Source organism: Bufo bufo, chromosome 1, assembly GCF_905171765.1.
Source record: "Bufo bufo chromosome 1, aBufBuf1.1, whole genome shotgun sequence".
Taxonomy (NCBI): Eukaryota; Metazoa; Chordata; class Amphibia; order Anura; family Bufonidae; genus Bufo; species Bufo bufo.
In genome coordinates, this window is record NC_053389.1 from 808,062,129 (window position 1) to 808,206,307 (window position 144,179).

Sequence of the window (144,179 nt, forward strand, 5' to 3'; positions counted from 1 at the left end):
CAGTGTTGGCCCTTCTTTTTTAGGACCTCTGCAATTCGACTAGGCATGCTCTCAATAAACTTCTGGGCAAATTCCTGACTGATAGCAACCCATTCTTTCATAATCACTTCTTGGAGTTTATCAGAATTAGTGGGTTTTTGTTTGTCCACCCGCCTCATGAGGATTGACCACAAGTTCTCAATGGGATTAAGATCTGGGGAGTTTCCAGGCCATGGACCCAAAATGTCAACGTTTTGGTCCCCGAGCCACTTAGTTATCACTTTTGCCTTATGGCACGGTGCTCCATCGTGCTGGAAAATGCATTGTTCTTCACTAAACTGTTGTTGAATTGTTGGAAGAAGTTGCTGTTGGAGGGTGTTTTGGTACCATTCTTTATTCATGGCTGTGTTTTGGGGCAAAATTGTGAGTGAGCCCACTCCCTTGGATGAGAAGCAACCCCACACATGAATGGTCTCAGGATGCTTTACTGTTGGCATGACACAGGACTGATGGTAGCGCTCACCTTTTCTTCTCCGGACAAGCCTTTTTCCAGATGCCCCTACCAATCGGAAAGAGGCTTAATCGGAGAATAAGACTTTGCCCCAGTCCTCAGCAGTCCATTCACCATACTTTCTGCAGAAGATCAATCTGTCTCGGATGTTTTTTTTGGAGAGAAGTGGCTTCTTTGCTGGCCTTCTTGACACCAGGCCATCTTCCAAAAGTCTTCGCCTCACTGTGCATGCAGATGCGCTCACACCTGCCTGTTGCCATTCCTGAGCAAGCTCTGCACTGGTGGCACTCCGATCCTCTTTAGGAGACGATCCTGGCGCTTGCTGGACTTTCTTGGATGCCCTGAAGCCTTCTTAACAAGAATTGAACCTCTTTCCTTGAAGTTCTTGATGATACTATAAATTGTTGATTGAGGTGCAATCTTAGTAGCCACAATATCCTTGCCTGTGAAGCCATTTTTATGCAACGCAATGATGGCTGCACCCGTTTCTTTGCAGGTCACCATGGTTAACAATGGAAGAACAATGATTTCAAGCATCACCCTCCTTTTAACATGTCAAGTCTGCCATTTTAACCCAATCAGCCTGACATAATGATCTCCAGCCTTGTGCTCGTCAACATTCTCACCTGAGTTAACAAGATGATTACTGAAATGATCTCAGCAGGTCCATAAATGACAGCAATGAAATGCAGTGGAAAGGTTTTTTTGGGATTAAGTTAATTTTCATGGCAAAAAAGGACTATGCAATTCATCTGATCACTCTTCATAACTTTCTGGAGTATATGCAAATTGCTATTATAAAAACTTAAGCAGCAACTTTTCCAATTTCCAATATTTATGTAATTTTCAAAACTTTTGTCCACGTCTGTACATGGCAAACAAAACCCACACCAGCTAAACTTGTTCCCTTTTGTTATCTTCTCTTGATGGTTACAGCTATGCACTAGTTTGGTACGTAGGCAGGGAGCCATTTTAAAAATAACAACCGGTTTCTGTGGAATATCCTTCCCCAGCACAGGATCATTTTTTAGAGTAGACCAGTTCTTTCTAATAGCATCTTTCATCAGGCCCGCTTGCGTATTTTATTGAGTTAAAAAGGAAAAGCAAAAGTCTTTCTCAGTCTCCGCTTTTTTCCCTTTTCCTCTATCTTCTTCCTCTACCACCCTGCTACATTGGGCTAGTTCCACCGCCTGATATCCTTTCTCCCTAAACCATTCTTTAATGACCTCACTCTGTGTCCTAAAATCCTACACTTTAGTGCAATTTCTAAAAACCCTTTTTATTTGTCCCTTGGGAAGATTTTTCAACCACGGTGCATAGTGGCAACTGGAAGTGTCTATGTAGCCGTTGACATCCGTCTCTTTAAAGAACGTTTTTGTTTTAAGCTGGTTGCCTTCAATAAAAAGTGTTAGATCCAAAAAATCAATGGAGGTGTCACTGACTGTGCTGGTAAAGGATAGATTCCACTGGTTATCATTTAACCCTTTGATAAATTCTAACAGACCCTGCTTCTCCCCCTTCCATAGGACCAGACACTCATCGATAAACCTCCTCCATATTATCAATTCTCCAGCTTCCATGGTGCTATTCAATGCAGGTTTAACAGTGGCACTTTCCCAGAACCCCATAAATATATTAGCGAAACTGGGGGCGAATTTCGCCCCCATCGCTGTACCAGTCCGCTGTAGATAGTACTGCTCCTTGTACCAAAAATAATTATGACTCAAGCAAAAATCCATACACTCAAGGATAAAGCCCTCCTGTTGTCTTGTCATTAGGGGATCATTGTTCAGGGTGTGTTCGATCGCCTTGAGTACAAAGAGGCCACATCAATAGTAGCCAGCCATTGATTGGCAGGGCAATTGCCCAACTCGCTAACAAACTCCAGGACACTGCCGGTGTCCTTCAAGAAAGACAGCATTAAAGGGACATATTTTTGGAGAAAAAAATCCACATATTCCCCCAGACGGCTAGTAAGTGAATTTATGCCAGAAACAATCGGCCTCCCCGGCGGGTTGGTCTGGCTTTTGTGGATCTTGGGCAAAAATTATATAACAGGGGTGACTGAATGTTTATTATTCAAGTAGTCAAATTCCTTCTTATTAATAATCCCATCTTTGAAGCCCCTGGCCAGCAACAGTTCTAACTTAGCCTGAAACTCTAAAGAGGGATTTTTCTTGAGTATCTGGTAAGTTCCCACATCGGCCAATAGTCTGGACATTTCCATCTCATACATATCAATGTCCATAATAACAACCCCCCCCCCCCACCTTATCTGCTGGTTTTATCACTATTCTCTTGTTGTTTTCAAGTTGTTTTAAAGCAAGTCTTTGTTCTGGTGTTAAATTCTGTCTCCTGGGTTTAGTGCCAATTCCCTCAATCTCCTTCAGGACTCCCCTTTTAAAAGCCTCTATACACTCATTTTCTTTATTTTTTGGAAAAAATTTTGATTTCTCCCTAAGTTGGGTATGTACAATGTTGCCTTCCTCCTCAGAAATTCTACATGGGGCCTGATTCGTTAAACAGTATTTGGCAATGTTCAACTTGCGCACAAATTTATTTACGTCCAAAAAAGCCTCAAAATGTTAATCCCAACAGCGGGGGCAAACTTCAGGCCTTTTCCCAAAACTTCTTTCTCAGATTGCGTTAGAGAATGTGAGCTAAGGTTAAAGATTCCCACTATATCCCCCTGCTTTTTTTGGGGGTTGGGCTTGTGTTTTTTTTTCCCCCTCGCTTTCCTCTGCATGACTTCTTTTCTGCGGAGTGCACTGTTTCCCTGTCACAGTTCTTTGGACGCCCTTCAATGCCTGATGAGGAAAATTCTGTTTAACTGAAGTATAGCTATGCTCTGCAATCGGCGGCTCCCTATCTTCTAATCTATTTACTTGTTCAATATGTTGGGGAACCTTCCCCGAATTCTCATAGAAACATAGAAACATAGAATGTGTCGGCAGATAAGAACCATTTGGCCCATCTAGTCTGCCCAATATATCTGAATCCTATTAATAGTCCCTGGCCCTATCTTATATGAAGGATAGCCTTATGCCTATCACATGCATGCTTAAACTCCTTCACTGTATTTGCAGCTACCACTTCTGCAGGAAGGCTATTCCATGCATCCACTACTCTCTCAGTAAAGTAATACTTCCATTTATTACTTTTAAACCTTTGCCCCTCTAATTTAAAACTGTGTCCTCTTGTGGTAGTTTTTCTTCCTTTAAATATGCTCTCCTCCTTTACCGAGATGATTCCCTTTATGTATTTAAAAGTTTCTATCATATCCCCTCTGTCTCTTCTTTTTTCCAAGCTATACATATTAAGGTCCTTTAACCTTTCCTGGTAAGTTTTATCCTGCAATCCATGTACTAGTTTAGTAGCTCTTCTCTGAACTCTCTCTAGAGTATCTATATCCTTCTGGAGATATGGTCTCCAGTACTGCGCACAATACTCCAAGTGAGGTCTCACCAGTGTTCTGTACAGCGGCATAAGCATTTCACTCTTTCTACTGCTTATACCTCTCCCTATACATCCAAGCATTCTGCTGGCATTTCGTGCTGCCCTATTACATTGTCTTCCCACCTTTAAGTCTTCTGAAATAATTACTCCTAAATCCCTTTCCTCAGATACTGAGGTCAGGACTGTGTCAAATATTGTATATATTCTGCCCTTGGGTTTTTACGCCCCAGGTGCATTATCTTGCACTTATCCACATTAAATTTCAGTTGCCAGAGTTCTGACCATTCTTCTAGTTTTCCTAAATCCTTTTCCATTTGGCGTTTCCCTCCAGGAACATCAACCCTGTTACATATTGCTGTCTAAGGTGAAGACAAATAAGTCACAGGGGCCTGATGAGATACACCCAAAATTATTAAAAGAGCTTAGTGGTGAGCTGGCAAAACCGCTAACAGATTTATTTAACCAATCATTAGTAACAGGAGTCGTCCCGGAAGATTGGAAATTGGCAAATGTCGTGCCCATTCACAAGAAAGGTAGTAGGGAGGAATCGAGCAACTATAGACCAGTAAGTCTGACATCAATAGTAGGCAAATTAATGGAAACCCTATTAAAGGATAGGATTGTGGAACATCTAAAATCCCATGGATTTCAAGATGAAAAACAACATGGGTTTACTTCAGGGAGATCATGTCAAACAAATCTTATAGATTTTTTTGACTGGGTGACTAAAATAATAGACGGTGGAGGTGCAGTAGACATCGCATATCTAGATTTTAGTAAGGCTTTTGACACTGTCCCACATAGAAGACTTATCAATAAACTGCAGTCATTGAGCATGGACTCCCATATTGTTGAGTGGATTAGGCAGTGGCTGAGTGACAGACAACAGAGGGTTGTAGTCAATGGAGAACATTCAAAACAAGGTCATGTTACCAGTGGGGTTCCACAGGGATCTGTACTGGGACCAATTTTGCTTAATATCTTCATAAGTGATATTGCAAAAGACCTCGATGGGAAGGTGTGTCTTTTTGCTGATGACACAAAGATATGTAACAGGGTTGATGTTCCTGGAGGGAAACGCCAAATGGAAAAGGATTTAGGAAAACTAGAAGAATGGTCAATACTCTGGCAACTGAAATTTAATGTGGATAAGTGCAAGATAATGCACCTAGGGCGTAAAAACCCAAGGGCAGAATATAGAATATTTGACACAGTCCTGACCTCAGTATCTGAGGAAAGGGATTTAGGAGTAATTATTTCAGAAGACTTAAAGGTGGGAAGACAATGTAATAGGGAAGCACGAAATGCCAGCAGAATGCTTGGATGTATAGGGAGAGGTATAAGCAGTAGAAAGAGTGAAGTGCTTATGCCGCTGTGCAGAACACTGGTGAGACCTCACTTGGAGTATTGTGCGCAGTACTGGAGGCCATATCTCCAGAAGGATATAGATACTCTAGAGAGAGTTCAGAGAAGAGCTACTAAACTAGTACATGGATTGCAGGATAAAACTTACCAGGAAAGGTTAAAGGACCTTAACATGTATAGCTTGGAAGAAAGAAGAGACAGAGGGGATATGATAGAAACTTTTAAATACATAAAGGGAATCAACTCGGTAAAGGAGGAGAGCATATTTAAAAGAAGAAAAACTACCACAAGAGGACACAGTTTTAGATTACAGGGGCAAAGGTTTAAAAGTAATATAAGGAAGTATTACTTTACTGAGAGAGTAGTGGATGCATGGAATAGCCTTCCTGCAGAAGTGGTAGCTGCAAATACAGTGAAGGGGTTTAAGCATGCATGGGATAGGCATAAGGCTATCCCTCATATAAGATAGGGCCAGGGGCTATCCATAGTATTCAGATATATTGGGCAGACTAGATGGGCCAAATGGTTCTTATCTGCCGACACATTCTATGTTTCTATGTTTCTATATCTTTGTGTCATCAGCAAAAAGACAAACCTTACCATCGAGGCCTTTTGCAATATCACTTATGAAGATATTAAACAAAATTGGTCCCAGTACAGATCCCTGTGGAACCCCACTGGTAACATGACCTTGTTTTGAATGTTCTCCATTGACTACAACCCTCTGCTGTCTGTCACTCAGCCACTGCCTAATCCACTCAACAATATGGGAGTCCATGCTCAATGACTGCAGTTTATTGATAAGTCTTCTATGTGGGACAGTGTCAAAAGCCTTACTAAAATCTAGATATGCGATGTCTACTGCACCTCCACCGTCTATTATTTTAGTCACCCAGTCAAAAAAATCTATAAGATTTGTTTGACATGATCTCCCTGAAGTAAACCCATGTTGTTTTTCATCTTGCAATCCATGGGATTTTAGATGTTCCACAATCCTATCCTTTAATAGGGTTTCCATTAATTTGCCTACTATTGATGTCAGACTCACTGGTCTATAGTTGCTCGATTCCTCCATAGTACCTTTCTTGTGAATGGGCACGACATTTGCCAATTTCCAATCTTCCGGGACGACTCCTGTTACTAATGATTGGTTAAATAAATCTGTTAACGGTTTTGCCAGCTCACCACTAAGCTCTTTTAATAATTTTGGGTGTATCTCATCAGGCCCCTGTGACTTATTTGTCTTCACTTTAGACAGCAAACTTAGAACATCTTCCTCTGTAAAGACACATGCATCAAACGATTTATTAGTCATCCTTTCTAGTGGAGGTCCTTCTCCTTCTTTTTCTTTTGTAAAAACTGAACAGAAGTATTCATTAAGGCAGTCGGCTAGCCCTTTATTCTCTTCTACATACCTTCCGTCCTTTGTTTTTAATTTAGTTATTCCTTGTTTTAATTTCCTTTTTTCATTTATATATCTGAAGAATGTCTTATCCCCTTTTTTCATAGACTGAGCTAGTTTTTCTTCTGCCTGCGCTTTAGAAGTTCTTATAACTTGCTTGGCCTCTCTCTGCCTAATCTTGTAGATTTCCTTATCTTCATTGCTCTGTTTTTTTTTATAATTACAAAATGCTAGCTTTTTATTTTTAATGATTTGGGCCACTTCTTTTGAGTACCACAGTGGTCTCTTCCTTTTTTTGCTTTTACTGACAAGTCTAATGCAATTTTCTGTTGCCTTCAATAATGCACCTTTTAAGTAGTCCCATTTCTCCTGGACTCCATGTAATCCGTTCCAGTCTGATAAGGACTCATTTATGACTAATTTCATTTTTGAAAAGTCTGTTTTTCTAAAATCTAAAACTTTTGTTTTTGTGTGGTGGGACTCTTTCACAGTTCTTATATTAAACCACACTGACTGGTGATCACTAGATCCCAAGGTTTCGCCAACAATGACATCATATACCGAATCCCCATTTGTGAATACCAAATCCAAAATGGCCTCCCTCCGGGTTGGCTCCTCAACCACTTGTTGTAGAGATAACCCCAGTAGGGAATTTAGAATATCTGTACTCCTGGTAGAACTTGCTATTTTGGTTTTCCAGTTTATATCTGGAAGATTGAAATCTCCCATAATGATAACTTCTCCTTTCATTGTCATTTTAGCTATTTCTTCAACTAGTAGATCATCTAGTTCTTTAACTTGACCAGGTGGTCTATATATCACACCTACACGAGTTACTGCATGGTTAGCAAACTGCAACGTAACCCAAACTGACTCTATGTTGGCCTCACCAACTTGTATTAGGTTAGATTTAATGCTATCTTTCACATACAGGGCCACTCCTCCTCCTTTCTTGCCTTCTCTGTCTCTTCTGTATAAAGAGTACCCTGGTATGGTTATGTCCCAGTCATTTCTTTCATTAAACCATGTCTCCGTAACAGCCACTAAATCTACATTCTCAGATGCCATTATTGACCCAAGTTCATAGATTTTTTTACCTAACGCTTTAACTGCGAGCATTTGTAGACAGGACTCTGAGCTTATCATTTCTTAACCTCTGTGCTTCTGACCTGTTCTGGCATTGTTTCGGGGGGCAATTGGATTTTTTTATTTTCACTCTTTTGCCCCCCCCCCCTTCCTAGTTTAAATACTCTTCCGCAAATTCTTGGAGTTGTTCACTAAGTACATTTGTTCCTTTGAGAGAAAGATGCAAACCATCTTTTTTGTACAGTTCCTTTCTATTCCAAGTAGAGCTATCATGAGAAACAAAGCCAAATCCTTGCTCTTGACACCATTTACCAAGCCATATGTTGAACTCCTTTATGCGCCTCTGCCTATCATTCTGAACATTATGCACAGGCAGAACTTCAGAAAATGAAATGGTGGATGCAAAATCCTGTACGTCATTACCAAGTGTGATAAAAGATTTTTTCACCTCTGACACTTCATTGCAAGCCAGGTCATTTGTCCCTAGATGGACAAGAACATCCACGTCCCCTTCCTGCTTTGCTTGCTTAACAATATTAATAATACGTCTTCTATCTCTTCTAGCAGTAGCCCCAGGGAGACATCTCACAAAACCATTTTCTTTAAGCTCCACACTTCTTATGATTGAATCACTCAGCAACAGCTGCTTCCTTTGAGACTTCACTTTATCTTTCTTGTCCTTTTTTTTTTGTCTTTTTTTTTTGTCTAAAATGTGAGGGGTTAGAGTAGTTTCTTCCACCATGATAGTTATTTCGTCGGGGAGGATAATAACCTCCTTGTTGCCGGGGGTAGTGATTCCTATTATGATTAAAGTTTCTATAATGCTGTGGTCTATATTGCCCATACGGGGCTCCCCGATATTCAGGATCCTGATAAGTATTCACCCATGGTTGCGGTCTATAGGCATTATAACCTTCTCTCTGATTATATCTATAGTCATCATCTCTTTCTTTGTGTCCCTTGTAATAATTATTATTATTTCCTGTCACTTTTGTCTGCAAATTCCTTTGGTTACCCGTGCTATATTCCTGTGTCGGTAAACCCACATCCTTATCCTCTGGCTTCTCTATTGCGGTTTTCTGTTCCTCCATTTTTACTTTCCACTTATAGATTCTATTGTTTTTATAATCATTACATGTTTTAAAAAACTTTTCAGCTTTTTTGCAATCACATCTTTTTCAACTTTCATTATAACATTCTTACTTTTCTCACATAACAAAGCATACTCTTCCTGATCCCCCCAAAAAAGCAGGGGGATATAGTGGGAATCTTTAACCTTAGCTCACATTCTCTAACACAATCTGAGAAAGAAGTCTTGGGAAAAGGCCTGAAGTTTGCCCCCACTGTTGGGATTAACAAATTTGAGGCTTTTTTGGACGTACATAAATTTGTGCGCAAGTTGAACATTGCCAAATACTGTTTAACGAATCAGTCCCCATGTAGAAAATCTGAGGAGGAAGGCAACATTGTACATACCCAACTTAGGGAGAAATCTATTTTTTTTCCAAAAAATTAAGAAAATTAGTGTATAGAGGCTTTTAAAAGGGGAGTCCTGAAGGAGATTGAGGGAATTGGCACTAAACCCAGGAGACAGAATTTAACACCAGAACAAAGACTTGCTTTAAAACAACTTGAAAACAACAAGAGAATAGTGATAAAACCAGCAGATAAGGGGGGGGGGGGGGTTGTTATTATGGACATTGATATGTATGAGATGGAAATGTCCAGACTATTGACAGATGTGGGAACTTACCAGATACTCAAGAAAAATCCCTGTTTGGAGTTTCAGGCTAAGTTAGAACTGTTGCTGGTCAGGGGCTTCAAAGATGGGATTATTAATAAGAAGGAATTTGACTACTTGAATAATAAACATCCAGTCACCCCTGTTATATATTTTTTCCCCAAGATCCATAAAAGCCAGACCAACCCGCCAGGGAGGCTGATTGTTTCCGGCATAAATTCACTTACTAGCCGTCTGGGGGAATATGTGGATTTTTTTCTCCAAAAATATGTCCCTTTAATGCTGTCTTTCTTGAAGGACACCGGCAGTGTCCTGGAGTTTGTTAGCGAGTTTGGCAATTGCCCTGCCAAACTATGGCTAGCTACTATTGATGTGGCCTCTTTGTACACAGTGATCCCTAAAGAATTGGGGCTCAATGCGATCGAACACACCCTGAACAATGATCCCCTAATGACAAGACAACAGGAGGGCTTTATCCTTGAGTGTGTGGATTTTTGCTTGAGTCATAATTATTTTTGGTACAAGGAGCAGTACTATCTACAGCGGACTGGTACAGTGATGGGGGCGAAATTCGGGAAGGTTGAATGGATATATAGAATGGGAACGCTACAGCCAAAAGGTTTGAATGTCGAGTTTGACTTAAAACCTTGCATTACCTAAAGTGATGCAGTCATTCCCTGTTGATCTAGGACCTCTGAGAGTGTAGCTTCGAATTGAACTAGGACCTTCTGAGAGTGTAGAATCGAATTGGCTGAATAACATCATGTGATGTGGGGGAGTTGCAGTTTTTATGAATGGAGAAGGGCGGTCCAAGGACTATGTCGTCCATGATTGGTTAGGAGATATATCAGAGAAAGTAGGTGGTTAGGAGTATTGCGGTCATGTGTTAAAGTGGCGGAGAGGGAGGAGAATGAATGAAATTGAGAGTAAAGTGACATGTGTGGTCTAAGATCGCTACAGGAGTTTACGTACCGATGTATGGTGGACCAATGTGAAATGTCCCTGGTTTATGTTTTATATGTTTTTTTTGTATTTACAACTTTTTATGGATTTGATATTGTATTAATGGATATGTATTTGTATTATTGGATGTTTTGATTATTTAATTTTATAATGAATTGGATCATGTGTAAGTGGGTAGGCGGGTGCAAACCAACCTGACCCGTTATAAGAATGTGGATTTCCTGTGACTTCTGAGGCAGCGCGGTCCGACAAAAATAAATACAGTAAAGTGGGGTCTGGTAAAGGACGTCTCCACTCCAGTACTGCCTGACACTGTTTTTTTTGGCTATGCCCATGTGCAGCACGAGGCCCCAAAACATCTTCATCTCGGCTGCACTGACCGGAGTCCAGTCAACGGACCTAGCCAAAAAGGAGCCCGGGTGTTGAGCAATAAACTGTTGGGCGAACAAGTTCGTTTGCTCCATCATCAGATTCACTAAGTGGTCACTGAAAAAAACCCTAAAAAAGTCATATTCTGTGAAGCCCACTGTGAGAATCTGGTTTCTTGGTTGACCAACAAAGTCAGGAATCACGGGCTCAAAATCCTCTGGGGTACTCCAGGCAAGTGCACAGATAGGGGGCTCAGGTGGACTTGCCTGGTGGGCCGGAAAACTAGTACGAGCCCCTGGGTTGCTCATACTAGTGTGGGGCCACAGGGTCCCTGGCAGGGGGGGCTCCTTGCTCTGCCTGGCGGAGTCTCCGCCGCCTTGGGGACTCATCATCATCACTAGAAGATGAGGAGAACGAGGATGACAACCGGAAAGTGGGGTCATCCTCGTCCTAACTGGGGCTCTCGGAGTCGGAGAGCAGTTGGGCATATGCCTCCTCGGCCGAGAACATATGGCAGGCCATCTTCTAATGCTAAGGGGAGTGTGTGTGTGTAAAACTTTAGTTAGTGTGTGTGTGGGGGGACGGTGTGTTTTAACGTATACCCTGTGGTGGGGTGGACGATGTGCTAAACAGTGTCTGGATGCTCTTTTACGGCTAAGAGTGCTGGCTACAGTCAGCGAACCCACAAAAAAAAGCGTTTGCGCCCAAAAAAATGTGTGTGGGAGGGCAAGCTGCAGCACACCTGGGGTGCTGTGGTCCCCAGACACCCTCAGATCCGGGTGCTGCAGACTCTCCCTGCCTAATCTAAAGCTCTCCCTAAATGTTTATGGTGGCTCAGGGGCCACGGATGGTGGCGGATAACGTGGGAGGCAGAGGGACTGACACGGGGCTCCCCTCTCGGAAGTCTGTGGGCGGGGAGAGCGGCGCTCCATCCATCCGTCCGTCCAGCCAATCACAGGTGATCCTGAGAGGTGGCGTCACCACCACCTCACAGGATCTACAGAGGGTGATTGGTGGTGTATATTACACCACCGATCACCCTCCTATTCAGGAGGAATAGAAGTGGGATAGTAACGCTGAGAACGGTGTTATCGGCACTGGCCATGTTGGTGGAGTACTCGAAACAGCGCAACAAGGAACACAGGTCTCGCATTGAGAGCTTTTCATTGGTGGTGAAGTGGTGCTGTTCCGCAGAGCGACTCACCCGTGCGTGCTGCAGCTGAAATTCCACTATCGCCTGCTGCTGCTCGCACATTCTGGCCAGCATGTGCAAGGTGGAGTTCCACCTTGTGGGCACGTCGCATTTGAGGCGGTGAGCGGGAAGGCCGAAGTTACACTGCAGCCAGGGCCGGTGCAAGGATTTTTGCCGCCCTAGGCAAGATAAAAATTGCCGCCCCCCCCCCCCCTTATCAGATGATCTGCCCATATCATGACATCACATATGTTCCACCCCTTTCTCAGCTTTTAAATTAAAAGAACTGCTATGTTTCCCTTACGGTTAATCTAGCTTCTTGTAGCTGTCCCTTTTTGCGGAACGGAATTGCGGACCCGGATCCGCAATTCCGATCCTGAAAAAAATAGAACATGTCCTATTCTTGTCCGCAATAGCGGACAAGAACAGGCATATTCTCTTAGTGCCGGCAATGTGCGGTCCGCAAAATGTGGAACGCACATTGCCGCTGTCCGTGTTTTGTGGATCCGCAAAACACACACGGATGTGTGAATGGACCCTAAATGTGAGGTAAATTAGTTTCCAATGTAGTATTAATAACTAAACAATTACATAATAAACATATTGCATTATCTACTTACCACCAGGACAATAAGATGATCTGGTCTCTGGCTGCAGTCTGGCTCTGGGGACTCCCTTGTCACTCTCTTCTCCCCCCCTCCCTCCCTTGTCACTCTCTTCTCCCCCCCTTGTCACTCTCTTCTCCCCCCCTCCCTCCCTTGTCACTCTCTTCTCCCCCCCTCCCTTGTCACTCTCTTCTCCCCCCTCCTCCCTTGTCACTCTGCCCCCCCCTCCCTTGTCACTCTCCCCCCCTCCCTCCGTTGTCACTCTCTTCTCCCCCCCTTGTCACTCTCTTCTCCCCCCTCCCTCCCTTGTCACTCTCTTCTCCCCCCTCCCTCCCTTGTCACTCTCCCCCTGTCTCCCTTGTCACTCTCATTCTACCCCCCTGTCACTCTCATTCTACCCCCCTCCCTTGTCACTCTCATTCTTCCCCCCTCCCTTGTCACTCTCATTCTACCCCCCCTGTCACTCTCATTCTACCCCCCTCCCTTGTCACTCTCATTCTACCCCCCTCCCTTGTCACTCTCATTCTACCCCCCTCCCTTGTCACTCTCATTCTACCCCCCCTTGTCACTCTCATTTTACACCCCCCCTCCTCCCTTGTCATTCTCAATTCCCCCCCCTTGTCACTTTCATTTTACCCCCCCCCTTGTCACTCTCATTTTGCACCCCCCCTTGTCACTCTCATTTTGCACCCCCCCTTGTCACTCTCATTTTACACCCCCCCTTGTCACTCTCATTTTACACCCCCCCTCCCTTGTCACTCTCATTTTACCCCCCCTTGTCACTCTCATTTTACCCCCCCCCCTTGTCACTCTCATTTTGCACCCCCCCCTTGTCACTCTCATTTTACACCCCCCCCTTGTCACTCTCATTTTACACTCCCCCCCCTTGTCACTCTCATTTTGCACCCCCCCCTTGTCACTCTCATTTTACACCCCCCCCTTGTCACTCTCATTTTACACTCCCCCCCCTTGTCACTCTCATTTTGCACCCCCCCCTTGTTACTGTCATTTTACATTCCCCCCCTTGTCACTCTCATTTTACACTCCCCCCCTTGTCACTCTCATTTTACACCCCCCCCCTTTGTCACACTCATTTTGCACCCCCCCCCTTGTCACTGTCATTTTACCCCCCCCCCCTTGTCACTCTCATTTTGCACCCCCCCTTGTCACTGTCATTTTACACCCCCCCCTTGTCACTCTCATTTTACACCCCCCCTCCCTTGTCACCTCTAGTGTAGCGTGGCCGAGCTCTGTTCGGTCCGCGGTACAGGAGCATTTGTTTCTTGTACCCGGCCGGACTGACAGGAAGTGCACACTAAGTGAGCACTTCCTGTCAGTCCGGCCGGGTACAGGAAACAAAAGCTCCTGTACCGCGGACCTAACAGAGCTCGGCCACGCTACATTAACAACAGCAGTAGCACAGGGCAGACACAGCAGGCTGCGCAGCACTGAGCCGGAGATTCTTTAGAGCGGCAAGCGCTCAGGAGGGGCAGCATGACGGGCGCCGCTGGCCGGCCGCCCGAACTTATATTACCAACTTTTTTTACACCGCAAAAGGGCTCCCCCTGCTAGATGGCGCCCTAGGCGACTGCCTAAGTCGCCTTACTGGTGGCGCCGGCCCTGACTGCAGCTCTGACAGGCGAGCAGCAGCAGGATGAGAACACCAAAACGGTGCACAAACGGCCCGCACTTTATGCAGAAGCTCTAACATATCAGGGTAATTTCTAAGGAATCTCTGCACCACTAAATTCAGCACATGCGCCAGGCAAGGGATGTACGTCACACCGGCAAGTCCCAGAGATGCTACGAGATTTCGCCGATTATCGCATACCACAAGGCCAGGCTTGAGGCTCACTGGCACCAACCACTTATCGGTCTGTTGTTCAAGGCTCGTCCACAGCTCATGCGCGGTGTGTGGTTTGTCCCCCAAACAGATAAGTTTTAAAACTGCCTGCTGTCGTTTCCCCCTGGCTGTGCTGAAGTTGGTGGTGAAGGTATTACGCTGACCGGATGAGGAGGTGCTAGAGGATGAGGAAGCGGAGTAAGAGGAGGTAGCAACAGGAGGCAAACTGAAGCGCCCTGCAATCCTCGGTGGTGGAAGGACATGCGCCAAACTGCTATCCGCCTCAGGCCCAGCCGCCACTGCATTTACCCAGTGTGCTGTTATGGAGATATAACGCCCCTGACCGTGCTTACTGGTCCACGTATCCGTAGTGAGGTGCACCTTGCCACAGATGGCGTTGCGCAGTGCACACCTGATTTTGTCCCCCATTTGGTTGTGCAGGAAAGGGATTGCTCACCTGGAAAAGTAGTGGCGGCTGGGCACGACATACTGTGGGACAGCCACCGCCATAAGGCCTTTAAAACTCTCCGTCTTCACCAGACGGAATAACAGCATTTCAGTAGCCAGTAATTTTGAAATGCTGGCACTCAGGGCCAGGGATTGCGGGTGGGTAGGGGGTACTTCCTCTTCCGCTCCAGTGTTTGGGAGATGGAGAGCTGAACGCTTCCGTGGGACATTGTGGAGATGCTTTTCGACCCAGATGGTGGTGTTGCTGGCAGATCCTCTGTTTGCGGGGTGGCAGGTGACACTGTCACTCCAGAGGTGGATGAAGAGGCTGAGACTGCAGCAGAAGAGGAAGCAGTAGGAGCCAGAGACCCTTCTTGGTTTTTGAGGTGTCTACTCCACTGCAGCTAGTGCTTTGCACTTAGATGCCTGGTCATGCAGGTTGTGCTCACGTTGAGAACGTTTATGCCTCGCTTCAGGCTCTGATTGCACAGCGTGCAAACAGATCGTGTCTTGTCGTCAGCACTTTGTCTGAAGAACTACCACGCCAGGAAACTCCTTGGAGCTGGCTTTGGTGTGCTCGGTCCCTTGCTGCGGTGGGCAGTAGCTGGCGTACTGTCTAGGGGACGGCCGCTCCGCTTTTGCACCCTGCTCCCTCTTCTGCTGTGCTAGTGGCTCTGTGCGAACATCGCCTCTTCCTCCGAACTACACAGGTTACTCGCATGACCTTGATTCCATGTGGGGTTGAGGAACTCATCGTCCTCCACATCATCTTCCACCCAGTCTTCACCCCTGCCCTCCTTGTCGGTCTGCACACTTTCGAAAGCCCCAGCAGTTGGCACCTGTGTATCGTCATCATCCGAGATGTGCTGCGATGGTCCTCCCATGTACTCATCTTGAAACATAAGTGGTTGGACATCAGTGGACTCAATTTCTTCCACTTCTGGGGCAGGGCTAGGTGGATGGCCCTGAGAAACACTGCTAACAGAGCCATCAAAAAGCAGAAGGGACTGCTGCATGACTTGGGGCTCAGACTGCTTGGCTGATTTGCAAGGGGCTGATGGACATCGGCTGCAGGTGCCAACTCTGATCTTTCAGCAGGAGATTAGTTGGGAGACAATGTGAAGGAACTGGAGGCACTGTAAGCAACCCAATCTACTATCGCCTGTACTTGTTCTGGCCTCACCATTCGTAGAGCCGCATTAGGCCCGACCAAATACCGCTGCAGGTTCTGTCGCCTACTCGCACCTGAGGAAGCGGTTTCACTTGTTCGTGTAGCTGGCACAGATCGACCACGTCCGCTCCCTGCAACAGGAGCTCCACCAGCAGCACCATGACCTGGACCACGTGCCTTATTTGATGCTCTCCTAATTTTTCTCAAATTTAGGATCTTGCCCTAAATGCGAGTTTTAATAATAGCAGAATAGAACCACAGTATGTAAAGGGTGTATCTCACACATACAGTTCCAGACTAGGCCGCAATTAAAGATTTTTGCCCAAAATTGGTGTTTTATTAATAGCAGAATAGAACCATAGTATGTAAAGGGTGTATCTCACATGTAAAGATGCAGACTAGAACACAATTAAAGATTTTTGCCTAAATTGGTTGTTTTATTAATAGCAGAATAGAACCACAGTATGTAAAGGGTGTATCTCACACGTACAGATCCAGACTAGGCCGCAATTAAAGATTTTTGCACAATATTAGTGTTTTTCTAATAGCAGAATAGAACCACAGTATCTAAATTGTGTATCTCACATGTACAGATGTAGACTAGGCCGCAATTAAAGATTTTTGCCCAAAAGGGGTGTTTTATTAATAGCCGAATAGAACCACAGTATCTAAATGGTGTATCTCACAATGACATATGCAGCAAATGCTGTAAAAATATTTTTTTTTGTCCAAAATGGCTGTTTTTAAAATAACAGAATAGAACCACAGTATTTAAAATGTATATCTCACACGTGGAGATCCAGACTAGGCCCCAATTAAAGATTTTTGCCCAAAATTAGTGTTTTTCTAATAGCAGAATAGAACCACAATATGTAAAGGGTGTATCTCTCACGTACAGATGCAAACTAGGCCGTAATTAAAGATTTTTGGCCAAAATGGCTGTTTTATTAATAGCAGAATAGAACCACAGTATGTAAAGGGTGTATCTCACACATACAGATGCAGACTCGGCTGCATTTAACCCCTTAAGGACTCAGCCCTATTTCACCTTAAGGACTTGGCCATTTTTTGCAAATCTGACCAGTGTCACTTTAAGTGCTGATAACTTTAAAACGCTTTGACTTATCCAGGCCATTCTGAGATTGTTTTTTTGTCACATAGTGTACTTCATGACACTGGTAAAATGAAGTAAAAAAAAAAATATTTTTATTTATAAAAAAATACCAAATTTACCCAAAATTTGTAAAAAATAGAAAATTTTCAAGTTTCAATTTCTCTACTTCTATAATACATAGTAATACCTCCAAAAATAGTTATTACTCTACATTCCCCATATGTCTACTTCATGTTTGGATCATTTTGGGAATGATATTTTATTTTTTGGGGATGTTACAAGGCTTAGAAGTTTAGAATCGAATCTTGAAATTTTTCAGAAATTTTCAAAAACCCAATTTTTAGGGACCAGTTCAGGTCTGAAAGTCACTTTGCGAGGCTTACATAATAGAAACCACCCAAAAATTACCCCATTCTATAAACTACACCCCTCAAGGTATTCAAAACTGATTTTACAAACTTTGTTAACCCTTTAGGTGTTGCACAAGATTTTATGGAAAATAGAGATACAATTTCAAAATTTCACTTTTTGGTAGATTTTCCATTTAAATATTTTTTTCCCAGTTACAAAGCAAGGGTTAACAGCTAAACAAAACTCATTATTTATGGCCCTGATTCTGTAGTTTACAGAAACACCCCACACGGCAGGGCGCAGAAGGAAAGAAATGCCATACGTTTTTTGGAAGGCAGATTTTGCTGGACTGATTTTTTTGACGCCATGTCCCATTTGTAGTCCCCCTGATGCACCCCTAGAGTAGAAACTCCAAAAAAGTGACCCTATTTTAGAAACTACGGGATAGGGTGGCAGTTTTGTTGGTACTAGTTTAGGGTACATATGATTTTTGGTTGCTCTATATTACACTTTTTGTGAGGCAAGATAACAAGAAATAGCTTTTTTGGCACCGTTTTTTTTTGTTATTTACAACATTAATCTAACAGGTTAGATCATGTGGTATTTTTATAGAGCAGGTTGTCACGGACGCGGCGATACCTAATATGTATAACATTTTTTTATTTATGTAGGTTTTACACAATGATTTCATTTTTGAAACAAAAAAAATCATGTTTTAGTGTCTCCGTTTTTGGGCGATTATCATAGGTAGGGTCTCCATTTTTTGTGGGATGAGATGACGGTTTGATTGGCACTATTTTGAGGTGCATATGACTTTTTGATCGCTTACTATTACACTTTTTGTGACGTAAGATGACAAAAAATGCCTTTTTTTACACCTTTTTATTTTTTTACGGTGGTCATCTGAGGGGTTAGGTCATGTGATATTTTTATAGAACCGGTCGATACGGACGCGGCGATACCTAATATGTATACCTTTTTTTTATTTATGTAAGTTTTACACAATGATTTTATTTTTGAAACAAAAAAAATTATGTTTTAGTGTTTCCATAGTCTAAGAGCCATAGTATTTTCAGTTTTTGGGCGATTATCTTGGGTAGGGTATGATTTTTGCGGGATGAGATGACAGTTTGATTGGTACTATTTTGGCGTACATGCGACTATTTCGATCACTTTTATTACCTTTTTTGGGAAGTAAGGTGGGCAAAATTTCAATTTCCTTATAGTTTTTATTTTTATGGCGTTCACCGTGCAGGGAAAGTAACATAACCGTTTTATAGATCAGGTCGTTACGGACGCGGCGATACCTAATATGTGTAGTGTATTTTTATTTTTATTTTTTTTATTCAGTGATAAATGTGTTTTTTTTTTAACTTTACTTTTTTTACTTTTTTTTGACCCAGACCCACTTGGTTCTTGAAGATCCAGTGGGTCTGATGTCTGTATAATACAGTACAGTACACTATATAGTGTATTGTACTGTATTTTACTTACACTTTGTCTGAACAGATCTATGCCTTTAGCACAGATCTGTTCAGCACCATGGACAGCAGGATGCCTGCGAAGGCGTCCTGTTGCCATGGGAACCTTCCCCGTCTGCTCGGATGTGGCCACAACTGAGCAGACAGGGAAGGGTAAGGAGGGGAGCTCCCTCCCACTGTGACCCCATCCTGTCTGGGGGCAGCAAAGGCACAGCAGCCCCCCAATGGGAGAGGGAGGGAGCTCCCTGACCCTGACTGTTAACCTTTTCCATACAGCGGTCCATACGGACCGCGGTATGGAAAGGGTTAAACGGCTGACATCTGCACAGATGTCAGCCGTTTATACCAGAGTGTCAGCAATGTGCTGACACTTTGGTATACCCACTGGCCACCAATGATTTTTCAAGAGGAGGCGGGTGGGGGATCGCGATCCCGCCTGCCGCACCGCCCGCCTCCCGCACCGCCCGCAACCCCCCCCCGCACCATCCGCCACCATAAAATCTCTCAGGGGTGCAGGGGGGGTGAAAATCTATATTTTGGGCATGTTAAAGTTTCTGATCTCTGCTGTCAGGGACCGCGGGGATCAGAAACTGCAGAAAGCGCAGCAAACCGCAGGTTTAAATTGACCTGCGGTTTGCGGCGATCGCCGATACGGGGGGTCACATGACCCCCCCTGGCGTTGTGACAGGATGCCGGCTGAATGATTTCAGCCGGCATCCTGTTCGGATTAACCCCCCCCGGCGCTGCAATCCCGATTTAAACTTAGGACGTACCGGTACGCCCTGAGTCCTTAAGGATTCGGGAAATAGGGCGTACCGGCACGCCCTAAGTCCTTAAGGGGTTAAAGATTTTTGCACAAAATTAGTGTTTTCTTTTAGCAGAATAGAACCACAGTATGTAAAGTGTGTATCTCACACGCACAGATGCAGACTACACGGCAATTTAAGTTTTTTGCCCAAAATGGCTGTTTTTCAAATAACAGAATAGAACCACAGTATTTAAAGTGTGTATCTCACACGTACAGATCCAGACTAGGCCCTAATTAAAGATTTTTGCCCTAAATTAGTGTTTTTCTACTAGCAGAATAGAACTGCAGTATCTAATGTGTGTATCTCACACGTACAGATGCAGACTAGGCCGAAATTAAAGATTTTTGCCCAAATTGGTTCTTTTATTAATAGCAGAATAGAACCACAGTGTGTAAAGGGTGTATCTCACACGTACAGATCCAGACTAGGCCGCAATTAAATATTTTTGCCCAAAATGGGTGTTTTATTAATAGCAGAATAGAACCACAGTATGTAAAGGGTGTATCTCACACGTACAGATGCAAACTAGGCCGCAATTAAATATTTTTGCCCAAAATAGGTGTTTTATTAATAGCAAAATAGAACCACAGTATCTAAAGTGTGTATCTCACACATACAGATGTAGACTAGGCCGCAAATTAAATTTTTTGTACAAAATGGGTGTTTTATTAATAGCAGAATAGAACCACAGTATCTAAAGGGTGTATCTCACAATGACATATGCAGCAAAGGCTGCAAAATTAAGTTTTTTTAATAACAGAATATGACAGCAGTATATAACGCTTGAATTTCACACGTGCAGATGCAGCAACGGCTGTAAAACCCAGAAAATTATAGCTGTATTTCTAGCTTAAATTGCATGAAGGTTATTGCCAAAAATTGGTGTTTTTTTCAAAGCCAGAAAATTATTGAAGTATTTCAGACTTGTTTTTAACAATCACAGACGCAGCAATGGCTGCAATATTAAGTATTTTGCCAAAAAAGGGTGTTTTTTTTACTAACAGAATATGACAGCTGTATATAACGCTTGAATTTCACACGTGCAGATGCAGCAAGGGCTGTAAAATTGTGTATTTTGCCAAAAAAGGGGGTTTTTAAAAACCCAGAAAATTATAGCTGTATTTCTAGCTTAAATTGCACACTGACTAATGCTGCAAAGGCCCCAGATGTTGTATATTGCAAAAAAAAGGGTGTTTTTTTAAAACCAGATTATTATTGCAGTATTTCAAGCTTGGATTTGTATGTCACAAAAGCACATATGCAGTGCTGGTGCACTGAACTTGCATAAAATGGCCGCCGCCGCCCACCTAACTAACAGACGGATAAAATTAATTTTTCTCTGTCACTGGGCTCAGGGCAGGGTAAAAAGATTGTGCACTGCACCCAGACAACTATATCTATGTAGATCGCTGAGTTTAATTTGAGTTCTGATAACTCTTTCCTATTCTCTCCCTCACAGCAGCAGCATCCTCTCCCTACACTAAGCACAGCAGAGTGACGTGCAGCGCTGCATGACTCCAGCTTATATAGAGGCTGGGTCACATGCTGCTCTGGCCAATCACAGCCATGCCAGTAGTAGGCATGGCTGAGATGGCTTCTAAGGGCACACGAGTTAAACGCTTGTTGATTGGCTGCTCTGCAGCCTTTCAAAAAGCGCCAAGAAATTGCCGAACACCGAACCCGAACTTTTACTGAAATGTTCGGGTTCGTGGTCCAAAACTTTATAGTTCGGGTTCACTCAACCCTAGTCAAGACTCCTGCTCAGTAACAACAGTTTAACTCTATGCTTTCTTACTTAAACTCAAAGACATATTATCTTTTCTGCTTCTGTGAACTCCATATATAACTGTTATATGACATTATTGGCAGGTCTACCTATATAAACATGTAAGTCATATTAGCAACCTAGAACAGGTCTTAGCTGGCCAGCTACAAGGCCACACCAAACGGAGGGGAAATGCTGACTGAGATTTATCAGATATTCGTCATCTCTTGAACATTCAGCCAGAGGCTGTAGATGCTGCACACGGCTCGTTACATTGTCTTAATTGCTTATAATTTTGTATGTACAATTAGTGGCCAAGGACAGGAAGAGTTAATAATACCCCCAGAGTATAACTAATGGGGTCTAGGGGGAGTTTCTTCTTATATCTATCAGTCTTATATATATAGAGAGCGTTTACTCCATACATGACATTGCTGAAGGACAGGATGAGGTAGGTACAAGTGATATGATGACTGGGGGGCTGTCAGTCATAGTATGGTTTCAGTCAGTATCACATGGAGCGCTGATGCAGCAGAACTGATTTTGTTAATGCTCAGCTGAGTTTTCTATTAACTACATGGGACCTCCAGTACTAGAGATTATACAAGAGTCGTACGAGGACGGAGCGAGGTTTACACATCTGTATTCTAAGTATATACTTCATTGTATTATTTACTAAGGTTATACTGGAGCAGGTCATACTATGCTAGTGTCATACTACAGCTGTACTAGAGGTATACTAGTGTCATACTACAGCTGTACTAGGGGTATACTAGTTTCATACTACAGCTGTACTAGGGGTATACTAGTGTCATACTACAGCTGTACTAGAGGTATACTAGTGTCATACTACAGCTGTACTAGGGGTAAACTATTGCCATACTACAGCTTTACTAGGGGTATACTACAATCATACTACAGCTGTACTAGGGGTATACTAGTGTCATACTACAGCTGTACTAGGGGTATACTACAGTCATACTACAGCTGTACTAGGGGTATACTAGAGTCATACTACAGCTGTACTAGGGGTATACTAGAGTCATACTACAGCTGTACTAGGGGTATACCACAGTCATACTACAACTATTCTAGGGGTATACTACAGTCATACCACAGCTGTACCAAAGGTATAATTGAGTCATATCTCAGCTGTACTAGGGGTATACTACAGTCAAACTACAGCTGTACTAGAGGTATACTAGAGTCATACCACAGCTGTACTAGGGGTATTCTAGAGTCATACTACAGCTGTACTAGGGATATACTACAGTCATACTACAGCTGTAGTAGAGGTATTCTAGAGTCATACCACAGCTGTACTAGGGGTATACTAGAGTCATACTACAGCTATACTAGGGGTATACCACAGTCATACTACAACTATACTAGGGGTATACTACAGTCATACTACAGCTATTTCTAGGAGTATACTAATGTAGTACTACAGCTGTGCTAGGGGTATACTAGAGTCATACTACAGCTATACTAGGGGTATACCACAGTCATACTACAACTGTACTATGGGTATACTACAGTCATACTACAGCTGTACTAGGGGTATACTAATGTCATACCACAGCTGTACTAAAGGTATAATTGAGTCATATCACAGCTGTACTAGGGGTATACTACAGTCATACTACAGCTGTACTAGAGGTATACTAGAGTCATACCACAGCTGTACTAGGGGTATACTAGATTTATACCACAGCTGTACTAGGGTTATTCTAGAGTCATACTACAGTTGTACTAGGGGTATACTACAGTCATACTACAGCTGTAGTAGAGGTATTCTAGAGTCATACCACAGCTGTACTAGGGGTATACTGGTGTCATACTACAGCTGTATACTATAATCAAACTACAGCTGTACTAGGGGTATACTAGGGTCATACCACAGCTGTACTAGCGGTATACTGCAGTCATACTACAGCTGTACTAGGGGTATACTAGAGTCATACTACAGCTATACTAGGGGTATACCACAGTCATACTACAACTGTACTAGGTGTATACTACTGTCATACTATAGCTGTACTAGGGGTATACTAGTGTCATACCACAGCTGTACTAATTGTATACTACAGACATACTACAGCTGTACTAAAGGTATAATTGAGTCATACCACAGCTGTACTAGGGGTATACTAGTGTCATACTACAGCTGTATTAGGGGTATACTAGAGTCATACCACAGCTGTACTAGGGGTATACTAGTGTCATACTACAGCTGTATTAGGGGTATACTAGAGTCATACCACAGCTGTACTAGGGGTATACTAGAGTCATACTACAGCTGTACTAGGGATATACTAGTGTCATACCACAGCTGTACTAGGGGTATACTGGTGTGATACCACAGCTGTATTAGGGGTATACTAGAGACATATCACAGCTTTATTAGGGGTATACTGGTGTGATACCACAGCTGTATTAGGGGTATACTAAAGTCATACAACAACTGCACTAGGAGTATAATAGAGATGCAGCAGGGTCAAACTAAAGCTGTACAAGGGTATACATTGTAGAGAAGTAACATGGTCCTACTACAGCTTTACTAGAGGTATACTAAAGACATTAGAGGGTCGTAGGGTTGGTCTGCCAATAGAGAACCCTATATCCACATCCTGATGAGGTGAGCCTCTGCATATATACTTTGCTGTTTGACTCTGATGCATGGCCCAGTGGGTTCTAGACCTTCTAATCTTCTTCTCTCTGGAGTATTCTGGTAGCAAAGTTGCTTCCTTTTCTGTTCAAGTCTCAGAGATGGAAGGAGTTATAGTTCCCCAACATATGGAAAGCCCCACGTTTGGAGACTATTGTTATGTACTGTAATAATTGTGGAAAAATTCTGTTTTCCAGGTTCGTGTCTCATTTATACAGAACACTATGGCATCTTCTAGTAATGTTCCCCTCCACATACTCAAGGGGCAACCTAGCTTCCATGGACCTCAGAGGGATTTTAGTAGATGGAGATGTCCTTATAGGAGCAATAATTCCTCTTCACATTGACAAACTGTACTCCACAATGACATTCCAGGAGAAGCCACCAGCAGATATCTGCACAAAGTAAGGTCAAGAATCATTAAATGTACTTACCTTCATGTCACATACATATTCCTATAAGGTATTTCTACTGATAACATACTGGTGCTGTTCAATCCACAACTGTATTGTAATGTAAAATGGTCAAACTGCTTTCTTTTCACAGTGGTGGTGTTGCACAGTTGTCTTACAGCGAGGACCTGTTCAATAGTGTTGATCACGAATATTCGAATTTCGAATTTTTATCGTGAATATAGGTACTTCGAAAATTCGCGAATATTTCGAATATAGTTATATATATTCGTAATTTCGAATATTCAAATTTTTTATTCAAATTTTATTTTGGATTTTATTTTATTTATTTTTTATCAGTACACATGATCCCTCACTGCTTCTAGCTTGTGGGCCAATAAGAAGGCTGCAATATACTTGACTTTAGGAGTAGTAGTGTTTGCGAATTTTGCTCTATATATGTTTTTTTTTGAATATTCGCTATATTGCTATATATTCTTGTTTTAGAATATTACGAATAAAACTAAGTTATAGCAATATAAAGAATATTCGAAAAAAATCGAATATAGAGCAATTTAGCTAATATACTGTAGTGCTATAATCTTCTTTGTCTAATAGTTGTAAGTTGAAAAATTCTCAATAAAAAATTTGAATCCGAAAATTCGAATTCCGAAAATTTGCATATTACACAATCATTACCTTTCCGATTTTTCGAGTAAAAAAAAATTGTGAATTTTCGAATTTGCGAATATTCGCGAAATATTGCGAATTCGAATATGACCCCTGCCGCTCATCACTACTGTTCAATTGGCTGATGGATAATCAGCTTTTCCAATAAGGAAACCCTGTAGCCTTACAAAGAATGCAGAGGCAAAGGGATGCTACACTCTCCTATTTTAGAAGACAGAATCACAGGGTATAAAAGGTATGAAGTTGGTGTCCAAAGTTCTTGGTTAGATGCCTGTGGTGTGAGTGAGGAGACAATCCACTTATGTGAGAAGGTCAGATGACACAACAAATAGGAGATTAGTCAAACAGTCGGAAGAATAATATCCAATGGATTAGCCACCAAAAGAGGGCAGATAGAGACAGTACATTTATTGAGGTTCATCTAAATTACACTGATCTGAAGACAAAGCTAGAGAGAATCTGACTATGCTGTGCCAGATGCCACATCAATAGAATGGACCTCAGTATCAGAGGGCATGCCAGAAGCACTAATGGCACACAAGTAAGGTATGATTAAGAGAGTGACTTGAGAGTGTGCAGCAGAACAGTATATCCACAGAATATTGGAGAAGCCCATAGTGAACTGGCCAAATATGCATAATGCATGTCAAGCAAAGGTTAGACTTCAGAATGGGCCCTGGTGACTATAACTGCAGGACACAGACATCTTTAGCTGACCCTGGTCATCAAATGTTTAGGGTTCCCAAAATTTGGGCTCATATCCACATTGTTGAAGACAAACCATCAAGCTTGTCATGATTTAACCCAACACTGGCACACTACTGTAGAAAAACCACCAATAGACTTACACCAGAACCCAGAAAGATGAGGAGCACATGTCCAACCACAAACGATAATTTGACAGCCTATAGTCAGGTGATAGAACATGGGGTCCACCTAATGTTTAATTTCCCTTCAAATTCTCAGGCATGGGTCTCGGTGTTGAGTCCCTCGTGACCCAATAAATTTACACCCTGTGTTTGATCACCAAGGGGCTCAATTCTGTGATACAGATAAGTGAAATTTTGTATAAATGATGTCAAGTCCATTATTTACTGATTTCAGGTTCCGCTTTGAACAGTACCAGCAGTTCCATGCCATGAGGTTTGCCGTTGATGAAATTAATAGAACCCCCAAACTTCTCCCAAATGTCAGCCTGGGCTTCTATGCCTATGACTCCTGTGCTGTGCTACATGGAGAGTTAGAAGGAACCTTGTGGATGCTGACAGGACTTGATCATGCAATACCCAATTACTGTTGTCGCAAACGTCCACCTCTGGCTGCCATCATTGGACACTCTGCATCCACGTACTCTATTCTCATGGCTCACATATTGGGACTTTACAGATACCCACAGGTAACATTTTAAAAGTTTCTTGTTTTTCTTGAAATGTTCTGTTGTAGAGATGACAGAATTTCTTGGAATTTGGTTCAGTTCCGATTCCGAGAATTGGTCCAAAACTTTTATTTTGGTCCGAATCAATTCTACCCGAGTCAAAAAGGCTCCTATTTCCCTGGAAATTTATATATGACTCTCTGAGTTCTTATATTTTTTTCTCTCGTCTCTTCCTCTTTTTTTTCAAATTTTTGCGATTGGTCTCTCTGTCTACCCCCATTTTTAATCACTTTAAGCAATACCAAATAATGTCAGAGTGAGACTAACATATATAGCTAAGAGTAATCACAACGTTTACAGTAGTAACAAACAGCATGTTCAACATCTTAAGGACCTTGCCATTTTTCACCTTAAGGACCATGTTTTTTGGGAAATTTGACATGTGTCACTTTATGTGGTAATAACTTCAAAATGCTTTTACTTATCCAAACCATTCTGAGACTGTTTTCTCACGATACATTGTACTTCATGATAATTTACAGAAAATTTGGAAAATTCACAATTTTACAAAATTTGAATTTCTCTGCTATTAAGACAGGTAGTGATACATCATAAAATAGTTATTACTTAACATTTACAAAATGATGCCAACATAAAGTAGACATTTGGGAAATGTAATTTTATTTTTTAGGATCTTATAAGGCTTAGAATTTTAGAATACCCAAATACATATTAAATACCAAAAATAAATGTGTGGGAACATGATACAGAACCCAATCAACAACACCACACTTGTAGTACAAAAACCATCTTTATTAATTGTGTGTACGCAGACACACATGAATTATATCACAACTAATCATAAAAACATTGCAGATAGGTGCTATGAAGGTGAAAACCCCCAACCAGCTCTACATCGCCACATAATAGAAAAATGCTGTGCAATATTTCATACCTCATACAAGTTGACAAGTAACTAAATACCAGATTGCTGCCTCCTATTGAGTATAAACAGAATTTTTAAACAGACAGCTTAACCCTCTGTATAATCTATGGACAGCATTGAGGATGTCTGATTTGGGTCATTGTGTCCACTTTTGACTTTTGTTTATACTCAATAGGAGCAGCAATCTGGTATTTAGTTACTTGTCAACTTGTATGAGGTATGATATATTGCACAGCATTTTTCTATTATGTGGAGATGTAGAGCTGGTTGGGGGTTTTCACCTTCATAGCACCTTAGAATTTTAGAAGCAAATTTTTTAATATTTTAGAAAATTTCCCAAACCCACTTTTTTAAGCACCACTTCAATTCTAAAGTCACTTTGTGGGGCTTACATAGTGATAACCACCCATAAATGACCCCATTGTAGAAACTACACCCCTCAAGTTATGTTCTAAAGCATTTTTTGGCTTGTATTAGTGGGAAAAAAAAGGGCTTATTAGCTGTTGTGTGGTGAAGTGAGAAAATTACAGCCCTTTTTAGTGTGTATTAGTGGCAAAAAAATATATATTATTTGATGTTCAGCTGTGCAGTTATATGTTCTAAATCCTTTTGTTGAGTGTATAAGTGGAAAGGGATAAGGGTCTATTTGCCATTCAGCGGTGCAGTTATATGTTCTAAAGGCCTATTTGGCATGTATTAGTGGAAAAACAATATATATTATTTGCCGTTCAGTGGTGCAGTTATATGTTCTAAAGCCTTTTGTGGAGTGTATAAGTGGAAAAAAGTAAGGGCCTATTTGCCGTTTAGTGGTGCAGTTATATGTTCTAAAGCCTTTTGTGGCGTGTAGAGATGAGTGAAAAAGATCTGCTTCTATCCGAATTTATTCTCGGCAAATTACATAAAAAAACTGCTATTTCAGGGCTGCAGAGAGCCTTTATAGGGGTGTAGAACACTGTGCCTTACAGTAACACTCATAGGGAGTGTGCTGTGGTAGTGAAATAATACTGTGAGTCAGCATGATATGCAGATGACAGGCGTCGCTCTTAGAATCACTGCACACTTCACTTATTTGGACAGTCACGGGGCCAAAATAACTCAAGTATTAACTTAGCATTACAGGTCGATGTTAGCGTCAAGAAAAAGCGCACTCCTTTTACACCATCGTCAGCTGATTCCACATAGATGTCAACAGAACCAGTTCTATTAAACGCTTATACAAGTAGAGCCCCCCGACAGAGTGGAGAGGGTGTCAGCAGTAAGTTTGTGTAGACATCACTGATTAATTTGCCCTTCCTCTGATCTGTCAGAACAATTACCCCCAAAAAACAGATTCGGTCTGTAGAGCATACGCCTTCACTCGTCAGCATTTGCTCAATAATCCATCAGTATTGCTAATGCCAAAAAAAACTGGAGTTTATCTAAAACAGAGATGACACGTGAATAGAATATTTGCATTTCTTCTGTGTTTTGTACACAGGGTCAAATAAATGATGATGTCAGCCAGACCTAAAGGAAAAATAGTGGCCCAGTCATGAAGTGGGGAGGGTGGGAACAGAATGAGAAGTCCACAGAGTGGCCCAATAACATAGTGGTGAGGGTGGGAACAGCATGAGGAGACCACAGAGAGGCAGAATGACAGTGTCTGGAGGTGGCGGCAGCAGCATCAGGAGAAGGCGACCGAGTGGCACAATGACAGAGTCTGGAGCTGGCGGCAGAGGCAGCAGCATCAGGAGAAGGTGACCGGGTGGCACAATGACAGAGTCTGGAGGTGGCGGTAGCAGCATCAGGAGAAGACCACTGAGAGGCACAATGACAGAATCTGGAGGTGGCGGATGCAGCAGCATCAGGAGAAGGACAGTGAGTGGCACAATGACAGAGTCTGGAGGTGGCAGATGCAACAGCAGCATCAGAAGAAGACCACTAAGTGGCACAATGACAGAATCTGGAGGTGGAGGATGCATCAGCAGCATCAGGAGAAGGACAGCGAGTGGCACAATGACAGAGTCTGAAGGTGGCAGCAATATGAGGAGGCCATTGAGTGGCACAATGACAGAGTCTGGCGGTGGCAGCAGTATGAGGAGGCCACTGAGTGGCACAATGACAAAGTCTGGAGGTGGCGGATGCAGCAGAAGCATCAGGAGAAGGACAGCGAGTGGCACAATGACAGAGTCTGGAGGTGGCAGCAGCACCAGCATCTGGAGGAGACCACAGAGTGGCAAGGTGACATAGTGTGGAGATGGAAGCAAAGACAACACCAATGAAAGCTCTAAATGTGTGTAGGCTTAAACAGCACTCCGATATCAATCAGCAAATAAGCCCCCAAGGGGGAGAGTGTCAGTATCTAAAAGATAACTTTTAATACAGTATGCAACTAAAACACACCACTGTGATGCAATATCTAAAAAACAACATGGGGGGGCGGGGGGGTCTAAGCCTGGTACCCCAGCACTGGTAGAGTAAATATAAACCTGCTCCACCTGGTAAGAGGTGCGAGCAGTCTTACCAGAGCAATAGGGACAATGGGATCAGTGAAGGTGGCCAGGTAGATCTCGGGTATGAGCCGGATGGGAAGTCGCAGTATTTATTGGGTGGCGTCTGTATAGTCAATGCAGAGCTGTGCCCTATAAAACCCTATAAATGGGGAAGGGGACATTTTGGGTGGACAGTCGAGTTCTTCTTGGAGTAACTATGGCCCCCGCTGCATTAAACACCCGCTCTGATGCCACATGACTGGCCGGGCAGGATAACTCTTCCAGGGCAAACTCGGCCAGTTGCGGCCACAAATCCAGTTTGGCTGCCCAGTAGTCCAGCGGATCTCCAATGACAGCTGGCAGGGTGCACTCCAGGTAAGCCACCAACTGCTGGTTCAGGTTCTGCTCTACGATGGCGCAGATAGGCAGCGACCAACTGACTACATAGGCTGTCTCTGTAGTAGGTTAGTTTGTCTTCCCTCTCAGTGGGTTTAAAAAAGGCCCCCATTTTGGACTGGTAGCGAGGGTCCAACAAGGTGGAGAGCCAGAATTCATCCCTCTGTCGAATGGTAAAAATTCTGCTGTCACTACGCAAGCAAATGAGCATGCAGTCGGCCATTTGTGCAAGTGACCTGGAGGGACTCCCTGCCTCCATCTCCACTGCATACTGCCACGGTTTGTCTGGGTCCTCTGTCTCGTCTTCCTCATCACCCTGTAGCTCCTCTGGCTGTTTCTGCTCCTCCTCTCCTGTCCCCTGAGTAGAAAAAACACCCATTTCGCTACACATTGCCTGTGCTCCAATGTCCTTCTCCCCTCCAACTTCTCTTCCAGTTCAGCCCCCACAGGGCTCATGTGGCTGTGAGATCTAGCCGCCACGTCTCCAGTCCCCTGACCAGCCAGATTTACCAGCATCTGTTCCAGGACATGTAGCAGTGGAATGATATCATTCACGCCAAAAAAAAAAAACGTTTTCTATTGAAATACGCCACTAAAGACTTTACCACACAGGAATAAATTTCTTGTTTTCTACCGAAATACGTAATTAAATATTTTACAACAAATATTACTGCAACTCAGAACGCTGAATTCATTTTGTTTTTCTACCGAAACACGCCACTAGTGTTGGTCGAGCACCAAAGTGCTCGGGTGCTTGAGTAGAACACCTCGGGATGCTCGGGTGCTGTACCGAGCACACGAGCACAATGGAAGTCAATGGGAGAACCTGAGCATTAAACCAGGCACCCCCTGCTCTGAAGAGGGGAGGGTGTCTGGTTCATAGTAAAAGGTCAGAAATTGATGGAAACACCACTGAAATGGTTCGGGAACAGCATGGGGAGGATGTCTGGATGCATCTTGGACTCCCAGGTCGCTGCTGGGAGACTGACAATAATACCCACCAAACCGAAGATAAAATCGATTTTAGAGGAAAATTTTTTAGAAAACATTCTTTCCTGTATATTTACTTGTATATAAAGTGCAAGTGCTGCCAAAAATTGCAAGGAAGAGGCACTCAGATACAACCTGTATATCACATATAGAAGGGCCTCATTCACATTGTGGTACAATTGTTCAGGTAGTGGGACTCCTACACTCATAAAGCCTATGCACTAAGGGAAAGGGCTGCCAAAAATTACAAAGAAACCGGCACTCCCATCCACCCTTTATTATACGTAAAGGAGGAAATCATACACACCCTTGAAAAATTATGATTGCTGGCCTGCTGGTGACCCTCTAAATTATTAGGGGTGAGGGCCTCCTGCCGAGCTGACCCTCTAAAAAAATTTGTTGGCGAGGGCATGCTGCCGAGCTGACCATCTAAACAATTTTGTGGGTGAGGGCCTGCTGTCGAGCTGACCATCTAAAAAACTTTGTGGGCGAGTGTTTGCTGCCGAGCTGACCATCCAAACATTTAGGGGTGAGCGTCTGCTGCTGAGCTGACCCTCTAAAACATTAAGGTTGAGGGCCTGCTGGTGATTCTCTAAAACATTATAGGTGATGTCCCACTGCTGAGCTGACCCTCTAAAACATTACGAGCGAGGACAGCCTAATAAGCATGTTGATATGATGGAGGAGGAGGAGTAGGGGGGGGGGAGAGAAAAGGAAGATTAAACCATATACCCTTTTTACTGGTGTAAGGGGTGCATGTGAATACAGTGTATTTAATACAAAATAAAAGCCACATTTAGAGTGCCTTTATGTTCAGCCACTTTCCTCTGGTGGAGTAGAGAAGTCAGGGGAAATCCAGGCCTTGTTCATTTTTATAAGAGTCAACCGCTCAGCATTTTCAGTTGACAGGCGGATGCGCTTATCTGTTATTATGCCCCCAGCAGCACTAAATACCCGCTCAGACAAAGCGCTTGCGCGCGGGGCAGGCCAGCACCTCCAAGGCGTAGAGCGCCAGTTCGTGCCACGTGTCCAGCTTGGACACCCAATAGTTGTAAGGCACACAGGGTTTAAGGCTGACACGGTGTGCTACGTACTCCTTCACCATCTTCCACAATGTTTCCCTCCTTGTGACACTAGGCCGCGCATCAGGTTGAGGGTGCTGGTGGGGTGTCATAAAACTATCCCAGACCTTGGAGAGTGTTGCTCTGCTTCTATTGGAACTGCTATGTGTTCCCCTCGTCTCCCCTCCTCGGTTGGCCAAGGAACAACAAACTCTGCAGCCAGCCTTGTCAGCTGTAAATTTTTGGAGCAATTTTTTCACAAGGACCTTCTGGTATTGCACCATTTTGCAGGAATGAGAGATGATAAGTTCTCTTTGTAGCAGGGATCAAGAAGGGTGAACAGACAGTAATCAGTGTTGGCCAAAATGCGTACAACGCGAGGGTCATGGGAAAGGCAGCCTAACATAAAGTCAGCCGTGTGGGCCAGAGTCCCAACAGACAAGACTTCGCTGTCCTCATCAGGAGGATGACTCTCAATCTCCTCATCCTCTTCCTCCTCTTCTACCAAACCACGCTGAACAGATGGAATAAAACTTCCATGGGGACTACCCTCTGTAGCGGAGGCAACCGGCTCCTGCTCCTCCTCCTCATCATCCAATTCACGCTAAGAAGGTGAACTGAGGGTGGTCTGTATACTTTCTTCCTCCATTTCTACATCTTCCACATGCATAGCATCCGCCTTAATTGTAAGCAGCCAGCATTTCAGTAGACACAGAAGTGGGATGGTGATGCTGATAATAGTGTTATCGCCGCTCACCATCTGTGTTGATTCTTCAAAGTTGCGTAAAACCTCTCAGAGGTCAGACATCAATGCCCTCTCATCGCTTGTGAAGAGTGGAAGCTGACTGGAAAGGCGACGACCAAGTTGCAGCTGGTATTCCACTACTGCCCTCTGCTGCTCACAAAGCCTGGCCAACATGTGGAACGTGGAGTTCCAGAACGTGCTCACGTCGCACAATAGTCGGTGAGCTGGCAATTACTAGCGCTGCTGCAGCATTGCCAGACCGGCGAAAGCTGTCAATGACTTGCGGAAATGGGCACACATGAGGTGCACCTTCACCAGTAGCTCAGGCAAATTGGGGTAGATTTTTAGAAACCGCTGAACCACTAGGTTGAACACATGGGCTAGGCATAGTATTTGTGTGAGCTTCTGAGTTCCAAAGCCGCCACCAAGTTACGGCCATTATCAGACACAACCATGCCTGGTTCTAGGTTGAGTGGCGAGAGCCACAGCTCAGTATGGTCCCTTATCCCCTGCTACAGCTCCGCAGCGGTGTGCTGTTTGTCACCTAAGCAGATCAGTTTAAGTGCCGGCCTGTTGCCACTTCCCCACTGCAGTGCTACACTGCTTCCAGCTACTGACTGATGGCTGACTGGTGCTGCAAAATGATAATTCAGAGTGTGGAAGTTGAGTATGAGGCAGAGGAGAAGGGTGGGTTGCAGCCACTAACGTAGATGGTGGCAGAAACCCTGATGGAAGTAGGGCCCGCAATCCTTGGCGTCGGTTGGCACCTGTGACATTCCAGTGTACGACTCGCCCCCGGCCTCCACAACATTCACCCAGTGTGCTGTCAGGGAAATGTAGCGTCCCTGGCCAAAAACACTTGTCCATGTGTCACTCGTTAAGTGGACCTTTCCAATAACTGCGTTGGGCAAGGGTAATGTTACGGGACACATGCTGGTGTAAGGCTGGGACTGCACACCGTGAAAAATATTGGCGGCTGGGAACAGAGTACCGCGGGAAAGCTGCCGCCATCAGGCTGCGGAAAGCCTCAGTGTCCACAAGCCTAAATGGCAACATTTCCAGGGCCAGAAATTTGGAAAAGTGCGCATTTAGTACTATGGTCTGTAGGTGGGTGTTTGCGCTTTTGTTCAAAGGCCTGGGGTATAGACATCTGTACGCTGCGCTGGGACACAGAATTGGATGTGCTAGCTGATGGTGCTTGCGAAGGTCCAGGTGCAGGGCGGGAGGCGTCTTGGACAGGGGATTGGCCAGCACGTAACAAAGGGGAACAGGAGGCAGTGGTGTGACCCGCAGACACTAGTTGTGGACCCAGGCGTTCGGTCCACCTATTAGGGTGCTTTGATGCCATGTGGTGGATCATGCTGGTGGTGTTGATGTTGCTAGTGCTCACACCTTTGCTCATTTTGGTATGGCACAGGTTGCAAATTACAATTCTTTTATCGTCCACACTTTCCTCAAAAAAGCGCCAGACTGCGGAACACCCACCCCTTGGCAAGGGACATTGCCACAAGGGGGTGCTCCGGGGAACAGTTGCGGGCCTGTTTGGTGTGGCCCGCCTTCTCCCTTTTGCCAACCCACTGCCTCTTCCAGCCGTTTGCTGGGGTGCGGATCCCTCCCCCTCTGTACTGCTGTCCTCGCTAGGCTTACCACCTTCCCAGGTTGGGTCAGTGACTTCATCGTCCAGCACCTCCTCTTCCAATTCCTCACTCTGGTCATCCTCCTGACTTGTTGGCCTAGCAACAACCTCAGTTATTGACAACTGTGTCTCATCCTCTTCATCAACCTCTTGAGACACTAATTGCAGTTGACTTATTGGCAACTGTGTCTCATCATCATCATCCACCTTGTAAAACACTAATTGCCATTCCCCACCGTCATCTTCTTCTGACTGTGGATGCTCCAGAGTTTGGGAATCAGGGCACCAGTGATGGCCAGTTCGCAGTGTTCGCCAGCGAACACACGCAGGCTGCCATCTTGACTCACAAGTCTGGCGAAGCACAGGTAAGCCCTTACCTGTACCGCGAGCCGGTCTTAAACAAATGCGGTCACCGGGGGGAGGCAGTTCCGAGAACAGCCGCCGGGGGCACTCATCGGGCTGTTCTCGGAACTGCCTGCCTCCGGTGACCGCATTTGTTTCAGACTGGCTCGCTGCACAAGTCAAGATGGCAGCCCGCATGTGTTCGCTGGCGAACACTGCGAACTGGCCATCACTGCAGGGCACAAGATCTCCTCATGTCCTTTTTCAAGCGGGCTTGGCTAGAGGCCCAAATTAAGGAATGGCGATGATACAGCTCCTCGGAATATCCGAGTGTGGGATCACTTGTTGCCAAGACTCTCCATGGTGGGTGGAAGGAGTATCAGGGTGAGGATTCTGTTGACCAGACTCTTGGCTACTGAGACTGGACTTTGTGGAAGACAGGGTGGTGCTTAACCGTCTGGAAGCATTGTCTGCTGCAATCCAACCGACCGCCTGGTCGCACTGGTCTGACTTTGAGAGTGGTGTCCTAAGCCGTCCTGCAAACTGGGACATGAAGCTAGGTATCATGGATGAGTGTGTTTCTTGTTCTCTGGCAGCAGGCACAGTTTCACTGTGCCCGGGGCCATGGCCTCTGCGTGCACCATCAGCAGCACGGCCACTGATGGGACATACAGCTCGCCTTATGCATATTAAATGGTATATATGCTTGCAAGTATGTCACACGTACAGTAGCGCAGGTTTTGTAAGTGTATGCGCAAATAAAGTACACAGAATGTTACAGATATTTTTAGGAGGCGCACACGTTAAACAGGAGGTATAGCGCAAGTAATGTCGCTGTCACCACCGCCTAATAAAAATTTACACTGAATGAATGTCACTGATATTTAGGATGCTCACATGTTAATCAGCAGGTATAGCGCAAGTAATGTCGCTGTCACCACAGCCTAATAAAAAAATTACAGTGAATGAATATCACTGATATTTAGGATGCGCACACGTTAAACAGGAGGTATAGCGCAAGTAATGTCGCTGTCACCAGCGGCTAATAAAAAATTTGACTGAATTAATGTCACTTATATTTCGGATGGGCAAATGTTATATAGGAGATGTAGCGCAGGTAATGTAACTGTCCGCAGCGGCACTGTCAACAGAAAAAGTACATTGGATGTCACAGATATTTTTAGGATGCGCACACGTTACAAAGGAGATGTAGAGCATAATGTCCCCCAGCGGGGGAAAAAATTACACTGAATGTCACTGATATTTCGGATGCGCTAACGTTATATAGGAGATGTAGCGCAGGTAATGTAACTGTCTGCAGCAGACACTGTCTACGGAAAAAGTACACAAAAATGTCACTGATATTTTTAGGCTGCGCACACGTTAGACAGGAAATGTAGCGCAGATAATGTCGCTGTCTGCAGCGGCCAAACATTTGAAAGCAATTTAGTGCAGGGTGCACTAAAAATATATAATGCTGCCACAAACAATAGTCCTTAAAAGGACTTTTGGGTCTATAACAAGTATACTATCTCTATCTCTACACTATCTCTTCCTTCTGCTCTCCAGCTCTCCCTGAATAAGACTAAGCCGAACACGTTTTATTGTTTGCTATATAGCACCCGATAACGCGTTCCGGCCAGCCAATCACTTTAATGCCAGCAGCCAACATGGCAGTACTTACCTGCACGTTTATTGGCTGCATTGCGCTCGAGCACACACGGTATTCGGCCCAACACTATTCATCACTAAAGATTTTACCACAAATATTACTGCAGCTCTGAACGCTGATACATTTTGTTTTTCTACCGAAATACACCACTAAAGATTTTACCACATATATTACTGCAGTGCTGAATGCTTAATTAATTTTAATGCGTTAATTTGGGCCCGCGCTGCTTCGGTTGGTGCAGATAGCACTATCCTCCAATGCAGTTAACCCAATAATCCGACACAAGATACTGATACTCCCAACTTAGATCTCCATCCAGCGTCTGCAGAGTATCAAAATCACACAATAGTGCAGTTGAATAAATAAGGGTTTTATTATACTCACAAACAAGTTAAAATTGATAGCATATCATAAAACACATTATCTTCTCTTTCGTATAACAGCCCGACCCGGGTTTCGCACAAGGCTTCGTCAGGGGCGAAATCTAAGGCTATACTGAGCCATGCCTATTTAATTCCAAGCCCTCCCCTATCACCCACTAAAGGAAACACGTCATCCTCCAGACTATAATTATAAACCCTCTAAGGCCCCTTTCACACAGGCGAGAATTCTGCGCGGGTGCAATGCGTGAGGTGAACGCATTGCACCCGCACTGAATCCAGACCGATTCACTTCAATGGGGCTGTTCATATGAGCGTTGATTTTCACTCATCACTTGTGCGTTGCGTGAAAACCGCAGCATGTTCTATATTCAGTGTTTTTCATGCAAAGCAGGCCCCATAGAAATGAATAAGAATGCGTGAAAATCGCATAGCATTCGCAAGCAAGTGCGGATGCAATGCGATTTTCACGCATGGTTGCTAGAAGATGATGTTAGTAAGCTGATAAAAGTCAATTTACTGTATTATTTTCCCTTATAACATGAATATAAGGGAAAATAATAACATTCCTAATACAGAATGCTTACTAAAATGTTGCTTGAGGGGTTAAAAAAATAAAATTAAAATAAACTCACCTTATCCTGTTGTTCGCGCAGCCGGCATCGTCTTCTTTCTTCATCTTTCAGGACCTGCAAAAGGACCTTTGATGACGTCAGCGCAGGTCCTGCTGAATGAAGATAGAAAATGAAATGTGTGAATATTTTTCTTTCTGTACTGAAATAAACCACATCACACCAAATTAACAAGATGAACCTATTCATATCAAACAGGGTTTGAGGTCAAATTCTATATATAATCCATTTGGATTGATCCAAATGGATTGAATATAGAATTTGACCTCAAACCCTGTTTGATATGAATAGGTTCATCTTGTTAATTTGGTGTGATGTGAATACGTTTATTTCCATCTATTTAGTAGGAGCGGTGTCTGGGGATGAAATGTGCATGTGAAAATAATTTTTGTCTCCATACCCATGGAAGTGATATGAAAAGTTCATGGGAGCGCATTGAATGGAAACCTGGTTGATTACGTGAGCGCATTGAATGGAAACCTGGTGTAGGATTGTTTGCGATAGACTCATTTGCATAGGGAAAACCTCTGATTGGTTGAGAAAAAATATGTGATCATATTACGAATGGGCTGGTTGTAGAAGGTAAGTGGCAGTGAGATAAGTGTATTGGAAATATATGAGGGGAGAAAGATCCTAAAGATTGTATTTTATGTATAGGGATTTATTTATACAGTTGCAAGATAAAGTATGTGAACCCTTTGGAATGATATGGATTTCTGCACAAATTGGTCATAAAATGTGATCCGATCTTCATCTAAGTCACAACAATAGACAATCACAGTCTGCTTAAACTAATAACACACAAAGAATTAAATGTTGCCATGTTTTATTGAACACACCATGGAAACATTCACAGTGCAGGTGGAAAAAGTATGTGAACCCTTGAATTTAATAACTGGTTGAACCTCCTTTGGCAGCAATAACTTAAACCAAACGTTTCCTGTAGTTGCAGATCAGATGTGCACAACGGTCAGGAGTAATTCTTGACCATTCCTCTTTACTGAACTGTTTCAGTTCAGCAATATTCTTGGGATGTCTGGTGTGAATCGCTTTCTTGAGGTCATGCCACAGCATCTCAATCGGGTTGAGATCAGGACTCTGACTGGGCCACTCCAGAAGGCGTATTTTCTTCTGTTTAAGCCATTCTGTTGTTGATTTACTTCTATGCTTTGGGTCGTTGTCCTGTTGCAACACCCATCTTCTGTTGAGCTTCAGCTGGTGGACAGATGGCTTTAAGTTCTCCTACAAAATGTCTTGATAAACTTGGGAATTCATTTTTCCTTTGATGATAGCAATCCATCCAGGCCCTGATGCAGCAAAGCAGCCCCAAACCATGACGCCCCCACGACCATACTTCACAGTTGGGATGAGGTTTTGATGTTGGTGTGCTGTGCCTCTTTTTCTCCACACATAGTGTTGTGTGTTTCTTCCAAACAAATCAACTTTGGTTTCAACTGTCCACAGAATATTTTGCCAGTACTGCTGTGGAACATCCAGGTGCTCTTGTGCAAACTGTAACGTGCAGCAATGTTTTTTTTGGACAGCAGTGCCTTCCTCTGTGGTATCCTCCCATGAAATCCATTCTTGTTTAGTGTTTTACATATCGTAGATTCGATAACAGGGATGTTAGCATATGCCAGAGACTTTTGTAAGTCTTTAGCTGACACTCTAGGATTCTTCTGCACCTCATTTAGCAGTCTGCGCTGTGCTCTTGCAGACTGTGATTGTCTATTGTTGTGACTTAGATGAAGATCAGATCATATTTTATGACCAATTTGTGCAGAAATCCATATCATTCCAAAGGGTTCACATACTTTTTCTTGCAACTGTATATGTGATTATTATATACTCGTATGATTGTGTGAGGGCTGTTTTAAAATCATGTTGGTTTTAGTGAATGTATCTGATTAAGTCTTTTAGAGGGCTTATAATTATAGCCATGGAGGATGACGTGTTTCCTTTAGTGGGTGATGGGGGAGGGCTTGGGAATAAATAGGCATGGCTCAGTATAACCTCAGATTTTGCCCCTGACAAAGCCTTGTGCGAAAACCCGGATCCTGCTGTGATACGAAAGAGAAGATAATGTGTTTTATGATATGCTATCCATTTTAGCTTGTTTGTGAGTATAATAAAACCCTTATTTATTGAACTGCACTGAAGGTACATCACTATTGTGTGATTTTGATACCCTGCAGACGCTGGATGGAGATCTAAGTTGGGAGTATCAGTATCTTGTGTCGGATTATTGGGTTAACTGCATTGGAGGATAGTGCTATTTGCACCAACCGAAGCAGCGCGGCTCCAAATTAACGCATTGGAATTCTGTGTGAATATACCCCCTTCACTTCAGGGACCTGCAGAGCAAGAATATTTTTAGAGAAATCTATCGTGACTGGAACTTTTATTCTGACGTTGAATTTATTTTGTTTTTCTACCGAAATACGTCACTGAAGATTTTACCACATATAAATGCAACAGTGAACGATGAATATATTTAGTTTTTCTACCAAAATACGTCACTAAAGATTTTACCACAAATATTACTGCAGCACTGAACGCTGAATAAATTTAGTTTTTCTACCGAAATACACCACTAAATGCTTTAACCACATATAACTGCAGAAGTGAACTGAGAATATATTTTTATTTTTGTACTGATATTGGCCAATAAACACTTTCATCACATATAACTGCAGAATTGAATTGAGAATATACAGTATTTTTCTTTCTGTACTGAAATACGCCACTAAACACTTTTTATCACATATAACTGCAGAAGTGAACTGCGTAAATATTTTTCTTTTTGTACTGAAATAGGCCACTAAACTCTTTTAGTGCAAAAAAACTGCAGAAGTGAACTGTGTATATATTTCTCTTTTTGCACTGAAATAGTCCAGTAAACGCTTGTAGCGCAAATAACTGCAAAAGTGAACTGCGTATATATTTCTCTTTTTGCACTGAAATAGGCCAATAAACGCTATCACCACATATAACTGTAGAAGAGAAATGTGTATATTTTTCTTTTTGTACTAAAATTCTTTCTGTACTGAAAAAGGCCACTAAAGGCTTTTCAACATAGCACTTGCATCCCAATAACAAGAACATATTGCTGGAATGACAGAGCTGTATAATGGCTATTTGAATCCCCAAATAATCTTTCCCTGCACTTGTAAATAGCTTTACTAGCACTGTCCCTAGCGCTTTCTGACATCTCTCCCTGCACTAAGATGCTGTGAAATGATTCCTCCCTTTTCTTTTCCCTGCACTTGTAAATCGATTTTCTTGCACTGTCCCTAGGGCCTTCTGACATCTCTCCCTGCACTAAGTTGCTGTGAAGCGATTCCTCCCTATCCTTTCCCTGCATTTATAAATAGTTTTTTCAGTTTTTCTTTTCACAATGAGGTTTTTACTATTGCTGTCTCTAGCGCCATCTCACGTCTGTCCTTGCACTCAGTACACTAGAAAATGTCTGAATCTAAGAAGGCCGCCGTATTTATAGGGCTGTGACATCACAGGGCTGGCTGGCTGCTGATTCGTTGCATGCATGTCAGTCTGGGTGATCCTGCCTCCCCAGACTTCCTTTCTCCATGTCCTCACACGTGCAGCAGCCATATTAGGAAAAATGCGATTTGTTACCACGAAGCATGAGGAAATTCGCCTTCGGCACAAGTGGAAAAAAATAAGGGCCTATTTGCTGTTCAGCGGTGCAGTTATATGTTCTAAAGCCCTTTTTGGCGTGTATTAGTGGAAAAACAATATATATTATTTGCCGTTCAGCGGTGCAGTTATATGTTCTAAAGGCTTTTGTGGAGTGGAAAAGTGGAAAAAATAAAAGCCTATTTGCCATTCAGCTGTGCAGTTACCTTATTTTTCGCTTTATAAGACGCACTTTTTTTCCCCCAAAAGAGGGGGGGAAATTACAGTGAGTCTTATAAAACGATGGGTGACTTTTTTTTACAGGGCTGACACTGATATATCGCCGGCCGCTATGCTGCACAGCGTGGCCGGCGATACGGTACATCAGATACAGTGCGGGGATGGAGGGAGATTTTTTGTATGTAAAATCTTTCATTATTCCTGAATCCAACGCTCTCCTATTGATAAACTAGCCTAATCACCTGCATCAGTACTCACTATGAATGTAGCGTGCGGTCCCTCCGGCGGATGACTTTATCCTGCTCCTGCTTCATTAATGAAGTGGGAGGAGCGTGACTGACTGAGTGACGTCAGTCACACGCCGGCCGGACCGCACGCTACATTCATAGTGAATACTGATGCAGGCGATTAGGCTAGTTTATCAATAGGAGGGCGATGGATTCAGGAATAATGAAAGATTTTACATACAAAGAGACTTCTGTGCGCGGGGCCCGGTGTAATACAGTGACTGCACCGGGCCCCGCTGTGAGTTGCCTCCAGCCCCTCCTCCCTCCCCGCACTGTAACTGATGTATCGCCGGCCACGCTATGCAGCATAGCGGCTGGCGATATATCAGTGACAGCTAGTTTATCAAAAGGAGAGCGATTGATTCAGGATTAAAGATTTTACATACAAAGAATAAAGTACTGTAATGTGTGTCATCCACACATATAGCATCTTATCCTGGCTCCCCTCATGGCCCTATGTGTCACAGCACACATCCCCCATAACAGTGCATCATCCATAGATCCCCCCATAACAGTGCATCATACACAAATTCCCCCCCATAACAGTGTGTCATCCACAGAGCCCCATAACAGTGTCATCCCCAGACCATTAGCTCAAAATCCACCAAAAGCACACCTTTTGGTTCAAAATATTTTTTTTCTTATTTTCCTCCTCAAAAACCTAGGTGCGTCTTATAATCAGGTGCGTCTTATAAAGCGAAAAATACGGTATATGTTCTAAAGTCCTTTTTGCGGTGTATTAGTGGAAAAAAAATATATATTATTTTCAAATCAGCGGTGCAGTTATGTGTTCTAAAGCCTTTTGTGGGGTGTATAAGTTAAAAAAAATAAGGGCCTATTTGCCGTTCAGCGGTGCAGTTATATGTTCCAAAGCCTTTTTTGGCGTGTATTACTGAAAAAACAATATATATTATTTGCCGTTCAGTGGTGCAGTTATATGTTCTAAAGCCCTTTATGGCATGTATTAGTGGAAAAAATTTCCTTTTTTTTTTTTTTTGATCTAACAGTATGTCAGACAGAGAAGTGTCAGGCCCTCAACAGGGGAGTGGCAGAGGCCTAAATGTTTATGGCGCAAGCACAGGTCACAGCAGAGTAAGGGGGCGTGGCAGCAGGAGTCGCAGCGAGAGGCCTGAGCTCCTGGTGTCATCTAGCGGTCGTGTCTTGACCAGCAATCCAGCGGTTCTTAAATGGTTGACTCGGTCATTCACTTCATCCCAAGTGACATCAGACACCCCCAGCCAAGAGTCGGTGGGTTCGTCAGACACAACCCTTGGTTAACATGGCCCGGAAGCAGGCCTTGAGATTTCACCTGTCCTCATCCTGCCTCTGTCTGTTTCTGTTCCCTCAGCCAGAGAAGTATTATATGCTGTGGGCTCAGCTCCACTATACAGCGAGGGCGAGCTACTAGAAGACAGTCAGCAGCTACTGGCTAGTCAAGATGTGGAGGAAACATCCGCCGCTTCCTCTGGTAGGAAGGCAAGTAGTGATGAGGAGAGTGGAGTGGGAGCTGGTGTTGCGAGCGGTCAGGCTCCTGACCCAGAGACCATTGAGGAGGACATCAGTGACGTGCAGACAGTACTCAATGATGATGATGTAGCTGATTGCACTTGGGAGCCGGATGAATTAGGGGCTTCATCATCATAGGGAGAATAGGGTGGCGGCTTGCCCGTTAGGCAGCGGTTGAGCCAGCAAGTTGCTAGCATGGCCAGGAGTCAGCAGGGTGGCAGCAGTGGGAGATCAAGAGCCAAACTTGCCCGGGATAGACCACCCGCTTCACAGGAGCCTACCTGCTTGGAAAGTAGTGGTGCAGGGGTTCATGGAAGCATCAGCGGTAGCAGTCAATAAGCGCGGAGTGTTGGGGGTAAAATCACCTACTCGGCGGTCTGGCAGTTTTTTGTTAAGCTGCCAGAGATGGTGAACATGGCCAATTGTAGAATCTGTGGGCAGAATGTGAAGTGTGGCCAGGGTGCCAATGTTGGCACCACGGACCTGAATCAACATATGCAGTGTCACCATAAAGTGGCCTGGGAGAACCGTGGCTCTGAAGTGGTGGTCCAGCCTGCCGCAGCAACCGCTACATCCCCCAGTGGCACGCACCTGATTTCAGGCAGTCGAATTCTGTCTTTCTCCAGGACAACTCAAAATCGAAACCATAGTGATCGACAGCAGGAAAAATATGGTGTCGGCGCTGCATCAAGGAGGGCTGAGCCATGCGCCCTGCATGGCACAAATGTTCAATCTGGTCGTCAAGCAGTTCCTGAACTCTTCCACCCATCTGCAAGACATACTAAAAATGGCCAGGAAACTTTGCATGCACTTCAGCCACTCGTACACCGCAAAGCACACCCTACTTCAGCTGCAGCGGCAGAATGGCATTCCCCAACATAGGCTGATATGCGACGCTTCCAGCCTTTGGAATGCCACCCTCCATATGTTGGACTGACTATACGAACAGAGAAAGGCCATAAACGATTTCTTGATGATCCAAGCAGACAGGAGTACTGCCCTGTGTAATTTCGATGTCAGCCAGTTGCAGCTCATGTGTGTCACCTGCCATTTGCCCAGGCCCTTTAAGGAGGCCACGTCATTTGTCAGTCACCAGGACTACGGGATGAACAACGTCATTCCACTGCTTCATATCCTGGTAAATCTGGCTGGTCAGGGGACTGGAGACGTGGCGCCTACATATCATGGCCACATGAGCCCTGTGGGGGCTGAACTGGAGGAGGAGGAGAAGGACATTGGAGCACAAGCAATGTGTATCGAAATGGGTGGTTTTTCTATACAGATGACAAGAGACGAGGAGCAGGATTAGCCAGAGGAGCTACAGGGCAATGAGAAAGATGAGGCAGAGGACCCAGACACACTGTGGCAGTATGCAGTGGAGATGGAGGCAGGGAGTCCCTCTAAATCACTTGCACAAATGGCCCATTGCATCCGATGCATGCTTACTTGCTTACGTAGTGACAGAAGAATTGTCACTATTTGGCAGAAGGATGACTTCTGGCTCTCTACCTTGTTGGACCCTTGCTACTGGTCCAAATTGGGGGCCTTTTTTTACACCCGCTGAGAGTGAGGACAAACTGAACTACTATAGAGACATCCTATGTAGTCAGTTATCGTCCATTCTTGCAGGTCTGACCGGGGGGGACCTCTGCGCTCACGTTCCTCTGCCATGGCTGCTGTGGCAGGGGAAGGGGGGTAGGAGCAGCTCCAGCTCCATCAGCAGCAACTTGTCAAGAGTCGCTGATGAGCAGCTTTCTTCACCCGGCTACTGAAGAAACCACTCACCAGCAGCAGCAGTAACAGCTAGACCTGGAGCAGGACGTGAACCAGCAGGTGGTGACATACTTGGACAGCACCCTGCCACCCCACATTGAAGATTCACTGGACTACTGGGCAGCCAGACTGGATTTGTGGCCCCAACTGGCAGAGTTTGCCCTGTAAAAGCTGTCCTTCTCGGCCAGTAGTGTGGCATCATAGCGGGCGTTTAGTGCGGTGAAGGCCATAGTTACCCCAAGAAAAACTCGCCTGTCCACCCAAAATGTGGAGAGACTGACCTTTGTCAAGATGAATCAGGCGTGGTTAAGCCAGGATTTCCACCCACCAATGCCTGATGCATCAGACTAGATCATCCATGGTGCCACACCAACACTTTGACAAAAGAGGCTGGTTTCTTCTCGCTACCTGTCTTAGCTACTATTCTGATGCTGTCACCCGCCTGATGCCACACATCTGATGCCAAGTGCTCCTTTTTCACCCACCATCGTCAGCTGGTACTGGTATTGCAACCCACCTCTCCACTCACCGGGCATCTCTGTGGTCACCTGATGCTGCTGCCACTTCCACACTATGTCACCTTGCCACTCTGTGGTCTCCTGATGCTGCTGCCACCTCCACACTCTGTCATTGTGTCACCCTGCTGCTTCCTGATGCTGCTGCGACCTCCACACTCTGTCATTGTGCCACTCTGTGGCCTTTTTATGCTGCTGCTGCCATCTCCACACTGTCATTGCACCACCCTGTGGCCTCCTCCTGATGCTGCTGCCGACACCTCCACACTCTTTCATTGTGCCACTCTGTGGCCTCCTGATGCTGCTGCCGCCACCTCCACTTTGTCATTATGCCACTCTGTGGCTTTCTGATGTTGCTGCCACCTCTGCACTGTCATTGTGCCACTCTGTGGCCTCCTGATGCTGCTAATGACACCACCTCCACACTGTCATTGTGCCACTCTGTGGCCTCCTTTTGATGCTGCTGCCGACACCTCCACACTCTGTCATTGTGCCACTCTGTGGCCTCCTGATGCTGCTGCCGCCACCTCCACTTTGTCATTATGCCACTCTGTGGCTTTTTGATGTTGCTGCCACCTCTGCACTGTCATTGTGCCACTCTGTGGCCTCCTGATGCTGCTAATGACACCACCTCCACACTGTCATTGTGCCACTCTGTGGCCTCCTCCTGATGCTGCAACCTCAACACTATGTCATTGTGCCGCTCTGTGGTCTCCTCATGCTGCTGCTGCTGCCACCTCCAGATCCTGTCATTGGGCCACTCTGTGGCCTCCTCATGCTGCTTCCACCTCACCACTATGTCATAGGGCCACTCTGTGGACTTCTCATGCTGTTCCCACCCTCCCCACTTCATGACTGGGCCACTATTTTGCCTTTCGGTAATCACAAAGTGAAGCACCGCACACCGCTGTTGCTGGTGCCCGCAAAAGACTTGTTAGTCGTAGTCTGTAATAGAAAAAGATTTGCTGCACACAGCTGATTCAATCCGATCTCGGGCGTGTTGTATAGTTTCACCAACGTACGCTAATCCGCATGGGAATTTGAGTAAATATACCACAAAACTTGAGTCACATGTAAAAAATCCTTTCACAGGAAATAATCATCCGGTATGCAGGTGAGCGATGTATTCGCCTTTAATTACATTGGAGCACTGTGCACAGTGAAGGCACGGGAAAGTTCCCCGTCGTTGGCTCCTAAGAAATAGATGTTTAGGTAGTTTTGTAAAGCTGCCAATGTCCGCCCTGACTAGTCTATCCTTGATGTTTGGAGGTCTTTTATAGCATGTTAAGGGTGGTAGTCGGATACGCCTTTCTCAGTAGTGGCCAATGTTTCCTCAGGGTTTGGTGAATTTTGGGTACAAGGGGATGGTATGTTGTATGTGCGTTTTCTGTTATTAGTGCTCGGTGGGGTGGCTTGTTCTATGTCGGTTCTGGCCGTGTCCAGAATACACTGGGGATAGCCCCTTTCTTGAACTTTACCTGTCATCTCGTCTATTCTTTCCTTTTTGGTCCCTTCATTGGATACTATTCGATTTACCCGTATAAATTGGGATTTGGGTAGTGCATTCTTAGTGGCTCTGGGATGACAGCTGTCATAATGGAGAAGGCTGTTACGATCAGTGGGTTTCTGGAACAAGTCTATTGTGATGTTACCTTTTAGGTCAAGTCTAATTGTTGTATCAAGGAAGCTGATTTCTTCCTGGCTGATGTGTTGCGTGAAGTTAAGTTCTGGGTAGACCTGGTTAAGGTCCTGGACGAAATCATGAATGGTGGACATGGGGCCCCTTCATATGCAAAAAATATCATCAATAAATCTGAGCCAAATTATGGAGAATTGATGGAATAAGGGATGTGTATAAACTAATTCTTCCTCGAATGTCATCATGTATGCGTTTGCATATGGAGGGGCCACATTAGACCTTTCGGCCTGGCTGACATCATCATTTATTTGACCCTTCTTCTGATCTGTCAGAAGGAAGGAAAAATGAGACGTACAATGGATCCTGTCTATGTAACAGCTGTAAGGCCTCCATGACATGGTCCCTATTTTGCATCAGAATTGTCTAATGATTTGGTACAAAACACAGAAAACCTGAAAATATTTGTCACCACCAGTACTGTGAGAAGGTCTGGCAGACGTTCTTCTCTACTTCTTGCATGACGTTCTTTGTTTTGGTTTCACTTTGTCATCTCCCTTCCTTCTCCCAGGTGTCACCTATTTAGACTAATTGTCTCCCTTTATATTCCCTCCTATACTGCCTCACTTTGCGGTTTATACTACTTCCTGGATGAGGTGTTCACTGCTGGAGGCTGCTGCTGTTGTTTCCTCAGATACGTCTTTTTCCTTTATTTGTGTTTCCTTGCTGGCTTGATTCTAGGTGACCCTGACTCCGTCCGTATTAAGTGCAGGGAGCCGGTGGTCGTGTCCCCTCACTATTATAGGGTTTTCAGGTGTCACACAGTAGGTACGTGGGCATGCAATCATCTACCATAGAGACCCTTGCATGGGCATAGCAGTCAGGGAGAGCTCTAGGGGTTTTATAGAGCTCACCCATATGCTCCTTAGTTTGGGATCAAGCCAGTTGGATGTTTATTTATAAGTTCCAGCTTTCTGCAACATCATCCGTGACAATATTCCATTCACGTGTCATCTCTGTTTTGGATCCACTCCTGTTTTTTTTGGCTTTAGCAATACTGATGGATCACTGACCAAATGCTGACTGAGTGAAGGTGGATGATCCACAGACAAGATCCGTTCTGTTTTGTTTTTTGTTCTGATGGATCAGAGGAAGGGCAAAATAATCAGTGATGTCAACACAAACTTACTGCTGACATTCTCTTCACTCTGTCGGGGGGGGCTCTACTTGTATAAGCGTTTAATTGAACAGGTTGTAGACATCTATGTGGAATCATCTGAGTTCACACTTGAGTTATTTGGTCAGTTTTGGCCCCGTAACTGCCCAAATAAGTGAAGTATAGTGATGGACGAACATCTGCCGGGACGGTTCGCGAACCGCAAGTTCGCGGCGGGTCCCATTCATTTTAATGGCAGGCGAACCTGAAAAACCTTCAGCTCATATTTGCAGCCAAGAAATAATTACTAGAAGTGCACAAATAGTCCCACAACATGGACAGTGACATACCAGGTGTATTATTCGAATTTACGATCTCCATTCATTATTTTTTTCAATGCGAAATATCGGCAATGTTATTTTCACGTACGCGCATGCGCAAATGCACTATACAGTACCCAATTGCACTATAAAGAAAGTATATTGCTATATAACACCCCGCTTCAATCAGTTTTTTTGGGGGACGACTGGCATATCACACCAGTAGAAATTATTTGTTCCAATAACGCTTGTCCCTCTATATACCTGCAGCATCGCAGCAGAACTGCACACAACTGCCGCACAATACAAATGCACTATAATATACTTTCTAACATAGAAAGTATATTATAACATTGTACAAGAAGGCAATTCATAAGAATATACATAAAGATAAAACGTAACCTTTAATAATGTTACTATGAGGGTCCATTCACACGTCCGTAAGTGTTTTGCGGATCCGCAAAACACAGACACCGGCAATGTGCATTCTGCAATTCGCGGACCGCACATCGCCGGCACTATAATAGAAAATGCCTAATTTTTTCTGCAATTGCGGACAAGAATAGGACATGTTCTGTTTTTTTTGCAGAAACGGAAGCGCGGAAGTGCGGATTCGCAAATGCGGATGTGGGTCCGCAAATGTAGATGCGGACAGCACATTCCAGCCCCATTGAAAATGAATGGGTCTGCACCCATTCTGCAAAATTGCGGAACGGATGCGGACCCATTTTGCGGACGTGTGAATGGAAAAGATATCCCTCAAAATGAAAATAAATTAAATTATTAAAGTTAAGCAAAAAGCATAGTTGTGGTCGGCAATAACAAGTGCTCGGTGGCACCAAATCAGAAACCATATGTCCTACCACAATCCGGGGGGGTTCCAGTGCACATCCATGAATCCCGGAGGGAAAGCAAAAAACATCTATCCCTGGGCTACATGATGATGTGGTATTGAAGGACAGGGTGGGCAAGGAACTGTCCCTGATATTGCCCTACAGTGGGGTGCTATTCTGGCCCTGATAGGCTAACCACAGACCACCCGCCCTGATAAGAGCGACTCCGTCCGGAACCTTACCCTATATAAAAATGGCCCTAGTAAGCCCCTAGCCCCTAGGCCCCTGACTTCCAGGTGATCACTATATAGATCTATGTGTTTTTGACTCATTATAAAAGTATATTATAAGTATATTACACCACTTAGTATATCACACATATCGATAGCACACCTATACCAGTCCTTAAAATGACTTTAGTGGCCCTATTAGCAAGTGTTTGGTGTCCCTAACAGCCTGTCCCTGCTCCACACAGCAACCTCTCCTTACACTCGCAAAACACTTAATGTAAAATGGGGGCCAGATCAAAGTTCTTTACAATGTAAAAGAATATGGCGGGCGCGAATATCTCCTGTGGCGAAACCAACCTCGCCACTGGGTGCTGGAGAAGCCTGGTTGCCAGCCTCTTGCCCCAGGATTATGGGCCCTCTCATCAGCCCATGCTAAACTTAAACCCCATGGCGATTTGACTGTGTTTGTGGCATCTGAGCGCTGTTTGGATATTGAGCGCTCAGATCCAAGCCATCTGGGGATATGTTAAATGTCTATGTTTACTGTAATGGTTGGGACATTGTATATTAGAATTTAGATTTCTGTCCTATTGTCTCTACGTGTGTATTGGCGATTTCCCTTTGTCCTGAGAGATAATTGAATTACTCCTCGGTTGTCTCCAGGACAGAAGACATTGTGTATTCTCCTGCCTGTGATAATTACATCAACCCATTGTGTAAGGTAATTGTATCACAGGCAGAGGGGAGGATTTTGTGTGGGAGTGTTTTACTGTATTGTACGTGTTTATTGGTTGTTTTTACAAAACCCTGTGGGTGGTACTGATGTGTACCAATGTTATATAAGATCAATAAACACACAGCTCTGGCTGTCCACTGCTTTACCCTCAACACGGAGCCTCGTCTCGTTCTTGGGGGGATTCACTGTATGCTGTTAGAGACTGATTGCTAGGAGTGTAAGCCGCTTGAGTGCGTTTCCTATTCGTCTGCTAGCAGCTATTCGTGAGGTTCCGTTCGGGAGTTTGGAGTATTCCCTTGTATGCCGTTACATCTCCATATGTTCGCATGTTCGGCGAACACGCAAAGTTCGCCCATAAACGTCCATCGGGCGAACCGCAAGGCCATCTTTAGTGAAGTATGCAGTGATTCTAAGAGTGACGCCTGTCATCTACATGTCATACGGACTCACAGTATTATTTCACTACTACAGCAGACTCCCTATATGTGTTACTGCAAGGCACAGTGTTCTACACCACTATAAAGGCTCTCTGCAGCCAGGAAATAGCAGTTTTTTAACGCGATTCGGCACGAACCGGCCAAATAAAAATTTTTAGAAATTCGCTCATCTTTAGTGTTCACTTGTTATATTTTAGTAGAGCAGGTTGCTATGGAAGCAACAATATCAAATACGGTATGTCTATTTAATTTTTTCTTTTGTTTCAGTTTTACATAATAAAGCATTTTTTTTTTTAAATCATGTTTTAGTTTCTTCTTTTTCTGAAAGCCATATTTTTTGGGGGTGCGACAAAAAAAAATGTCATTTCTTGGCACGGTTTTGATTTAATTTTTTTTCACCTGGCAGGGTAAATCATGTGATATTTTTATAGAGCAGGTTGCTACGGACACGGCGATACCTAATTTTTCTTTTTTATATTTATTTTGGTTTTGCACAATAAAAGCATATTTGGAAGAAAAATATTCATGTTTTTTATGTCTCCATTTTCTGAAAGCCATATCTTTTTTCATTTTTGGGCGATTGTCTTATGTAGGGTCTCACTTTTTTGCGGGATGAGATGAAAGTTTGATAGGTATTATGTTGGGGTACATACTGTACTACTTTTTGATCTCTTGATATTACACTTTTTGTGATGTATGATGACAAAAAATGGCTTTTCTTGGCACAGCTTTTATTTTATTTTTTATGGTGTTGACCAGACAGGATGAATCATGTGATATTTTTATAGAGCTGTTTTTTTTTGTTTTTATTTCTTTCAATTTCATATGTGTCTTTTTATGGGAAAATGGTATATTTTTTATTTGAAACAACTTTTTTATTGTTAAAAACACTTTTTCTATTTTTTATTTTTGTCCCACTATGGGACTTCAACCTTACTGGGTCTGATCCCTGTTTGAATGTAGTACAGTACATCTGTATTGTACTGCATTGACTATCAGTGTATTACACAATGTAATACACTAATAATTTGCCTATGAGACCCTGCCTGTGACGCATATGAGGGGTAATCCACCGGTATCGGCATTATCACCAATGCTGGTGGATGCAACAGAGGCCCGCCTGTCAGTAACAGTCAGGCTCCTACCGCTGATCGTGGCACCGCACATGGGGCAGGGGAAGAACCGCAGGACAAGAATATCGTCCTGGGGCGCAAAGTATTGGCCGTTTAGGATGAGCATTCTTGTCCTAGGTCCTTAACCTGTTAAAAAGACACCATACCTAATCATGTGGTAGGAAAGGGAGAATGTACAGTGTACATCACTATGCAGTGCAGCAACATGCATAGCTAGTCCTTACTGGTAGTGAAACAGTTACTGTTCCTCAGAATGACAGGCAGGTCACATATATGTGTAACATCATGCAGGCCACCAACATTCCTAGCTAAACCCCAGCTATACAAAAAAAATGCAATATCCTTCAGTAAAGCAAAAAAAAACACTGTGCGCCCCTGTGGGTGTCCCAATGATTTAATGACTCTAGTGGAACAAAATAAGGGCTTTGAGGAAGGACCAATAAAGTAGTGGAGAAAAAAACATAATTTTTTAATTAATGTTATGGCAGTGCAAACACATTCGTTTAAATCCCTTCTGTTAGATGTAGTATGGCTGGGGAAAGGAGGAGGAGCATTTGTGCGGACGCACGCGGATGACGTGCGCACCTACCTCCTGACGCAGCTATGGATGGTGGCTCGTAGCCAGACGCGCAGAGACCCACTCACCGCCTAAGCCGTCACCTGCTCGATAGCACGCTCCGTCCTGGCCTGGCATCGAGACTGCTGCCCTGTGGAAGCTGGGAGAGTAGAGCGTGAAACCATTGGAGGAGCAGAGTGTTGGTTTCCCCCTCTCCCTCGGCCGCGAATGTATTGGCGTCGGATAAAGACGAGTAGCGGCTGAGCTCCGGAGTTGAGCCCCGACTGTAGAGCGGGACAAGATGGCAGTGGAGCTGTGAATAGAAGGGGACATGAACGGCATTTAACGGAGTCAAGAGCGGGATCTCAATAAAAGGAGAAGCTGTATCAGGAGAATAGCGGCCGATTCTCTGGCTAAGTGAAGCGGTGGGGAAAAGAACTGGTACTAACAAATGTGAACCTTATACCTTATTAATTGTGGACAAGAGACTACAATAATTCTAACGCATTAATCTGAAGGCTTATCAAGTAAAAGTCACAAGCAGTACCGTTGGGACGTGCAAGGTATTGATCCGAGGGCTGACTACACTTTTTGGGCAGGCTTACCGTGATAATCCCCTATAAGTATATGTACTAATAGTACTAATGTACTGACTCTGTGGGTCGCAGCGCCGAACTTGTGGGAGTGGGACTTGGATTCCAGTCTGACATTTGAACCTTATACCCTACTTATTGTGGACAAGAGACTATAATCATTCTAATGTACTAACCTGAAGGCTTATTAAGTAAAGTCACAAGCAGTACTGCTGGGACGCGCAATGTACTGATCTGAGGGTGGACCGCGCTTTCTGGGCAGGCTCACCGTAATAACCTCCTATAAGTATATGTACTATATGTACTAATGGTACTAACCTACTGACTTGGTGGGTTGCAGCACCGAATTTGTGGGAGTGGGACCTGGACTCTTTGCCAGATATCTGATGTCTTCCTATTCCGTTGTTTGTTCCTTGGTTTGGGAGTATTGAATATTCAGTTATTGGCTTCGTGAGACGCAGCATGGAACTCTTGGGAACAAAATCTGGGCTTCTTACCAAATACCTGGTGTCTCCCTGACTCATTGCTTTACCTCGGAATCTGTTAACTGAACTGGGGTGGAGACCGGGTCGTTATATGGACTAAGGGAACATAAGATACATTAATTTATGTACAATCTCCTGATTCTTTTGGATTGTAGCGTTGTTCTTCCTTTGCTGTTCTCCTTCCCTGTCTTCCCCTCCTAACTATATTCTTATTATCTCGCTCTCTATTGGATTTGAAATGTCTAGGCAAGGGGTAGGGAAGAAGGGGAGGGGGCAACCTGAGTTAAACACCTCAATCTCTCCTATGTTCAAAAGAGTAGACAAATCGAAGCAACAACTCCTCTCTAATATGAGCAGACAGACTAGCCCCCCCCCCCAAGAAAAAAAAAGATGACACTTTACAAGATTTAGAGGGCGCGTATTTCTGCTCAGGGGATAATGTAAGCCCGATAATACAAGAGAAAGCCCCCCAGGCTTGAAAGAGCGGTTCCAAAATTCCAAAACAGGTAGATGAAAATACTCTTAATAAAGAGGAGCAGGCACCAAGCCTGCAAGATATTTTTAAAGAAATAAAAAATTGTAGTTTTGCAATACAAGACCTCTCTCTCCAGATGGGAAATGTAAGAGAGTCACTTGGGCTCCTTAGAGCGGACTTACAAAAACATAAAGAAAGAGAGATAGAAGCTGAGAAGAGGATATCAGATGTTGAGGATGTGCTACAAAAAATGGTTAGAGAAAAAGATACCCTAAAGGAAGAAAATAGGGAACTAAAAAAGAAACTGTTGGAACTAGAAAACAGGTCTAGAAGGAGGGAGCAGAGGGCCAGGATACTTGTTCCTTTATACAATCCTGGCTGATGGAACAATTAGGGCATAATATTTCAAATTTCAAAAATTTTGTGGATAGGGCCCACAGAATGGGAAGGCTACCTCCCCCGGGAACAAGACCTAGGCCAATAATCTTTAACTTATTATCGGTCAGGGATAAAGAGGAAATATTGTGCAGGTCAAGGAAGAGGGGTAATTTGGAGTACAAAGGTGAAGTAGTAATGTTATTCCCTGACTATGCAAGAGAAACAGTAAAAGCAAGAAGTCAATTCATTGACTTAAAAAAGATTATGCGCAAGCAAGTATTCCATGACATTTCCGGTTAAGCTAAGGATAGAGTGGGAGAATAAAACATGGTTCTTTGACACTACAGAGGCGGCTGGGGAATGGCTCAAAGGTAAAATAAAGAGTTGACGTTTAAGGGGGCCGCGATCGGGTCGGGAGGGGGTAATGCTAAGTTAGAGAGCCAGGGATTTAAGCCATTCTGGGTCACTCAGTTAGGGGTGGGAAGGGTGGGTTCCTTGCTTGGTGTTCCGACTTTGTACCAGGTCCTCTGGAAATAAAAACTGCACAAGAACCAGTTAAATATTTGGGGATCCAGATAACCTCCAATCCTAAAGATTATGTCCAATTGAATATTATACCTCTAATTAAAAAAAAATAGGAAGAAAATAGACATCTGGAAAAAACTCCATATCTCAATGGCAGCCCGTATTTTACTTGTGAAAATGTGCTTATTACCTTCGTTCAATTATATTTTGTGAAATGCGGCTACAATAATAATAATAAAAAAAATGTTTAAATTAATAGGCAGCTTATTAGCGGATTTGATTTGGAGAGGGAAAAAAACTAGAATCAGAGCAGAAATATTGAAAATACATGAGAGGGAAGGAGGACTATCGATCTTGGATCTGGAACTTTACTCCATCTCGGGTTACATTAAAAACATTATAACCTGGAGTAATTCACAAAGATATAGGACATTTTTTTTTTAGAATATATTTTATTTTACAAATAGTGAAAATCTACAGTATTCCATTTTGGTGTCACAAAACAATAATACAGTAGTACATAATCTCATCATATACAAAATTTCCCTCTTATTTTTTAACCCCCCCTTCCCTCCCTCCAACCCCCTTTTTTCCGCGGAGCTACTGTCTTTACGCCTAGTATTATCATTTCAGGTTGCCCCATATTCGCATCCAAGCTGCCTTTTTTCCTGCTGTTTGGGTGAGGATGTATTCATATTGCTTAACCCTGTTCATCCGCTCCATCCACTCCTGAAAATTAGGGTATTCCGAAGTGCCTCAATATTTAACAATTAATATTTTGGCCAGTGCAATACCCCGAAGCCAGAGTATCTGTTCAGTTTTATTTTTATCTATCTCTGGGAAAGTGCCCAGGATAACATAATTAATGCAAGCTTCGTATTTTATGGGGGAACTGTCCCGCAATTTCCAGAATATTTTAGTCCAATACTCTTTTATCCCTGGGCATTCCCACAGTAGATGTATATAGTCTCCTCTATCTTTACTGCATTTATAACAGTTCTGTTTCCTATCGTTGTAAATAGTATGCAAAAAGGCTGGTGTATAATAGAGACGGAGCATAATTTTCAAAAGAATCCATGCATGGGCAGGGGAGACCGTCGGTCTTTTAATATTTCTGTACACAGCGTTCCACGGGATAGGTTCCCCATTCTGCAGGTCCTTTTCCCATTTTGCCTCACTTCTAAATGTGATTGTTTTAGTGTATTCATATTTTAACTTTGCATAGATGTGTGATATGGAAGTATTAAGAGTCATATCTTGACAAAAATCTAAAAAGGTGTTCCTTACAATATTTAAATAATTCTTATTCTCTGTGTAGTAAATAGCGTGTCGTAATTGTTCATATCTAAATTTATCAATAAATCCTAATGTAATATCTGGTAGGATTTCATTTAAAGGCTTAAGCTGTCCTTTATGAAAAACTTGTGCAATAAGGCATATCCCATATTTTTCCCAATATTCAGCATCACCCAATAACATAACTTGTGGTAAATGTGCATTCCCCCACAGTGGGGTGTACTGAACTGCCTGGGTTACTCCGACCATATATCTAATTTGTTGCCAAATATACCCGAGCATCCTACCGAACGGGTTCATTATTATTTTCTTCTCCATGGTGCCAGTTTCGAGAATGTGAAAGAGATCCTCCCAGGGTCTACAGTGCTCCCCATAAATAAGCCGAATGCATTTATTCTTTCGATTCCTCACACACCATCTCAATTGGGCAGCTATATAGTATCCCTTTAGAAAAATGACGGAGAGTCCGCCCTCTTCTTTATACAGATATTGTATCTTAATTCTGACTCGTTTGCGCCCCCATATTAGTTCATTGAAGAGAGTCTCTAGCTTATTAAAAAATTTGTCTTCTATCGTTATTGGGCTAGCATTAAATACATACAGTAACATTGGAAGCAACGTCATTTTTATAAGTGCTATGCGATTAATTTGTGACAGGGGAAATTTAAGCCATGTTCTAATTTTTTCCTTAACTCTATCTATTATTGGAAGTATGTTCAATTTCGTATAATGTTCCAATTTGGTCCCTATCTGGATACCCAGATATGATAAAGAATCTGCTGGGGTCAGTATACTAACTCGGAGATTATGACCGGGCGGAACCGGACGTTTTAGCCCAACTGTAACGGTCACGTCCACACACACACACAGGGGGAAGGATAGTGACCACTGCCCTCCACCCTCACCCCTGGCCCTGCCTACTTGCCTCACGAGTCCTGATGACAGGGGACAACTGGCCGACAGTCCCTAACTTAGGATACGTGCAGGGAAGACAGACAAGACAAAATACGGAACATGAACAGACCGGGTCAGAACCAAGAGAGCTACGCAGTACAAAGGGTTAAGCAAAGAATGGTCAGGAGAAGCCGGGGTCAAATACCAGGAGAGTAGAGAAGTACAAGAGGAGTCCTAAGAGAGTGGTCAGGTGGGAGCCGAGGTCACAATACCAGGACGGATGCGCAATACAGGAGGAGCAGGCAAAGGATCGTCAGGGAACGGAATCAGGTGAGTATTCAGTAGTCCAACAAATAGCCAGGAACCTAGAAATTAACAGGCAACCTGTGGCTAGCAGGCTGTCTGTATTTATAGTGGGGAGTGAGGGTCATGTGACGTGGCCAGCGTCACATGACCGACAGACCAACCAGTTGAGCACCGAGTGATCAGCTCGGCGCTCAAGGCAGACTTAGGAGCAGGAAGCCACCCAGCAGTAAAGCCGCCCTGGGAATGAGGTCAAACACAGATCCTCATTCCCAAAGCTAAGCAACAGTTCTGCGGGCAATGGGGGACCGAGTGCACCTTCGGAACCCCGTTACACCAACAAGGTACCTATCATGGAATTCATCTTCAAAGCATGGAAGGAAGCCAGAGAGTTATGGACAAAAGATAGATTTCATATGGATACCCTAATATGGGATAACTTCCATCTGACTGAGTTAAACACCATTGAACAGAAAATCTGACGTAAATATGGGATTTTCAAACTGGGCCAGGTATGGAAAAATGGGGACATAATCCCATATCAAGAGTTAAAAAATGAATATGGTTTGGGAAATAAAGACCTGGGGTTATATTACTTACAACTGAAACATGCTTTGCGAACAGGGGTAGGAAAGGGGACACAGATTACGGCTTACCCTCACCCACTAATAAACATCACTAGATTAACAGTAGGGAAAAAAATTATATCTAAAATATTTGAGAGTCTGCTATATCAAAAAACAAAAAAAAAGCTGTTAAATGTCTAATGTACAAATGGTCTAAGGACCTACCATCACAAAATCAGGAATTATGGGAAATGGTCATTCGGGCAAAAAACAAGGTCTCAAAGAATTTCTCTTATAGAATTACTCAATTTAACATACTATATCGCTTATACTATTCTCCCAAACGGTTAATGAAATACTATAAATCTAAAGAATTTAGCTGTCCAAAAATATGGAGAGAAAGGAGTGGATGATGTTCATATACTCTGGACGTGCACTGTTATCCAAGACTACTGGGAGAAGGTGATCATGCGAATAGAGGAGTATCATTCCTTTAAAGTCCCCAGAAATTTTGAGATATGTATTCTTGGAGCTACGGATAAAATAGGTAATTTCCAACAGCGAGACATAGCAGCCAAATTACTATTCCAAGCTAGGAAAAATATCATTTGACTTTGGGGAGTTAGAGTGACATCTACGGTTGCGAACTGGGTGAACTCCACTAGCTCTAGAAGAATTCCATCTAATTTCCCATGAGAAAAAACGTTGTTTTGCCCGAATATGGCATAAATGGCTAAGATAAGAAATGGTCGGGGGTGAGGGGGGGGGGGGGGGAGATGGAGGAGGGGGAGAGTAGAGGGAAAAGAAAACTGTAGTATGGCTGCGCTTCACTATTAGGCTTAGTTCACACTTCACTTATTTGGGCAGTTATTGTCAGCCCAAAGCAGGTGCAGGTCAAACTCACAGAACAGGTTTAGATCTAATCATGTTACCTAATCTGAGAGTAGACTTGGCTCATGAATTTGCCTCATACTAAGGCCTGTTGCACACAAACTTTTTTTCCGTTTACGTTCCGTTTTTTTGCGTTCCGTATAAGGACGGTGTACAGAACCATTAATTTCAATGGATCCGCAAAAAAAAAAATGGAAGTACTCCGTATGCCTTCCATTTCCGTATTTCCGTTTTTACGTTCCGTTCATAGATAAAACATGTCCTATTATTGTTCGCATAACGGACAAGGATAGTACTGTTCTATCAGGGGCCAGCTGTTCCATTCCGCAAAAATCGGAATGCACACGGATGTCATCTGTATATTTTGCAGATCCGTTTTTTGCGAATAGCCTAAAAATAAAGTGGATACTGTATTTTAAGCATCCTCCTTCAAACCATCAGCATTTGGTCAGTAATTGATCAGTATTGGTACGGCAAAAACTGGAGTGGGTTCAAAACAGAGATGTCAAGTGATGGGAATATTTGTGTCTTCTGTGTTTTGGACAAACTTCTGCTTTTGTCTTCCAAATCATGATCAAACCCTGATGCAAAATACTGATCATGTGATAGAGGTTTCTTGCTCAATTTACATGAGTTTTGGCTATTTGCTTCTTAAATCGGCTTTAGGGCTCATGCACATGACCATATCTATTTTGCGGTCCGCAAAAAATGGATCCGCAAAAAATAGGGATGACATCCATCGAAACAGCTGGCTCCTAATAGAACAGTATTATCCTTGTCCGTAATGCGGACAATAATAGTACAGGGAGTGCAGAATTATTAGGCAAGTTGTATTTTTGAGGATTAATTTTATTATTGAACAACAACCATGTTCTCAATGAATCCCAAAAACTCATTAATATCAAAGCTGAATATTTTTGGAAGTAGTTTATAGTTTGTTTTTAGTTTTAGCTATTTTAGGGGGATATCTGTGTGTGCAGGTGACTATTACTGTGCATAATTATTAGGCAACTTAACAAAAAACAAATATATACCCATTTCAATTATTTATTTTTACCAGTGAAACCAATATAACATCTCAACATTCACAAATATACATTTCTGACATTCAAAAACAAAACAAAAACAAATCAGTGACCAATATAGCCACCTTTCTTTGCAAGGACACTCAAAAGCCTGCCATCCATGGATTCTGTCAGTGTTTTGATCTGTTCACCATCAACATTGCGTGCAGCAGCAACCACAGCCTCCCAGACACTGTTCAGAGAGGTGTACTGTTTTCCCTCCTTGTAAATCTCACATTTGATGATGGACCACAGGTTCTCAATGGGGTTCAGATCAGGTGAACAAGGAGGCCATGTCATTAGATTTTCTTCTTTTATACCCTTTCTTGCCAGCCACGCTGTGGAGTACTTGGACGCGTGTGATGGAGCATTGTCCTGCATGAAAATCATGTTTTTCTTGAAGGATGCAGACTTCTTCCTGTACCACTGCTTGAAGAAGGTGTCTTCCAGAAACTGGCAGTAGGACTGGGAGTTGAGCTTGACTCCATCCTCAACCCGAAAAGGCCCCACAAGCTCATCTTTGATGATACCAGCCCAAACCAGTACTCCACCTCCACCTTGCTGGCGTCTGAGTCGGACTGGAGCTCTCTGCCCTTTACCAATCCAGCCACGGGCCCATCCATCTGGCCCATCAAGACTCACTCTCATTTCATCAGTCCATAAAACCTTAGAAAAATCAGTCTTGAGATATTTCTTGGCCCAGTCTTGACGTTTCAGCTTGTGTGTCTTGTTCAGTGGTGGTCGTCTTTCAGCCTTTCTTACCTTGGCCATGTCTCTGAGTATTGCACACCTTGTGCTTTTGGGCACTCCAGTGATGTTGCAGCTCTGAAATATGGCCAAACTGGTGGCAAGTGGCATCTTGGCAGCCGCACGCTTGACTTTTCTCAGTTCATGGGCAGTTATTTTGCGCCTTGGTTTTTCCACACGCTTCTTGCGACCCTGTTGACTATTTTGAATGAAACGCTAGATTGTTCGATGATCACGCTTCAGAAGCTTTGCAATTTTAAGAGTGCTGCATCCCTCTGCAAGATATCTCACTATTTTTGACTTTTCTGAGCCTGTCAAGTCCTTCTTTTGACCCATTTTGCCAAAGGAAAGGAAGTTGCCTAATAATTATGCACACCTGATATAGGGTGTTGATGTCATTAGACCACACCCCTTCTCATTACAGAGATGCACATCACCTATTATGCTTAATTGGTAGTAGGCTTTCGAGCCTATACAGCTTGGAGTAAGACAACATGCATAAAGAGGATGATGTGGTCAAAATACTCATTTGCCTAATAATTCTGCACGCAGTGTACATGTTCTATTTTTTTTGCGGAACGGTCGTAAGGAAACAGAATGCACACATCAGTATTTGATCGGTATTGGTAATGCAAAAACAGGAGTGGGTACAAACAGTGATTACATGTGATATAAATATTTGCATGTCTTCCATGTTTTAGACACACTCCTGCTTTTGGATTCCAATCACTGGCTGACCATGAGGAAGGCCCAGGCGGCCCCCTGGCCATCGACCCACCGGGAAATTTCCCTGTAAGGTCTATAGCCAATATTTGGTCATTTTTTTCCATCGGTATTTGATCAGTTGTCACACCTGCGTTCAGTGCGGATCCGTCTTGTATGTGCACAGACGGATCCGCACCAATAATGCAAACGCTTGTATCCGTTCAGAACGGATCTGTTTGCATTATTCTTTAAAAAAAAAAGTCTAAGTCAAAATGGATCCATCCTGACTTACATTGAAAGTCAATGGGGGATGGATCCGTTTTCAATTGCACCATATTGTGTCAGTGAAAACGGATCCGTCCCTATTGAATTACATTGTAAGTCAGGAAGGATCCGTTAGGTCCGTATCGTCAAGCGGACACCAAAACGCTGCAGGCAGCTCACAAGCGGACCCAGAAATGCCAGTGTGATAGTAGTTTTACCTGCATTATTCCTTCCCATGTGCATAACCTTACATTTGTAAGGATAATAACATCCTACTACTACTATAGCTTTGAGACACTAAGGGCTCTTTCACACGAGCGGATCCTGTGCGTGGAATCCACTGCGTGAAAGAGAGCCAAGCCCCTTTCCGGACAGCAGAGGCACGGAGCATTAACATGATTGATAATGCTCCGTGCCTTTCTGTAACCTTTTTACTACAAAATCACGGTGACAACTTTATCTCACTGTGATTTTGTAGTAAAAAGATCACAGAGAAGCACAGAACAGTATTAATCATGTTAATGCGCCGTGTCTCTGCTGTCCGGAACGGGGCTTGGCTCTCTTTCACGCAGCAGATTACCCGCACGGCATCCGCTCGTGTGAAAGAGCCCTACCTGATCCCCCTGTCCTACACTACCAGGTCTAAATGGAAATCCAAGTGAATTGAACATTTTTAAAAGACACAAGAATTATGAATTTTGGTCAGACTAGATGGGCCAAATGGTTCTTATCTGCCGACACGTTCTATGCTTCTATGAATTAAAATCTGAAACACAATTTTTCTAATATCCCCCAACCAGTTCACATTACTTTATAGGACAGCTGTATGCTGCAAACCATATGCATAGAATGCAAGCCTTGGATTTCTGCCATGGATCTACATTTCAGATTTTCACACAAGTGAACATGACCTAACAGGGCTCCCACCATTAGTGTCTTCTTATGTGGGTGATTGGCTCTTGGGCTCCAACAGGAACCAGTGTGGCAGATGCCTCTAGTTATGCTGATGGTATACTAAAATATAACAATGCTTAGACTGATTAAATAATTTTGTCCACCAATTGATCCCTCAATGTGGTCATTAAATGTGGCAAATCATCAGAGTGTCAAATTTAGGCATCCTCAGGTTCAGCTGAGTGCTCCATATGGGTTAATCGGTAGGTTCTCTTTTGAGAAGACGTGCTCAGCCTCTGCAGTGAATTGGCTGTTCCATATGGGTTAAGGGAGTCCTATTTTCTTATGTCTGGTGGATAAGAGTGACTAATAACATGCTTATGACAATAAGTGATATTCAGTATATATTATTGTAAATAATATTGTAAATACTAATTATATCTTAAAACCTAACACCACTTTCTACATTGTAGGTCAGCTATTTCTCAACCAGCCCTCTACTGAGTGACAGAACACAATTTCCCTCCTTCTTCAGGACTGTCCCAAGTGATGCTTTCCAGTCTTTGGGATTGGCTCAAATGATCAAACATTTTGGATGGAATTGGGTTGGGCTCATTGCCTATGACAATGACTACGGCCGAGAGGGCATTAAAGTCATGAAACAGGAAATTTTAAGGTCAGGAGCCTGCTTGGCCTTCACACAATATATATCAAGTATTCGGTCCTACAGCAATATTCAAAACATTGCCAAAGTCATCAAGAGATCAACGACTAAAGTAGTGGTGGCTTTCTCTACGGACATTTATTTCATACCATTGTTGGAAGAGCTGTTGGCACAAAATGTATCAGGAAAAATCTTTGTAGCCAGTGAAGCCTGGTCCATATCGAAAGTACTCTCAGTAGATAGATACTCTTCCATACTTACTGGGACCATTGGATTCGCTTTTCCTAGCTCTAGTTTAAAAGGGTTTCAAGAATATCTCAACAATATAAACCCCTACAATGTTCCAGGGGTCAAATGGGCCAAGATGTTTTGGGAAGAGGCATTTGGATGTTCTTTTCCTATCGAAGGTAACCCCAACGGTCATAAAAATGAGTCTAATATATGTACGGAGTATGAGGACCTATCAAGCATACAAAATCTCTACAATGATGTTTCAAATTTAAGAGCTTCCTACAATGTTTATTCTGCCGTACACGTGATAGCGAAAGCACTTGAGGACCTTACACACTGCAATGTATGGGATGGGCCATTTTTAGGTGGGAAATGCGCTGATTTGAGGAAGTTTGAACCATGGCAGGTAAATATTACAAGATTTATAATGCAGTTTATAAAACCCCAATGTATGTGCCCTGGCAACCACTTTTCTTTACTGTTCCACTATTTCCCACTACCTCATTCAAGTCCATGGAGACAAACAGGGGGTCTGACAGGTGCCCTTTAGGAAGGTATTCCTATTCATAACCCCCCCCAGGCATAAAATAATATTGTCTATTTTCTTTGTCGCTCTACTTGTCTTAGCTTTTATACTACTTTAAGAAAGTACATGTGTCTTTTGAAAACAAGAGAGAACTTTTCTTCAATGAAAACGGTGATCCGACAGCAATGTATGACATCATCAACTGGCAGAGACATTCAGATGGTTCAATGACCCAAGTGAAAATTGGACATTACAACACTTTGGCTGGATATAACCATAGTTTCATTGTCAACTCAAGTTTAGTTTTGTGGGCCGACGGAAGTCATGAGGTAAATTTTAAAAACAATCTTAAAATCTTCAGTGAACATAATTTTTTGGGGTTAAGGGGACTGTCTGGTTTAATAAGTCTATATAGAAAATCCTAAATTATTAGAAGGAGCACTTAAAGAAGTTAGTCTATCCTGAGCATAAGTTAACAATATCAGATTGGTGGGGGTCCGATTCACTACATCTCTACTAATTAGCCGTTTGAAGAAGCCTTGGCACTCCATGGGCACTTAGTTGCAGCTCAGTCCCATTCTCCTGAAATGCAATACCAAGAACAGCTACTATTCAAAGTATTATGTGCTTGGTAGCTGTCAGGGGACCACAAGGCTCATTGGAGCTCCAGTGAGCAAACAACAATTCCCCTAGAGGAGCAAAAAGGGAGCTAAAATATAACTTTTACTAATCATTATTAAAACCTTGCACCACGTTCAAAGGATAGCAAATATGGCTTTAGAAATAAGGAACAGTCTTACCATTCCGACGGCAAACCCCGATAGGGACAGGCCAAGCGTGGTAAAGTACCGTGCCCACAGTCACTTTGTTGTTCAGTTACTCAAGTTTACTTTGACTAGAAATGTATTTTCATTCAATGGGAGGATCTACCACCAGCTCAGGGGCACTGCGATGGGGAGCCCATGTGCCCCATCGTACGCTAATTTGTTCATGGGCTGGTGGGAAGCAACTTTGGTCTTCACCGAAGAAAGAGCCCTACATACCGAGCCCATAGGACTATGGGCACGGTACATTGATGACATCTTTGTCATATGGCACGATACTAAGAAGACTTTTGAGTCCTTTGTTAAGGACCAAAAAACAAATGAGATAGGTCTCCATTTCACATGTGAATCAGATGAGCAGGCCTTATCCTTCTTGGATGTCCTGATCACTAAGAATCAGACGGGCGAGCTGGACACTTTGGTGTATAGAAAACCTAATTCTACAAATTCACTCCTTAAATGGGAAAGTGAACACCTGCTCCCCTTAAAACGTGGGATCCCTAAGGGACAGTATTTACGTCTGAGGCGGAATTGTTCTACTAAGAAAGAATTTCTACACCAAGCTGCTGACCTTCGCCAGAGATTTTTGGCAAGAGGTTACCCTGACTGTGTTCTTAAATCGGCATTTAGATCAGCCCTAACTGAGGAACGCTCCACTCTCCTTACCCCTAGATCTAAACCGGCACCAACATATAGATTGATTCGCCTAATAACTTCCTATGATGTGAAGCCAAATCTATTAACCCCTTAAGGACTCAGCCCTATTTCACCTTAAAGACCTGGCCATTTTTTGCAAATCTGACCAGTGTCACTTTAAGTGGTGATAACTTTAAAACGCTTTGACTTATCCAGGCCATTATGAGATCGTTTTTTCGTCACATATTGTACTTGACACTGGTAAAATAAAGTCCAAAAAATTTATTTTTATTTATAAAAAAAATACCAAATTTACCAAAAATTTGTAAAAAATTTCAAATTTCCAAGTTTCAATTTTTCTACTTCTATAATACATAGTAATACCTCCAAAAATAGTTATTACTTTACATTCCCCATATGTCTACTTCATGCTTGGATCATTTTGGGAATGATATTTTATTTTTTGGGGATTTTACAAGGCTTAGGCTACTTTCACACTTGCGTTCGGTGCGGATCCGTCTGGTATCTGCACAGACGGATCCGCACCTATAATGCAAACGCTTGCATCCGTTCAGAACGGATCCGTCTGCATAACAGCTTTTTCAGATCTGAGTTTTCACATCGTGAAAACTCTGATCCGACAGTATATTCTAACACAGAGGCGTTACCAATCTGCGTTTTGGTGTCTGCCTCCAGAGCGGAATGGAGGCGGAACGGAGCCAAACTGATGCATTCTGAATGGATCCTTATCCATTCAGAATGCATTGGGGATGAACGGATCAGTTCGGGGCCGCTTGTGAGAGCCCTCAAACGGATCTCACAAGCGGAACCCCAAACGCAAGTGTGAAAGTAGCCTTAGAAGTTTAGAAGCAAATCTTGAAATTTTTCAGAAATTTTCAAAAACCCAATTTTTAGGGATCAGTTCAGGTCTGAAGTCACTTTGCGAGGCTTACATAATAGAAAACACCCAAAAATGACCCCATTTTATAAACTAAACCTCTCAAGGTATTCAAAACTGATTTTTACAAACTTTGTTAACCCTTTAGGTGTTCCACAAGAATTTATGGAAAATAGAGATACAATTTCAAAATGTAACTTTTTTGGCAGATTTTCCATTTTAATGTACGGGCACACGGCAGGGCGCAGAAGGAAAGGAATGCCATACGGTTTTTGGAAGGCAGGTTTTGCTGGATTTTTTTTTTACACCATGTCCCATTTTAAGCCCCCCTGATGCACCCCTAGAGTAGAAACTCCATAAAAGTGACCCCATCTAAGAAACTACTCCCCTCAAGGTATTCAAAACTGATTTTACAAACGTCGTTAACCCTTTAGGTGTTCCACAAGAATTTATGGAAAATAGAGATACAATTTCAAAATTTCACTTTTTTGGCAGATTTTAAATTTTAATAATTTTTTTCCAGTTACAAAGCAAGTGTTAACAGCCAAACCAAACTCAATATTTATGGCCCAGATTCTGTAGTTTACAGAAACCCCCTATATGTGGTCGTAAACCACTGTACGGGCACAAGGAAGGGCGCAGAAGGAAAGGAATGCCATACGGTTTTTGGAAAGCAGGTTTTGCTGGACTGTTTTTTTTTTACACCATGTCCATTTGAAGCCCCCCTGATGCACCCCTAGAGTAGAAACTCCATAAAAGTGACCCCATCTAAGAAACTACACCCCTCAAGGTATTCAAAACTGATTTTACAAACGTCGTTAACGCTTTAGGTGTTCTACAAGAATTAATGGAAAATAGAGATAAAATTTCAAAATTTCACTTTTTTGGCAGATTTTCCATTTTAATATTTTTTTTCCAGTTACAAAGCAAGGGTTAACAACCAAAATCAATATTTATGGCCCAGATTCTGTAGTTTATAGAAACACCCCATATGTGGTCGTAAACTGCTGTACGGGCACACGGCAGGGCGCAGAAGGAAAGGAATGCCATACGGTTTTTGAAAGGCAGGTTTTGCTGGACTGTTTTTTATAACACTATGTCCCATTCGTAGCCCCCCTGATGCACTCCTAGAGTAGAAACTCCAAAAAAGTTGCCCCATTTTAGAAACTACGGGATAAGGTGGCAGTATTGTTGGTACTAGTTTAGGGTACATATGATTTTTGGTTGCTCTATATTACACTTTTTGTGAGGCAAGATAACAAGAAATAACTGTTTTGGCATCGTTTTTATTTTTTGTTATTTACAACATTCATCTGACAGGTTAGATCCTGTGATATTTCATAGACCAGGTTGTCACGGATGCGGCGATACTTAATATGTATACTTTTTTTTTATTTATGTAAGTTTTACACAATGATTTCATTTTAGAAGCAAAAGAAAACATGTTTTAGTGTTTCCATAGTCTGAGAGCCATAATTTTTTCAGTTTTTGTGCGATTACCTTGGGTAGGGTATGATTTTTGCAGGATGAGATGACGGTTTTATTGGCACTATTTTGGGGTGCGTGTGACTTTTTTATCGCTTGCTATTACACTTTTTGTGATGTAAGGTGACAAAAAATGGTTTATTTAGCACAGTTTTTATTTTAAATTTTTTACGGTGTTCATCTGAGGGGTTAGGTCATGTGATATTTTTATAGAGCCGGTCGATATGGACGCGGCGATACATAATATGTATACTTTTTTTATTTATGTAAGTTTTACACAATAATATCATTTTTGAAACAAAGAAAAAATCATGTTTTAGTGTCTCCATATTCTGAGAGCCATAGTTTTTTAAGTTTTTGGGCGATTATCTTAATAAGCTGCAGACCACATCCCTCAGCGGCTCTTCTGGTTTTGGGGTGGGTCGGAGAGCCCGATGGATCCTTTCAATTATTATAGATTGTGCTCTATCCGTACCCAAGAGATCGGCACATAAGCTTAGCATTACTGACTCTAGGTCATCATTAAGTATGGATTCCGGTAATCATTTTATTCTGATGTTTCTGCGTCTGCTCCTGTTCTCTTGATCTTCAAGCAAGAAGAATGCCATGTTGAGGGAGGAGATCTGATCTTCTAAGGTGCGGACAATAGCAGTGTTGTGGGCCACCACTTGATCTTGGTTTGTTTCAAGTTTCTCTAGGCGATGCCCCATGTCTCTCATGTCCTGCCGGAGCTCTTTGAGCTCTTGTACTATCATGGCCAAAGCTTGTGATAGTGTGGCTTTGAAGAAAGCTTTAGTAAGTGTGCTTCGATTCCGTTCTTGTTCTTCTTCTCCCACTGCTGATGCGCCGTCATCTTCAGCTTAATCTCGATCATAAGCTAACGGCGCCATCTATTCTAGGGTTAGGTATCCAGACCGGGTAGCCCCTTGCAGGGCAGGAACTCTGTATAGACAGGCAGGGCCGGATTAGCAATGTCCCCATCCCCATTCAGGGATAACTTGTTCCCTGTGTTGTCTACATTTTGAAACTACCAACGACCACACCAAGTTACCAGTCTAGACGTGGTGCATCTCCTTTATCACGCTTGGCCTGTCCCTATCGGGGTTACGTCAGAATGGTAAGACTGTTACTTATTTCTAAAGCCATATTTACTATCCTTTGAACATGGCGCTAGGTTTTTATAATTATTAGTAAAAGTTATATTTTAGCTCCCTTTTTGCTCCCCTAGGGGAATTGTTGTTTTCTAATTGATTTTGGGAGCGCCACTATCTATTATACATCGCTATATTCATTGCTCTCTTCAGAGCTCCAGTGAGCGCAGCGCTCTCTTTGAACAGCTGATTCCCACTGATTTGATTTTGATGACTAGGGTTGAGCGAATCAAAGTGTCCAAAGTGGACTTCAATGCGAATTTCAAGAAAAATTTCATTCACCGAGAAGCCAAATTTCCTCGTGCTTCGTGGTAACAAATCGATTTGCCCAGAAATGGTAAAATAAAATTATCATACTTATCTCATCCATTTGAGTGCAAAGAGGTCTCCGTGGCCATCTTGCTTGAAGACACCACGCAAAATCTCACGCGCGCTGAAATCAACACACACCGCGCAAGATTTCGCAGTTGATCTTCATGCAAGATGGCTGCGGCAGCCTCTTTGCACTCTAATGGATAAGGTAAGTACAGTTTAAGTTTTTTAAATGATCAACCCATGAAAGGCCTAAATAGTCATCTCAGTTGCCGTGATCAGCGATGAACATTACCCCTATTCCCCTGACGAAGTCGCAACAGCGGCGAAACATGTCGGGAGGGGCAGTAATTATGTATGTGTGATTTTAGACAGGGCTGAGCAATAGAAACAACACATCAGCTGAGGATAGGTAGAGTGACTGAGTGGATGCATATGTGAATGGGCTGGAATGCCGGCAGATAGTAATCTGAGTGTGGTGATACAAACAGCCACATTTCACAAACGCTGGCAGTGATTAATCAGCATGTGGTGATATAAAAAGCCACATTGTGTGAACGCTGGCAGTGAATCTGCACATGGTGATACAAACAGCCACAATGTACAGTACAGACCAAAAGTTTGGACACACCTTCTCATTCAAAGAGTTTTCTTTATTTTCATGACTATGAAGGCATCAAAACTATATATTAACACATGTGGAATTATATACACAACAAACAAGTGGGAAACAACTGAAAATATGTCATTTTCTAGGTTCTTCAAAGTAGCCACCTTTTGCTTTGATTACTGCTTTGCACACTCTTGGCATTCTCTTGATGAGCTTCAAGAGGTAGTCCCCTGAAATGTATATAATTCCACATGTGTTAATTCATAGTTTTGATGCCTTCATAGTCATGAAAATAAAGAAAACTCTTTGAATGAGAAGGTGTGTCCAAACTTTTGGTCTGTACTGTATGTACACTGGCAGTGATCAATCTGTATGCGGTGATAGATTTAACCACATTGTCTGAACACTGGCAGTGAATCTGCACGTGGTGTTACAAATAGCCACATTGTCTGAACACTGGCAGTGAATTTGTACGTGGTAAGACAAATAGCCACATTATATGAACACTGGCAGCAAATAATCTGCAGGTGGTGATATATAGCCACATTGTATGAACGCTGGCAGTGAGTTATTTGAATGAGGCGATACAAATGGCCACAGTGTATAAATGCCGCAAGTGAGCCATTTGAATGTGGTAATACAAATAGCCACAGTGCATGAACGCTGGCAGGGAACAATTAATATGTGGTAATACAGACAGCCACATTGTGTGTGCACCTAGTGAATTGAGCAGAAAACTGCCAAGTAGTGTTGCGCAGACTTATAATGAACAGTGTGGCTGCCTGATCGCCAATTTGTGATAAGTCCTAACCGTCCCCAGTGGCTACTGTGGATGGTGACAGATGGACGTGAGTCTGTTCCATATAACACAATGTGGTATTAATATCCATAAACACACATACAAATAAAGCACCCACTCAGTCCTCCCAGCAATTCCAAGACTACAGGTGACATATTGTCAGTCCCTGATAGTTTTAATTGTTCGTGATCTGTCGTCTGTAGGTTTAATTTTAAAGGTACAATTAAAGGATTAGTTGTATATACATCAAACTTTTTTGTTGGGACCCCTAAAGGGATTTTTTGGTCTGGATGACCTTTTGTATAATCAGCGATGAACAATGCCACCTGAATGTTACAATGACGGGGAGCGGCGTAATCGCTGTTCCCCGTCATTGTAACCGCTACTTACAAAGTGTTCCCACATTCCAGGCTGTCATCTAATAGAGCAGAAACTGACTACAAAGAATGTGTCTGACTCTGGAGGAACCAACTTTTGGATGCATTATGGAGACAGCCTTTTAAAAAAATGAAATACTTTTTTTTTTCTGCGGAGGTCACTTGTATCTTATCAAGGGGCCTAGGAGCGAGATGCCTGATGACAACCTATCATTATTGTACAGGAGATGTTTTGAAAAAGCCACCCCTGCAGACCATGGCATGGATGAGAAGCTTGAGACTGCAAATTAATTCATATTTTGGATGCCCGTTTAGGTTCCTATTTCCATCTGCAGTGACAGCTGCTCTGCCGGATTCAGGAAGGCTCCTCGTATGGGTGAACCTATTTGTTGCTTTGAATGTGTCCCTTGCCCTGAAGGAGAGATTTCCAACCGCACTGGTGAGAATTGAAACTGGATGGAAGTAATGTAACATTCTATTAAGGGAAAATATCTGGCTTACCATGGCTTCACCTAGCAAAACCAGCTGCTTTCCATGAGTGCTGACTAAAGATTGACAAACCAGTTCATACAGAACCAGGTTTGGTCGACACTTTTCAATTTTTCGCATGACAGATGAACCCAAACCTTTTCAGGTTTGTTTCAGACTAATCCTGGCAGACAGCTTTGATGAGCCAATTAGTTCTCTAGCAGACAGGGAGGTGCCCTAGCAGAATGAGCAGAACATCATTTATTGCTGTGAATGAGGGTGGATAGGTCTTAGGCTGAGTTCACGCGGGCGAGTATTCCGCGCGGGTGCAATGCGGGAGGTGCGTTGCGTGAAAATCACAGCATGCTCTATATTGTGCGTTAGAAGTGATTGGGGATGCGTGAAAATCGCAAGCATCCGCAAGCAAGTGCGGATGCGGTGCGATTCAAGTGATTGATAGGGTAATATTAGGGCTAAATCTTTTTAGTTCTCTATCTCCACACAGTTAAAAAAAAAATTTTGGGAGGGTTATGGAATTTATGCAAACCAGCATATAGGTGATCATTACATTAATCCACAGGGTAGTGCACCCCACAACATCTGGGAGTGAAAATGTGATATTAAGCATCAAGCCTCAATCATCTATTTATTCTATCTCCATGCAGTTGGAATTTTATTTTGTTTGTGGGGTTATTCAATTTAATTAAACCAGCACATAGGTGATCAGTACACCAATACACATGGTAGCGCACCGCATTATTAGTGATAACGTGACATTAAGCGTCACACCTGGCCTTTAATCATTCGTTTCCATTTATGCTATTTCCACAGAGTTGGAATTTAATTTTTTGGGGGGTTATTCAATTTAGTTAAACCAGCATATAGGGGATAAGAACACCAATACACAAGGTAGCGCACAAAATTATCTGTGTGTAATAACGTGATATTAAGCATCAGGTCTCAATTATCCAATTACATTTATTTCCTTTTGTACACTGTTCCAAATTTTGGAGGGTTGTTCAATGGAATTAATCCAGCATATAGGTGATCAGTACATAAATGCACAGTGTAGTGCACCAAATTACCCGTGAGTGATAACATGATGTTAAGCATCAGGCCTGAATTATCCATTTACATTTATTTCCAAATTTTTTGCAGGGTGTTAAAATTATAGTGATAATGAATTTAGGCCTAAATCAGTTTCCCTTTAGTTCTGTTTGGGGTTGTTGAATTTAATCAAACCAGTATATACGTGATTACTACACCAATACCCTGGGTAGCACATGAAAGTATCTGTGAGTGATAACGAATTTAAAAATCAATCCATTTCAATTTTTTTCTGTCTCCATAAGTTTCCAATCAAAATTCTTTAAGGGGTGTGGTGGAAATTATTAAAACCAGCATATATGGGATTCCTACACTAATACATAGAGTAGCACACAACATAATCTGTGATGCCGAAAAATGTCAGAGTTACAAATAACCCAGAGTCAAAAAGTGGTAAGTAGCATCACCAGTAACATAGTAACATAGTACATAAGGCCGAAAAAATACATTTGTCCATCCAGTTCGGCCTCTCATCCTGCAAGTTGATCCAGAGAAAGGAAAAAAAAAAGTGAGGTAGAAGCCAATTTTCCCCACTTTAGGGGAATAAAAAGTTCCTTCCCAACTCCAATCAGGCAATCAGAATAACTCCCTGGATCAACGACCCCTCTCTAGTAGCTATAGCCTGTAATATTATTACGCTCTAGAAATACATCCAGGCCCCTCTTCCTTTATTGTACTCACCATCACCACCTCCTCAGGCAGAGAGTTCCATAGTCTCACTGCTCTTACCGTAAAGAATCCTCTTCTATGTTTGTGTACAAACCTTCTTTCCTCCAGACGCAGAGGATGTCCCCTCGTCATAGTCACAGTCCTGGGGATAAATAGATGATGGGAGAGATCTCTGTACTGACCCCTGATATATTTATACATATTAATTAGATCTCCCCTCAGTTGTCATTTTTCTAAAGTGAATAACCCTAATTTTGATAATCTTTCAGGGTACTGTAGTTGCCCCATTCCAGTTATTACTTTAGTTGCCCTCCTCTGTACTCTCTCCAGCTCTTCTATGTCTGCCTTGTTTACTGGAGCCCAGAACTGTACACAGTACTCCATGTGTGGTCTGACTAGCGATTTGTAAAGTGGTAGGACTATGTTCTTATCACGGGCATCTATGCCCCTTTTGATGCAACCCATTATCTTATTGGCCTTGGCAGCAGCTGCCTGACACTGGTTTTTACTGATTAGTTTGCTGTTTATTAAAATTCCTAGATCCTTTTCCATGTCAGTGTTATCGAGTGTTTTACCAATTAGTATGTACGGGTGACTTGCTTTATTCCATCCCATGTGCATAACTTTACATTTGTCAGTGTTAAACCTCATCTGCCACTTATCTGCCCAAGCCTCCAATCTATCCAGATCGCTCTGTAGTAGTATACTGTCCTCTGTAGTATATATATACCGTATACTGTCCTCTTCAGTGTTAATTACTTTACACAGTTTAGTGTCATCTGCAAAAATTGATATTTTACTGTGCAAGCCTTCTACAAGATCATTAATAAATATATTGAAGAGAATAGGGCCCAATACTGACCCCTGAGGTACCCCACTAGTGACAGTGACCCAATCTGAGTGTGTACCGTTAATAACCACCCTCTGTTTTCTATCACTCAGCCAGTTACTTACCCACATACAGACATTTTCTCCCAGTCCGAGCATTCTGATTTTATATACTAACCTTTTATGCGATACAGTGTCAAATGCTTTGGAGAAGTCCAGATATACGACATCCATTGATACGCCGCTGTTACCTCCTCATTGAAACTGATTAAATTTGTTTGGCATGACCGATCCTTCATTAAGCCATGCTGATATGGCATTATTTGCTTATTTCCGTTGAGATGCTCTAAGATAGCGTCTCTTAGAAAACCTTCAGTTTACCCACAACAGATGTTAAACTTACCGGCCTATAGTTTCCAGGCTCTGTTTTTGGACCCTTTTTGAATATTGGCACCACATTTGCTATGCGCCAATCCTGTGGGACATTCCCTGTCAGTAAAGAGTCCGCAAATATCAGAAATAAGGGTCTGGCTATGACATTACTTAATTCCCTTAGAATACGGGGGTGTATGTCATCCGATCCTGGTGATTTGTCTATTTTAATCTTTTTAAGTCGCTGATGTACTTCTTCCTGGGTCAGACAGGACACTTTTAATGGGGAATTTATTTTTACATTCAGCATTTCATCTGACAGTTTATTTTCCTCAGTTAATACAGTGGAGAAAAAAATATTTAACAGCTTTGCTTTCTCCTCGTCGCTCTCTGCAACTTCCCCCTCATTACTCTGTAGAGGGCCGACACCTTCAGATTTATAATTTTTAACATTTATATAATTGAAGAACATTTAAGGGTTAGTTTTGGCCACTTTTATTTGTTTTTTACATGTTCTATTTTTTTCCTTATAGTTTTTCAGTGCTTCCGTGCTACCCTCCTGTTTTAGTGATTTATATACTTTCTTTACAGTTCTATTTATTCACATTAGTTTCTTTTTGTTCCTTAACCTTTTATTCCCATACGATATGTACCTCTCACAATGAGATTTTAGGATGCTTTTAAAGATATCCCATTTCGTGGCTGTATTTTTATTTTTGAGGACTTTGTCCCAGTTGGCTAAATTTAGCTTTTTTGAAGTTTCTTTTTTTTGTTCCTCCCTGTAGAAATGCTCTTTTGAATGATAATTGGAAGGTTATTACTTTATGGTATCACTATTTCCCAGGTGTCCCCCAACCTGCACGTCTGTTGTTCTGTCAGGCCTATTGGTTAATACTAAGTCCAGTATGGCCGTCCCTCTAGTTGGGTCCTGAACCAGTTGGGAGAGGTAATTGTCTTTGGTTATTGCCAAGAACCTGCTTCCTTTATTAGATGTACAGCTTTCAGTTTCCCAGTCTATATCTGGGTAGTTGAAGTCCCCCATAATAAGCACCTCATTATGATTTGCTGCCATGTCTATATCGTTTAGTAGTAGATTTTCTGTGGACTCTGGTTTATAGTAAACTCCTATTAGAAATTTATTATTGTTTTTAGCTCCATGTATCTCGACCCACAGTGACTCCACATGTTCATGTCCCTCACTTATATCTTCCCGGAGTGTGGGCTTTAGACAGGACTTTACATAAAGGCAGACCCCTCCCCCTCTCCGGTTTTGACGATCCATTCTAAACAGACTGTAACCTTGTACATTAACTGCCCAGTCATAGCTAACATCCAGCCATGTCTCTGTTATTCCCACTATGTCATAGTTCTCCTCACACATCACAGTAGTAGTAGTAGTACTAATAGTAGACTGCAGTTCTCCCTGCTGGCTTTGGAAAGGCACAGTATTATCGTTGAAGAGAGAGAGGATGAGATTGTAGATTGGATGGCTCAGTCTTCCTCTCAGTCACAGCAGGATGACAAGGAGGTGACTTTAGAGTCTGACACTTCCTTGGAGCCAGGGGTCACAGAGTTCTTCCTGTTCTTCCCCCTTGTAGAACCAGAGAAGGCTTTCAGCCCTCTCAGTCTTCACTGCCCCTTCCTTTTTATTAAGAAGTGGCAAGGAAACATTACAACACCCTATGGTAGATAGTCAAGAAAGTCTCCCTGTTGAAAACCTGTGTGAGAGCCATCACTGTTTGGGCGGCAATTAGGAGGAGGTTCAGGAGGAGGCTGGGGATGCTATGCATAGCTGTATTCATGGTGGCGGTAATAGTGGGACCATTAGCCACGGCATTGGTGATGGGAGCAGCAACAGTGGCAGTTGGGGAAAACACAGAGGAGGGGAGGAGGACCCAGGAGCCCTCCTTGATATCTCATAGTCTGATAAAAGCGGCACAGAGGGTCAGGACTCCAATGATAATAGTGTACTGGACAGGACCTGGGAGCTGGGTCAGGGTGCTGAGGAAGAGACAACATCAATGGAGAAGGGTGTTCGCAGCAGCTCCCAAAAAAACAGCCAGGGCCCACTGTCCATCCTTTCAGCCATTTTCATGTGGTGAGGATTGCTCTTCTGGACTTGCAGTGTCACAATGTTCTGCAGCTACACCGCTTAATCCACAATTAGAGATGAGTGAAGTTATGAAAAATTCGATTTGGTTGCTTCGCCGATTTTCACAAAGAAATTTAATTTGTGACGAATTACTTCCACACAAAGCAAATTCCTTTGCATTATCCCGAATCCCGAATTTAGAAAACAGCGAATTTTTTCACATTTTTGTTAACTTTTGGATTTTTTTTTATAAATAAAGGTGAAATATATTGACTCAATTTTACCATTAACATGAAGTACAATGTGTCACGAGAAAACATTCTCTGAATGGCCAGGATAAGTAAAAGCATTCCAAAATGATTACCACTTAAAGTGACATATGTCATATTTGCAAAATTAGGCCTGGTCAGGAAGGGGGCAAATGACTCGGTCTGGAAGTGGTTAAACATACACGGTGTTATGGGAAAATAAATAAATAATAAAGTGCCTTGGGGACCCAAGCGTCCAAAAATTAAGCCTTGACAGGGTTAGAATGCCTGCCCGTACGACACGCATAAGTGTTGATTGTCAGAAGAAAAAGTGGCTCGTTGTGAACGAGACTAAAAATATTCTCCCTTTTAATTGGGAGCAGCAGCAGTGCCGGGTTGATGTGCAAAGGGTTCGGTACGGATATAGTGGCATTTAGTATACCTGTCATTGAGTTTGAGAGCTTGTGGAGGAGGGAGGGAAGACGAAAAAATTTCATACTAAATAAACGAAAATAGATAACAAGTTTTCCTAAAAATTATGATTCCTCAGAGGCTATAGGGGGTTATATACTAGGAATAAAAAAAAAGGGAGATTCCGGCACTGGGTAGATTTGTCGTTGCATCGTCTTTATTTTCCGTTTCACATTATAGGTTACATATAGTCCACTATATGTAACCTATAATGTGAAACGGAAAATAAAGACGACACAACGACAAATCTACCCAGTGCCTGAATCTCCCTTTTTTTTATTTCTATGTATGGAGAGCTAGCCTTGGTTCGTCTCGTGCACGGAGGATATTGGGTGAGCTGGACTTATTTATTATATATTTGGACAGGGTTATATACTAATTTTCAGAGGAATTGGAGCATTTACAGTTCGCTTCAAATCGATTCAGTTCTGAACCGAACTTTTTAAAAATTCGGCGAACCAGAACCGAATCCCCAGTGGTTCACTCATCTCTGAGTTGAAACGAGGTAATCAGCTAATCGATGTGTTGGATACCATATAAAAGGTGTTATACTGGTGGCCTCTGTTCACTGATCCACTCACTATGTGTCTGTCCTGTGTGCATGTGTTAAAAGAGCTTAGTTCAGTGTATCTTACCTTAGGTTCAGTACTGCAGGGGTTCCACCCTTTCCCTCATTGCTCTTTGTGTTGCTGTCCAGCTGCTGACTAATTATTCAGCTCACCTATAAATACCTGCTTGTCTCTCTCACCCTTTGCCTGATCAACACAGGTCCTACTAGATTTCTTTACCTTGCTATCTGAGCTATAATCTCTTTACCTGTCGGTATACAATAGAGGGATTAATATGTTTGTTTACAGTTGATAAAATACATTTTAATGTGTTTGCTCACTATTTAAGGTTTAACTTTATCTTTCAGACTCCATAGATTGTTCAAAGTGTCCATGGGATATGTGGCCAAACAACCAAAAGAACCAATGTCTTCCAAAACCCATTGAGTACCTTTCATATGATGAGCCATTGGGATTCACTTTAACAGCCACCAGTGTTTTTTCTTCTATGGTTCCATTATCTATCCTTCGGCTTTTCTATCATTACAAGAACACTCCAATGGTCAGAGCAAATAACTACTCACTTAGTTGTATCTTGTTGGTATCGTTGACATTCTGCTTCCTGAGCTCTTTGGCCTTCATCGGTTACCCCCATACAGAGAAGTGCCTTCTACGACAAGCAACATTTGGCATGGTGTTTGCCCTTTGCGTCTCCTGTATCTTAGCTAAAACTGTAATGGTAGTCTTTGCATTCATGGCAACCAAACCTGGAAGTAGTCTTAAAAGGTGGACAAGTCCTCAAGTGTCCTACATGATCATCGTCTGTTGTTCGCTCCTTCAGTTACTCCTGTGTGTCATGTGGATTTCTGCTTCTCCTCCATTTCAACAAATAAACACTGGAAGCAAACCTGGAATTATTCTCATTGAATGTAATGAAAACTCAACAATTGCCTTCTGGAGTATGTTGGGGTATCTAGGCCTTTTGGCTTCCATCAGTTTTATTGTTGCCTTTCTGGCCCGGAGGCTTCCAGATAGCTTCAATGAGGCCAAATTTATCACTTTTAGCATGCTGGCCTTCCTCAGTGTGTGGGTGTCTTATATCCCAGCATCCCTCAGTTCGCAAGGAAAGTATACAGTAGCCATGGAGACCTTTGCAATCCAATCATCAAGTTGGGCTCTTGTGATCTGTATGTTTCTACCCAAATGTTTTATCATGTTGTTCCGACCACATATTAACACCAAAGAACATCTCTTAGGTAAAAACAAAGCTCAAAAATAGGCTCAAGTACAGGCATACATTGTGGAAGAGCATGCCCATCTTGAACTTTCATCAGACTGAATCATGTCACAACCTTAACCTAATTTAGAACAGTTAGGACAGCACTTCCCAACTCAATTCTTGTAGAAAAAGAAGGTAGCTTGTCTCCTCCTTCAGTGCACTGAAGATTGTCCTGACAAGGATCATACCACTCTTCCCATAGGAAAAGGGGACTAAACTGGGACTTCGCTTCATGAAATTCTTCGATGTCGTGTACATTAAATGTGTTGCCCAGGATTAATCGACAGGACTGCAATCTTCCCAAAAAAGTACCTCACTGTCCTTGGTGGTGCCTGAATTGAGCCACACTCAATTTAAAGGAGATGAGCTGCAGTACCAAACATAACCTGAGGACAGGTGTAGCACTATTTTTATTAGAGGGGCAGCCTTGTTTTTCTAATACTCGACAAGCCTTTACATTCAATTATGGAACATGCGTTTACGTTGTGTTATAAAAAATAAAATGTACAGCAAATAAGATGAAATTAATGAATTTTTATGTATTGATTTCTATCAAGCGCTAATAACAAACATAAAAACAAATGTTTAACTCTTTAAACCTGCTATTTATGACCCCTGTCACAGTTCTGCTATAGGAACTACACCTCAAGAACTGTGAAAATTCTGAGACGTTTAAGATCTTCCAGACAGTGTATAATCAGAGTGGCGACTACTGCTATGAGAAGGTGGATGTACACTTTGCCACCATCTTCAGTGAAGAGCTGTTATTTGTTATAAAACTGGCCTCATTATTGTGGACCTTTTGTCCAAGGATCTATTTCCATCTACCTACCTCTTGAATCCAAAAACTCATCTAAACCAAGGGCAACTCGAACCACCACGAGGCACGAGACAGTTATTAGTATGTGCCTTGAATGGAAGAAGGGGTATGCCCTTCCCTCCACTGTGAGAACTTAGCCCAGGAAAAGCTGGAGAAGAATTTCTACCATACATACTACTAAATACTATAACAAAGTGTAAGAGGTACACGTCCCTAAATATCAAACAGAACAAATATTGGTTGAAGGAAGTTAAAAGGGGAGCAAAAATAATAATAAGTTTATTAGTGCTTAACTGGGGATGGGGGTGAAAACCTACAATAATCATAGGACATAGAATCAAAACCGTCTATCCAGATGGTACAACCTATTAATATATTGGCAGGGATCCTCCCAACTATGGTGTGTTGGAGGCTAACTGAGGTGTAACAAACAGATAGACGGACTAATATATATATAAAATGTATTGAACCACCGCACTATAAATCGGATATGATATTCCTGTGCTGCCTCACAATAGTAATATGTGCTGGTGGGGTAATACAGGAGTGGTATGACCTCTAAGAATGTGTCAGTGTTGAATTGCTCAACATACGTATAGAACATACCACACGCAGCAAACATCTACCACTGGCCAGTGACAGTGATATCGCTGGGCAGTAACGGTTAGTGCAAGGAGCGGCAGTGTGCTATGCCGTGTCTCCAACACTAGCCCCAATGTAGGTGCGTCGATGGCACAAGTGCAAAGCTACTGCTGATAAAGGTATATTCAGCAGACAGCCCACCTGCATGTGCTAAACTACGTCTCTACGCGTTTCCGTGCACCTTGTCAGTGCACTTCATCAGGAGCCTGCGTAGCTACAACACCTTCACTGCCTGACCCGATACCCTAGTCTGGGAATCGGCGAACTATATAAAGATGTTAATGAGTAACACCGAATCCTAGTATGGGACACGGTGTGCAGCTTTTGACAAACATAGCCTCGGCTCTGTAATGGCCGCGAAGCTGCCAGCCAGACGCCGTGATTTAAAGGGCAAACACCACACCCCCATGGACACACCTCCTGTCGGCAGCCAATCCACCACATGAATCATTCATATTGGGCTGGTTCACTACCGACATGGAGGAATAGGGATGTGTCCAGGAGGTCAGCGCACAAGCGCTGAATAATAATAATGTAACAGGGAATATCAACGGCGGCCTTGTAAATGAATAGGCAGCAATATTAAAAGAGCAACTAGGGGATCATGGAGCAGCAAATAATAATAAATCTACAAAATGACCACATGTAACATGATGTGGAAGTGGCAACTAAGTAACAGGCTAATTTACAGATGAGAATACACATACTTCATTATAATCACATATCGATCAAAGATGAGTGTATATGTATAATTGCCCATATGTAGTAGATCGTACCGCTACTGACAATATATATCTATAGGTACAATAGCGTATAAAGCTAGTCTGAATGATGACTAGCCAAAGATTTAGTACCATATGAAGATAGTCTGACTATAAAAACCACTTCACATATAAACGTATGGTCAACCAAGGACAAACATGACATATTGTAGTCCAAATCACAGGAGGCAAGAGATGACCACAGTATACATCAATGGATCCTGGATAGATCATATAAATGGGACAAAGGAAATTGCATCATTCAGACCATTAGGTTTAAAGATCCATTGTGCCTCCTTCTGTAGGAGAATGCGGTCTAAATCACCTCCTCGCGGTGTTCTCTTCACCATGTCGATGCCCTGAAATTTGATAAAATAAGCATTGCCACTGTGGCATTCAACCACATGACGGGCGATCAGAGTATCTTGGGAGTTGTTAATGTCAGATACATGTTCACCAATACGCCGTCTTAGCTCCCGTATCGTTTTACCGACATATTTCAGGCCACATCTACATGTCATTAAATAGACCACGCCAGTAGATTTACAGTTCACAAATGGTCTAATGAAAAAAGTTCTGTCGGATGTATAACCGGTGAATGATTTGTTTTTATTGATGTAGCCACAGAACTTACGATTCCCACAGGGAAAAGTACCTGAGACAGGATTGTATAACCAGGTATGTTGTCTGGGGCTCTGGTACATACTGTGAACTAAAATGTCACGTAGGTTCTGGCTACAACGGAAAGTGATTGCTGGTTTCTCAGGGATAAGGTGACCTATATCCGAGTCGGATCTGAGAATGTCCCAATATTCTGATAGTACATGACGTACTTGGTCATGCGCACTATCAAAAGTTCCAATGATCCGCACATCATCACTCCCTTGAGGGTTTTGTTTGGAGGATAATAGCGAAACTCACTAACATCTTTATATAGTTCGCCGATTCCCAGACTAGGGTATCGGGTCAGGCAGTGAAGGTATTGTAGCTACGCAGGCTCCTGATAAAGTGCACTGACAAGGTGCACGGAAACGCGTAGAGACGTAGTTTAGCACATGCAGGTGGGCTGTCTGCTGAATATACCTTTATCAGCAGTAGCTTTGCACTTGAGCCATTGACGCACCTACATTGGGGCTAGTGTTGGAGACACGGCATAGCACACTGCCGCTCCTTGCACTAACCGTTACTGCCCAGCGATATCACTGTCACTGGCCAGTGGTAGATGTTTGCTGCGTGTGGTATGTTCTATACGTATGTTGAGCAATTCAACACTGACACATTCTTAGAGGTCATACCACTCCTGTATTACCCCACCAGCACATATTACTATTGTGAGGCAGCACCTTTTTTCTCGGAATATCATATCCGATTTATAGTGCGGTGGTTCAATACATTTTATATATATTAGTCCGTCTATCTGTTTGTTACACCTCAGTGGGCCTCCAACACACCATAGTTGGGAGGATCCCTGCCAATATATTAATAGGTTGTTCCATCTGGATAGACGGTTTTGATTCTATGTCCTATGATTATTGTAGGTTTTCACCCCTATCCCCGGTTAAGCACTAATAAACTTATTATTATTTTTGCTCCCCTTTTAACGTCCTTCTACCAATATTTGTCATGCATACTACTACCATAATCCTCAACACCACATGGCTCAAATTCTCTCCACCTCACTCCTCCCTTGTGGGCCACTTCACAACGCACATGGTGTTGGTTTAGAGTAGAAGTGGTTAACCTGACATCATGGAGGTAACCTCAGTTGTGACATTTGACATTATTGAAGTAGGCACTGGAACTACACAACTCCATCAACTGTGTAGCTCCAGCACTGTTTACCAGTGCCGAGCTCCATTGAGACAGTTGATCAGCAGACACACAATCTTTGGCGTATTGTAGGAAAGCTGGGGTGATGTCACATGTAGAAGTGTATAGTTGGGTGTCATCAGCATAGAGATGATACTGGAGACCAAATCTACCAATTCAAAAAAGATACAGTAGTGCAGCAGTGCCCGAGACAGTACAGCCCGCTAGCTTAATAACAACTGGCAGGGATAAGATGTGTACTGTGACTGGGCCATCAATGTCCAAAATCCAACTAGCATGTCTGACCGCTGCTCCCTACTGTGTGTAGTAACCACAGGTATATGTACAGTTCTTCGTAATACACACAGCATATTTCCCACATGAACAAGCCAATCAGGTGCCCTCCAGGATTGGTGGCATCGGAGAGGAAGAAGAAGTTCTATGTATGTGGCGTCGAGATGTCCCGAATAGATCGCCGGCGAATAGTTCCCGACAAACATAGCTTGTTCGCGTTCGCCGCGGCGGGCGAACATATGCGATGTTCGGTCCGCCCCCTATTCGTCATCATTGAGTAAACTTTGACCCTGTACCTCACAGTCAGCAGACACATTCCAGCCAATCAGCAGCAGACCCTCCCTCCCAGACCCTCCCACCTCCTGGACAGCATCCATTTTAGATTCATTCATTTAAAAGGGAAATCGATAGCTAGGCCAGTGTATTCAGTGTCCACTACAGTCCTGAAGGACTCATCTGATCTCTGCTGTAAGGACAGCACCCCAAAAAGCCCTTTTTAGGGCTAGAACATCATTCTGCTTTTTTTTTTTTTTTTATTTCTGTGTAATCTAATTGCACTTGCCTGCCAGCGTGTGTGTCAGGCTCACAGCGTATACTGTGCCCACTTGCCCAGTGCCACCACTCATATCTGGTGTCACAATAGCTTGCATTTAAAAAAAAAAAACACTTTTTGGACTGTGAAATAATAGCAGTCATTTTCCTTCACACGTGTGCGTTTCAGGCCCTGCCAGGGCACAGTGTCACACCAGTGCAACTCATATCTGGTGTAACAGTGGTGCACATTTAAAAAAAAAATACAATTTTGACTGTAATAGATTGAATAGCAGTTAGTTGTCTGCAAGCGTGTGTGTCAGTCCTACAGCGTCTACTCTGCCAACTTCTGCCAGTGCACTGTGCCCCTCATATCTGGTGTCACAGTACCTTGCACGCATAGTACAACTTAACTAATCTAAAAAAAAATGACAGGCAGAGGCAGGCCACCCCGCAGGGGCCGTCGTGGTCGTGGTGCTGTGAATCGCTTTGGCCCTAGAATAATGCTCAGTGTTCAGAGGCCACGTACCCTGAACTCGAAAAGTTCTGAGGACATAGTTGACTGGCTAACACAGGACACCCAATCTTCTACAGCTTCCACTCTGAACCTTGACGCACCATCCTCCTCCAGCTTAGCTTCGGGCACCTCTCAAGTTACCACTTGCCCGCCTGCCGCCACCACCACCACTACCACCACAGCCGCTTCACTTGATCTGTCAGCGGAGTTATTTACACATCAGTTGGAAGAAATGAGTGATGCGCAACCATTATTGCCAGAGGATGTACAGGGAGTGCAGAATTATTGGGCAAATGAGTATTTTGACCACATCATCCTCTTTATGCATGTTGTCTTACTCCAAGCTGTATAGGCTCGAAAGCCTACTACCAATTAAGCATATTAGGTGATGTGCATCTCTGTAATGAGAAGGGGTGTGGTCTAATGACATCAACACCCTATATCAGGTGTGCATAATTATTAGGCAACTTCCTTTCCTTTGGCAAAATGGGTCAAAAGAAGGACTTGACAGGCTCAGAAAAGTCAAAAATAGTGAGATATCTTGCAGAGGGATGCAGCACTCTTAAAATTGCAAAGCTTCTGAAGCGTGATCATCGAACAATCAAGCGTTTCATTCAAAATAGTCAACAGGGTCGCAAGAAGCGTGTGGAAAAACCAAGGCGCAAAATAACTGCCCATGAACTGAGAAAAGTCAAGCGTGCAGCTGCCAAGATGCCACTTGCCACCAGTTTGGCCATATTTCAGAGCTGCAACATCACTGGAGTGCCCAAAAGCACAAGGTGTGCAATACTCAGAGACATGGCCAAGGTAAGAAAGGCTGAAAGACGACCACCACTGAACAAGACACACAAGCTGAAACGTCAAGACTGGGCCAAGAAATATCTCAAGACTGATTTTTCTAAGGCTTTATGGACTTTATTTGGTATCATCAAAGATGAGCTTGTAGGGCCTTTTCGGGTTGAGGGTGGAGTCAAGGTCAACTCCCAGTCCTACTGCCAGTTTCTGGAAGACACCTTCTTCAAGCAGTGGTACAGGAAGAAGTCTGCATCCTTCAAGAAAAACATGATTTTCATGCAGGACAATGCTCCATCACACGCGTCCAAGTACTCCACAGCGTGGCTGGCAAGAAAGGGTATAAAAGAAGAAAATCTAATGACATGGCCTCCTTGTTCACCTGATCTGAACCCCATTGAGAACCTGGGGTCCATCATTAAATGTGAGATTTACAAGGAGGGAAAACAGTACACCTCTCTGAACAGTGTCTGGGAGGCTGTGGTTGCTGCTGCACGCAATGTTGATGGTGAACAGATCAAAACACTGACAGAATCCATGGATGGCAGGCTTTTGAGTGTCCTTGCAAAGAAAGGTGGCTATATTGGTCACTGATTTGTTTTTGTTTTGTTTTTGAATGTCAGAAATGTATATTTGTGAATGTTGAGATGTTATATTGGTTTCACTGGTAAAAATAAATAATTGAAATGGGTATATATTTGTTTTTTGTTAAGTTGCCTAATAATTATGCACAGTAATAGTCACCTGCACACACAGATATCCCCCTAAAATAGCTAAAACTAAAAACAAACTAAAAACTACTTCCAAAAATATTCAGCTTTGATATTAATGAGTTTTTTGGGTTCATTGAGAACATGGTTGTTGTTCAATAATAAAATTAATCCTCAAAAATACAACTTGCCTAATAATTCTGCACTCCCTGTAGATGTGGCGAAACCAACCTCGCCACAGTGTTTTGGAGGTGGCTGTTTGCCAGCCTCCTGCCCCAGGATTATGGCCCATACTAACTTTGAAGGAGAAGACAGACCGGCCGCACAGCTTAAATCTGTGGAACTGTTTTGGGCAGGAAAGCCATGCTTGCGGCCGGCCAAATGTGACTTCCATGGAATTCGGGAACCCCTGCTCGGATCTGGGTGATTTTTGGATATGACAGATTACTGGGAGGGGCTGGAGAAGATCCAGCGGTCATGGTCCATATCGGAACCAATGACAAAGTTAGGGGTAGGGGGAGAGTCCTTAAAAATGATTTCAGGGATTTAGGTCAAAAGCTTAGGGCAAGGACCTCAAAGGTAGTATTTTCCGAAATACTTGCAAAGAAAGGTGGCAAGGGGCAGCTGTGTTGGGGAAGAAGATGGCTAGAAGGTTGGAGGAGTGTTTAAACTAGGGATTGGGGGAGGGTAATTACACTATAGAAGGGAAAGATAGTGCAGATAGAGACCGGGGGCAAGGTAGTGGGACTGGGGGAGGAATGGAAGGAGGGACTAGAACAGTTCAGAAGGAAAGGTGTAGGGTAACAAATATACATAAACCTCTCAAATGTATGTATACTAATGCCAGAAGCCTGACTAATAAAACTGGTGAACTGGAATTAGTGATGTGTGAGGAGGACTATGACATAGTGGGAATAACTGAGACATGGCTGGATGATAGCTATGACTGGGCGGTTAATGTACAAGGTTACAGTCTGTTTAGAAAGGATCGTCAAAACCGGAGAGGGGGAGGGGTTTGCCTTTATGTAAAGTCCTGTCTAAAGCCCACATTCCGTTAAGATATAAGTGAGGGACATGAACATGTAGAGTCACTGTGGGTAGAGATACATGGAGCTAAAAACAACAATAAATTACTAATAGGAGTTTACTATAAACCACCTAATATACCAGAGTCCACAGAAAATCTACTACTAAACAAGATAGACAAGGCGGCAAATCAGAATGAGGTGCTTATTATGGGGGACTTCAACTACCCAGATATAGACTGGGAAACTGAAACTTGTATATATCATAAAGGAAACAGGTTCTTGGCAATAACCAAAGACAATTACCTCTCCCAACTGGTTCAGGACCCGACTAGAGGGACGGCCATACTGGACTTAGTATTAACCAATAGACCAGACAGAACAACAGACGTGCAGGTTGGGGGACACCTGGGAAATAGTGACCATAAAGTAATAACCTTCCAATTATCATTCAAAAGAGCGTTTCTACAGGGAGGAACAAAAATACCAAACTTCAAAAAAGCTAAATTTAGCCAACTAAGAGAGGCCATAGGCCTAACTAACTGGGACAAAGTCCTCAAAAATAAAAATACAGCCACAAAATGGGATATCTTTAAAAACATCCTAAAATCTCATTGTGAGAGGTACATACCGTATGGGAATAAAAGGTTAAGGAACAAAAATAAACCAATGTGGATAAACAGAACTGTAAAGAAAGCAATAAATGACAAAAAGAAAGCATATAAAACACTAAAACAGGAGGGTAGCACGGAAGCACTGAAAAACTATAAGGAAAAAAACAGAACATGTAAAAAACAAATAAAAGCGGCCAAACTAGAGACCGAGAGATTAATTGCCAAAGAGAGTAAAACTAACCCTAAAATGTTCTACAATTATATAAATGTTAAAAAGTATAAATCTGAAGGTGTCGGCCCTTTAAAGAGTAATGAGGGGGGATTCGCAAAGAGCGACGAGGAGAAAGCAAAGCTGTTAAATATTTTTTTCTCCAGTGTATTCACTGAGGAATATAAACTGTCAGATGAAATGCTGAATGTTGAAATAAATTCGCCATTAAAAGTGTCCTGTCTGACCCAGGAAGAAGTACAACAGCGACTTAAAAAGATCAAAATAGACAAATCGCCAGGACCGGATGGCATACACCCCCGTATCCTAAGGGAATTAAGTAATGTCATAGCCAGACCCTTATTTCTGATATTTGCAGACTCTATACTGAAGGGGAATGTCCCACAGGATTGGCGCATGGCAAATGTGGTGCCAATATTCAAAAAGGGTCCAAAAACAGAGCCTGGAAACTATAGGCCGGTAAGTTTAACATCTGTTGTGGGTAAACTGTTTGAAGGTTTTCTGAGAGATGATATCTTAGAGCATCTTAACGGAAATAAGCAAATAACGCCATATCAGCATGGCTTTGTGAGGGATCGGTCATGTCAAACTAATTTAATCAGTTTCTATGAGGAGGTAAGTTCTAGACTTGACAGCAGCGAATCAATGGATGTCGTATATCTGGACTTCTCCAAAGCATTTGACACTGTACCACATAAAAGGTTAGTATATAAAATGAGAATGCTTGGACTGGGAGAAAACGTCTGTAAGTGGGTAAGTAACTGGCTCAATGATAGAAAACAGAGGGTGGTTATTAATGGTACATACTCAGATTGGGTCACTGTCACTAGTGGAGTACCTCAGGGGTCAGTATTGGGCCCTATTCTCTTCAATATATTTATTAATGATCTTGTAGAAGGCTTGCATAGTAAAATATCAATTTTCGCAGATGACACTAAACTGTGTAAAGTAATTAACACTGAAGAGGACAGTATACTGCTACAGAGGGATCTGGATAGATTGGAGGCTTGGGCAGATAAGTGGCAGATGAGGTTTAACACTGAGGTTATGCACATGGGAAGAAATAATGCAAGTCACCCGTACATACTAAATGGTAAAACACTTGGTAACACTGACATGGAAAAGGATCTAGGAATTTTAATAAACAGCAAACTAAGCTGCAAAAAACAGTGTCAGGCAGCTGCTGCCAAGGCCAATAAGATAATGGGTTGCATCAAAAGGGGCATAGATGCCCGTGATGAGAACATATTCCTACTACTTTACAAATCATTAGTCAGACCACACATGGAGTACTGTGTACAGTTCTGGGCTCCAGTGAACAAGGCAGACATAGCAGAGCTGGAGAGGGTCCAGAGGAGGGCAACTAAAGTAATAACTGGAATGGGGCAACTACAGTACCCTGAAAGATTATCAAAATTAGGGTTATTCACGTTAGAAAAAAGACAACTGAGGGGAGATCTAATTACTATGTATAAATATATCAGGGGTCAGTACAGAGATCTATCCCATCATCTATTTATCCCCAGGACTGTGACTGTGACGAGGGGACATCCTCTGCGTTTGGAGGAAAGAAGGTTTGTACACAAACATAGAAAAGGATTCTTTACAGTAAGAGCAGTGAGACTATGGAACTCTCTGCCTGAGGAGGTGGTGATGGTGAGTACAATAAAGGAATTCAAGAGGGGCCTGGATGTGTTTCTAGAGCGTAATAATATTACAGGCTATAGCTACTAGAGAGGGGTCGGTGATCCAGGGAGTTATTCTGATTGCCTGATTGGAGTCGGGAAGGAATTTTTTATTCCCCTAAAGTGAGGAAAATTGGCTTCTACCTCACAAGTTTTCTTTTGCCTTCCTCTGGATCAACTTGCAGGATAACAGGCCGAACTGGATGGACAAATGTCTTTTTTCGGCCTTATGTACTATGTTACTATGTTACTACTATGTTACTATGTTGTTCACCCAGATCAGAGCTATCCAAGGATGTATACATTATGGGGATGTGTGGGGTTTTGAGGTGTTTTTGGTGTGTTGGGAAAAATATGTGTTTTCTGTCTGGTAGTGATTAAGTTAGCCCATTACGTTTGGTAATTGTATTTTGTGGATTGCGCCTAAGACAATGCCAGTGTGTTAGTTAATTGCGTCTCAGACAATGCTCATTGTATTTTGTTGATTGCGTTACAGACAGAGGGAAGGGGATTTTGTGTACAATTGCTGGGAGGGTTTCAATACTGTAAATGCATGTGATTGGCTAAAATATAAACTGTCACAGTCTTTTACAAGGGCCCCAGGGGGAGTGTCCCTTGCTAGGAGACCTGCATAAAAGGCTGGAAAATAACCCATTAAAGAGTTCCTGCTTTGCCCCTTTATGAAGTCTGGGATCATGTTTGGGGGATGGGATAACTACACTCTTGGGGATTGCTATATCATAATACTCCCCTGAGTATAAGCTCTTGTAAGAGCTTGTTCCTGGTTCCTGTCTCTGCATTTAGGAGAGGTTCACCCACTGGAGCCTGGAGCCTTGGCGTAGGTCCGGGGTGGGTAGGAGACGACGAGACCTCCACCAAGCTTCGGCGGTTTGTGGGGTCTGCAGTGCTGACGGTGTCAAGTGGAGTGCTTGGAGTTCTCTGAAAGCACTAGGAGCAGCTATCAACGGAGGTACCCGGTCGGGGTGCTAGGCGTTTCGATACAGTAGATAACAGGGATATGTCTCAGTCAGGCAGCATTACACACATGGACGTACGGTGTGATGATGATGATGATGTTGTACCCGCTGCTGCTTCCTTTGCTGAATTGTCAGATACTAGTGAAGCGGTTGATGATGACGATGTGTCCGTGGATGTCACGTGGGTGCCCGCTAAAAGAGAAGAAGAACAGGGGGAAAGTTCAGATGGGGAGAAAGAGAGGAGGAGGAGACGAGTTGGAAGCAGGGGGAGGTCGTCGCAAGGAGCTAGTGGCACAGTCAGACAGCATGCATCGGCACCCGGGGTCAGCCAGACAGCACGCCAATCAACGCATGCTGTTGCCACCACCAGAATGCCGTCATTGCAGAGATCAGCAGTGTGGCATTTTTTTTGTGTGTCTGCCTCTGACAACAGCGATGCCATTTGCAACCTGTGCCAAAAGAAACTGAGTCGTGGGAAGTCCAACACCCACCTAGGTACAACTGCTTTGCGAAGGCACATGATCGCACATCGCAAACGCCTATGGGATCAACACATGAGTACAAGCAGCACACAAACTCAAAGCCGCTATCCTCCTCCTGGTCCAGCATATTGAGCCACGTCAACCACTGCTGTCCTCCTTGCCCCCTCTCAACCATCCGCCACTCCGTCTCTTTCCTTGAGCAGTTCCTGCTCATCTGCCCACAGTCAGGTGTCTGTCAAGGACATGTTTGAGCGTAAAAAGCCACCCCCTTGCCCGGGGTCTGACAGCTGGCTTGTCTGAACTCTTAGCCCGCCAGCTTTTACCATACAAGCTGGTGGAGTCTGAGGCGTCCTAAAAATTTGTAGCTATTGGGACACCGCAGTCGAAGGTACCCGGCCGAAATTTCTTTGCACAAAAGGCAATCCCCAACCTGTACTCAATTGTGCAAAAGGAAGTAATGGCATGTCTGGCACACAGTGTTGGGGCAAGGGTCCATCTGACCACTGATACCTGGTCTGCAAAGCACGGTCAGGGCAGGTATATCACCTACACTGCGCATTGGGTAAACCTGCTGACGGCTGCCAAGCATGGAATGCGTGGCTCTGCAGAGGAGTTGGTGACACCGCCACGACTTGCAGGCAGGCCTGATGCCACCTCCTCTACTCCTCCTACTCCATCCTCTTCCATAACCTCCTCAGCTGAGTCCTCTTCTGCTGCTGCGTCTTGCTTCACATCAACGGCACCCCCCCAGCTCCCCAGGGGCTATTCCACATCCCGGATACGGCAGCGTCTTGGGGTTGACTTGCCTGAAAGCAGAGAGTCACACCGGACCAACACTCCTGTCCGCCCTGAACGCACAGGTGGATCAGTGGCTGACTCCGTACCAACTGGAGATCGGCAAAGTGGTGTGTGACAACGGAAGCAATTTGTTGGCGGCATTGAATTTTGGCAAGTTGACACATGTGCCGTGCATGGCACATGTGTGTAATCTGATCGTACAACGCTTTGTGCATAAGTACCCAGGCTTACAGGATGTCCTGAAGCAGGCCAGGAAGGTGTGTGGCCATTTCAGGCGTTCCTACACGGCCATGGCGCACTTTTCAGATATCCAGCGGCGAAACAACATGCCAGTGAGGCGCTTGACAGCCCGACATGTTGGAATTCAACACTCCTAATGTTCGACTGCCTGCTCCAACAAGAAAAAGCCATCAACGAGTATTTGTATGACCGGGGTGCTAGGACAGCCTCTGCGGAGCGGGGAATTTTTTTGCCACGTTACTGGACGCTCATGCGCAATGCCTGTAGGCTCATGCATCCTTTTGAGGAGGTGACAAACCTAGTCAGTCGCACCGAAGGCACCATCAGCGACATCATCCCATTTGTTTTCTTCCTAGGGCGTGCCATGCGAAGAGTGCTGGATCAGGCCGTAGATGAGCGTGAAGAGGAAGAGGAAGAGTTGTGTTCACCATCACCACCAGAAACAGCCTTATCAGCATCGCTTGCTGGACCTGCGGCAATGCTGGAAGAGGATTATGAGGAAGAGTAGTCAGAGGAGGAATGTGGCTTTGAGGAGGAGGAGGAAGACCAACCACAACAGGCATCCCAGGTTGCTCGTTGGCACCTATCTGCTACCCGTGGTGTTGTACGTGGCTGGGGGGAAGAACATACCTTCAGTGAGATCACTGAGGACGAGGAACGGGACATGAGTAGCTCGGCATCCAACCTTGTGCAAATGTGGTCTTTCATGCTGTCGTGCCTGTTGAGGGACCCTTGTATAAAAAGGCTGAAGGAGAACGACCTGTACTGGGTGTCCACGCTACTAGACCCCCGGTAAAAGCAGAAAGTGCCTGAAATGTTACCGAATTACCGCAAGTCGGAAAGGATGCAGCAGTTCCAAAATAAATTAAAAAGTATGCTTTACACAGCGTATAAGAGTGATGTCACAGCACAATGGGAATCTAACAGGGGAAGAGGTGAAAGTAATCCTCCTCCTCCCACGACAACGCCGGCAAGGACAGGACGCTTTACAGACGTGTTGTTGATGGAGGACATGCAGAGCTTTTTAAGTCCTATGCATCGCCACAGCCCTTCGGGGTCGACCCTCAGAGAATGACTCGACCGACAGGTAGCAGACTACCTCGCCTTAACTGCAGATATCGACACTCTGAGGAGTGATGAACCCCTTGACTACTGGGTGTGCAGGCTTGACCTGTGGCCTGAGCTATCCCAATTAGCGATAAAACTTCTGGCCTGCCCCGCTTCAAGTGTCCTGTCAGAAAGTACCTTCAGTGCAGCAGGAGGTATTGTCACTGAGGTCAAGGTCAAAAAAGTCTAGATTACCTCACCTTTATTAAGATGAATGAGAGATGGATCCCGAAGGGACTGACAGTGGGCGATACATTCGACTAAAAAACGCCTGATGAGATGAGCTGCCTTGGGCTAAAAATGGTCCACACGCTGCTGTTTTTTTTTCTCTGAATGCCGGATGACTTGCGTGACTTATCCGCCACCAACTAGGGTTCAAGCCGCAATGTTTTAGAGCACTTTCTGCCTGGGAAACAAACATCAATTTTTCTGGCCGCTGCTACAGCAGCGGCTGCAACGATACCTAATTTTTCAGGCATGTGTACATGCCTAATTTTTCTGGCCTCTGGTGCTGCACTGTGGCTTCAAAAACCAAACAAAAAAAAAGGCATACATGTGTCAATTCCCCTTCGTGATCGTTACCTTGTTGTGGTGAAGGGGCTTGCGTATCACAATGAAGCGACCACCTCTATGAGTGTGTTGGCAATGGCAATGTTGGCACATCCCAGATGATAAGGTCGTTGCTTCATTGTGAACAGACCAAAAGCGATCAGCTGGATAATTTTGCATAGAAAAAACATTAATTTTCTTTGTGATCATCTAAGGTGATCATTAAAGCCTACTAGTCCAACAATGGGCCCACACTGCAGAATCATTGTTTTCTGGGTCACTTAACTGTCACTTAACTACCTCAGCACGACCATAGGCTTTGTAAAACCCCCATCGCCTGCAATCTCCCAAACGTGCGCACGAGCACAGTCATAACTACACCAAGATTGACGCATAGAGGTATAAAATTTATGTCATGTGTGTCAACTATTGACAACTCTTTGCGGTTATAAAATCTATTCCATACACGTCCCCTGATAGGGGACGTAACAGGGATTGAATTGATAAGAATAGAACTACTTACCACACCACTCCTATCTGGTGGCACATTAGATTACTTGCGTAGTGCCCCAAATTTGAAGTAGAGAGAGAATCAGTCTGCATGTCATAGCAGAGAATCAGGCTTTACGTCACCCAACACTGGAACAGTCCATTGTCAGATATTTAGGCCCAGGCACCCAGGCAGAGGAGAGAGGTCCCGTAACAGAGAATCTGGCTTCATGTCAGCACAGAATCAGTCTTCATGTCATAGCAGAGAATCAGGCTTCACGTCACCCACCACTGGAACAGGCCACTGTCACATATTTAGGCCCATGCACCCAGGCAGAGGAGAGAGGTCCCGTAACAGAGAATCTGGCTTCATGTCAGCAGAGAATCAGTCTTCATGTCATAGCAGAGAATCAGGCTTCACGTCACCCACCACTGGAACAGGCCACTGTCACATATTTAGGCCCAGGCACCCAGGCAGAGGAGAGAGGTCCCATAACAGAGATTCAGGCTTCATGTCAGCAGAGAATCAGTCTTCATGTCATAGCAGAGAATCAGGCTTCACGTCACCCACCACTGGAACAGGCCACTGTCACATATTTAGGCCCAGGCACCCAGGCAGAGGAGAGAGGTCCCATAACAGAGATTCAGGCTTCATGTCAGCAGAGAATCAGTCTTCATGTCATAGCAGAGAATCAGGCTTCACGTCACCCACCACTGGAACAGACCACTGTCACATATTTAGGCCCAGGCACCCAGGCAGAGGAGAGAGGTCCCATAACAGAGAATCTGACCTTATGTCAACACAGAATCAGTCTTCATGTCATAGCAGAGAATCAGGCTTCACGTCACCCACCACTGGAACAGGTCACTGTCACACATTTAGGCATTTAAGTTTTTCAGAATGACACTATCTGCACCTTCAATGTAAGATATCCTTTTTTGGTATAGATTTCAAGTAGGCCTCATATAGCAGAAACTAGTTATTTTGAGAATGGCAAATTTGGGAATAGTTTTTCAACCCAGAACAAAAACTGTGCTTTTACGGTCACTACAAATAACTTGACCAGCTAAAACAGTACAGATTTGGTTGAATAGAAATGTGAGGCCTATTTTTTACGCGCTGTGTGACAGGTATACATTTAATCACAGAATTAGACTTGTATCTGCACTGTAGCGTGTGTGTTAAGTTTTTCAGAATGACACTATCAGCACCTTCAATCTAAGATATCCTTTTTGGGATAGATTTAAAGAAGGCCTGATATAGCAGAAACTACTAATTTTGAGAATGGCAAATTTGGGAATGGTTTTTCAACCCAGAACAAAAAGTGTGCTTTTACGGTCACTACAAATAACTTGACCAGCTAAAACAGTACTGATTTGGAGGAATATAAATGTCAGGTCTATTTTTTAGGCGCTGGGTGACAGGCTCAACTTGCCCCTGATGTAGTATATGGCCAAAAAATAACCACACTATTGATGGTTAAATGCACTTCGGTGACACAGGCTCAGCCTGCACCTGATGTAGTATATGGCCAAAAAATAACCACACTATTGAAGGTTAAATGCACTTGGTGGCAGCTTGTGCTGGCGCACCACAAGCCACAAAATGGCCGCCGATCACCCCAGAAAAAAGTGATATAAAAACGCTCTGGGCAGCCTAAAAAAAGTGAGCAATTCAATATCAGCACTTCAATGATCCACAGCTGGAGATCGATCACTGAATTAAGTCTTTTGGAGGAGTTAATCTGCCTAATCTTGCCCTAACGTCGCTGCAGCAACCTCTCCCTATGCTTGAATTAGCAGAGTGACGTGCAGCGCTACGTGACCCAAGCTTATATAGAGGCTGGGTCACATGCTGCACTGGCCAATCACAGCCATGCCAATAGTAGGCAAGGCTGTGATGGCCTCTTGGGGCAAGTAGTATGACGCTTGTTGATTGGCTGCTTTGCAGCCTTTCAAAAAGCGCCAAGAAAGCGCCGAACACCGAACCCGAACCCGGACTTTTACGAAAATGTTCGGGTTCGGGTCCGTGTCACGGACACCCCAAAATTCGGTACGAACCCGAACTATACAGTTCGGGTTCGCTCATCCCTACGTATAATAATGCAGAGAGAGGCAACACAGAGAGAGGAGTGAGAGGAAGAGGAGTCAGAGGAGGAAGGTGGCTTTGAGGAGGTGGAAGACCAACCACAGCAGGCGTCCCAGGGGGCTTGTTGTCACCTTTCGGGGACCCTTGGTGTTGTACGTGGCTGGGTGGAGGAAGAGACCTTCAATGACATCAGTGAGGACAAGGAACGGGACATGGCTAGCTTGGTATCCAGCCTTGTGCAAATGGGGAGTTTGCGGATGTGCAAATGGGCTGTTTGCGGTGCGTTAAACGGGGAGTTTGGTCTGTCACTGTGAAGCGGGCGTAACCCTTACACTACCTGATCGATACAACATCATACCTGATGCTTTAAAGCACGTTATTCCAAACAATTTAGGAATGTTAGGTGATTTATGCCCTTTATGGATTAAAACCAGACTCTGCGTCAACTATGTAATTTTCCATGGGAGTTTTGCCATGGATCCTCCTCCGGCATGCCACAGTCCAGGTGTTAGTCCCCTTGAAACAACTTTTCCATCACTATTGTGGCCAGAAAGAGTCCCTGTGGGTTTTAAAATTCGCCTGCCTATTGAAGTCTATGGCGGTTCGCCCGGTTTGCCCGTTTGCGAACATTTGCGAAAATTCGCGTTCGCCGTCTGCGAACAGAAAATTTTATGTTCGCGACATCTCTAATGTGGCGTCCTCTTGTGTTGCACAACCAAAAAATGTTAGGATAGCATATACTTGAATATGTATGTAGATAATTAGAAAACCTAGAAAGTCTCACACATATATAGTTGATAATCTTTATTAATGAAAAGACAAAAATTGAATAATACATATACAGCGGTTTACAATAGTGGTAAAAAATGCAGGAGGATAAAGTGACAAGTGCACAGAGCCACCAATAGTCCTAAACTGGTAAGTCAGATAATACATAGGGCTGAATGAGACAAAGTATTGCCTATACTGATGTGATAACTGGTAAGTACCTATAAATAACCACACAGAAGACACACAGTCTCAATAACAACACCACATGTCACAAGAAAATACATAAGTCATGGTTATGTTGCAGGGAGGCCAGCAAGACGGTGTAATCACCTTGCTGAAACAGCTGTTGACCCGCCTGCAACATGCAATACAAAATACAATTGACAGTGGAGCAGCCTATACTGACCAGGAAAGTGTTGGCTCTTAGCCCGACGCGCGTTTCGCCTCGCTTCTTCAGGGGGTGTATGGTTGCTTCTAGTCACCAGCCAGGTATAAATGCCCCTATAATCCACCCACCTCTCAGAAACTCCCACCAGTAGAGCCAATAGCAGAGATGAAGGAGAACTCCCAGCTGGGCGTGAGCATGTAGCCCGTACAAATACAGTGGGAGTTGTCACACAGGTGCATTGAGTAATCGCCGAACCGGAGGGCGGGCACGCAGCGCACACCCGGAAGTATCGCATGAGTGGGTTGCTCAAAGCAGAGATAAAGGAGTGCACAATGTACAACCCCCACTCAGCGCCAGCGCAGAACACGTCAGCCAGGGACGTAGCAGCGGGACGTCACTCCGCACAGATCAAGGATCCCGCAAGAGTGCCGGCGTGAGGACGCACCTTCCAAAATTGTTGTATGCACTATAACCCCGGTGATGGCGCATGCCACCATGCAGGAAGAGATCCACAATGAGCTTAGGAGATGTAAGGATGATCGCGGCTAAGGTGGTAGGCTGCAACATAGTCCCGGACCACCCACACCAGCCCACAAGTCATGCGATCCACCAATGTGAGGACAACAGCGCCATGTTGGATCATGGCAATGACTGTCCCTACCCATAAATACAACAAGGCTAGGCGAACTTAAAAAATCTATATCTAAAATCCATATATATCAAATAAAATATATCATAAAGCGCCGTTAAGGACATTAACCAACCCAGTTTACACCAGCAAGAATTTGTAAATGTACGATAAAAACGATTCATATATGAGATCCTGGGTATATACATTCATGAGTATGTGTTATTTGGAGGTGAGATACCGAAGGACCGGAGAACAGTCCAGCGGCACCGCACCAACAGTTACTGTAAAGTGCAATACAATATAACACTAATAAGTATAAGGCTGTAATGAAAATCACAGCGGAGGACAAGGGATCTAAGCGAGGACAGCTTGTCATTTGTGCTGAGGCATAATAACAGAACAGTGCCTAGATAGACAGGGAAAGTAGTGCAAGTGAGGAGAAGGTGCAGATAGTACCATGCAAGTGAAGAAAACAATATGGGATAAGAATAAAATAAACATATATGCAATGTGTACACATATGCCAATAACCCAGGACCATGCAGGTTGGCCTATGATACCGGCCACCCAATTGCTGTATATCCAGGGTTGTTGCACACAGTAGGATGGAAGTGGGCAATAAACCATACAGCCCAGTCCGAATCCATCCAGGTCTAGAGTCCTCTTTGACATAGGCAGCCCAATGAGATAGAACTAAATCGGAGATTAGATGAATCAGGAGGGGGAAGAAAAGGAGAAGGGAGGCCCGTGATGGGCCGATACCATCGAGACGATGCATCCAATTCCAACGGTGCAAAGCACTAGCAGCCTAGTTGGTGGGCATCGACTGGACCTGGCAATTCTAGAAAGACATAACTCACATGAATAAAGTGAACAGGAGAACCATGCAACTAAGGATACAAATAGCAGTTAAAAACAAAATGGTTAAATTAAGACATAATGCACTGATAAAAACAGTCGGTACTGCGGGACACCAGGTCAGAGGAAGCACTGCAAAACATATAGAAACAGGGCTAGGATGTGTTGGAGAAGAGAGAGAGGAGAGAGGAGAGGAGAAAGGATCCAAGGGTCAAGAAACTGCTGGAGTAGTTCACAAGAAGGGAACAAAGCTGTTACCCTCGCTGAGACCCAGGGGGGCGTTGGTATTCAAGGTGTAGATCCACCTTGTTTCTTTTTGGCCTAGTATCTTTTTCCAATCGCCACCCCTGGGGGACACCATGACTCGATCGATCCCCCTGAATCTTAGGAGGCATCCATCGCAGTTGTGCTGCTCCTTAACCACCTCCGGACCGCTGTACGCACAGACGCGTCCTGGAGGTGGTTGATTCATTCCTCCTGGACGCGCCGGCGCGTCCTCTTTCGAGACGCGAGATTTCCTGTGAACGCGCGCACACAGGCGCGCGCGCTCACAGGAACGGACGGTAAGAGAGTGGATCTCCAGCCTGCCAGCGGCGATCGTTCGCTGGCAGGCTGGAGATGTGTTTTTTTTAACCCCTAACAGGTATATTAGACGCTGTTTTGATTACAGCGTCTAATATACCTGCTACCTGGTCCTCTGGTGGTCCCCTTTGTTTGGATCGACCACCAGAGGACACAGGTAGCTCAGTAAAGTAGCACCAAGCACCACTACACTACACTCCCCCCCCCCCCGTCACTTATTAACCCCTTATTAGCCCCTGATCACCCCTGATCACCCCATATAGACTCCCTGATCACCCCCCTGTCATTGATCACCCCCCTGTAAAGCTCCATTCAGACGTCCGCATGATTTTTACGGATCCACTGATAGATGGATCGGATCCGCAAAACGCATCCAGACGTCTGAATGAAGCCTTACAGGGGCATGATCAATGACTGTGGTGATCACCCCATATAGACTCCCTGATCACCCCACTGTCATTGATTGCACCCCTGTCATTGATCGCACCCCTGTCATTGATCACCCCCTTGTAAAGCTCCATTCAGATGTCCGCATGATTTTTACGGATGCACTGATAGATGGATCGGATCCGCAAAATGCATACGGACGTCTGAATGAAGCCTTACAGGGGCGTGACCAATGACTGTGGTTATCACCCCATATAGACTCCCTGATCACCCCCCTGTAAAGCTCCATTCAGATGTCCGCATGATTTTTACGGATGCACTGATAGATGGATCGGATCCGCAAAACGCATCCGGACGTCTGAATGAAGCCTTACAGGGGCGTGATCAATGACTGTGGTGATCACCCCATATAGACTCCCTGATCACCCCCCTGTCATTGATTACCCCCCTGTCATTGATTACCCCCCTGTAAAGCTCTATTCAGACGTCCGCATGATTTTTACGGATCCACTGATAGATGGATCGGATCTGCAAAACGCATCCGGACGTCTGAATGAAGCCTTACAGGGGCATGATCAATGACTGTGGTGATCACCCCATATAGACTCCCTGATCACCCCCCTGTCATTGATTACCCCCCTGTAAAGCTCCATTCAGATGTCCGCATGATTTTTACGGATGCACTGATAGATGGATCGGATCCGCAAAACGCATCCGGACGTCTGAATGAAGCCTTACAGGGGCGTGATCAATGACTGTGGTTATCACCCCATATAGACTCCCTGATCACCCCCCTGTCATTGATTACCCCCCTGTAAAGCTCCATTCAGATGTCCGCATGATTTTTACGGATGCACTGATAGATGGATCGGATCCGCAAAACGCATACGGACGTCTGAATGAAGCCTTACAGGGGCGTGATCAATGACTGTGGTTATCACCCCATATAGACTCCCTGATCACCCCCCTGTCATTGATTACCCCCCTGTAAAGCTCCATTCAGATGTCCGCATGATTTTTACGGATGCACTGATAGATGGATCGGATCCGCAAAACGCATCCGGACGTCTGAATGAAGCCTTACAGGGGCGTGATCAATGACTGTGGTGATCACCCCATATAGACTCCCTGATCACCCCCCTGTCATTGATCACCCCCCTGTCATTGATCACCCCCCTGTCATTGATCACCCCCCCTGTCATTGATCACCCCCCTGTCATTGATCACCCCCCTGTCATTGATCACCCCCCCTGTCACTGATCACCCCTCTGTAAGGCTCCATTCAGACATTTTTTTGGCCCAAGTTAGCGGAATTATTATTTTTTTTTCTTACAAAGTCTCATATTCCACTAACTTGTGTCAAAAAATAAAATCTCACATGAACTCACCATACCCCTCACGGAATCCAAATGCGTAAAATTTTTTAGACATTTATATTCCAGACTTCTTCTCACGCTTTAGGGCCCCTAGAATGCCAGGGCAGTATAAATACCCCACATGTGACCCCATTTCGGAAAGAAGACACCCCCAGGTATTCCGTGAGGGGCATATTGAGTCCATGAAAGATTGAAATTTTTGTCCCAAGTTAGCGGAACGGGAGACTTTGTGAGAAAAAAATTAAAAATATCATTTTCCGCTAACTTGTGCCCAAAAAAAAAAATTTCTATGAACTCGCCATGCCCCTCATTGAATACCTTGGGGTGTCTTCTTTCCAAAATGGGGTCACATGTGGGGTATTTATACTGCCCTGGCATTCTAGGGGCCCCAAAGCGTGAGAAGAAGTCTGGTATCCAAATGTCTAAAAATGCCCTCCTAAAAGGAATTTGGGCACCTTTGCGCATCTAGGCTGCAAAAAAGTGTCACACATCTGGTATCGCCGTACTCAGGAGAAGTTGGGGAATGTGTTTTGGGGTGTCATTTTACATATACCCATGCTGGGTGAGAGAAATATCTTGGTCAAATGCCAACTTTGTATAAAAAAATGGGAAAAGTTGTCTTTTGTCAAGATATTTCTCTCACCCAGCAAGGGTATATGTAAAATGACACCCCAAAACACATTCCCCAACTTCTCCTGAATACGGCGATACCACATGTGTGACACTTTTTTGCAGCCTAGGTGGGCAAAGGGGCCCACATTCCAAAGAGCACTTTTAGGATTTCACAGGTCATTTACCTACTTGCCACACATTAGGGCCCCTGGAAAATGCCAGGGCAGTATAACTACCCCACAAGTGACCCCATTTTGAAAAGAAGACACCCCAAGGTATTCCGTGAGGGGCATGGCGAGTTCCTAGAATTTTTTATTTTTTGTCACAAGTTAGTGGAAAATGCTGATTTCTTTTTTTTTTTTTTTTTCATACAAAGTCTCATATTCCACTAACTTGTGACAAAAAATAAAAACTTTCATGAACTCACTATGCCCATCAGCGAATACCTTGGGGTCTCTTCTTTCCAAAATGGGGTCACTTGTGGGGTAGTTATACTGCCCTGGCATTCTAGGGGCCCAAATGTGTGGTAAGGAGTTTGAAATCAAATTCTGTAAAAAATGACCTGTGAAATCCGAAAGGTGCTCTTTGGAATATGGGCCCCTTTGCCCACCTAGGCTACAAAAAAAGTGTCACACATGTGGTATCTCCGTACTCAGGAGAAGGTGGGGAATGTGTTTTGGGGTGTCATTTTATATATACCCATGCTGGGTGAGAGAAATATCTTGGCAAAAGACAACTTTTCCCATTTTTTTATACAAAGTTGTCATTTGACCAAGATATTTATCTCACCCAGCATGGGTATATGTAAAAAGACACCCCAAAACACATTCCCCACCTTCTCCTGAGTACGGAGATACCAGATGTGTGACACTTTTTTGCAGCCTAGGTGGGCAAAGGGGCCCATATTCCAAAGAGCACCTTTCGGATTTCACAGGTCATTTTTTACAGAATTTGATTTCAAAATCCTTACCACACATTTGGGCCCCTAGAATGCCAGGGCAGTATAACTACCCCACAAGTGACCCCATTTTGGAAAGAAGAGACCCCAAGGTATTCGCTGATGGGCATAGTGAGTTCATGGAAGTTTTTATTTTTTGTCACAAGTTAGTGGAATATGAGACTTTGTATGAAAAAAATAAATAAAAAAAAAATCATCATTTTCCACTAACTTGTGACAAAAAATAAAAAATTCTAGGAACTTGCCATGCCCCTCACGGAATACCTTGGGGTGTCTTCTTTCCAAAATGGGGTCACTTGTGGGGTAGTTATACTGCCCTGGCATTCTAAGGGCCCAAATGTGTGGTAAGGAGTTTGAAATCAAATTCTGTAAAAAATTACCTGTGAAATCCGAAAGGTGCTCTTTGGAATATGGGCCCCTTTGCCTACCTAGGCTGCAAAAAAGTGTCACACATCTGGTATCTCCGTACTCAGGAGAAGTTGGGGAATGTGTTTTGGGGTGTCATTTTACATATACCCATGCTGGGTGAGAGAAATATCTTGGCAAAAGACAACTTTTAACATTTTTTTATACAAAGTTGGCATTTGACCAAGATATTTATCTCACCCAGCATGGGTATATGTAAAAAGACACCCCAAAACACATTCCTCAACTTCTCCTGAATACAGAGATACCAGATGTGTGACACTTTTTTGCAGCCTAGGTGGGCAAAGGGGCCCACATTCCAAAGAGCACCTTTCGGATTTCACAGGTCATTTTTTACAGAATTTGATTTCAAACTCCTTACCACACATTTGGGCCCCTAGAATGCCAGGGCAGTATAACCACCCCACAAGTGACCCCATTTTGGAAAGAAGAGACCCCAAGGTATTTCGTGATGGGCATAGTGAGTTCATAGAAGTTTTTATTTTTTGTCACAAGTTAGTGGAATATGAGACTTTGTAAGAAAAAAAAAAATAAAAAATCATCATTTTCCGCTAACTTGTGACAAAAAATAAAAAGTTCTATGAACTCACTATGCCCATCAGCGAATACCTTAGGGTGTGTACTTTCCGAAATGGGGTCATTTGTGGGGTGTTTGTACTGTCTGGGCATTGTAGAACCTCAGGAAACATGACAGGTGCTCAGAAAGTCAGAGCTGCTTCAAAAAGCGGAAATTCACATTTTTGTACCATAGTTTGTAAACGCTATAACTTTTACCCAAACCATTTTTTTTTTACCCAAACATTTTTTTTTTATCAAAGACATGTAGAACAATAAATTTAGAGCAAAATTTATATATGGATGTCGTTTTTTTTGCAAAATTTTACAACTGAAAGTGAAAAATGTCATTTTTTTGCAAAAAAATCGTTAAATTTCGATTAATAACAAAAAAAGTAAAAATGTCAGCAGCAATGAAATACCACCAAATGAAAGCTCTATTAGTGAGAAGAAAAGGAGGTAAAATTCATTTGGGTGGTAAGTTGCATGACCGAGCAATAAACGGTGAAAGTAGTGTAGGTCAGAAGTGTAAAAAGTGGCCTGGTCTTTCAGGGTGTTTAAGCACTGGGGGCTGAGGTGGTTAAAATGCCTGGCCAATGTCTTCAGCTGCAATGTGTCTTGTTCTTCTTTAGCAGCCTCAATAGAGAGAATGTGTTCTCTAACTCTCCGCCTGAGCTCTCTGGATGTCAGGCCTACATATATGAGATCACAAGGGCAAATTGCCCAATAAATGACCCCTATTGTCGTGCATGTTATGGGGTGTGTGATCTTATATTGTTTAGTATGGCCCGAATCCCAGAAGTGTGTGGCCCTGTCCATATTTGCACATCCCACACATTTACCGCACTCTCTACTACCCCAGAGTGCAACTTTTGTGCCAAAAAGACCTGGAGCCTTCGGCGAATAGTGGCTCCGAACTAAGTGGTCGCTAACATTTTTGGCTCTGCGGTAGGTGATGCGCGGATAGTTGGGAACCCAAGTTTGTAATTGAGGGTCCAAACGTAACACCCCAATATTTGGTCAAGACCGCTCGTACTTCTCTCCATTGTTTATGGAAATTGGTGATCAGTCGGATCTCATCCACAGAATCTTGTTTCTTTTTCTTAAACAGAAGGTCGGACCTCTTTTCCGATTTAGCTCTCAAATATGCTTGATCTATACATTGCTTACCGTAGCCACATTGCTGGAATCTACTTCGAAGGTCCTCCGCTTGTAGTTCAAAGGAGGAATCGGTGGAACAGACCCTCCTCGCCCGAAGGAATTGGCCCACTGGTATACTTCTAATGAGGTTGTTAGGGTGTGCTGATTGTGCACTGAGGAGAGAGTTGACAGACGTCTCCTTTCTATATAGATCCGTCCCCAAGAAGCCCTGCAAATCCACCCGAAAGACCACGTCCAGGAACTCCATATTGGTCCGACCCACCTTGAAAGTGAGTTTGATATTTTTATTATTGTTGTTAAGTTCTCGGATAAGGAGCACAAATTCATCCTCAGTCCCCTGCCAAATGATGAGCACATCATCGATGTAACGTCCCCAAAAGGTTTTAAAATTCGCCTGCCTATTGAAGTCTATGGCGGTTCGGCCGGTTTGCCCGTTCGCGAACATTTGCGAAAATTCGCGTTCGCCTTTCGCGAACAGAAAATTTTATGTTCGCGACATCTCTAATGTGGCGTCCTCTTGTGTTGGCAAAAATCCACGGTACTGACAATTAGTGATGAGATGCATAGTCAATATTCGAATTTGCGAGAATTTGAACATTTTTGACCGAATATTCGCCATAAATTCTCAAATTCGAGAATTCATGATCTCCAGTCATTATTTACTTGATTGCGAAAATCAGCAATGTAATATATTTTCGCGATAACAATTTGCGATTAGAACATTCGCGATCAACACTAAGGGGTAGGCAACTTTCCTGTTGGTTGCTAGGGATGTTGCTAAGTGCCAATATTCACGATAAATTTGCGATAAGAATATTCACGATCAACACTATTCGCAAATACAAATATATAGCACTATATTCTAAACATTTGCAAATTCTCGAAATGGCGATATTCGTACTGAACTTTAGGATTTTTGGACCCCGGACCCGAACATTTCAGTAAAAGTTTGGGTTTGGTGTTCGGCGATTTAACCCCTTAAGGACATAGGACGTACCGGTACGCCCTATTTCCCGAGTCCTTAAGGACACAGGACGTACCGGTAAGTCCTGACTTAAAATCGGCATTCCGGCGCCGCGGGGGTTAATCGGAACGGGATGCCGGCTGAAATCATTCAGCCGGCATCCCGTAACAATGCAGGGGGGGGGGTCATTTGACCCCCCCGTATCGACGATCGCAGAAAACCGCAGTTCAATTCAGACCTGCGGTTTTCTGCGTTTCCGGTCCATTCGGGTGTCCTGTGACCCGATGAACCGGAAAAAGACTGCGATCGGTGGCGTAATTATACACCACCTATCGCAGTCCGAGGATTTGGATAGGCGGTGCTGGCCCTGGTGCTGATGCCTGCTGTCCAGGGTGCTGATTGGTGCAGGGGAGAGAGGCGCGAGATTCAAACTTCCTGCGCTCCTCTCTCCCCTCCTCTTCCTGTCCAGCACCCTGACCGTGCAGCATCGTTCAGCATCAGCTCCTGCGTCCCCATAATCGCCATCCATCACCCTCCTGCACCCATCGCCACCCAGGTAGGTTAGGGTCAGTGAGGGAGAGGCACCGTTAGGCAGGGAAAGAAGGGAAAAGTTAGTAAGAAAAAAAAAAAGTTCTTTTATTTCAAAACTTTTTTTGATCCATCCATCAGACCCCAGACCCCCCCCCCTGCCACTTGCCCCCCCCCCCACCAGCCCCCCAACAATCCAGATTCCCACAGTGGGGTTTACTGAAATGGACTATTTTAGTTTTTTTTTCAGTAACCCACTGGTGAATCTGATGGTGGAGCAGACGAATCTGTACGCCCAACAGTTCGTCGCTCAAAACCCAGGCTCATTTTTGGCTAGACCCGGTGGCTGGACGCCGGTCAGTGCAGCCGAGATGAGGACATTTTGGGGCCTCGTGCTGCATATGGGTCTAGTCCAAAAACCCAGTGTCAGGCAATACTGGAGTGGGGACGTCCTATACCAGACCCCACTGTACAGTATGGTCATGACACGTCCCCGGTTTGAGGCCATCCGGAAATGTCTGCATTATTCCAATAATGCAGCATGTCCACCCCGAGGTGATCCTGCCTATGACCGGCTGTATAAGATACGGCCGGTCATCGATCACTTTGGGGCCAAATTCATGGAGGCCTACATACCTGGAAGGGAGGTCGCGGTTGATGAGTCTCTCGTTGCGTTCAAGGGGAGACTCAGTTTCCGCCAATACATTCCCACAAAGCGGGCGAGGTATGGCGTGAAGCTATACAAAATTTGTGAGAGTACCTCAGGGTACACTTACAAATTTCGTGTGTACGAGGGGCGAGATTCTCGTATTCAACCCCCAGAATGTCCCCCCACTCTGGGTGTTACCGGGAAACTCGTGTGGGACCTTATGTACCCACTGCTGGATAACGGTTACCACTTGTACGTGGACAACTTTTATACCAGTATCCCCATGTTCAGGTCCCTTTGCGCCAGATCCACGTTCGCTTGTTGGACCGTGCGGAAAAATCAACGCGGCCTCCCTGCCTACCCCCTCCAGGTACCTATCCCCAGGGGTGAGACCTGTGCCCTTACCAGTGGAAACCTGTTGCTGGTCAGGTATAAGGACAAGAGGGATGTCCTTATGCTGTCCACAATCCACAGTAACAGCACCACCCCAGTCCCTGTGCGAGGTACCGCGGCAACGGTCCTCAAGCCCGATTGTATCGTCGACTACAATCGGTATATGGGAGGAGTTGATCTCTCTGATCAAGTCCTCAAGCCATATAACGCCATGCGCAAAACCCAGGCATGGTACAAAAAAGTTGCGGTCTACTTGGTGCAGGTTGCCATGTACAACTCTTTTGTACTATCCCGAAGCGCTGGCAGCACAGGGACATTCCTCCAATTCTATGAGGCAGTCCTCAAGGCCCTGATCTTTTCGGACCGGGAAAGAGCAGGCCGGAGTACCTCGGGAACTGGAGGCGCCCAAAAAAAGTGCAGAGTGTGTCACAAGAGGGGGATACGGAAGGACACCACCACTCAGTGTGACACGTGCCCCGATCATCCGGGCCTCTGCATTATCGATTGCTTCAGGGAGTATCACACTTCCATGGAGTACTAAATTTTTATAATCCCCAACAGTCCACTAGAGAACATAAAAAACTATGTCTCTCAGACTTTGGAGACACAGAAACAATTTTTATTTCCCCAAAAAATATTAGTTTTAGTGCAGGCATCCTCAAACTGCGGCCCTCCGGATGTTGTAAAACTATAACTCCCAGCATGCCCAGACAACCTACAGCCATCAGCAGGGCATGGTGGGAATTGTAGTTTTACAAGATCTGGAGGGCCGCAGTTTTAGGATGCCTGCTTAGTGTCTCCAAAGACTGAGAGACATACATATTGGGGATCGTCGCGTGCGTAAAAGTCGTCACTATAAAAATTACTTTTGACCAAACGCCTCGGATGAACGGTGTTAAAAATATAAAATAAAAACGGTGCCAAAACACCCATTTTTGGGCAAAATTTCAATTTGAATCCATTTTGCCGGTAATAAAGCAAGGGTTAACAGCCAAACAAAACTAAATATTTATTGCCCCGATTCTGTAGTTTGCAGAAACACCCCATATATGGTCGTAAATGGCTATATAGCCGCACGGCAGGGCATAGAACAAAGGGAACTCCATATGGTTTCTGGAAGGCAGATTTTGATGGACAGTTTTTTTTTTGACACCATGTCCCATTAGAAGCCCCCCCTGATGTAGCCTAGACTAGAAACTCCAAAAAAGTGACCCCATCTAAGAAACTACACCCCTCAAGGTATTCAAAAGTTACTTTACAAACTATGTTAACCCTTTAGGTGTTCCACAAAACTAAATAGCGAATGTAGAAACAATTTTAGAATTTAATTTTTTTGTTACATTGCCTCAAAAAGAGTAATATAGAGCAACCAAAAATCAAATTTACCCCTAAAATAGTCCCAAAACAACAACCACCTTATCCCGTAGTTTCCTAGATGGGGTCACTTTTATGGAGTTTCTACTCTAGGGGTGCATCAGGGGGCTTGAAAGGGTACATGGTGTAAATAAACCAGTCCAGCAAAATCTGCCTTCCAAAAACCATATGACATTCCCCTTCTTCTATGTCCTGCCGTTTAGCCAAACAGTAGTTTACGACCACATATGGGGTGTTTTTGCAAAGGACAGAATCAGGGCAACCCATTTTGAGTGTTGTTTGGCAGTTAACCCTTGTTTTACTCCTGGAAAAAATTGATTATATTGGAAAATTTTCCAAAAAATAGAAATTTCAAAATTGTTTTCTCCATCTGCCATTAACTCTTGTGGAACACCTAAAGGGTTAACAAAGTTTGTAAACCAAGTTTTGAATACCTTGAGGGGTGTACTTTCTTAGATGAAGTCACTTTTTTAAAATTTCTATTCTAGGGGTGCAACAGGGGGCTTCAAGTGGGACATGGTATAAACAAAACCAGTCCTGCCAAATCTGCCTTCCAAAACCAATATGGTGTTCCCCTCCTTCTATGTGCTACCGTTCGGCCAAACAGTAGTTTACGACCACATATGGGGTGTTTTTGCAAACTACAGAATCAGGGCAACCCATTTTGAGTGTTGTTTGGCAGTTAACCCTTGTTTTACTCCTGGAAAAAATTGATTATATTGGAAAATTTTCCAAAAAATAGAAATTTCAAAATTGTTTCTCCATCTGCCATTAACTCTTGTGGAAGACCTAAAGGGTTAATAAAGTTTGAAAAAACAGTTTTGAATACCTTGAGGGGTGTAGTTTCTAGAATGGGGTCATTTCTGAAAATTTCAAAATTTGCTTCTAAACTTCTAAGCCTTGTAACATCCCCAAAAAATAAAATATCATTCCCAAAATGCTACAAACATGAAGTAGACATATGGGGAATGTAAAGTCATCACAATTGTTGGGGGTATTACTATGTATTACAGAAGTAGAGGAACTGAAACTTTGAAATTTGCTAATTTTTCAAAATTTTTGGTAAAAATTGTATTTTTTTATGCAAAAAAATTAACTTTTTTGACCCAATTTTAGCAGTGACATGAAGTACAATATGTGACTAAAAAACAATCTCAGAACGGCATGGGTAAGTCAAAGCGTTTTAAAGTTATGAGCACTTAAAGTGACACTGGTCAGATTTGCAAAAAATGGCCTGGTCCTTAAGGTGAAAATGAGCCCGGTCCTTAAGGGGTTAAACAAGCGTTTAACTGTGTGGCCTTAGAAGCCATCACAGCCATGCCTACTAATGGCATGGCTTTGATTGGCCAGTGAAGCATGTGACCGAGCCTCTATATAAGCTGGAGTCACGTTGCGCTGCACGTCACTCTGCTGTGCTTAGTGTAGGGAGAGGATGCTGCTGCTGTGAGGGAGAAAATAGGACAGAATCTTTAATCAGAACTGCAATTGAACTCTGCAATCTTTTTACCCTGCCCTGAGCCCAGTGACAGAGAAAAATAACTTTTATCCGTCTGTTAGTTAGGTGGGCGGCGGCGGCCATTTTATGCAAGCTCAGTGCACCAGCACTGCATATGTGCTTTTGTGACATTCAAATCCAAGCTTGAAATACTGCAATAATAATCTGGTTTAAAAAAAACACCCTTTTTTGGTAATATCCTATATCTGGTGCCTATGCAGCATTAGTCAGTGTGGAATTTAAGCTAGAAATACAGCTATAATTTTCTGTTTTTTAAAAAACACCCTTTTTGGGCAAAATACACAATTTTACAGCCCTTGCTGCATCTGCACGTGTGAAATTCAAGCGTTATATACAGCTGTCATATTCTGAAAGTAAAAAAACACCCTTTTTGGCAAAATACACCATTTTACAGCCCTTGCTGCATCTGTGATTGTTAAAAACAAGCTTGAAATACTTTTATAAGTTACAATAATTTTTTGGCTTTGAAAAAACACCCATTTTTGGCAATAACCTCCATCTGGGGCCTCTGCCGCATTAGTCAGTGTGCAATGTAAGCTAGAAATACAGCTATAATTTTAAAAAACACCTTTTTTGGGCAAAATATACAATTTTACAGCCCTTGCTGCATCTGCGAAATTGAAGCATTATATACTGCTGTCATATTCTGTTAGTAAAAAAAACACCCTTTTTTCGGCAAAATACTTAATATTGCAGCCTTTGCTGCATCTGTCATTATGAGATACACCCTTTAGATACTGTTGTTCTATTCTATTAAAAAAACACCCATTTTTGGCAAACATCTTAATTTCCGGCCTAGTCTGCATCTGTACGTGGGAGATACACCCTTTAGATACTGTTGTTCTATTTTGCTATTAAAAAAACACCCATTTAGGACAAAAAAAAATTTTTTGCAGCCTTTGCTGCATATGTCATTGTGAGATACACCCTTTAGATACTTTTGTTCTATTCTGCTATTAAAAAAACACCCATTTTGGGAAAAAATCTTAAATTGCGGCCTAGTCTGCATCAGTACGTGTGAGATACACCATTTAGATACTGTTGTTCTATTCTGCTATTAGAAAACACCCATTTTGGGCAAAAATTTAAAATTGCGGCCTAGTCTGCATCTGTACGTGTGAGATACACCATTTAGATATTGTTGCTCTATTCTGCTATTAAAAAAACACCCAATTAGGGCAAGATCCTACATTTTTGAAATATGAGGAGAGAATCGAATAAGGGACGTGGCCCCGGACGTGGTGCTGCTGGTGGAGCTCCTGTTGCAGGAAAAGGATGTGGTCGATCTGTGCCATCTACACGCACAAGTGAAACACCTTCCTCAGGTGCGAGTAGGCGACAGAACCTGCAGCTGTATTTGGTCAGGCCTAATGCGGATCTACGAATGGTGAGGCCAGAACAAGTAGAGGAGATAGTAGATTGGGTTGCTGACAGTGCCTCCAGTTCCTTCACATTGTCTCCCACCCAGTCTCCTGCTGAAAGATCAGAGTTGGCACCTGCAGCCGATGTCCATCAGTCTTTCTCCTCACCCCCTTGCAAATCAGCCAAGCAGTCTGAGCCCCAAGTCATGCAGCAGTCTCTTCTGCTTTTTGATGACTCTGTTAGAAGGGTTTCTCAAGGCCATCCACCTAGCCCTGCCCCAGAAGTGGAAGAGATTGAGTGCACCGATGCCCAACCACTTATGTTTCAAGATGAGTACATGGGAGGACCATCGCAGCACGTCTTGGATGATGACGAAACACAGGTTCCAACTTCTGGGGCTTTCGAAAGTGTGCAGACTGACAAGGAGGGCAGGGGTGAAGACTGGGTGGAAGATGATGTGGAGGAAGATGAGGTCCTTGACACCACATGGAATCAAGGTCATGCGAGTGACCTGTGTAGTTCGGAGGAAGAGGCGGTGGTTGCACAGAGCCACTAGCACAGCATAAGAGGGAGCAGGGTGCAAAAGCGGAGCGGCCATTCCCTAGAAAGTACGCCTGCTACTGCCCACTGAAGCAAGGGACCGAGCACACCAAAGCCAGCTCCAAGGAGTTCCCTGGCGTGACAGTTCTTCAGACAATGTGATGACGACAAGACACGAGTGGTTTGAACGCTGTGCAATCAGAGCCTAAAGCGAGGCATATATGTTTTCAACCTGAGCACAACCTGCATGACCAGGCATCTAAGTGCAAAGCACGAGCTTCAGTGGAGTAGACACCTCAAAAACCAAGAAAGGTCTCTGGCTCCTCCTGCTTCCTCTTCTGCTGCAGTCTCGGCCTCTTCATCTACCTCTGGAGTGACAGTGCCACCTGCAAACCCGCAAACAGAGGATCTGAAAGCAACACCACCATCTGGGTCACCAAGCATCTCCACAATGTCCCACTGAAGCGTTCAGCTCTCCATCTCACAAACACTGGAGTGGAAGAGGAAGTACCCCCCTACCCACCCGCGATCCCTGGCCCTGAATGCCAGCATTTTAAAATGACTGGCCTTTGAAATGCTGTCATTCCGTCTGGTGGAGACGGAGAGCTTTAAAAGCCTTATGGCGGTGGCTGTCCCACAGTCTGTCATGCCCAGCCGCCTCTACTTTTCCAGGCGTGCCATCCCTTCCCTCCACAACCAAGTGGGAGACAAAATCAGTTGTGCACTGCTCAACGCCATCTGTGGCAAGGGGCAACTCACTACGGATACGTGGACCAGTAAGCATGATCAGGGACGTTATATCTCCATAACAGCACACTGGGTAAATGCAGTGGCGGCTGGGCCTGAGGCGGATAGCAGTTTGCCGCATGTCCTTCCACCACCGAGGATTGCAGGGCGCGTCAGTTTGCCTCCTGTTGCATCCTCATCATACTCCGCTTCCTCATCCTCTACCGGCTCCTCATCCGGTCAGCGTAACACCTTCACCACCAACTTCAGCACAGCCACGGGTAACGACAGCAGGCAGTTTTAAAACTTATCTGTTTGGGGAATAAACCCCACACCGCGCAGGAGCTGTGGACGGGCCTTGAACAACAGACCGACGAGTGGTTAGTGCCAGTGAGCCTCAAGCCCGGCCTGGTGGTGTGCGATAATGGGTGAAATCTCATAGCAGCTCTGGGACTATCCGGTTTTATGCACATCCCTTGCCTGGCGCATGTGCTGAATTTGGTGGTGCAAAAATTCCTTAAAAATTACCCTGATATGTCAGAGCTGCTGCATAAAATGCGGGCCGTCTGCGCACACTTTCGGCGTTCTCACCCTGCTGCTGCTCGCATGTCAGCGCTGCAGCGTAACTTCGGCCTTCCCGCTCACCGCCTCATATGCAACGTGCCAACAATGTGGAACTCCACCTTGCACATGCTGGCCAGACTGTGCGAGCAGCAGCAGGCTATAGTGGAGTTTCAGATGCAGCACGCATGGGTGAGTCGCTCTGCGGAACAGCACCACTTCACCACCAATGACTGGGCCTCCATGCAATACCTGTTTTCCTTGTTGCGCTGTTTCGAGTACTCCACCAACATGGCCAATGCCGATTATGTCGTTCTCAGCGTTACTATCCCACTTCTATGCCTCCTTGAAAAAACGCTGCTGGCGATGATGGAAGAGGATGTGGCACAGGAGGAGGAGGAGGATTCCTCCACAAGTGGCTCCGAGGGTGGGTTCCTGCACCCACAAACGCCAGGTACACAATTGTCCAGCCAGGGCACAGTTCTGGAGGATGACGAGGTAAAGGATGAGGTGATGGAGGAGTAGGAACAATGTTCACAGCAGGGTGGCACCCAGACCAGCTTATGGCCATCACTGGTGCGTGGCTGGGGGGATACAGAGGACACAGACGATACATCTCCCACAGAGGACAGCTTGTCGTTGCCTCTGGGCAGCCTGGCACACATGAGCGATTACATGCTGAAGTGTCTCCGCAACGACTGCCGAGTTGCCCACATTCTAACTTGTGCTGATTACTGGGTGACCACGCTACTGGATACCCGTTACAAGGTCAACATACTGTCCTTAATTCCCTCACTAGAGCGTGATCGTATTTTATGTTATCTAAAGTCATTTCCCTATCCACATTTGTTTGCAGAGTATTTACCATGCTCTTAACCACATTTTGATGCCATTTGCAGCCCTCTAGCTCTTTCCATGACATTTTTAGAGCCATTTTAGTGCTCAAAAGTTCGGGTCCCCATTGACTTCAATGGGGTTTGGGTTCGGGGTAAAGTTCGGGTCCCGAACTCAAACTTTTTTGTGAAGTTCAGCCGAACCCGTCGAACCTGAATATCCAGGTGTCCGCTCAACTCTAGATAGAAGTATCCACAATGTGTCCTTCATAATGGGTATAGCTATAGCAGGGGAATCAGGTGTACCCTGGCTCTGGTGCCTGGGAGGACCCACATAAGAAGACACCAGTATCATGCAGTACATGTAGGTGGGGGGCTTGTAACAGATTTTGCACTTGGGATTATAAACTTCAAGAAGACAGGCTGGCCACACCAAACGAATGGGAAATGCTGACTGAGATTTATCAGATATTCGTCATCTCTTGAACATTCAGCCAGAGGCTGTAGATGCTGCACACGGCTCGTTACATTGTCTTAATTGCTTATAATTTTGTATGTACAATTAGTGGCCAAGGACAGGAAGAGTTAATAATACCCCCAGAGTATAACTAATGGGGTCTAGGGGGAGTTTCTTCTTATATCTATCAGTCTTATATATAGAGCATGTACTCCATACAGGACGTTGCTGAAGGACAGGATGAGGTAGGTGCAAGTGATATGATGACTGGGGGGCTGTCAGTCATAGTATGGTTTCAGTCAGTATCACATGGAGCGCTGATGCAGCAGAACTGATTTTGTTAATGCTTAGCTGAGTTTTCTATTAACTACATGGGACCTCCAGTACTAGAGATTATACTTCATTGTATATACTTCATTGTATTATTTACTAAGGTTATACTGGAGCAGGTCATACTATGCTAGTGTCATACTACAGCTGTACTAGAGGTATACTATTGTCATACTACAGCTTTACTATGGGTATGCTAGTGTCATACTACAGCTTTACTAGGGGTATGCTAGTGTAATACTACAGATGTACTAGGAGTATACTAGTGTCATACTACAGCTGTTCTAGGGGTGTACTAGAGCCATGCCACAGCTGTACTAGGGGTATACTAGATTCATGCCACAGCTGTACTAGAGGTATACTAGAGTCATACCAAAGTTGTACTAGGGGTATACTAGAGTCATACCACAGCTGTACTAGGGGTATACTAGAGTCATACCACAGTTGTACTAGGGGTATACTAGAGTCATACCACAGATGTACTAGGGGTATACTAGTGTCATACCACAGCTGTACTAGAGGTACACTAGTCATACCACAGGTGTACTAGGGGTATACTATAATCATACCACAGTTGTACTAGGGGTAAACTATAGTTATACCATAGCTGTACTAGGTGCATACTAGAGTCATATCACAGCTGTACTAGAGGTATACTAGAGTCATACCACTGCTCTACTAAAGGTATACTAGAGTCATACCACAGCTGTACTAGAGATATACTAGAACCATACCGCAGTTGTACTAGGGGTATACTAGGGTCATATCACAGCTGTACTAGGGATATACTAGTGTCATAATAGAGCTGTACTAAAGGTGTACTAGAGTCATACTACAGTTGTACTAGGGGTATAATAGAAATGAAGCAGGGTCACACTACTGCTGCACTAGGGGTATACTACAGATATAGCAGGATTATACTATAGCTGTACTAGGGGTATACTAGCAATGCAGCAGCGTTATACTGCAGCACTACTGGAGGTATACTAGAGATGAGAAAACCTCAAAGAGAGAGATTGTTTTCACCAGAAATCAAGAAATGCGTTATCTAGCCTACAATAGTCATGACATATATTAACTGGTCTCCATAATAGAAATAGTACCCACCCAGATGTCCCCCAAGGCCTTCAAACTAGACAAATTCTTTTTATCTGCTTTGCTCTGATAAAGGCCTTTTGTCCTGAAAGAACTAGTTGCAGATGTGAGGCTGGCCTAGCTATTTTCCTAGTTTTGCTACATAAGCATGTTTAAAAGTCTGGAAGGCAACCCCCTACTGATCAGCTGTGTGAAGACAATACAGTGCTCATATGACTGCTATGTTCTCACTGGTTATCAGCTTGCTGTACAGCAAGGTGTAATTACAGCTCTGCTATTCCCATTCACTTCAATGGGATGGCTCCTTTCTATTCACCTAAGGAAGGATATGTCATCTCTCCCTCTTGCTCCATCTTGCCTGGAACTAATCGCAAAATGTTTGGTTTCAATCTGAACTTTTTGGGAAATTCAGACTGAATTCCCAACCGAGAGAATTGATTTGCTCATCCTTACTAGAGATATAACAGGGTGATACTACAACTTTACTAGGTAAATACATAGAGATTTTATAGAGATACAAAAGAGTTTCTTCCATACTAGAGATACGGTATGTATAAGAGACATAACAGGGTCCTGCCACAGCTGTATGAGAGGTATACTATAGATAAATCAGTGTTACACAGTTAACCCTTTTACTTTTGTCATGTTTTATCAGTATAGCGGTACTGTGTGTTTTCCAGTGAGGGAGGATAGGACTGTTCATATAATGCACTGGAATCACAAAAATCCTGCTTGGCCTACACAAACTTTTTTTTCCTGTGCATGAGCAAAAACCTCAAGATTCTACAGTTCATAAGTGTTTTATAGGTATATTCTCAGTACCCCCAGTAGCATATATTTTGCTGGATACACTGTGCAATTGTGTCTTTTTCTGTTTGACAAACAGTCTCCATTTTGGTCCTTCTTAGATCAGCGCATTTCGGTGTCTTTGTAGAATGGAACTTTTTAATTGTGTCTTGTTAATTCCAAAAACTATTTTAATTCCACTACTGTTTATAGTAGTTTTAGTGCGGAGTATACCAGTGTAAGTTGTTATTACTAGCGTTAATCGTGTTTGTGGATGGTAACATTTCATTCAGACTCTGTCTCTTAATTACCAAAACAAACTGTTGCACTTTTGCTTCCATTTAATAATCCATGTACTAAAACTATGACTTGTTATTGTTTAAATAGACCTCATAATAAAATATCTGGTAGCTGACAGAGTGGAAAACGAAGGACCCATGCCACTTTTTTAGTGGTCTAGGTTTAATAGATAAAAGTGAGATTAGACCTGGATTATAGCTCATTTACTATGTGTGACTTTTGCACAAGTCGCAAAAAAGTTGCAACCTATGCCAGAAAACCCCCTGAGGTACCAAATATATGATTAAGGTGCACCACCTCTGCAGTTGTTGGGTAGTGCTGTATAAATCACCAAACTAAGCCTCAAAAGCAAATGGGGCTCTTTCTCTTTTGAACGCTGCAGTGTGCCAAAATGGCAGTTGACGACCACATACAGTACAGACCAAAAGTTTGGACACACCTTCTCAGAGTTTTCCTTATTTTCATGACTATGAAAATTGTAGATTCACACTGAAGGCATCAAAACTATGAATTAACACATGTGGAATTATATACATAACAAACAAGTGTGAAACAGCAGAAAATATGTCATATTCTAGGTTCTTCAAAGTAGCCACCTTTTGCTTTGATTACTGCTTTGCACACTCTTGGCATTCTCTTGATGAGCTTCAAGAGGTAGTCCCCTGAAATGGTTTTCACTTCACAGGTGTGCCCTGTCAGGTTTAATAAGTGGGATTTCTTGCCTTATAAATGGGGTTGGGACCATCAGTTGCGTTGAGGAGAAGTCAGGTGGATACACAGCTGATAGTCCTACTGAATAGACTGTTAGAATTTGTATTATGGCAAGAAAAAAGCAGCTAAGTAAAGAAAAACGAGTGGCCATTATTACTTTAAGAAATAAAGGTCAGTCAGTCAGCCGAAAAATTGGGAAAACTTTGAAAGTAAGGGCTATTTGACCATGAAGGAGAGTGATGGGGTGCTGCGCCAGATGACCTGGCCTCCACAGTCACCGGACCTGAACCTAATCGAGATGGTTTGGGGTGAGCTGGACCGCAGAGTGAAGGCAAAAGTGCCAACAAGTGCTAAGCATCTCTGGGAACTCCTTCAAGACTGTTGGAAGACCATTTTAGGGGACTACCTCTTGAAGCTCATCAAGAGAATGCCAAGAGTGTGCAAAGCAGTAATCAAAGCAAAAGGTGGCTACTTTGAAGAACCTAGAATATGACATATTTTCAGTTGTTTCACACTTGTTTGTTATGTATATAATTCCACATGTGTTAATTCATAGTTTTGATGCCTTCATAGTCATGAAAATAAAGAAAACTCTTTGAATGAGAAGGTGTGTCCAAACTTTTGGTCTGTACTGTATGAAGTGCCATATTCAGGAAAAAATGAAAGATTTGGGGTTAAAGCAACATCTTATTGAAAAAAAAAAGGATTTTCTTTTTTTAACAGCCAAGGTTTTCTACATTCCATGACAGCACATGGGGCAAAGCACTAACTATACCCCTCAATAAATTCCTTGAAGCATGCAGATTCCATAATTGCCCCATTTTAGGGGGTTTCCACTGTCTGAGTACCTCAGGGTCTTGTCAATTGCGACATGGCGCCTGTAAATCATTCCAGCAAAATATGCCTTCCAAAAGCCATGACGCTCCTTTCCTTCTGAGGCCTGCAGTTTGCCTATCCAGTCATTTACAACCACATTATAAGTTAAAATGAAAAATCTGGGGCTAAAGAGACTATTTAAAAAATATTTAATTATTAAAGGAAATGTGTCACCAAAGATTGTATCTTGCCCTTGTGTCTGTGCCCTTTGCAGGGGTCATTGTACAAGGAAAGAATAGATAAGCTGTGACAATCATCCATTGTGAATAGTGGATCCTGTCTTATCTATACACAGAGGTGATATCATTATAGACAGGATTAGAATGAGTTAAATGCAGTAAATTGATCTGTAAAGAGGTGCCAATTATAAGACATAGTGGCCAGCGCAAGAATTGCAGGATTGCATTAATTTTTTTATTTTTTTATATATGGAATACATGAAAACCATTCCAATAAATTCTTCTCTCCCTAGAGCCATATGGCGCTCCTTCACTTCTGAGCCCTGAGGTGTTCCCATATAGCAAAGTTTACGACCACATAGGTAGAGTTTATGTAAATTTCAGCCTCATGGTAATAAATACTGAGGCTGTTTGTTATTGCTGATTGGTTTGCTGTTAATCCTTGCTGTGTTACAGAAAACATTGATCTCCAAAAAAAATTAAAATGAAATTTTGAAACTTTTACCACATTTTTCTCTTAATTCTTGTGGAACACCTAAAAGGTTAACAAAGTTTGAAAAAACAGTTTTGAATAATATGATGGGTGTAGTTACAAAAATTCTAAGACTTCTAATTTTCTAAAAATAAATAAATGACTTTTACAAAAATATGTCAATATAAAGTAGACAAATGGTGAATGTTAATAACTATTTTTGAGGTATCACTATCTGTCTTAAAGCAGTAAGATCTTTATTTAGAAAATTGGTTAGATAAGTAAAAACATTCCAAGATCATTAGCACATAATTTGACAAGTCAGATTTTCAAAAATAGGCCTGAACAGAAAGGTGAAAAGTGGCTTGATCTTGAAGGGGGTAAACAGGCTGTTTCTTAATGCTGCCAACCATGTATTTACCAATGGCTATGTATGTCAGAGCCAATATGACATTATTTACTATTGCTGTCATTGTGTTAACCCCTTAGTGATACACCTTTTTATGGTGGTCACTAAGGGGCCTTAGGCTGGGCCGCTGCTTTTTTACAGGGGACCCGGGGGTGCAGTGGGGAGCGGGGACCCGGCTCTCACATGAGAGCCACAGCCCTACTCTAACAGCCCGGACCTGCAGGAGTGCCGATCTGGGCTGTTTAACACTTTACATGCCGCGGGCAATGGCGCCCGCCGCATGTATTGTGCTGACAGAGTAATAGGAAAAATATGAGCCCTAGGAGACCTCAAAGAGTCATATATCATATTTTCATGGCAAATGGAAGACTTTTGAATTGGGTAGAATCATTTGGACCAAATTTTTTTAAATGACTCGTTACAACCTGAAACGCATTTCAGGAAATTTGCTCATCTATATTAGAGACAGGGTCTTTCTACAGCTTTACTAGGGGTATAATAGAGATGCAGCAGGGTCATACTGTAGCTTTACTAGAGGTATGCTAGAGATGTAACAGGGTCATACTACAGTTTTACTAGGGGTATACTAGAGATGTAACAGGGTCATACTACATCTTTACTAGTGGTATAATAGAGATGTAGCAGGGTCATACTATAGTTGTGCTACGGTTATACAAGAGATGTAGCAGGGTAATACAACAGCTTTACTAGGGGTGTATTAGAGATGTAACAGGGTCATCTAATAGCTGTGCTAGGGGTATACTGTTGATGTAACAGGGTCATATTACAGCTTTACTAGAAGTATAATAGAGATTTAGCAGCATCATACTACAGCTTTACTAGGGGTTTACTAGAGATGTAACAGAGTTATACTACAGCTTTACTAGGGGTATACTAGAGATGTAACAGGGTCATTTTACAGCTTTACTAGGGGTATACTAGAGATGTAACAGGGTCATATTACAGCTTTGCAAGGGGTATACTAGAGATGTAACAGCGTCATACTGCAGCTTTACTAGGGGTATAATAGAGATGCAGCAGGCTCATACTCTAGCTTTACCAGGGGCACTCTAGAGATGTAACAGGGTCATCCAATAGCTGTGCTAAGGGTATACTGGAGATGTAGCAGGGTCATAATAGAGCTATACGGGTATACCAGAATTTTAAAATTGGGGCATAGACAAAGAGTAATAAAATGCAAAATGTGTTTTTCTGCTCACCATGCTGGGATATGAGAAAAGCTTCTTGTATGAAATCCCACTTGGTGTCCTAGAAACCGCTTCGCCTTGGGTGTAGGCAAAGCTTCACCAAATAAAGAGGAAATAAAAAATCTCTAACGCTCAAGGGAAATGTCTTAAGTATAAAACTATCATTTATTGAAGAAATCAATTAAAAACTTACACGGCACAGAGCTCTGGTCATATTGCTGACATGTTTCGAACCTACTTGCAATGATTCTTACTCATAGCAAGCTCTTACATACTACAGAGCTATGGTCATCTCGCTGACATGTCTCAAACTTACTTGCAATGGTTCTTACTCATAGCATGCCAGGGACAGTGAAGGGAAAGGCTAGAATTTCAAAGAAGAATTGTGTGTGTTGTGTACAATAGAGAGAAGCAGGAGAGCTGACAGGAAAAGAGGAGACAGGACCTGGGGCAAATACTTTCAATTTGTTTCCAAATTTTCACAGAAATCCTTTTTTTGGGGGTTCAATATAATTAAACAACATATACACTTTATTACTGCAGCAATACCCACGGTATGGTAGAGATCTACCTGTGTGTGTTATTCAGCATCAAGCTTCAGTCGTCCGTGTACGTATTTTCAGTTTCCACATGCATGGAATTCATTTTTTGGAGGGATTGTTAAATGTAATTAAACCAGCATATAAATAAAATTGCTACAAAACACAAGGAATAGTAGCAAGCTTTCTGTGTGTATTAACGAGAAATTAGGCATCAAGTCATCCGCTTACATATTTTTTTTGTTAAATTGTTTATTTTATTGATTTTTTTATCAATGAAAAAATAGTACAGGTACATTGTCTCATTGCACAATCGTAAGAGGCAATACAGGTACATTACTATGTTGCATAACGTCAATACCAACAAATGTACATTAGTATACAAAACATACATTTTGCATCTGAGGCCAATAAACGCACTAAGGGCTGAAACCACAGAAGGACATAAGACAATTACAATGACACGACACATGGGGGAAATTAGAGGAAGGGGGAAAAATAATAATCTAATTGGTAATCAAAGGTCTTTTATTGTAAGTGATCAAAAGCGTCATCCCATGTTTGCCAGATCTTTGTAAATCTATCGACTGAGTTAGTAATACATGCAGTTAAGTATTCCATTTTCCTAACTTCCCTTACACTATGTATAAGGTCCATTCGGGTAGGCGCGTCTGCCCTCAACCAAAACCTCGCAATTAGGCGTCTGGCCGCCGTTAACACCTGAAGGACTAGTAGGAGGAATTGTTTTTTTAAAGACATTTTTGGCATATTCAATAAGTAAAAAAAAGGTGTAAAAGGAAAACGAATTGCGAGGAGTTGAAAAAAGACAGACTCCACCATTCTCCAAAAGGGCACAATCACAGGACATTCCCAGAAAATGTGAAGGTGGGTCCCCTCATGTCGGGATTCGAACCCGTGACCAGCCACATCCCAGGCGGTAGCCCTGCTTACTAGGCTACCGTCCTCTCTGGACATTCCTCCCTGAAGCCTATTAGTTACCTCAGTCTTGCCAAGCCTTGCTCATCACCCTTGATTCCCCACACCTGGTACTTCCCTATATAAGTCCAGCCCCTTGCACTCTAGCTTTGCTGATTATTGAGCTCCTGAGCCTTGATCAAGCTTCTCCTCATCCGCTGCTCCTGCTACAACTGAAGTCCACTGCTGACCAGGAATTGCCTACCGACTACTCTTCTGCTTGACCCTACCTACTGAACTGCTACCATCGTTGCCATCCGGATTGTCTGACTACGCTTACTGCCGCCTGCCCTGACCCACCGCCTGCCTACCGACTACTCTTCTGCTTGACCCTACCTACTGAACTGCTACCACCGTTGCCATCCGGATTGTCTGACTACGCTTACTGCCGCCTGCCCTGACCCACTGCCTGCCTACCGACTACGCCTCTGCCAGACTTCTTGCACCTACTACCTGCCTGCGGTCCTTGCCACTGGGCTCCACTCCTACCTCCAGCCAGCGGTCCTCTGACTCAGGTGAGCCTCAGTACAGGACTGTTACACCTCACCTATCATACACCTCCAACATCTATCAGAGATATCTTGGCTAAAGTGTTTTAATAGCTGTGGGGTATGATACCAAAACATAAGCACTTTATATGTGTTTTCCCTATATGTGATACATGAGGACGACTTCGCTGCTCGTTCCCATATCTGTTTCCATTCTGCATACGTTATAGGATGGCCTAGAATTACTTCCCATTTAGACATGTAGGAGTGAGTGACAGAGGAGGATGATAGGATAAGATAAATGTCTGAAATGAGACCCTTCGTTGTAAAAGTCAATTTAAAAAGTTTCTCAAACGGCGTGGGGGTTGACACCTTCGTTGAGTGAAAGAGGTCCGAAAAAAAATGGCAAATCTGCAGATATTGATACCCAGAGGACTCCGGCAATTGATGCAAGGATCGTACCTCGTCAAATGAGAAAAAGCCCAGAGTCCTATAGTTTACAACATCCGCAAATCTGAACAACTTCCTGGGAAACCATGTTTTAAGAAAAGCTGTGCTCATTCCCAACTTAAATAGTGGGTTATACAGAAAGGAGACCATAGAAGATTTTTCCGATGCAAGTGAAAACAGTCTGTTACATCTTGACCATATGTTACATGTAAAAGACATAGGGCCCAGTAGCTCAGGTCTAAGTGAGGGTTGTAGAGAGTACCAAATGAGTGAGTTCGGATGTACAGGGGCTATCCACAACTTCTCTATTTCCATCCATCTGGAGTACGCGTACATATTGGACCAGGCTGGCAGTCTTCTAAGGTGTGTAGCCCAGTAATATTTTTTAATATTTGGAACTGCTAATCCACCTTGAGTTTTGGGTGACATTAAAATTGAGCAAGCTATACGATGCCTCTTTCCATTCCAGATGAACCTGAATATGGATGACTGAAAATCACGCAGCTCCTTCTCAGGGACAGGAATTGGGAGAGTTTCAAACAAATACAGTAATTTAGGCAAAATATTCATCTTAACTGAAGCTATACGGCCCAAAAGGGAAATGGGAAAAGGCATCCATTTAATCAATAAGGCCTTGAGTTCTCGGAACATAGATTGAAAATTTTGAGCGTACAACGAGGAATAAGTAGGGGTTAAGTTGACCCCCAAATACCTCAAGGACGTTTCCGTCCATTGAAAATTAAAGCTGGATTTTAAGGTGGTCAAAATATCAGGGGTTAGGTTAAGAGGGAGAGCCTCAGTTTTTGTGGTATTAATTTTATAACAGGACAACCTACCATAAGTCTCTAGTAATTTAAAGAGGTTGGGAAGCGAAATATGTAAGTCAGTTAATGTTAGCAGGATATCATCTGCGAATAGTGAAAGTTTGAATTCTACTGCATTCACTTTAATCCCATGAATATCAGGATGAGACCTAATGGCCGCCGCTAGGGGTTCTATGCATAGAACGAAGAGCAGGGGGGACAGTGGACATCCCTGTCGCGTACCATTTTTTTATAGGAAAAGGCAAAGAATGAGCATGCTTCATTTTCACTATCGCTGTGGGTTGGGCATATAGAACATGGAGGGCTGTAAGGAAAGGGCCTTTCAGACCGAAGGCCTCCATGGTAGAGAACATAAAAGGCCACCCTAAGCGATCAAACGCTTTCTCTGCGTCAAGACTTAGCAACAACGCCGAGTCTCTGCGTTTATTTGTGATATCAATTAAGTCAATGGCGCTTACATATTTTAAGTGTCCACACGGTCGCAAATTAATGTTTTTTTTGGGAGGGTCTTTTAATTTAATTAAGCAGCATATGTACATGATTAAATCAGAAATACCCGGGTTTGGTATAAATCTACCTGTGTGTGTTAAGTTTGAATTAAACGTCAAGCCTCAGACACCCGTTTAGGTCTGTTCGGTTTTCACACGGTTGGAATTGAAATGTTTTTTTTTGGGATTGCTAAATGTAATTTAACCAGCATATATATGTGATTACTACAAGACACAGGGTAGGGCAGCAACCTACCTGTGAATGATAACGAGAAATTGAGCATCAGGCCTCAATTGTCTGTTTCCATGAATTCTGTTTCCACACAGTTGGAATTTAACATTTTTTTGTGACTTGTTCAATTTAATTAAACCAGCATGTAGGTGATCAACACCAATATACAGGCCAGCACAAAAAAAGTATCTGTGGGGGATAACATATTCAGTTTCTCTTTATTTCTGTATTCACAAACCCCTTTTTTAATTATTATATATATTTTTTTAATTGGGGACGGATTATATTCAAAGCAGCAGCATATAAACGTGATTACTACACCAATAGACAGGGAAGTACACACAAGTATTTGGGAGCTATAAAGAATTTAGGCCCAAATCTGTTTCCCTATTTCACACGTTTTTAATCAATTCAATTTTTTGAGGTTGTTGATTATATTCAAACTAGCAGCATATATACACGTGTTTATATGTGTTTATACTTGTTTACAATATATATATATATACCGTACAGACCAAAAGTTTGGACACACCTTCTCATTCAAAGAGTTTTCTTTATTTTCATGATTATGAAAATTGTAGATTCACACTGAAGGCATCAAAACTATGAATTAACACATGTGGAATTATATACATAACAAACAAGTGTGAAACAACTGAAAATATGTCATATTCTAGGTTCTTCAAAGTAGCCACCTTTTGCTTTGATTACTGCTTGGCATTCTCTTGATGAGCTTCAAGAAGCTCCCCTGGAATGGTTTTCACTTCACAGGTGTGCCCTGTCAGGTTTAATAAGTGGGATTTCTTGCCTTATAAATGGGGTTGGGACCATCAGTTGCGTTGAGGAGAAGTCAGGTGGATACACAGCTGATAGTCCTACTGAATAGACTGTTAGAATTGGTATTATGGCAAGAAAAAAGCAGCTAAGTAAAGAAAAACGAGTGGCCATCATTACTTTAAGAAATGAAGGTCAGTCAGTCAGCTGAAAAATTGGGAAAACTTTGAAAGTAAGGGCTATTTGACCATGAAGGAGATTAATGGGGTGCTGCGCCAGATGACCTGGCCTCCACAGTCACCGGACCTGAACCCAATCGAGATGGTTTGGGGTGCGCTGGACCGCAGAGTGAAGGCAAAAAGGGCCAACAAGTGCTAAGCATCTCTGGGAACTCCTTCAAGACTGTTGGAAGACCATTTCAGGGGACTACCTCTTGAAGCTCATCAAGAGAATGCCAAGTGTGTGCAAAGCAGTAATCAAAGCAAAAGGTGGCTACTTTGAAGAACCTAGAATATGACATATTTTCTGTTGTTTCACACTTGTTTGTTATGTATATAATTCCACATGTGTTAATTCATAGTTTTGATGCCTTCATAGTCATGAAAATAAAGAAAACTCTTTGAATGAGAAGGTGTGTCCAAACTTTTGGTCTGTACTGTATATATATATATAAATTTGTGTGTGTTTACTACACCAATACATAAGGTAGTGCACAACATTATCTGAGAGGCCCAAAAATGTCTGGACTATGCAAGGTTTCCAAACAAAAGACCCAGAGCCAGAATGTGGGTAGTTGCAGCAGCATCTATCCAGACAGAAGTAGTAGTAGTAGTAGTAGTAGTAGTAGTAGTAGATGGCCGCAGTTGTCCCTGCTAGCTTTAGAAAGGTGAAATATTATAGTTGAGATGAAAGAGGATGAGATTGTGGATTGGATGGCTCACACCTCCTCTCAGTAGCAGCAGGATGATGTGTAAGTGACTTCAGAGTCCGATACCTTGCCGTGGAGCTAGGGGTCACAGCATTCCTCCTGCTCCTCCTCCTTGCAACCCCAAAGATGGCTGCTAGTGGATTCCTCCCAGTCTTCTCTGCCCCTGCCTACAGGGGCAACTTCCTTTTTCCTAAGAAGTTGCAAGAAAACCCCACCACACCCTAAGGCAGATTTTTAATCAAGTCTCCCTGTGATGGCGAGAGCAATAAAGAGCAGAGCTTATGTACCTCCCAAAGAACAGCCAGGGTCAGGTCTGCTTCTGTATCTGTTGATGCCACTGACAGTGTGGGTGGGTTAGGCCCAAAACGTACCTGAGCTAAGCCCAACTCGGCTGGCTCTACCACTGCTATGCTAGTATCTCCCGTCTGGCATTTTTTCTTCATGCTGATGGAAGACAAAAACATTTCTTTGTCCAAGCTGTTCAAGAGCAAAATAAGGTGTGGGCAAGCAAATACAAATAGGAGCCACAGCTCTATTGAACCACATGGCATCCAGCCATATCAGCAGGTTTTCCCTCCTTCTCCCGGTCCCCATTGTGCCAGCCAGGCTGCATCCACGAGCAGTATGGTTTCTTTCACACTGTCATCCTTTTCTGCTTCTCACGCTTTGACTCCTCCTCCTTCTCCACTCCATCGTCAGATATTGATAATGGAATGCATGGCCAGGAAACAACTCTACAAGACCAGCAATCCGATGGTGCACAAGCTTAATTCCTACCTGTCCCAGTTGCTGGCAGTACAGTTGGTGCCGTACCATTTAGTCAAGTCTGCTGCCTTTAGCAATAAGATTCTTCACTGGCATTATTTTTCCCAAAAAGCGATTCCTGCCTTGTGCTCTCATGTAGCGGACAACTTGGGTTTCTCCCTGCGATTCTCACTATGTGGCAAGGTTCATGCCACGGTGGACACCTGGAAATGCTCTTACGGGCAAGGACAGTACATGTCTTTTATGGCCCACTGGGTCAATGTTTTTTCCAGCAGAAGCGAGGTTGTTTTGACCCTCCACAATTCTGTCTTCCTGGCTCCCACACCAGGCACTTATCTGCCTCCTCCCCCTCCTCCATGGACAAGTTCCTATCACCAACAGCAGCAGGGCACAGGGTCACTCGAACCACCCCTCCTTCCTATCACATGTGTCAGGTTAAGCATTGCCAGGCTGTGTTGGAGCTGATCGTCATGGGAGACAGTAGCCACACTGGCGAGCAGTTTCTCCAATACATCAAGAAGCAAACATGCAGTTGGCTGTGACCCCACCAACTCCAACTGGACAAGGTGGTCAGTGACAATGGGTGCAACATCGTGGCCTTCCTAAACCTGGGAGAAATAACACATTGTCCCTGCATGGCACAAGTCATCATCCTCGTGGCACTAAATAAGTACACTGGCTTGTGCAAGGTGCTGTTAAAGTCCAGGAGACTGTACAAGCACTTCAGACACTCTTACGTGGTGCGGAACATTCTCCTGGACCTTCAGCGATAAAACAGCCTGTCTCTATACTCCATAATCCATGACGTGCCAACTAGTTGAAATTCGATGTTGCACATGCTCAAGCATCTGTACAAGCAGCAGAAAGCTGTGAATGATTTTGTCATGCACCAGACAGTCCTATGCCTTATTCACACGTCAGTGTTTTGGTCAGTGATTTCTATCAGTGATTTTGAGCTAAAACTAGGTGTGGCTCTAAACACAAAATAGGTGCAGATCTTTCCCTTATAATTTATGTCTGTGTAGGCTCCAATCATCTAAATCACTGACCAAAACACTGACTTGTGAACAAGGCATTAGCAGCAGGGAGCATGTGTTGTTTCGATTTCAGGCAGTGGCAGCTCATCCGAGATGCCTGTTGGGTGCTGAAGCCTTATGAGGAGGCCACAAAGTTTGTCAGCAGAGACAGCTGCAGGATGAACAACGTCATCCCTCCCATATTTTTTCTTAGAACAGAAAGCGGACACTCATGTAGCAGGGATTCACAGTGGAAGAAGAGCAGCTGACAAATCTAGTTGTCCGCCCTATAGCTGTTGGGGGCACACAAAAGGAATCTGCCATGGAAGTGGAGGATGATGAATATAAGGAAGATGAGGAGCTGCCACTGCAAGAGGAGGAGTTAGAGGTGGAGGAGCAAGAGAACAATGAGGAGGATGGCATGGGCCAAGACATCCAATCGTCTTAGTGGGGGAAAGAAGTGGCTCTTCGGGCACACTGCTTACGATTACTGAATAGCCATGCTTTTAAACCTTCGCAATGAAGGCAAAATGGGGGAATGTTTTCCTCTAGCAGAAAGGGAGGGAAAATGATGTTACTACTATGAAACACTGGGTATGCACCCTGCCGCAGCTTAAAGCGAGCAGACACCTCCTACAAGCTTGTCTCCGCTCCCCGCAAAGTCACCCACTCCCACCACTATAAGCAGCAGATACCACAGGAGCAGTAGCAGCAGCAGCCATTTAAGTGTCCTCAACATTAAGGGGCAGTTTTTCCACGTGCCATGCAAACCGGGCACATACCTTGTTCCCTGACCCCATCGATTTCTGGGCAGGCAGACTAGTGGCTACAGCTATGCTATGAGTAAGTATAAAAGGTCATATCAAAGAAATGTTAGGAGTAGATTTAGGAGGGTCTTACTAGAGCTATACTAGTGGTATATTTAACAGGGTCATACTAGAGCTATACTACAGGTATATGATAATGTCCCCTTTTCGTGCTCCCAGTATTTATAATGTCCCCTTGTAGTCCTCCAGTATCCCCCACAGCACCCCCACTTAAGTTACCTAAGTTAGGATAGATTTATAATTGCTGGGAAATCGATCACTAGCATCCCACAGATCACTGGAACAGGAGTCCCTGACTACTCTATGACAATGGGGCATTGTTAAGCAGTCAACTATATCTCTGGCAGCCTAATAGAGATGAATGAGGCAGCAGTATGCACAATTAAGACTGAGTTCACTTTTCAGTTATTTAGTCAGTTATTGTCATCAGTTATTGTGAGCCAAAACTAGATGCGGGTCAAAAATACAGAACAGATGAATATCTTTTCATTATACCTTATCTCTGAGTTGGCTTCACTACCGGTTTTGGTTCACAATAACTGATGGAAATAACTGACCAAATTACTGAATTGTGAACTCAGCCTAACCTCCACTCCATTTATACAGGGAGATGAGGAGGACCCCAATTTCTGTGATTCATGGGGGTTCCAGCAGTCAAACCTCACTGATTAGATACTCATCCCATGGATAAGAAATAAGTTTAAAACAACTCCTTTAAAGGAGTTATCCGATTTCAGACACATCTCCCACATGTTCCGGGCCCTTCACAGGTAATATACTAACTCCGCTCCCTGTGCCGCTCCTGTTCCTCGCACCGCCACTGCTGCTTCGCCCTGCACACTGATGAAAACATCCGGTGTCGGGAGGGAGCAGCCAATGGCAGGCGGGGACAGGGATGAGCCTCCCTAGCGTCATCCGCCGCAATGCTAGGGAGTCTCGTCCTTGACCCTGCCTGCCATTGGCGGCTCCCCCGACACCGGATGTTTTCATTGGTGTGCAGGGAGAAGCAGCGGTGCAAGGACCAGGAGCGCCGCAGGGAGCGGGTAAGTATATTACCTGTGAGGGGCCTGGCACATGGGGGGGTTGTTTCTGAAATCAGATAACCAATTTAAAGAGTCAAGAAAAACTACACCTCAGTGCTCTTCAATTTTTGATGACAAACTCTCATCATACTGGGAGTTGGAGACCACTGTTATGTACTGTAATAATTGTGGAAAAATTCTGTTTTCCAGGTTGTTGTCTCATCTATACATAACACTATGGCATCTTCTAGTAATGTTCCCCTCCTCATACTCAGGTGGCAACCTTGCTTCCATGGATCACAGAGGGATTTTGGTAGATGGAGATGTCCTTATAGGAGCAGTAATTCCTCTTCACATTGACAAAATATACTCCATGTTGACCTTCCAGGAGAAGCCACCAGCAGATATCTGCACAATGTAAGTTTAAGAATCATTAAATGTACTTATCTTCATGTAACTTATATATTTCTATCAGGCATTTCTACTAATAACAGCTATGTTAGGGTACTTTCACACTAGCGTTTTTCTTTTCCGGCATAGAGTTCCATCACAGGGGCTCTATACCGGAAAATAACTGATCAGACATATCCCAATGCATTCTGAATGGAGAGTAATCCGTTCAGGATGCATCAGGATGTCTTCAGTTCAGTCATTTTGACTGATCAGGCAAAAGATAAAACCGTAGCATGCTACGGTTTTATCTCCGGCGAAAAAAACAGAAGACTTGCCTGAATGCCGGATCCGGCATTTTTTTCCATAGGAATGTATTAGTGCCGAATCCGGCATTCAAAATACAGGAATGCCGGATCCGTCCTTCCGGTCTGCGCATGCGCAGACCTTTAAAAATAGAAAAAAAAATAAATACCAGATCCGTTTTGTCTGATGATACCAGAAAAACAGATCCGGTATTGCAATGCATTTTTCTGACTGATCAGGATCAGAAAATATGACATGCGTTTGCATACAGTTTGCCTGATCAGGCAGGCAGTTCAGGCAACGGAACTGCCTGCCGGATTCAAACAACGCAAGTGTGAAAGTACCCTTAATGTAAGATGAATTAACTGATTTCTTCACAGGCCTGGAGGTGTAGCAGTTAACTTACAGCTGGGACCTCCTCAGTTGTTTGGGGATCAATCGGCCTTTCCAATAAAGAAACCCTGTCGTCTTACATAGGACACAGAGGCATTAGGGCACCATACTTTTCTGTTCTAAGAGACAGAATAACATGGGATAAACTGAAGTGCAGTTTGTTCCCAAAGTGCTCAGATACAGTACCTGTGGTGTGAGCGGGGAGACAGGCCACTTGTGTGAGTCAGGAGACACAACAAATATTGGGAGATTGTGCAAACAGCCAAAAGAGTAAGGGCCAATGTTACAGCCACCAAGAGAGAGCAGATAGAGACTTTGTGAATCAAAGGGCATGGCAGAAACACTAATAATGTACAAGAGAGGTACTACTGAGAGAGTTACATGAGCAGGTGGGGCAGAAGAGTCTCTCCATGGATTATTGGAGAGCCTTCAGGGGAAACCATGCTGTGCCAATGGTCAAATATGAATAATGCTTGTGGGTCCACAGTGACTATAACCTCCAGAGATCACACACATCTTTAGCTGGCCCTGAATATGAAATTATTGGGGTTCCCAATGTTGAGGCTCAATTTCACTTTGCTGAAGACAAACCATCAAGCTTACCAGGACTCAACTCAACACTGGTACACAGGCGATAAAAGAAGAAAGAGGGTTTGAGGGTTAGTCGGATCTGATGGAAATGACTCCAGTAGATCCGAAAAACTTGAGGCGCCAGGGGGTTGTAGGAGTAATTGTGGAGAAGGAAAAATGGTAGATAGGCTTCTCAAGGGTTTGTCAAGCTGACTAGTGTGTCCGCATGTGTAGGATAAGTGGGGTAGAAGGAAATAGGAGGATTGGTGGGTGTTGGTTCCCACTCAAATCCGCCTATTACTGGAAACGGGTTTCCAGGAATAGGCGGATTTGAGTGGGAACCAACACCCACCAATCCTCCTATTTGCTTCTACCCCACTTATCCTACACAGGCGATGAACCACTCTAGAAATACCTCCCATGGACTTACATCAATACCCAGAAAACATGAGGAAGCCCATGCCTGACCATAAATGATATTTTAATAAACTCTAGTCAAGAGTCATGGAGTCCAAGTATTGTTTTATTTTCCTTCAAATTCTCAGGCAAAGGTCTCACTGTTGAGTTCGTTATGACCCAATTAACTTACATCCTGGGTTCCCGAGGGCTCTGTGATACAGATAAGTGAAATTTAGTATAAATGATATTAAGTCCACTATTTACTGATTTCAGGTTCCGCCTTGAACACTACCAGCAGTTCCATGCCATGAGGTTTGCTGTTGATGAAATTAATAGAAGCCTTGAACTTCTCTCAAATGTCAGCCTGGGCTTCTATGCCTATGACTCCTGTGCTGTGCTACAGGGCGAGTTAGAGGGAACCTTGTGGATGCTGACAGGACTTGATCATGCAATACCCAATTACTGTTGTCGCAAACATCCACCTCTGGCTGCCATCATTGGACACTCATCATCCACGTACTCTATTCTCATGGCTCATATATTGGGACTATACAGATACCCACAGGTAACATTGAAAAAAGTTGAAGGTTTTTCTTGAAATGCTCAATTGTAGAGATGACCAAATTTCGGGAAATTATTTTCAGGTCCAATTCTGAGAATCAGTTAAAAAATGTGATTCAGGTTTAAATCAATGCTACCTGAGTTAAAAGTGCTCCAATTGCCCTGGAAATTTGCATAGGACACTCAGTTCTCCAAGGAATCATATTTCTTCTCTCATCTTTCTCTATTTTTTTTTTCTTTCTCTGTACCCCCCATTGAATCCCTTTAAGCAATGCTAAATAATGTAAGAGTGACACAAAGCTAAGGGTAATCACATTGACATTAACAAACAGCATAGTTAAAAACACATTGGTAAGTTTTTTTTAATGAAGAATCTTTCAAAAAGTGTCTCTTATATGGGGCAAATGGTGTATAAACACACAGTATTATCTGAAAAAACAAGAGGTCCAAAAGTTATGAAATAATGGAGGCAGATGTCTGCCCCTGTTTATACACATAAGTGTTAATGTCAGAAGAGACAAAGGCCTGTACTGAGTAAGCCTCGAAAAATTCTCCCTTTTTTGGGAGCAGCAGCAGTACAGTGTGGATTTTGAAGGGGTAAGTGTGTAGGAGTAATAGTGGCAGTATTGCTAGTGGCAGCAGTAGCAGCACAGCATGGAACAGACAAGGCACTAGATCATCCAAGTACTCTATTCTCATGGCTCATATATTGGGACTATACAGATACCCACAGGTAACATTAAAAAAGTTGCAGGTTTTGCTTGAAATGCTCAATTGTAGAGATGACCAAATTTCGGGAAATTATTTTCAGGTCCACAGGTTTTGGCAAGCTGTGTTGGCTGTGTTAGTGCCAGCATGGGATGTAACGGAGGCGTGTAAAAATCCTTACATATACGTGCCCTATTCATTTTGACAAATGTAATGTATTGTACACTTGCTGAGGACAACTTTGTCTGTTTGGATTTCATGACACCACTTATCACGCTTAAAATCCTCTCCGGGAGAATAGAAGTACATGGGGTCAGGAAACGGGGTATATGCTGGAGAAAGGCCACAGTACAGGTAGAACTGAACCTAGATGTTGAGGCAGTGCATCTCTGTTTGCCGATTTGCATCTGCCCAGCTCTGCACATGAAAAAAATTATCCCATATGCTGTTGGTGGTGCTGTGGCTTCTGCTGCTTGACTCAGTGGATGGCAGAGAGGGCTCTCATGTTAGACACGCGAGTGATGGGCGTCTGCTTGCCAAAACCTGTGGCAATCTGTGTACACACTATTTCCTACAATTTTCCCTTTTGTTTGGCAACAGGAGAACATTCCCCCATTTTGGTTTTATAGCAAGGGTCTAAAAATATGGCTATCCAGTAATCAACTGATTGATGCTAATGAAACCAGTCAGTGGATTCGCTAACAAGCATACAGCTTGCCATGCCCACCAGTGTGCCTGTGAACCCAGTACTTTCCGGCTCTGCCCTCCACATTGATTATTGGTTATCATGGCTAGTGTCATGGCCAGTGATTATTGGTCATCATGGTAGCAACTTATTCTCCTCCAATTCACCCTCCATGTCACTTTCTCCATGTGGGTCTCCAAAGGCTACTGGGCGTCCAGGAAGATGAGAAAGTTATTCTTCCACCATCCCCCCTTGCATGAGCATGAGAGTTTTCTCTAATATCAGTATTGGGGGATGCTATAGTTGATGCTGAAGTTGTCCCTACTGACAAATCTGGTAGCCTCTTTGAAGAGTCTGATGAGCTGCCACTGCCTGACCTAAAAAAAGAAAAAAGAAAAAATATATGCTCTTTGCGGCATGATGAAATCATTTACCACTTTACACTGCTCGTACAGATGCTCCAGCATATTCAAGGTGGAATTCCAGCGAGTTGGAACATCACACATCAAGCGGTGGAATGTCGCTGCAAGCCCAGGAAGAAGTTCTTAACCACATAAGAATTGCTGAAATGTGAGGGCACTCTCCTGGACATGGTGAGAAGCAGTGCAATGTCGCTGCAAGTCCAAGAGGAAGTTCTTAGCCACATAAAAATGGCTGAAATGCGAGGAAGAATTGCACCACAAGATTTATCACGTGCACCTTGCAGGGAGCATGCAGTGCAGTCACAATGTTCGTGCCATTCTCGCTGACAACCTTGCCCTTCTCAAGGTTGTGACGAGACAGCCAGCGGAATATTTGCTGCTTGATGCACTTTACCAACTGATCCACTGTGTGGTTACTATTACCCAGCCTGATCAGCTCTAACATAGCAGGCTTAAAGGGGTTGTGCAGGCTGTATATATTGATGACACGTAGTGTAATGAAGAGGAAGCAGTGCTCGCATGGAGCACCGTCTCCTCTTCAAAAAGTTTATCAGTTGGGGTGCCTGGTGTCGGACCCTCACTTATCAGATATTGACAATCTATCCTGGACATAGGTCATCAATATAAACTGCCTGCACAACCCCTTTAACTTTTCACATATGGTAAAAATCTGGGGTTGAGGAAGTGACATTCTGCCCTGATTTTGTTGGGGACAGGAGGATGTCCATTGAGGAGGATGTAGAAGAGGCAGATAAGTGTCTGGTGTGGGAACCAGATTAACTGAAATGTAGAAGTGTCAATAGGTGCTGTGGTGCTGGATCACTACTGCCATGCAAAGCAGTGACCCAGTGGGCCGTGAAAGACATGTACTATCCTTTGTCGTAACAGCTGCTCCAGGAGTTGATTGGCCTGATGGGAGTTATGCTTGCACAGAACCTAATTGCTTGTCGTGAATAGTTATGTCATGGCCACACATTCCAATATGGATGTCTCATGATGTAAGGAAGGACAAGGAGGAGTAGTCTGAACAGAGGAAGAATTAGCTGATAATGATGACAGGTATACTACTGCTTGGGGATGCAGCCTGGATCCTCTCAGCCATGGTAACATCTCTCCAGACCTCTTCTTTAAGGCCAGTTTGTCACTGTCCAGGTGAACTCAAGCTTAGGGTCTGAGGTGCAGACCAAACGTCCAGTCTGCCACCAGGGCATTACTTATTCTTAGCCTTCTATCACAGCAGCTACAGTATATATCACACAGATCAAATTCCTAGTGGCATCACTTCTGTAGCTCTCAGCCACTAGGAGATCCCCCTACCCTAGGTTACCGATATCAACTGGAAAACCGGGGGAATAAACTGCATCTTAATACACATTACCATTACAATGCACATTTTTCAACAAATATGAATTAACATCTGAAAGACATAGACCATTGTCCCCCAACCAGTCCAGTCAAATGGAAACAAGAAAAAATGAATGCAGAACATTACTAATTGAGTCAACCACATTACTTTTTAGGGCAGGAGCTGCCACCCCCTACATGTATGCCGCAAAACAATATCCATTGAATGTAAACATGGATTTCTGACATGGATTGGATTAGTACACAAGTGCCATAATCGGACTCAAACCTACAGTGCACTATTTACGTGTATAATGTGGGTGATTGTATTTTGGGCTCCATCAAGCACCAGGGCCAATGCAACAGCTGCCTCTAGTTATGCTCCTGTTCCCATGTAAATAATGCATAGGTTACACTGATAGAACAAATTGGTCCACCAATTGGTTTTTCAGTTTGGTCGCTCAATTTCAGGCATCTTCTAATTCAGATGAATCCTCCATGTCGGTTAAGGGAGCTCTATTTTCTTGTGTCTAGTGGATAAGAGTGAAAATCCATGCTTATGTCAATATGCATGTGATATTTAGTATAAAAGAGTAATATTGTAAGTATTGATTATATATTAAAGCCTAACACCACTTTCTACATTGTAGGTCAGCTATTTCTCAACCAGCCCTCTACTGAGTGACAGAACAAAATTTCCCTCCTTCTTCAGAACTGTCCCAAGTGATGCTTTCCAGTCTTTGGGATTGGCTCAAATGGTCAAACATTTTGGATGGAATTGGGTTGGGCTTATTGCCCCTGATGATGACTATGGCCGAGAGGGCATCAAGGTCATTAAACAGGAAATTTTAAGGTCTGGAGCCTGCTTGGCCTTCACACAATATATATCAAGTATTCTGTCCTACAGCAATATTCGAAGCATTGCCAAAGTCATCAAGGGATCAACGACTAAAGTGGTGGTGGCTTTCTCAACGGACGTTTACCTCATACCATTGTTGGAAGAGCTGTTGGCACTAAATGTATCAGGAAAAATCTTTGTAGCAAGTGAAGCTTGGTCCATTTCTAACATTCTCTCAGTAGATAGATACTCTTCCATACTTACCGGGACCATTGGTTTTGCTTTTGCTAGCTCTAATATAAAAGGGTTTCAAGAATATCTCAACAGTGTAAACCCCTACAATGTTCCAGGGGTCAAATGGGCCAAGATATTCTGGGAAGAGGCATTTGGATGTACTTTTCCCATTGAAGGTAACCTCAATGGTCATAATAATGACTCTAATTTGTGTACAGGCCATGAGGACCTATTAAGCATCCAAAATATTTATAATGACATTTTAAATTTAAGAACTTCCTACAATGTCTATTCAGCTGTACATGTGATAGCAAAAGCTCTTGAGGACCTTACACACTGCAATGTATGGAATGGGCCATTTTTAGGTGGAAAATGTACTGATTTGAGGAAATTTGAACCATGGCAGGTGAATATTACAAGATTTACAATACAATTGTTGTTAAAACCCCAATTTATGTATCTAGGACATATCACACAGGTTAAAAGTAAGTTAAATGAGTGATCAATCTCTGGTATCCCAACTGTTGCCTACAATGGGTACCCTTGATTCTCATTCTCAGTTGTAGAGCAGGAACAGCATGCATTATCCCCCTATGTAAACATAAATGGGGCTATCAGAAATAGCCAGCCAAGGGCACCTCATTTTAGACAACGGTTGGGGGTCCTATGGTTTAGGTTCTACAGAGTCTAATCCGATTGACATAATATACAGTAGCATTAAAAATGGGTGGTGTCATGGGCCACAAACATACATGTAATTTAGGTGTCAGTTAAACAACTTCACCATAAATTTGCATGCTAGTCTTGGCCAAGCATTTATTTCAATTTTGAGAAGGCCATTTAACATGCATTATCACAACTTGATGACAGTTGACCAAACCCACTACTGTTGGGGCGATGAACAGATGATCTAATGTTTGGGTTATGTTGCCTGTAGACTCCCATTGTGTAAAAATGCAATACACTGCATTGTATATGTTTTTAGCTGTAGACTACTTGTTTCTATATAGTGAAAAAACTGTCCATGTATACCAACCTATCACATACCAAGAGGACAATAGGTGCCTAGTGGTATATGGGCACATCAGAGGTTTATGTCAGGGAATATTTTCAACATATACCTACATTGTGCCGGAAAAAAAATCAAGATGCGAATAGAGCCTAATGTGTATGGCCAGCTTTCGAACTCCAACACAACAAATTATGTAGATGTCAGAGGACTATGGACAGTCAAGTCGACCCCAAATGATAAAGAGTATACTTTTCTCTACTTTATGATATTGCTCGTTCAACCCCCAGAGGGGACATCTTGTTTGCAGTTATGTGTCAATTATTTAGTCAATTCCAGGAAACAATTACACTTCAAGAATGTTAGCAAATAACTGACCATCAAATACGGTCTGACAAGTGCCCTTTAAAAATATTAGGATGATACTCACATAAAACAAGATTGTCCATTTTCTTTGTCCCTCTTCTTGTCTTAGATTTTATACTACTTCAAGAAAGTACAAGTGTCTTTAGGAAATCAGAGAGAACTGTTCTTCAATGAAAACGGCGATCCACCAGCAATGTATGACATCGTCAACTGGCAGAAACGTCCAGATGGTTCAATGACCCAAGTGAAAGTTGGACATTATGACACTGTGGTTGAATCTAATCATAGTTTCACTGTCAACTCAAGTTTAGTCTGGTGGGCACATGGAAGTCATGAGGTAAATTAAAAAGTAACTCTTAAAATCTTCAGTGAACATAATTCATGTTGGTTGAAGGGTTCATCTGGTTTAGAAACCTGTACAGAAAATCCTAAATTAATAGAGTTTCCATAGCCCAGAGGACTACTGCAAAGGATTAACTATTACCAAAAGAGGTAATACAATGTTCTTAGGCTAGTTTCACACTAGCGGCAAGGAAATGGGGGCGGTCCAGAGTTCTGGCAGCAGCACAGCAACCATTCCAAGAGGCGGCCAGAATAAAACTACGACATCCTAGCCTGTACCACTCCTCTCTCCTCCGCACATTCCACTGCAACTCTCTGAAGAGGAAACATATCATCGATCCCGACATTACAGATTGTCATCTAATAGAGAAGAAATTAACTATACAGAATGTGTAGACACTTGCTTCCAGGCTCTCCTACAATTTTTCACAATATTGAAACCGCGCTGCTCTCCAATAACTCCACTCAGACCACTTCAGCATGTGCTGATATTCATCAATACACCAATTACTGTCTTCTTGCCACACATCTATTCGCCTCTCCTATATTGGTCAAGACCAGATAGGCAAATTGGGAAACCGGTCAAATTGTGTGATATGCCTGTATTCCTCTCAAGTTTGTGAGTATAATAAAAGCTGGTTTGGGATTAAAACTCATTGCGGTGCTTCACTATCTTTGTCTATCTGGTCTTGACCAATATAGGAGAGGTGAATAGATGTGTGGCAAGAAGACAGTAATTTGTGTATTGATGAATGACGGCACATGCTGAAGTGGTCTGAGTGGAGTTATTGGAGAGCAGCGCGGTTTCAATATTGTGAAGAGTCAAACTAGGTGTGAACAGGATCCACCACACCTGTAACCTGCAGCGAGCAAAGTAGGATTGACAATTCAGAATTTGCTTTTTTTCTCCTACAATTTACAGCTGATCACGAAGGGGCCCAAGAGTGGGACACCTGGTGATTAACATATAATTTTTGTACAGTAGATGTTTGGAGGTCATTTATTCTAGATGGTATGGATGGGAGGCCTAAGACTTCACAATAATATTATTCATATTTTGGATGCCCATTTAGGTTCCCATTTCTATCTGTAGTGAGAGTTGCCCTGCCGGATTCAGGAAGGCTCCTCGTACTGGCGAACCCATTTGTTGCTTTGAATGTGTCCCTTGCCCACAAGGAGAGATCTCCAGCCAAACTGGTGAGAAATGTAAATTAATGATTATCATGTAACAGTATATGCAGGGGAAATATTTGGCTAACTACCGAGAGCCAGACCAATAGCAATCGGATAATCAATACAATGCATTTACTTTCTCCACATTTTTTTATATTGCAAATTTTAAAAAAAATCACGTTTCCCCCATCAATTCACTCAGTAACCCATAATTAGAAAGTGAATACAGAATATTTGAATTCCTTGCCCATTTATTAAAAGGAAAATTTTAAATCTTGCATTGACATAAGTATTCAGACCCTTTACTCAGGACTTTTTAAAGCCCCTTTGACAGAGATTACAGCCTCCAGTCTTCTTGGGTAGGATGCAACAAGGTCTGCACATCTGGGTTTGGGGATTTTCTGTCAATCTTCTCTGCAGATCCTCTCAAGCTCTGTCAGGTTGGATGGGAACTGTCGGTGCCCAGAAATTTTCAGGTTTCCCCAGAGATGCTTGATTGGGTTCAGGTCAGAGCTCTGGCTGGACCACTCAAGAAAATTCACAGAGTTGTCCCCAAGTCATTCCTGTGTTGTCTTGGCTGTGTGCTTAGGGTTATTGTCTTGTTGGAAGGTAAACCTTTAGCCCAATCTCCAGAGCATTCTGGATCAGGTTTTCATAAAAAATATCTCTGTACTTCTGCTCCCTTCAGTTTCCCCTCAACCTCACCAGCCACCATTTCCCAGCCACTAAAAACACCCCCACAGCATGATTCAGCCATCATCATGCTTCACTCTAGGAATGTTTTTGGGCAGGTGATTGGGCAGTGCCAAGCCAAAAAGCTCAATCTTGGTTTCATCAGACCATACAATCTTGTTTCTCACAGTCTGAAGTCCTTTTTTGTAAACTTTCATGTGACTTCTCTGAGGAGAGGCTTCTTTCACTCAGATTGGCGGAGAGCTGCAGTGATGGTTGACCTTCTGGAAGTTTCTCCCATCTACACGCAGGATCGTTGGACCTCAACCCGAGTGACTATTGTGTTTTTTGTAATTTCTCTTACCAAGACTGTTTTCCCCCGATTACTTAGTTTGGTGGGGCAGACAATTCTAGGAAAAGTTCTGGTTGTTCCAAAATTCTTGCATTTAAGAATTAAAGAGACCACTGTGCTTTATTGAACTTTTAGTGCAGCAGAACTTTTTTGTACCCTTTTCACGATTGGTGCTTCCACATAATCCTGTACCTGAGCTTTATAGGCAGTTCTTTTTTCTCATGGCTTGATTTTTTGGCTCTAATATGCATTGTCAGCTGTGAGACCTTAAATAGACAGGGCTGTGTCTTTGCAAATCATGTCCAATCAATTGAATTTACCACAGATGACTCCAATAAAGGTGTAGAAACATCCTAAAGATTATAGAGTGTCATAGCAAAGTGTCTGAATTCTTATGCCCATGCAAAATGTTAGTTTTTCCTTTTTAAGAAATTTGGAAACATTTTCAAAATGTGTTTGCTTTCTTATTATAGAGTATTAAGTGCAGATTGATGGGGAAAAACTTTTCATTTTAACATAAGGCCGCAATATAACAAAATATGAAAAAAAATGAGTCTAAAGACTTTCTGAATACATTGTATGTTGGCTGTTATATGAAAGTTTTTTTTATTACTATTTATAGTATGTGTTTTAATATGTTTGCTGACTATTTAAGGCTTAACTATACTTTCAGACTCCATCGATTGTTCAAAGTGTCCATGGGATATGTGGCCAAACAACCAAAAGAACCAATGTCTTGCAAAACCCATTGAGTATCTTTCATATGATGAGCCACTGGGGTTCACTTTAACAGCCACCAGTGTTTCTTCCTCTATGGTTCCATTATCTATGCTTGGACTTTTCCTTCACTACAAGAACACTCCAATTGTCAGAGCAAATAACTATTCACTTAGTTGTATCTTGTTGTTATCATTGACATTCTGCTTCCTGAGCTCTTTGGCATTCATTGGTAACCCCTATACAGAGAAGTGCCTTCTACGACAGGCAACATTTGGCATGGTGTTTACCCTTTGTGTCTCCTGTGTCTTAGCTAAAACTGTCATGGTAGTCTTTGCATTCATGGCCACCAAACCTGGAAGTAGTCTTAAAAGATGGACAAGTCCTCAAGTGTCCTACATGATTATCATCTGTTGTTTGCTTCTTCAGTTACTCTTGTGTGTCATGTGGAACTTGGCTTCTCCTCCATTTCAACAAATGAACACTGAAAGCAAACCTGGAATTATTGTCATTGAATGTAATGAGAACTCATCAATTGCCTTCTGGAGTATGTTGGGGTATCTAGGCCTTTTGGCTTCCATCAGTTTTATTGTTGCCTTTTTGGCCCGGAGGCTTCCAGATAGCTTTAATGAGGCCAAGTTTATCACATTTAGCATGCTGGCCTTCCTCAGTGTTTGGGTGTCTTATATCCCAGCATCCCTCAGTTCACAAGGAAAGTATACAGTAGCCATGGAGATCTTTGCAATCCAATCATCAAGTTGGGGTCTTGTGATCTGTATGTTTCTACCAAAATGCTTTATCATATTGTTCCGACCACATATGAACACTAAAGAACATCTCTTAGGTAAAACCAAAGCTCAAAAATAGACTTAAGTACAGGTATGCATGCCCATTATGAACCTTCATCAACTGGATTATGTGACAACCTTACCTTTAGAACATTTTAGAACAGTATGGGAAAGCGCTTCCCAACTCAATTCTCAATTTCTTGTAGAAAATTAAGGTAACTCATCTCCTCCTTCAATGCATGGAATATGGGAAGTCCTGACAAGGATCATACCACTCTACCCTTTGGAAAAGAGGATTTGGACTAAGGTGGAACATCTTGATGTGACCTTCTTCAATGTTGTTTATATTCTTAAAATGGATGCCCAGGATTGAAAAACATGGCTGCAATCTTCCCAAAACAGGACAACACATGTCCATGTGTTGTGTATGATGCTGCACTTTAGTCAATCCCATTTGGTAAAGAGGTGTGAACCTAAACTGGAACCTCTCTCCATGAGCTTCTTCAATGTGTATATCCTTAAAGGGGTTGCCCAGGGTATTAAAACAATGGATGCAATATTCCCAAAACAGTACCATATCTATCCATAAGTTGTGTGTGATATTGATATTGCAGCACATCACCATCAATTCAAAGGAGATGAGCTGAAATGCTAAACACAACCTAAGGGAAGCACTGGTTTTGGAAGAAAGCAATTTTTTTCTAATTCTGGACAAGCCTATAAATTCAAATAT

At 43.3% G+C, this 144,179-nt stretch overlaps 2 protein-coding genes across 2 annotated transcripts; both read left to right on the forward strand.

Moving 5' to 3' along the window:
* Positions 1 to 26,526: 26,526 nt before the first annotated feature.
* On the forward strand, positions 26,527 to 79,715 carry LOC120988763 (extracellular calcium-sensing receptor-like). Its single transcript, XM_040416445.1, has 5 exons — positions 26,527 to 26,796; positions 63,594 to 64,421; positions 64,643 to 64,870; positions 71,949 to 72,072; positions 78,805 to 79,715. The coding sequence occupies exons 1-5, from the start codon at positions 26,539 to 26,541 to the stop codon at positions 79,713 to 79,715; spliced, it is 2,349 nt and encodes a 782-aa protein (XP_040272379.1). The 5' UTR covers positions 26,527 to 26,538.
* Positions 79,716 to 133,542: 53,827 nt separating this feature from the next.
* On the forward strand, positions 133,543 to 143,525 carry LOC120988766 (extracellular calcium-sensing receptor-like). Its single transcript, XM_040416460.1, has 5 exons — positions 133,543 to 133,800; positions 137,606 to 138,433; positions 139,512 to 139,739; positions 140,818 to 140,941; positions 142,615 to 143,525. The coding sequence occupies exons 1-5, from the start codon at positions 133,543 to 133,545 to the stop codon at positions 143,523 to 143,525; spliced, it is 2,349 nt and encodes a 782-aa protein (XP_040272394.1).
* Positions 143,526 to 144,179: the final 654 nt, after the last annotated feature.

Coding starts and splice junctions, on each gene's coding strand:
- LOC120988763 (XM_040416445.1), top strand. CDS start 26,539: ATGAGGTTTGCCGTTGATGAAATTAATAGAACCCCCAAACTTCTCCCA. Junction 26,797..63,593: donor GACTTTACAGATACCCACAG/GTAACATTTTAA, acceptor TCTACATTGTAG/GTCAGCTATTTCTCAACCAG. Junction 64,871..71,948: donor GGGCCGACGGAAGTCATGAG/GTAAATTTTAAA, acceptor ATGCCCGTTTAG/GTTCCTATTTCCATCTGCAG.
- LOC120988766 (XM_040416460.1), top strand. CDS start 133,543: ATGAGGTTTGCTGTTGATGAAATTAATAGAAGCCTTGAACTTCTCTCA. Junction 133,801..137,605: donor GACTATACAGATACCCACAG/GTAACATTGAAA, acceptor TCTACATTGTAG/GTCAGCTATTTCTCAACCAG. Junction 138,434..139,511: donor GGAAATTTGAACCATGGCAG/GTGAATATTACA, acceptor TTCTTGTCTTAG/ATTTTATACTACTTCAAGAA.